General features: G+C 42.8%; 1 protein-coding gene and 1 pseudogene across 1 annotated transcript; one reads left to right on the forward strand and one right to left on the reverse strand.

The window, feature by feature from the left end:
• Positions 1-29,676: 29,676 nt before the first annotated feature.
• Positions 29,677-96,189, forward strand: TNFRSF21 (TNF receptor superfamily member 21). The gene is made up of 6 exons (XM_006076119.4): positions 29,677-30,172; positions 47,612-48,263; positions 49,803-50,297; positions 66,885-67,150; positions 92,952-93,180; positions 94,776-96,189. Exons 1-6 carry the CDS (start codon positions 30,086-30,088, stop codon positions 95,003-95,005), a joined length of 1,959 nt encoding a protein of 652 aa, XP_006076181.3. The 5' UTR covers positions 29,677-30,085; the 3' UTR covers positions 95,006-96,189.
• Positions 96,190-121,230: 25,041 nt separating this feature from the next.
• Positions 121,231-121,944, reverse strand: LOC102398787 (annotated as a pseudogene).
• Between the last annotated feature and the right edge of the window lie 22,235 nt (positions 121,945-144,179).

The raw sequence follows: 144,179 nt of genomic DNA on the forward strand, positions 1-144,179 counted from the left end.
AGGCAGTCATATGCTGATGAAAATGGGGAAACAGAAAGCCTCACATACTGCTGATGAGACTACAAGCTTTTGGAGAACAATTTGGTACACATTTAGCCTATAACCCAGGAAATTCCATGCTTGTAGGTACCTTAAAAACCTTTCACAACATGAAACAGGGGAAGATGATTCATGGCAACACTGTTGTTAATGTTTGTCAGTGTAAAGATTTGGAACCAAACTAAAGGTTGAACAGAGAAAGGATGAATATGTGTGGTATATGCATATTATCAAATACAGGTTAGAAATCAGAAAGAAGGAACTATATATATATATATATATATACACACACACACACACATATATATATCAAGGACAGTTCACAAATATACTTACTGAACCTAAAAGTTAAAAGCATAATGAAATGTTTATCACAATGCAATTGATATAAAACATAAAATAATGCTTCCTATTGTTCATTGTTACAGAATTTGTGACTAAAGGCATGGATGATAGAATTCAGTTCAGTTCAGTTGCTCAGTCGTGTCCGACTCTTTGTGACCCCATGAATAGCAGCACGCCAGGCCTCCCTGTCCAGCATCAACTCCCGGAGTTCACTCAGACTCACGTCCATCGAGTCAGTGATGCCATCCAGCCATCTCATCCTCTGTCATCCCCTTCTCCTCCTGCCCCCAATCCCTCCCAGCATCAGAGTCTTTTCCAATGAGTCAACTCTTCGCATGAGGTGGCCAAAGTACTGGAGTTTCAGCTTTAGCATCATTCCTTCCAAAGAAATCCCAGGGCTGATCTCCTCCTTGCAGTCCAAGGGACTCTCAAGAGTCTTCTCCAACACTACAGTTCAAAAGCATCAATTCTTCAGCGCTCAGCCTTCTTCACAGTCCAACTCTCACATCCATACATGACCACAGGAAAAACCATAGCCTTGACTAGACGGACCTTTTTTGGCAAAGTAATATCTCTGCTTTTGAATATGCTATCTAGGTTGGACATAACTTTCCTTCCAAGGAGTAAGCGTCTTTTAATTTCATGGCTGCACTCACCATCTGCAGTGATTTTGGAGCCCCCAAAAATAAAGTCTGACATTGTTTCCACTGTTTCCCCATCTATTTCCCATGAAGTGATGGGACCGGATGCCATGATCTTCATTTTCTGAATGTTGAGCTTTAAGCCAACTTTTTCACTCTCCACTTTCACTTTCATCAAGAGGCCTTTTAGTTAATAGACATTAAAAACAGGAGTATGGATGTGAATGGAGGGCGAGGAGGTGACAAATGACATTGAGTATGGAAGATGAAGAGGACAAAAACAAATGAATAAAATTAAACTAAAAAGAGCCTCTTGATGAAAGTGAAAGAGGAGAGTGAAAAGGTAGGCTTAAAGATCAACATTCAGAAAACTAAGATCATGGTATCTGGTCCCATCACTTCATGGCAAATAGATGGGGAAACAGTGGAAACAGTGGCTGACTTTATTTTTCTGGGCTCCAAAATCACTGCAGATGGTGATTGCAGCCATGAAATTAAAAGACGCTTACTCCTTGGAAGCAAAGTTATGACCAACCTAGACAGCATATTAAAAAGCAGAGACATTACTTTCCCAACAAAGGTCCGTCTAGTCAAAGCTATGGTTTTTCCAGTGGTCATGTATGGATGTGAGAGTTGGACTATAAAGAAAGCTGAGCGCCAAAGAATTGATACTTTTGAACTGTGGTGTTGGAGAAGACTCTTGAGAGTCCCTTGGACTGCAAGGAGATCCAACCAGTCCATCCTAAAGGAGATCAGTCCTGGGTGTTCATTGGAAGGACTGATGTTGAAGCTAAAACTCCAGTACTTTGGCCACCTGATGTGAAGAGCTGACTCATTTGAAAAGATCCTGATGCTGCAAAAGATTGAGGACAGGAGGAGAAGGGGACAACAGAGGATGAGATGGTTGGATAGCATCACCGACTTGATGGACATGGGTTTGTGTGAACTCCGGGAGTTGGTGATGGACAGGGAGGCCTGACGTGCTGTGGTTCATGGGGTCGTAAAGAGTCAGACACGACTGAGCGACTGAACTGAACTGAAACTAAAAAGGTACTATGTGGGTGGTGGCATCAATAGTGCACCAGAAACGGAGTATGGTTGGTCCTATTAGTCCTAGTCTGCGTGTCTGAGAGCCCATAATATTAATGATGATGATACAATGAGATAACATATGTATGAATGACTAGCAGTGAAACCATCCTTGCTAATTCTCCTTTCCAGTCTGTCTACCTTACAGAGATAGCACCAGAATTAGGGAGATAAACTTTTGAGATGAACTTTGAAAATTTCTGCAGAAATCAAAGTTTGAATTACTTTTGTAAAAACTAGGCATGAATTACTCTTATGAAAATGACTATTTATTTGTCTGAACTAGTCAGTGCCTCAGTCAGGTAGAGACATAACTGGGAAGGTAAAGTTTAAAAAGAAGATATTTCAGCAAGGCAAGCTGTCACAGATTATATGAATTAATGCCAGAAAATGAAAATAAAAATTCCTGGACAAAATCTGTAAGTCCTGAAATTTGGTCCAAACATTGCCATCTGCTCATAAAATTATGGAGAGGCTGTTGGAACTTTCCAGCACTGGAATGGACTGTCTATGCATAGCTGTCAAGGCAAAAATCTGTGGCACCAGATCATCAGGAGAATTCCCAAAGGGAGAAGGTCACTGGGATGCTTTCTCTCTCCTTGGCATATTTCTATGCAGCAATTTCCAAAGTTAAAAAAAAAAGAAAAAAAGAGGATTCACTCTCATAAAACACCAGTCCAAACTATATTTCCTTCCACTGAACTAGCCCTGGAGCACCCCTCTTAGGGGAAGCTCACTGATTGAAACCTCCCAGTCTGGCCAAGCTCCATAGCAACCATTTGCATAAGTTATTTTAGGACAGGAAGCCTTGTAAGGAACACAGAACTAACAAGCTACCCCCAACCAGAAGAATTCGGGAAAGGTCAAAAGAAGATGCCATATGCCCTACCACCTCCCAGAATCCTTCTTGCTGGCGTCCATCTTGGCTGAGCTATGCATGTGCCACCAGGAAGGGCCCTGAGTCAGAATGATTGGCCAAAGACCACCCAGAAATGAATCCCATCACCATAAAATCCAAAGCTGAGAGTCATGTGGCAGAGCAGTTCTGGATTCCCTTACCCTCCCGCTCTCTGCCTGGGTGGCCCTTCCCAATAAAGTCTCTTGCTTTGTCAGCTCGTGTGTCTCCTTGGACAATTTATTTCCACGTGTTAGACAAGAACCCCTTTGGGGCCCTGGAAGGAGTCCCCCTTCCTGCAACACCCTGACCTTAATACCGTGACCCATCCAATTCATATTCATTCCTCAAGTCTCAGGTTCAAGAAAGGGTGGGATGAGCAAGGACCTTGGATACAGACAAACCTAGGCTCCAATCTAAATTCAATTGCTCATGAGCTGCATGAACTTGGGTATAGGTTGAAATCTCACTGTTCTGCAATTTCCTGAAAAGAATGGGGAAAGTAATACATAATTTTCAAGTTGTGAGAATGAAAAAACTAGAGCAGACACTCAAATCAGTATTTACATATTCTCTCTCCTCGTTCTTGACTCCTCTTGTCCCAGTTGATCTCTCCCATCTTGGAACTTCCTCAACACCCACAGGTGCAACTCGGTAACTTTCTGTCTTGATTGTAATCTCACTTCCTGGTGTAAGTTTGATCTCACCCGGAAGAGCTGGGCGTGAGCGTTTTTTTTTTTCCTTCTTCTGACCTTTCCCTCAAAGAACACTCATTAGAATAGGAGCTTGGCTGCATACTGCTAAAGTACCATGAACAGATAAAGGAGAGAAAGACCTTCACCTTTCTCTGAAAATATCCCCACTGGCCATCAGCTATAGAAAAAAAAAATTCTCAACAGAAAATGGCGTTTTAGGTAAAACAAAATTGAGTGCAGTATTTTCAGCCACAGAGAGGCTACAGTCATTTATCTGTATGCTTTTAAAGGGGGCATCACCAAGTGGAAGCAGATCCTTTGTTTTGCTGTCCACAAACACAGCGATGACTCAACTGCTCCTTGTTTTGTTGTCACAAATGGAGCTGGACATTTTATTTTTCCTACGATAAATCTAAATGAGATAATCACTCTTTTCTCCAGATAACACGGCAATACCCACAGTCAAAAAGGATTCTTTTTTTCTAGTTCATTTAAACTCATGGTTTCATATAGGCCCGGAATGATATACCAAACCACAGAAATAGTTCAATTTCATTCTACTGCTCCCAGTCAGAAAAAAAGATAAGGCTTTCCTGGTGGTCTAGTGGTTAAGAATCCACCTGACAATTCAAGGGACATGGGTTTGATCCCTGGTCCATTAAGATCCCACATGCTGTAGAGCAACTAAGCTGGCACTCTAGAGCCTGTGAGCCACAACCAGAGAAAGCCCATCATAGCAACAAAGACCAAGTGCAGTAAAAAAAAATGAATAAATTAATTAATTAGATTAAAAAAATTTTTAATATTGTATGTTTTTTTTAAAAAAGAAAGAAAACATAGTTTAGCTGGTAAGGGATGGTATTGAAAGCTGCAATTCATCTCAAATCCTTAAGCCAAATGGATGATTTCATGGCTATATAACTATATAACCAGCCCGTTTCTCCAAGATTCACAGGAAAAAGGGGTGCTTCCTATGTTGGGGTGTGCAGGGAGCCAAGTGCCCTGCATGGTGGGAGCGCACAGGGAGTGCCCTTCTAGTTTCCATGCTGTGGTTGTCCCCAGGAAGCCAATCACTCAGCCAACTCCAGCGTGACTGCCAAGGCACATGGGCCAAAGGACTCCACCCCCTTTAATGAAATACAAATTTCTATGAAGGGCTTCTAGCCTTCAAAGGTACTTAAAGTAATTATACCCTGGCTTTAATACAGAGGCCATTTGTTTCATACATATAAATCAATCCAGCCCCATTTCGATGTACTCAGTTCATATAACAGCCTTGTTGAGGTTTACTTTGCATACCCATAAAACTGAAGGACAAAGAAGTGAAGCAACTTGCCCAAGATCTCAGAGCTGGCAAGAAGGCAAGTCAGGATGTGAAACCCAGCAGCCTACATCCCACCCTCATAACGACTAAATGGAAGTCCCTGAGGCTCCGGGAACTATGGAACTTGCCCAAGACAGCTACTCAGTCACAGGGATTAAACTGAAACATGAGTTGTGTATTACCAAATCTTCACTTTTTTACTAATTACAATGCTCTCACTCCAAATTGTGGGGAGCTTTGAATATGAGAGCTTCCCAATTACTTTAAAAACATTTATTTCATGCCCATGATTCACTCAATAGTCATGGAATAAGTACATTGGAGTGAGCCGCAGAGAACTACTGCTGCTGCTAAGTCGCTTCAGTCATGTCCGACTCTGTGCGACCCCATAGACGGCAGCTCACCAGGCTCCCTGGTCCCTGGGATTCTCCAGGCAAGAACACTGGAGTGGGGTGCCATTGCCTTCTCCTATGCATGAAAGTGAAAAGTGAAAGTGAAGTCGCTCAGTCGTGTCCGACTCCTAGCGACCCCATGGACTGCAGCCCACGAGTCCATGGGATTTTCCAGGCAAGAGTACTGGAGTGGGTTGCCATTGCCTTCTCTGGCAGAGAACTAAGGCATGGTTTTATCTTGGGGGAATCACAATCTTATGCGGAAACAAAAACAAGGAATTCTGATGGTAGGAACCTGTAAAAAGCGTTTTGTTTGGAGAACAGGAAGGACTAGATTCTACCCAAGGAAGCAGAGACTTGAAGAAGCAGCGCAGGAGACATGCTGATGGGAAAAGACTCTTAATTCTTTTCTGGGTGCACTGTGCGGCATGTAAGATCTTCCATCCCTGACCAGGGGTGGAACCCGTGCCCCCTAAAGCAGAAGCTTGGAGTCCTAACCACTGGACCGCCAGAGAAGTCCTGAAGACTCTTAATTTTTCATAATAGGCTGCAGATGAGAGGAGAATCAGAGCAGCATTTTGAGACAAGTTGATGGAGGATGGAAATTGATGGAGAGGAGACAAATGGAGATACTAGGATCCTAAATTAGCACCCTGAGCACAGAGAAGGGAAGATGGGGGGAGACAGTGGAGACTCTGTACACAGTGAACACAGCTAGTTATGAAGACTCAGTACTGGTCAGGAAGACATACAGAGGGAAAGGGCCTGAGGATGCAAGGTGAATTCTCTGGTTACTCCTTAATCTACTGGGGAATTTTGTTGACCCAGTGAAAAGGAAGAGAATCCTAAAGTTCTTGGGCATAAAACCTCCCTCCCTTTTCTCACACATGCAGTTCCTTCCTTTGGAGGTCTTTTGGGGTTCGAAAGCTATCCTTTGGCAATGCTAATGATTTTGGGAGAAAACCTCACATCTGGGAGGAAGTGGATGAGGGGTTAAGACAAATTTTCCCTCATTTTTAATTTTGCTAAAGACTCTGCTGACAGTTTGTGAGTTAAAATTCGAATTTTGAGTAGCACTTATTATTACAAGGGTACCATCTTCGTTTCCTTATTTTGCACCAAGACCCCATTCTTCTATTTGCCACTTTTTCCACTTCCCTGGTAGCCACAGACATGAGGGCTGAGCTCTGCAGTTTCTGAGGGTATACAGTCTACTCTGAACGTGGGAGGCTCTGCACCAGGATCTACTGGAAGGGTCTCCAGTTTCATAATGCAAGCTGCAAATTGGCATTCCTTTCCAAGAAGAATCCTTGGCAGCTAAACTGAACTGCTCTCCCCAGAAGAAGGCATAAAAAGGACAAGCCCGAAGGAAAAAAAAAAAAGAACTTATAATGCAAATTCCAGAGGCCATCATGGATGTAGCTGTTGTTAATATAAAGGCTAAGAGCAATTAGGGCTTCCCTGGTAGCCTACAATTCAGGAATTTGCCTACAATGCAGGAGACCCCAGTTGGATTCCTGGGTCAGGATGATCCCCTGGAAAAGGGCTAGACTACCCACTCCAGTATTCTTGGGCTTCCCTGGTGGTTCAGACAGTAAAGAATCTGCCTGCGATGCAGGAGACCTGTGTTTGATCCCTGGGTTGGGAAGATCCCTTGGAGGAGGTCATAGCAACCCATTCCAGTATTCTTGCCTGAAGAATCCCCAAGGACAGAGGAGCCTGGTGGGCTACAGTCCATGGGGTCAAAAGTTTTCAGACATGACTGAGTGACTAAGCACAGCACAAGAGCAATCAGAAAGGTTCAAGTATAACAACCTAACAAGGCTGCCAAGGAAGCAAAAGAGGGCTAAGAAAGCATCTAAAAATATAGCAATGGTTTCTGCTAAGCCTCCCTCAAAGGTAGCATCTAAATAAAATGTGGTGAAGCCCATGAAGTTTTCTGCTCCCTGAGCTGATAGGAAATGTCAAATTGTTAGATCAGATTATTAAGATTAATTTTAATTTTTTTAAAATCGATTCTAAAATAAACATCTGACTCTAAAAAAGGGATTCTGTGCTTAAAATAAATTATACATATTCACATCTTTCCCTTCCCTCTACAAATTTGTTCAGCCTTCCAGGAGTTAGCCATCAGCTGAATCTTCCCTGCTCCCAGCTATTCAGACGTGATTGCCTTGAAACTCACTCCATGCCCTGTGGGAATTCAAAGTCCACCCTGAGATGACTTTATTCTTTATTCTCAGGAGGCTTCCTGTGTATTCTGATCTGAACTCCTGTTTTTCCTGAGTTCACAGGTTGATGACTCACCTGGGAAACTTCTAGGTGCTGCCCCTTCTTCCTTATTGAAACTTTCACTCCAAGCACGTGATATGGGACTCCCTGAAGACTTAAGGGTACTTAGGGAGGGTTTACAAAGCCCAAAGGCAGGATCTTCTAATCTCCAGTCATCCAGCCTTATCACTAACTGCGACTTTCCTCAGTCCCTGCACAGATCCACAGTCACACCACCTTCCTCCTTTCTTCCCCGCATCTCTTGAAATTCTCCTTTCTGCGAAGGTATGCAGGTCCCAGGTTCCAGGCTCACTGGGTATTTGAGAGCTCAGTGGCACAGTAGGGGGTCTCTGTTTGCAGAATCCAGCCTTGGTAAATGGAAATTTGTGGTTATAAATAGCAGATCTCCTTCCCCATTACTCTCTGCCTCTATTGTTGCATGATACATTCCCTTCAGGAAACTTTAGTCTCTGGGGAATAACACCTAATAAAGATATATACTAAGTGGTAAAAGGACATCAGGAGAAGGCAATGGCACCCCATTCCAGTACTCTTGCCTGGAAAATCCCATGGATGGAGGAGCCTGGTAGGCTGAGTCCATGGGGTCGCTAAAAGTCAGACATGACTGAGCGACTTCACTTTCACTTTTCACTTTTCTGCATTGGAGAAGGAAATGGCAACCCACTCCAGTGTTCTTGCCTGGAGAAACCCAGGGACAGGGGAGCCTGGTGGGCTGCCGTCTATGGGGTTGCACAGAGTCTGACACGACTGAAGTGACTTAGCAGTAGCAAAAGGACATCAGGAAAGGAAAGATTTGCAAAAGAGATTTGTAGGGATGAAGGCACAGCCTTATGAGTAGTCCGTCCATCCACCCACCCGCACATCCATCCATCTATCCATCCATCCTCCCATCCATCCATCAATTTATCCATCTAACATTGACTAAGTGGCAGCTAAGTGCCAGACACTGCTCTAGCCATTGGATATACAGTCATGGACGAGATAGTAAGGGCTGTGCCCTATCAGAGTTTACATTGTAGTGGGGGCGGATATTCATTTTGATCCATGTTTTGCAGGAAGAATAGGTGTTCACTGCTTAGGTAAGGGAGTCAAGACTTTTCCAGCAGAAAAGACAAGATGCACAAAGGCAAGAAATAAAATGAAATTGAACTAAATCACTAGGAAACAATATGGCTGGCTCAGGATGTGCAGTGGGAAGGGAAAGACGGAAGCAGGGCCAGGAAGGCACGGAGTTGGGAGTTTGGATGTTATTCTGTGGCAAAGGGAAGGTCTAATCAATCGTATAAAGTCTCTGCCTTTCTTTCTCCTGCTGCTGTGCTCTCTCCTCGTCTCTATTCCAGTCAGCACGTGTTCTTGTCATTCCCAACCAAATGAGTCCATAGTGATGGGAGCATTAATTTATTTGAGCAGACATGTGTCAACATCATTTGGAGAAAAGGCACCAGACCCATTACATACACTCAAATAATGTAATTAGGACTAGTTTGAAAGCAGCAAACCTCAAGCTTTCCTAATTCAGTCCTGACTGTTTCAGCCCGCTCTGTCTCTCAGCCTGTCTTTCGAGCTAATTTCTACTTCTCCATCTCTCCACTCCTAAGCCCTTCCCGCCGCCTCCCCCACCACACCACCTATCTCAGGCTCTCTCCTGTTGTCTTGCCATATCAAACCACAATATTTACTGGATTTCCATGGTAAAGTATTAGTTGCCCAGTTGTGTCCGACTCTTTGAACCCCATGGTCTGTAGCCCCCTAGGCTCCTCTGTCCATGGAATTCTCCAGGCAAGAATACTAGAGTGGGTTGCCACTCCCTTCTCCAGGGGGTCTTTCTGACCCAGGGATAGAACCTGGGTCTCCCACATTGCAGGCAGATTCTTTACCATCTGAGCCAACAAAAAAGCCCACGGTGAAGAAGAGAGAAATTTTTAGATGTTAGCTCCCTTAGTGTGTGGGAGAAAGCATTATAACAAAAACATGGCCACCTGATGAGAAGAACCGACTCATTAGAAAGGACCCTGATGCTGGGAAAGACTGAAGGCAAAAGGAGAACAGGGTGGCAGAGGATGAGATGATTCGATAGTATCACCGACTCAATGGACATGAATCTGAGCAAACTCCGGGAGACAATGAAGGAGAGGGGAGCCTGGCCTGCTGTAGTCCATGGGGTCTCAGAGTCACACGTGACTTAGCTAGCGACTAAACAACAACAAACCTTAATCTTTTCACATCCTAATTGGATTCATAAAATTCTAAAGGCAGTATTTGGATGGGACCTTAGAGACTGTCTAGTGAAAGCCAGCTCTTTCATTTTGGAAAAAAACAGGCTCAAGGAAACATATCAAGTTAACCAGGCTCTGGAGCTGAAACCAACAGAGGCTTATTCTGATATCTCCCATCGATGGGAGATATTCACGTGTGTGTGTGTGTGTGTGTGTGGTAGGGCTGGTCCACCTAGTCCAAGCAGAAAAGGTAAGATGCATCCCATCAGTCATACAGCCATGCTTTATGGATGCTAGAACATTCTTTGGGTTCTGCAGGGGTTAATACAGCACAGAACTCAGGCATCCAGCCACACCCCCAGCATCAGGGAATTCTTAGTCCTTCCCAAGAGTTATGCCTGGTGACAGTCTCATTCCTCTTATTTATGCCTCTGCTATTCCTGCTACTTCTGCTGCTTTAGGTTAATAACTTGGGGGAAAAAAACCCAAAAAACTCATTGGTCTTTTTGTAGCTTATGCTGACTCTTGGCTTCTCCTGATTGTAATTTCTGCTTGCTGGGTCTCTGCGGGGATCATCAGCTTGTACCCATTGCTAAGTCCCTCTCTCAGTCCAGCCTTTAAAGTGGAGAGGGAGTATAACTGAGCAGGAACCCCTAGGGCCTTCTCGGGACAGCCTTTCCCCACATCCTCTGCTTCAGCTCCTCTCTGAAGTACCTGATGCAAATTTCCTGAGTTGTTTTGCAGATGTGATCCCCTAACTCCCCTAAATGGAAGATATTAACTACTTGAGGGCCATGAGCACATGGTCCCAGGCCTCCTGGAGCCAAAAGACTGATAAAGTTAACTCCTGTGACATCACCCTACTCACCATCAACCAATCAGAGAACTGTGCACGAGCTGATCACAGACCCTGTGACAACCCCCATCTGGCTTTTACAAGTGTTTTCCGGTAACCCTTGGGGAACTCAGTGTGTTTTAGGGCTTGAACCACCCGTCTCCTTACAGGGCCCTGCAATAAACCTTTGTCTGCTCCAGACTCCGACATTTCCATTTGTTTGGCCTCACTGTGTGTCGGACACGTGATCTTGCCTTAACAGGAGTTCCCTGGTGGCCTAGTGGTTGAGATACCCGGCTTTCACTACCACCAGCCAGGGGTTCAGTCTCTGGTCAGAAACTGAGATCTTATAAGTCATATGGCAAGGTCAAAAAAAAAAAGCCTCCAAGACTTTTGGTTCTGGAACTGATCGTCTCCTTGTTTCATAGTTATTCTTCATGGACCATATTCTTGTGCCAGACCTTCTCAAAGATAGCCGCCTGACCTAGGGATCAGCTGTCTTGGGATCCATTGCCTGTGCCCAGGGTGGCAGTAATTTGCTTCCATTAGACAGGACTTTTGGTGGCAGTATTGAACTTCCTCTCCATGCACCCTCTCCCGTTAACTATTAGTGCTCCAGGTAGGGCTTAAATCCATGTGTTTAGACATCTAACTCCACGCCCTCCTCTTCATGTCAGACTCCCCTGGGTTCTCACTGGTCCTGTGTGTTTCTTCCTCACCAGCCACTTGAGCATCTCCTGCTCCACGGGGCATTCACTCTCCCATAGAGCAGGATCTGGGCTCAGATCCTGGAATTATTGAAAAGGACTCGATAAACTAATTATAACTGAGAATAGCTTAGTCTATACCCTGGGTATTTATATTTTAATGATGCCTTAAGCCGAACAAATTACTCTCTAATGTGGCACTTCAGACTGTGCTAGAAGGAAAGATTTGAAAGGGAGCAAATTTCCCAGGGCTACTCCAATTACCATATACACAGTAACTTATTCTTCATGCCAATAAATATAGCTTCCAGTCTCTTCTACATATATTTTCTCCCTGGTCACCACCTTAATTTCACTGATGAAGATTCAGAAGTTAATAAATTTTCTGGACACGGCCCAGATTAGGGATGTCAAGATAGGCAAAAATTAGCACATTTTATGCTCTAAAGCATGCTTGATTTTTTTTTTTTTTTTTAATGCTCTATAAGAGGCTTAGAAGATACAAGGTGAAGGATAGGAAAGTCCCTATATAAGGGAAAATTTTCTAATTTAAGAAATCTCTAACTTTCCATTACTCATTGTACTCTCCTGCAAGGCAGAGGTAAGTTATCATTTATGGACCTGAAGTTAATTTTCATGTACTCCTCGAGAGTTATTGAAACCGAGAGAAGGAACCTGTGGGGCTCCCAGGGACAAATTCTTTCTGTGTCTCCTGTTTCTTGTTTGTAGGAAATAGACTTCATTCAGCCTCCTGACCTTCCCTGAGTTGCAAAGGATAGATTCAAACAGATGCTGATCAGGGAAGAGAGGGGATGCAGAAACAAGGGAGGAACAGTCAAGAAATAATCGTGCAGCCTTCGGGCAGGGTCCTGCTTCTGGCTCAAGGAATATACGAAACAATATTTTTGTGTTTCTCTGCAGAACCAACCCCCCAGCCCCCCACCCCAGGTGGAGGATGGGATGGCAAATTCAGGCTTGAGTAGATTCCTGGAGAACCGCCCTGTTACCTCATCAACAACCAATCAGAAGAAAATCACACACCCTGCAGCCCTCACCCCAAATATTGCCTCTTAAAAACTTTCCCCTGAACCATTGGGAAGTCTGTGGTTTTTGAACATGAGCCACTCCGTCTCCTTGCTTCGCTCTGCACTAAACCTTTCTCTGCTCCAAACTCTTGACTTTTTGCTTTATTGGCTTCTCTACATGTCAGGCACATGAACTTTGTTCAGTAACATTTTTTTTTAACCAACAAATATTATTAGAGTGCCTATTAGGGACTGGGTGATATTTCCAAACATATTTACTTTTGTAAATATTTTAGTTTTTACATTCATTTTACACTTATTGTTCTTGAACCCAAGTCCATGTGCCTGATGTACAGTGAGGCCAAACATGGACATCAGAGTTTGGGCAGAGAAAGGTTTATTGCAGGGCCAAGCAGGAGAACAAGTGGATTGTATTCAGAAGACCTGAACTTCCCAATAGTTTTTAGGGATGAATTTTTTTTTTTTTTTTAATTTTTAAACTTTACATAATTGTATTAGTTTTGCCAAATATCAAAATGAATCCGCCACAGGTATACATGTGTTCCCCATCCTGAACCCTCCTCCCTCCTCCCTCCCCATTCCATCCCTCTGGGTCGTCCCAGTGCACCAGCCCCAAGCATCCAGTATCGTGCATCGAACCTGGACTGAGAACTCGTTTCATACATGATATTTTACATGTTTCAATGCCATTCTCCCACATCTTCCCACCCTCTCCCTCTCTCTCAGAGTCCATAAGACTGTTCTATACATCAGTGTCTCTTTTGCTGTCTCGTACACAGGGTTATTGTTACCATCTTTCTAAATTCCATATATATGCGTTAGTATACTGTATTGGTGTTTTTCTTTCTGGCTTACTTCACTCTGTATAATAGGCTCCAGTTTCATCCACCTCATTAGAACTGATTCAAATGTATTCTTTTTAATGGCTGAGTAATACTCCATTGTGTATATGTACCACAGCTTTCTTATCCATTCATCTGCTGATGGACATCTAGGTTGCTTCCATGTCCTGGCTATTATAAACAGTGCTGCGATGAACATTGGGGTACACGTGTCTCTTTCCCTTCTGGTTTCCTCAGTGTGTATGCCCAGCAGTGGGATTGCTGGATCATAAGGCAGTTCTATTTCCAGTTTTTTAAGGAATCTCCACACTGTTCTCCATAGTGGCTGTACTAGTTTGCATTCCCACCAACAGTGTAAGAGGGTTCCCTTTTCTCCACACCCCCTCCAGCATTTATTACTTGTAGATTTTTGGATCACAGCCATTCTGACTGGTGTGAAATGGTACCTCATAGTGGTTTTGATTTGCATTTCTCTGATAATGAGTGATATTGAGCATCTTTTCATGTGTTTGTTATCCATCTGTATGTCTTCTTTGGAGAAATGTCTATTTAGTTCTTTGGCCCATTTTTTGATTGGGTCATTTATTTTTCTGGAGTTGAGCTGTAGGAGTTGCTTGTATATTCTCAAGATGAGTTGTTTGTCAGTTGCTTCATTTGCTATTATCTTCTCCCATTCTGAAGGCTGTCTTTTCACCTTGCTAATAGTTTCCTTTGATGTGCAGAAGCTTTTAAGGTTAATTAGGTCCCATTTGTTTATTTTTGCTTTTATTTCCAATATTCTGGGAGGTGGGTCATAGAGGATCCTGCTGTGATGTATGTCAGAGAGTGTTTTGCCTATGTTCTCCTCTAGGAGTTTTATAGTTTCTGGTCTTACATTGAGATCTTTAATCCATTTTGAGTTTATTTTTGTGTATGGTGTTAGAAAGTGTTCTAGTTTCATTCTTTTACAAGTGGTTGACCAGATTTCCCAGCACCACTTGTTAAAGAGATTGTCTTTAATCCATTGTATATTCTTGCCTCCTTTGTCAAAGATAAGGTGTCCATACGTGCGTGGGTTTATCTCTGGGCTTTCTATTTTGTTCCATTGATCTATATTTCTGTCTTTGTGCCAGTACCATACTGTCTTGATAACTGTGGCTTTGTAGTAGAGCCTAAAGTGCGATGAATTTTTAAAGGCAGTATTTGGTGAGGGAGAGCTGCAGGGGGATGACTTCCTTCTGTCTGGTGGTTATCCAGAATCTCAGTCTTCTACCTTCTGGTTCCAACTAGGGTTATAGCAGGTAGTTACCTTCCCCTACCTGGGTGGGGGCCTTAGTTTCTGCAAAACAACTCAAAGATTCCTATCAGATTGTTAAGGATTTCCCTTGAGGAGGAATGAGGACTCTCTTTTATTGCTACACTATTGTTTCTTAACTGCGTTTCCTTTGTTTCTGCATTCCCTCACTTCTATAGTTAGCAATTGCTTAAATCTGCTCTTTGGAACTCAGGGAAGGCCTCGGAGAGCAAAGCCTTTTTCTACAAACATGTTTCAATGCTATTCTCTCAAATCATCCCACCCTCACCTTCTCCCACAGAGTCCAAATGTCTGTTCTTTATATCTGTGTCTCTTTTGTTGTCTCGCATATAGGGTCATCGTTACCATCTTTCTAAATCCCATATATATGTATTAACATACCGTACTGGTGTTTTTCTTTCTGATTTACTTCACTCTGTATAATAGGCTCCAATTTCATCCACCTCATTAGAACTGATTCAAATGCATTCTATTTAATAGCTGAGTAATATTCCATTGTGTATATGTACCACAGCTTTCTTATCCATTCATCTGCTGATAGACAGCTAGGGTGGGATGACTTGAGAGAATAGCATTGAAACAGGTATATTACCATATGTGAAATAGATCACCAGTCCAAGTTTGATGCATGAAACAGGGCACTCAAAGCCGATGCACTGGGACCACCCTCAGGGATGGGATGGGGAGGGAGGTGGGAGGGGGGTTCAAGATGGGGGACACATGCACACCCATGGCTGATTCATGTCAATGTATGGCAAAAACCACTATAATATTGCAATTAGCCTCCAATTAAAATAAATAATTAAAAAAAAAAGAGGAATGTGGGATATGGAAAGGCTTTTGTACCCCAGAGGGCTCCACAGGATCCTGCTCAATTTCAATGCTTCAAATAAAAATGAGAATGTGTGTATCAATATATTGATGTTTGTATCAATATACTGTATCAATACAATATATGTATTGATATTCTTAATATTTATATTAATTTTAATTAATTTACAGTATTTCCTTCTTGGTAGATATTTAGGCTGTTTTCAAATTTTCACATTGCAATGATGCTTATAAGTCTCTTAGGGCTTTCCTGGTGGCTCAGTGGCAAAGAATCTGCCTTCAGTGCAGGAGACGCAAGTTTGATCTTGGTTGGGAAGATCCCCTGGAGAAGAAAATGGAAACCCACTCCAATATTCTTGCCTGGAAACTCCTATGGACAGAGGAGCCTGGCAGGCTACAGTCCATGCAATCGCAAAAGAGTCAGACATGACTTAGCCACTAAACAACAAAAAATAAGTCTCCTAAATAAATCCTTATTTGCACTGATGACTATTCCTTAGGATAGATTTCCAGACTGGGAAATAGTGAAAGAGCATGATGATGTTTAAGGCAAAAAAAAAAAAAGAAAATTATCTTTGAGGTTGAGTTGTAAAGAAGCTGCAGTGTCAGATTTGGGAACAAGGCCAGGACCCCCTTCCCAAGTCCAGAGAAACATATCTGAGTGAAGACTCAGTTTCCTCCAGCAAGGGGAGGGAGCCTGCTTTGAGGTGTGGCTTGCATTTTGTCCTCCATTTCTCTGTTGGAGACATGCGCAACCAGAGTTGGTGTAACCGAGCAGGACACTCACTATGGGCCTTCCTGGGACAGGCCTTCCCCACGTCCTCTGCTTTAGCTCCTCTCTGAAGCACCTAGATCATATTGATAGTACCTGATGCACATTTCCTGAGGTATCTTGCAGATGTGAGCTCCCTCTCACCCCACCAAATGGCAGATGTAACTCTTGACCAGGGGCATACAGCCCCAGGCCTCTTGGAGCCTAAGGACTGATAATGTAAAGCCCTGTGACACCACCCCACCACTTCACCATCATCCAATCAGAGAACTGTACACGAGCTGATCACACACCCTACGATCCCCCCTTCCTCACCTTCCTTTTAAAAATGCTTGGCTGAAACCCCTTGAGGAGCTAGAGGCTTTTTAGCACGTGAGCTACTCATTCTCCTCCTGTAGCCCTGCAAGAAACCTTTCTCTGCTCCAAACTTTTACTTTTTTTGGCCTCACTTTGCGTTGGGCACGTGAACTTGCGTTAATGTTTGGAGGGCAAGTCAGTCCTTTAATATCATTGACGACGTCTCACTCTCAGCTTAAACTGTCCTCTCCTCTGAATGGTCTTCTCTGAGAATAACATCCAGAGGATTATCGAAGCCCACAGCATCCACACGATGTGGCCCTGACCATCCATCGGCCATCTTTGGCATTGTCCCCTTCCTTCAGTGCCTGGAAGGGGTTAAGTTCTTTAAAGGCTTTACTCTCTGAAATACTCTTTTTCAAGATCTTTAAGAGATCTTGCTCTTTTTCTTCCTTTGGACTCAGGTTCTCTGATGAACCTCTTCAGAGAGTTCCTGCCCACATCACTTAGGATGTTGCTACTTTGTAGAACTTAGCAAAACTTGCAATTATTTTAATTTTTTCTCTGTTGTTTTTTCCCATTTGTGATGGGAGAGTCAGTTCTCTGAAATATCCAGAGCGTCACACAGTGGCTGGCATATAACAGATACTGGATAACTATTTACTGTTGAATTTCTATAGAGTTTGGCCAGTTATGACAAGAGGACAGAGTGTAAGATGAGATGTGGAATCCAAAGCCAGATTTGCACAGCAGAGACCAGGGTGCCAGGTCCAAGGTTGAGTTCATTTGCATTACCTGCTGAGTTAGCTGAATAATTAATAAAAGATGGCCACGTCCTCACCCCTGGAACCCGTGACCATCTCAGAGTGAAATCCTGAGGCTTGCTTGAGCAAGCAACTAGCCAAGCCACCACCCCCAAGGTTGGGATAGCTGTGATCTGGTTTCAGAGGCTAGAACACCATTTATGAAACGCCCAGCTCTGCAGAAATCTCAGCCACACTGTAGTCATAGCACCCACTGAGGCCCCAGTTAAGCCAAGACCAGATACTGAAGCCAAAGCTAGGTGTAAACCCCAAAGGACCTCAAGATATGCTTTGTTTGTGGGAGTTGAGTATTAGAAAATGGCCTTGGGAATTTCCTGGTGGTCCAGGGGTTAAGAATCACCTGCCAATGCAGGGGACGTGGGTTTGATCCCTGGTCTGCGAACTAAGATCCCACATGCCTCGGGGCAACTAAGCCTGTGTAGCGCAACTACTGAACCTGTGCTCTGCAGCAAGAGAAGCCACCACAATGAAAAGGCCAGCACCGCAACTGGAGAGGAGCTCTTGCTTGCCAAAACTAGAGAAAGTCCACGGGCAGCAAGGGAACCCAATGCAGTCAAAAAATAAAAATAAAAAAGAGTGGCCTAGTGTCACTGAAACAATGTGGACTGTGATATTAACTTTGTTTTGAATCTGGACTTGGCCACTTCCTAACTAGTTAGGTAAGCCTGAACAGTCCTTTAACCTAGCTAAGATTTTATTTTGTTGTTTATGTCAGTCATAACAGACCATGCAGGATAGTTGCGAAGCTTAGAAATTCCATTTATAGCATGCCCAGGACACAGTAGGCTTGAAAATGGTGATTATTACTGGAGTGTCTTCCAGGGACCCACAGCCAGAGTCATGGATCAGGGACTAAGACTCTATCTTAGCTTGGTTCTCATGGATGGGCTGTCTGTTCCCCTGCCAAACATCCCTCAAAGGGGAGCAGATTTAAGAAAGGAATATACTAAGGGATCAGATCCATTTCCCCACCAGCTCCCCTACTTCCAATCCCCACCAGCTCCCCTACTTCCAATCTCAAACTCTGTTTAACACCATTTGGCAAAACCATGAAATAAGAAAAAAGTGCATCTCTACCTGGTAGAAAGCCTATGAAACTTCTGTGCAAAAAGTTAATTTCCAATCCTATGTTCTTCATCTCTCAAATAAGGGTAATAATAGTATTTTCCATGGAGAGTTATTATAGATAAGAAATTAAATAATACATATAAAACACTTATCAAGGAACCTGGCAGACGACCAGAGCTCAGTCAATACTGTTGCTGAGGCCCTGTCAGCAGTGATGGTGATCCTGAGAGTGTTTAGGGCGAGGATGGTGAGGACCATGATAACGATGATGATGATGCCATGAATGTGGCTTCCTGATTAAATTCAGGGGACACCCTGGGAGCTGACAGTCCTTACAGTCTTTTCTTTGGAGGGAAGAGGAGGTTTAAAGAAACATGAATTTATTCTCATCATTGTGCAATCAGAACTCTGAAATCAGTCTCACTGAGCTAAAGTCAAGCTGTCAGCAGGGTTGGTTCCTCCTGGAGGCCCTAGGGAAGAATCCATTTCTCTGTGTTTTTCAACATCTAGAAGTCACCTCCTGTTGTGGCTCAGCTGGTAAAGAATCTGCCTGCAATGGGTGAGACCTGCATTCGATCCCTGGGTTGGGAAGATCCCCTGGAAAAGGGAAAGGTTATCCACTCCAGTATTCTGGCCTGGAGAATTCCAAGGACCGTATAGTCTATGGGGTTGCAAAAAGTCAGACATGACTCAGTGACTTTCACTTTAGAAGTCACCTACTCCCCAGAGTGCATAGCTAGCCTTCATCCATCTTCAAAGTATATCACTCTTACCTCTGCTTCTGTCATCACAACTCCTCAATCCTTTGACCTTCTTGCCTCCCTCATATAAACAGCCTTGTGATCACATTTATGACCCACCAGACAACCCCAAGTAATCTCCCCATCTCAAGATCTTTAACTTCATCACATCTGCAGAGTCTTTTTTTGCCTTATGAGGTAAACTTCCCAGGTTCTGGGAATTGGGATGTGGATATTTGGGGAGGAATTCCTATCACAGCCATGGATGACAATCTGTCCCCTTGTTCCCACTTTCTGAGCATACATTTCAGGACCCATCTCTGAGGCCCTCCTTGTAGGTAACCTCCATACCCTCCCCTCTCCCTTCTGCTGTAAGCTTCAACTTAAACACCCAACTGTTGTAAGTTTCAATTTGAATACCCAACCCTCCACCAACGATATGTCTGCATCCAAAAAGCTTGATCAGTCTGGAGAAAAGCATCACTGTGACACTGGGTCCCACTTTACATTTTTAGTCCCAGATCTGACACAGGTCCTAAGAATTACAGCAGAGAACCTGACACAGAGCAGGCCATAGGCAGGCAAGGGAGAGGCAGAATGGCTCATTTGGAGACAGCTGTCCAAGAAAAAAGATAGCTAAGGTTAAATGGGGATAAGACAATCTCCTTTGGATTAAAAAATGAATTGTGAGGGACATTTACTCTGACTGGGAAGAGATTTTATGCGAAGCCCTCTGGGTGGGTGACGGAATTCTTAGGCAGAGGGAAAAGGTCAATACAGAAAAGGGGACTCTTTCCAAGTCTGCTAAATGCTGTGTAAGCACAGGGCTTAATTCTTATGAGGGAGACAGAGTATGGTAAGATAAACACTTGAAGATAAAATACAATGCCAGGTAGAGAAAAATGCTGATCAAAATAAAACAGGGAAGACTGCAGAAAATAACATGGATTGCTATTTTAGAAAGAAGAGTTGGAGTAATGACCTATATGGGGAAAGAAGCCAAAAAAAGAAAAAAGACTGGATATATGTATGAAAGAAAGTGAAAGTGAACTTGCTCAGTCATGTCCGACTCTTTGCGACCCCATGGACTGTAGCCTCCAACGCTCCTCCGTCCATGAGATTTTCCAGACAAGAGTACTGGAGTGGGTTGCCATTTCCTTCTCCAGAGGATCTTCCCAACCCAGGGATGGAATCTGGATCTCCCACATTGTAGGCAGACGCTTTACCGTCTGAGCCACCAGGGAAGTCCGAATATATGTATATGTATAACAAAATCACCTTACTGTACAGCAGAAATTAACATTGTGAATCAACCATATTACAATAAAATTTATTTAAAAAAAGAAAGGAGTTGGAGAGAACGTCTCTGAGGAGATGGCAAGTGAATGGTGAGGGAGGAGGGAAGAGATAGGGGAGAAGGGAAGGACATACAAAAGCCCTGGGGCAGGATTTGCAAGGTGAGTTTGAGAACCAGCAGGGAAGTGGGTGTGGCTAGAGAGGAGTAACCTTGGATGGGACTGGTAGGTAAAGGTGGATGGGTCTCCAGGGGCCACAGCATGGAGAGCCTTGGAGGACCCTCACTTGCTTGGCTGCTCCTCTGGTGAAATGTCCCTCTCTTGTCTCAAAGGTAGAGCCCTGCGGCCCTTCAGGAAAGCCCTCCTCATGTGTCATCTCTACTGAGAAGCCTGCCTATATCCCCTGAAGGTGTAACTGATCGCGACCTCTTACACTCTTCCAAGGCCCTCTTCACTTTGGGCAAGTCTTCACTTCTCAAGATCCCAGCCTCTGCATGGGACCAGCTCAGGCTTCCTGTGAGACAAAGTGACTCATCCTTTCCAAAGCCCTGATATCTGAGTCATCACCCTACGACAGGTTCTTTCAGAGGATTTGCTTCTCCCTCTTATGTTTGGCAAGAAATTTGGCTTTCTTCTCCAGGGAAAAATGAAAACACTAATTCAAAAAACAAACGCTGGACTGGAAGAAGCACAAGCTGGAATCAAGATTGCCGGGAGAAATATCAATAACCTCAGATATGCAGATGACACCACCCTTATGGCAGAAAGTGAAGAGGAACTAAAAAGCCTCTTAATGAAAGTGAAAGAGGAGAGTGAAAAAGTTGGCTTAAAGCTCAACATTCAGAAAACGAAGATCATGGCATCCGGTCCCATCACTTCATGGGAAATAGATGGGGAAACATGGAAACAGCGTCAGACTTTAATTTTTTGGGCTCCAAAATCACTGCAGATGGTGACTGCAGCCATGAAATTAAAAGACGCTTACTCCTTGGAAGGAAAGTTATGACCAACCTAGATAGCATATTCAAAAGCAGAGACATTACTTTGCCAACAAAGGTTCATCTAGTCAAGGCTATGGTTTTTCCTGTGGTCAGGTATGGATGTGAGAGTTGAACTGTGAAGAAGGCTGAGCGCTGAAGAATTGATGGTTTTGAACTGTGGTGTTGGAGAAGACTCTTGAGAGTCCCTTGGACTGCAAGGAGATCCAACCAGTCCGTTCTGAAGGAGATCAGCCCTGGGATTTCTTTGGAAGGAATGATACTAAAGCTGAAACTCCAGTACTTTGGCCACCTCATGCGAAGAGTTGACTCACTGGAAAAGACTCTGATGCTGGGAGGGATTGGGGGCAGGAGGAGAAGGGGATGACAGAGGATGAGATGGCTGGATGGCATCACTGACTCGACGGATGTGAGTCTGGGTGAACTCCAGGAGTTGGTGATGGACAGGGAGGCCTGGCGTGCTGCGATTCATGGGGTTGCAAAGAGTCGGACACAACTGAGTGACTGAACTGACTGACTGACTGACCCCCATATTCATTGCAGCACTATTTACAATAGCCAAGTCATGTAAACAACCTAAGTGTCCATCAATGGATGGGTGGATGAAGAAACTGTAGTATGTGTGTAAAAAAAAGGAAAACTCATCATTTATAGCACATGGATGGAACTCGAGGGCACTATGCTAAGTGAAAAAAGTCAGACAGAAAAAGACAAATATCGTACGACTCTCTTATATGTGAAAGTGTTAGTCGGTCAGTCATGTCCAACTCTTTGCAACCCCATGAACTGTAGCGCATCAGGCTCCTCTGTCCATGGAATTCTCCAGGCAAGAATACTAGAGTGAGTAGCCATTCCCTTCTCCAGGGGAGCTTCCTGGCACAGGGATCGAACCCAGGTCTCCTGCATTGCAGGCAGAATCTAAGCAACCAAGGAAGCCCCCAAAACAAAACAAAATTCCCAAAGGGCAAGCTAATAGATACAGAGAACAGATTGGTGGTGGCCAGAGGTGGAGGGTGGGGATGGGAGAAATGGGTGAAGGGGATCAAAAGGTAAAAAAAACAAAATTTTTTTTTTAAACTTTCAATTGTTTGGCTACCTAATGGCTGGGGGCAGTGTGCATAGTGAATTGAGAGAGCTGTCTTCAGCGAGGGTTGAAGGTAAGAGGAGGATGTATCTCAGGTTCTTTTCTGGTCTCAGGTTCTTTAACTGAATAAAGCTGCACTTTTCAAACTAGATCTGAGTTTCTGCCACTGACAGGTATCATCGCTAAGCAACTGGGTAGGATTTTAGCTTTATCACTTGGCCATATGAGCTTAGACCAGTCACTTGCCTTTTTGAAAATCTGTCTTTTCATCTGTAATATATGATTAAGGATTCTTGCCTGATAGGATTATTATAGTATGATTTTGTAAAAATGTCTGGCATAGAGTAATGCAAAGTAAGAGTTGATGTATGACCTGAAATTTCAAGTTGTACCTTTTTCTGAGTTTGACAGAAATAACACTCCACCTTCCATCCCTGGCTTTCCCATCCCTAAATTCTGTGCTCTATCTACCTTGCAAATTCCTGTGTTCAGTGCATCTGACAGGAGAATTTCAAAAAGTAATAAGGAATTTCCACGCAGTCCAGTGGTTAGGACTCTGTGCTGCTTTCATTGCCAAGGACTTGGGTTCAGTCCTTGGTTGGGGAACTAAGATCCCACAAGCCATGCTGCATGGCCAAAGGAAAAAAAAAAGAAGGCGACAGAAATTAAGGTGAAGTTATTTAAAAAAATTTTTTTAATTGCTTGTAAACAGATATACTTATTAGGAAAACAAGAACTTAATGCCTTAAAATGAAACTCGTTTTTACAATTACTTCTAAGAGAAAAATTGCATAAATTACCAGTGAAGTAATTTATAATCTTTATTTTTAAAAGTAGTAACTGCTTCTAGATTAAAGACGGAGTCTAACTGATTTGGGAACAGACATGAAAGAAGGATAGGTTTTCAAACAACCCTGTTCTTAAGTCAATTCTAGAACAGACTACATTAAGATGCAATTATCCATTGTATTCACCATTATGAATTTTTTATTTAATATTAGTTTCAGCGCTGTGAAGAGAGATGGCTGACAAGTGACAACCACTTTGTTGATTACTCTTAAGGCTTTTGAATATTTAAGTAATTTCCATAAAACGATTATTTTCCAAGCAAAATTAATCTGCTTTAAAACTGACTTCAGATACAAGCAAGTTAGTCCAAGTGAGCCTAAGACATTGTGTGTGCAGAATGTCCCTCAAACGTTAAAAGTGGTTTTTAAGCCTTTCCTTATTTCAACAATGTATATGTTACAAACAACAAAAAAATTATTTGAAAGTGTTAATATTTCAAGTCTTTTACCTTTATGCATTTTGGTGAATTTTGAATGACTAATGTTTTAATTTTTATTTGTCAAATATTTGCTAACTTCAATGAGAGGGACAAAAATTAAAATTAAATGTGAATTTTTTCAAACATTAAAACATGTGGCAACTGTATGAAAAAGTTTAAAAAAATGAAGCTTTCAAATAGTTTTTAAAGTTTGTAACATTTATACTTCTGAAAGTATTAATGTTTAAAATTCCAAGAAGAACTTTAAGACATACTCTGTCAAATACTATATATAGTAATTGCTGTAAAGAATAAAATTGAAAAAATATCAAATCAGAAGGGAAAATTCCCTCTCAAGGTAAAAAAAAAAATCCCTTTTGCCTTAGATCAATTGATGCAGGTAGGGCACCAAAGACAAATTATGCAAAAAACCCCTATGGGCTCTTGAAGGGGTGAGGCAGGGTGTGTAGGATGGTGAATTGGGTGGTACCGTGGTTATATTGTGGAGAAGGCAATGGCACCCCACTCCAGTACTCTTGCCTGGAAAATCCCATGGACGGAGGAGCCTGGTAGGCTGAAGTCCATGGGGTCGCGAAGAGTCAGACACGACTGAGCGACTTCACTTTCACTTTTCACTTTCATGCATTGGAGAAGGAAATGGCAGCCCACTCCAGTGTTCTTGCCTGGAGAATCCCAGGGACGGGGGAGTGTGGTGGGCTGCCATCTATGGGGTCGTACAGAGTTGGACACGATTGAAGTGACTTAGCAGCAGTGGTTATATTGACTAAACCAGTAAATGATTTGGTGTCCAATTTTCTCTTTCTAAAAAAGTTTGCTTCTCTGTCCATTTTTCAGATGCTGCTTTTTTTTTTCAAGGTCTCCACTTTCATTTTTTATATTTTTAAAAATGCCTTTGTTTTATTGTGGTAAAAGTCACATAATATAAAGTATACTATTTTCACCATATTTAAGCATACAGTTCAGTGACACTAAGTACGGTCACCTTATTGTGCAACACTCACCATCATCCATTTACTGAATTTTTTACCTTCCTAAACTGAAACTCTGTCCCCATTAAACATTAACCCCTTCCCATCCTCTCTCCCCCTCCCCCCAACCCCTGGCATCTACCAATGTACTTTCTGACTGTGAATTTGACTATTCTAGGTACCTTGTATAACATGGCTGGTGAGGGCCTACTGTACAGGCAGAGGGAGCGGGGGGAAAGGTAGAATCTGTTCATAGGACATATATTAAGTTAACCTTAAACTTCATTCCAACATACATTAGGTGCAGACAAACACTGTAAGAGGCTTTTATCACTTATAAAAACAGAGAATGGCTCAGGAGAGGTGTTGGAGTAACTATTTATCCAAAGGATCTTCTTCAACCAACAGTCAGTTACTGTGAGACCATCTCCTGTGCGTTGGCTCAGCAGGTGAGCTATGAAGCTGGACTGAGACCAGAAATCAAATCTCCTGACTGTTCCACTTCTCTTGACACTACATTGCATCATGTCAGAGTAAGCAATTTTTCTTTTCTTTTTTTTTTCATTCATATAATAAACAGAGTAAGCAGTTCTTCTATCCATCTTAACTCCCAATTCTAATGGGTCTTGGAGTAAATTTCAAATTTTCCAACCTACTGTTTCTTCTCTAATTACAGTAGATTATAACAGATAAGCCTCTCAAAAAAAGGAGCTTGGAGAAGGAATATTGAGTACATAGTAAGGGACAAGCCTTGTGCTGGTAATTTTACATATTTTATCTTACTTATTTCTCCTAACAGCACTAGGAGATATTTCTTACTACGTTAAAAATGGGTAAACTCAAAAAGTTGAAGGTACTTGCCCAAACTTAATGAATAAGTAGTATAATGGAGATTTGATCCCAGCAGCAGCAAATCTATTGTCTTTTGATTAAACTATTAAGTGAGGCCTACTTTCTCATCAACTCACCCATGAAATGAGAAATTATTTGGGGCCCTATGTGGAAAAGCATATAGCAAAATGGGAACATCACAGGTGTGAACTATTGCATATGAATGATGGACAATTCAAGGTCAATGCCACCTTTCACAGTGCTCTAGGTTAAAAAGAAACTAATTTAATTACCTCACTGTCCCCAAGATTGAAACAAGGGTATTATACCTTCAAAGGAGTGGCTATTTTATCTTATCAAATCATCCCTCTCTTACTAGCCAAGAGAGAAGGAAGCTTTCAGAACCATGCCTGCTTTGCAGTTCTAGTCCCATTTGATCTTATGCAAGAATGCCTTCTTTGTAGAATGCCTCTGTGGAGACTTGATCAAATCATGCCCATGTGCTTAATATCGCAATGTGCTGCCGAATGGCTGATATTCCTTCTTAAGCCAAAAAACAGCAAGTTCTTTTTTAAATTTATTTTTTTTAAATTTCTTGGCTGTGTCATACAGCACGTGGGATCTTAGTTCCCTGACCAGGGATTGAATCACCCCCTCTCCTTGCATTGGAAGTGCAGAATCTTAACCACTGGACCGCCAGGGAAGTCCCTAAGAATGACAAGTTCTTAAATGAACTATTTTAAGGAAACAAAGCTGAGGACAAAACACTTAAACCCAAGTCCAGGACATGGCACTTTAGCAAAACACATATTAAACCTTTTATTATTTGTATAACACAGCTCAGGATGTTTGATTTAAGGCTTGGAAAAGGAAAAGGTACATCAGGTGTGTTAACTGTCCCATGGTTTGTCAAACTTTTCAATTATGTTTCACTTGACAAATATTTATTGAGCTAGGTCAATATCTTGAATCTTGACTATGGAGATAGAAGATGATCAAGACACAGACTTTGGCCCCACAGAGCTCAAAATTTGGCCAGCAACACAGACAGGAAAACTAACTACAGTGTCATGTCATGTAAATAACAGAGACATGTAGGAAAAATCTTGAGGAAAGAAGAAGTGTCTTTCCATATAAGGGTATAGAAGGTGAAAGAAGATGTTAGGAAAGCATTCTTAGATAAGGTACCACTTGAGGTTGGTCTCAGCGGGTAGATTCATAGGAAATCAACAAGCAGAGGTGAACTGAAAAGAAAACAAAACCTAACAAGGACTCGGAAGTATGACAAAGACAAGGTAGGTAAGAAACACAATGATCTAGCGGAATTAGCATGAAGAATATAGGGTTTGTAGGGACTGGCAGGCAGTGGGAATGAAACTGGATGTAGGAAGTAAAGGCTCCATGTGCCTTATCTGTATATGTTTACTCAACTTGCAGCCATGCGGAGGATTGAACCATAATCAGAGATCAGAATGAATGGTTTTATTAGGCCTTTGCTCTTCAAATTGAGAGTAATGAGGAATATTTGTTGGGTTTTTGGTGAGAGAAGGACATAATCAGATTTAGGTACTAAAATGTTCATTATCCTTAGGATGTTAGGAAAAGTTTCTTTTGCAGGACTGAGAGGTCCAGGCAAAACATGAGACAGAAATCATGAAGTCTGTGTAATCGTCTGGGCAGGAGTAGAAGGGGTATAGAGGAGGAGCTGCTGCTGCTAAGTTGCTTCAGTCGTGTCTGCCTCTGTGCGACCCCATAGGCGGCAGCCCACCAGGCTCCTCTGTCCCTGGGATTCTCCAGGCAAGAATACTGGAGAGGGAGCAAGGAAGAAAAAATGTCAGAGACAAAATGAAACTACAATTAATTTGGAGAGAAATAGCAGGTCTTCATGACCTTGAATGAGAGGGATGATGGACAATTATGGTCTAGCCAGGGAGAATAACTTCCCAGAAGACATGCATGGCCATTCTGCTTGGCCAGAAATTCGGTCATACATGGGTGCACTGGAGACTGGGAAAAGTAGTTTTATATTCTGGATAGTTGCTCTGAGGCACGTGGAAGCTTCCCGGACCAGGGATCAAATCTTCATCTTCTACAATGGCAGGTGGATTCTTAACCACTAGACCACCAGGGAAGTTCTCCAACTTCTTTTAAACAAGACTCTTTTTTTCCTTGTCAGGCAGCTTGTAAGATCTTATTTCCTCTACCAGGTATTGAACCCAAGCCCCTGCATAACCGTGCTGAGTCCTAACCACTGGACCACCAGGGAATTCCATAAACAAGACTTATGATGGTACTGATTAGTCATTTTGAAGTTTTGAAGAAATAATTGAAGCTGTTATCTATGAAGATACAATGCATCTCCCTCCTTCTGGAACTAGATTGAGAAATTCAAGTGCAAACATAATCCTCTCCCCCACATTCCATATTTAGTAGTAATGTTTCCTAGAACTTTGATTTTCACCAGACGGTACACATTATGCTCTAATATTTATCAACAATCATTTTCTTTACTGGCAGATGTTTGAAAGAACAGATTGGAATTAATCCTCAGATTAATTTTTAGCATCTTTCAAGTGTGCATAGTTCAAAGGCCAAAGCACAATATTTTAATAAGAAAACAAATAGTTGGCACCTTTCCCTTGTAGGTTACCTTCAGAGGTACTGTATTGATTCTTGAAGCAGATAATCAAGAAAGTGTATTATCTTTAAGTAGAAGGGGTCAAGGAAACTAGGAGAAGTCCAGCACCATAGAGTTCACAAATGAGTGGTGTGAACCAGATGGCCAAAGAGGCAATTTCAGTATAGTGTGCCCTGTGCTGGGAAAGACACAGTGGTAAAGAATCTGCTTGTAAATGCAGGAGACATAGGAGATGTGGGTTCGATCCCTAGGTGGGGAAGATCCCGTGGAGAAGGACGTGGCAACTCACTGCAGTATCCTTGCCTGGAAAATTCCATGGACAGGGGAGCCTGGCCGGCTACCGTGCACAGGGTTGAGAAGAGTCAGACGTGACTGAGCAATTGAGCACACAATGCTGTCAGAATCTAGACGATGGACACTATACGAGAAATGGTGGTGCTGCCGGGAGACTCGGCCTCCCCCCAGGGGAGACAACGAAAGGGATGGCAGGTCCTCACTCACATTCAGAAATGCAGGGGATGCCAACTATGGCCAGGAATGCTCTGGCTGCTCTTACTTCCGAGGCAGTATGTTACCTCCCTTTCTATCCACCCACCTCCCACAAAGGCATTTGGAACTCAACTCAAAAATGTTTAATATGTTTTTGGAGGGAGAGTGTTTCTTGTCTTTGTGATAAATTGATTCAGAGCTCTGGATCTTTTATTTAGGAAAATGCACCTGCCTACATATTTCAGGGGTTTCCAAGGCCTCTGGAAGACCATCTATGGATCCAACTTCCGTGGACTCCAGGTTTGGAATTCTTTAGTCTGGATTTCCTTAATTACATTTACTAACCCAGAGGATTTCAAATTTTGTTCCAAAATCTCCCCAAATCACCCGGAGAAGTTAAAAAAAAAAATCCCAACGAGCCCAGACCACATTCTATTCCGATTCAAACAGAATCTCTAGGGTGGGAGCAGGCATCAAAGTTTGTTTTAAACATTCCAGGTGATTCTAAAGCGCAGCTAAGTTTGGGAACCAACTCGCTGGTCTCTTTATGGCACACCGTTGGTCTAAATGCTTTTTGCTTTTTCTCTTACTCATCGAGCCAGAAACAATAGAAAGGCGTCCGTCACAGAAAATAACTTACTGAGAATCATCTTAGTAAAAAGAGGGAAATTTGGGTCAAGGGTGTGCATACCTTCGCAACGTTTTCCTTGGGTCAGAAAGCAGCTGCAAGTTCTTCAGCGAACAGCAGGGGGCATCCTGCACCTCCTTGCTTGTTCTGGACTGCCTTCTCAGTTCTGCTCGCACAAAGAGCCCGGCCTCCTTCGCGATGACATCACAAAGGGCCGATTCCCCGCCCCTTCGGCGCCACCACGTGTTTCCCCGCGCTCGGCGGCCACACGACTCAGTCCCTCGCCGGCCGGTCAGGGCAGCGGAGGAGGGTGGTTGGCAGCGGCCGGAGGCTTCGCTATGGGAAGTTGTTCCTTCGTTCTCTCGCGCCCAGCCCTCCTCCCTGGTTCTCCGCAGCCGCTGTCGGAGGAGAGCACGGGGAGGTGCGGGTTGCAGCAGCGGCTGCTTCTCCCCGTCCGGACAGCCGCGCAGCTGGGCAGGTGCTAAGCACCCCCGGAGCCTCGCTCGCCACCTCCCTCCTGTGTCCGGCCGTCCGGCTGCCGCAGTGCACATGGGGTGTTGGAGGTAGATGGGCTCCCGGCTCGGGAGGCGGCTGTGGATGCGGCGCTGGGCAGAAGCAGCCGCCGATTCAAGCTGCCAGGGGGCCACGCGCCCCGGGCGCCCTGCGAGCCCCGGGCTCAGCCATGGGGACCTTCACGAGCAGCAGCACCGCCCAGGCCTCCTGCAGCCGCATGGCCGGAGCCACGATGATCGCGGGCTCCCTTCTCCTGGTGAGCGGTCCGGGTCGGGTAGACGGGAGCCGGGGGCGGCGGCCGCGCTGGAGCCGAGGACGCCGCGCTCGGGGAGCGGGGCGGGTCCCGGGGCCGGGGTTTCGGGGTGCGGGGGGGGGCGGCAGGTTGCGAGCGAGGGCAAGCAACAAATCCAAGGGCTTGCATCGGGTCATTTTGGGGGAGCCGCAGAGCTCAGCCCGACTCCGGAATGAAGGCGAATTGTTTTCCTTGCAGTCTGGCTGCGCCGGGAGAGGCGCTGGAGATGGCCCCTCGGCTTCCTGCGCATTTCAGGGTTTCTTCACCTCCTCCGCCCCTCCGGGGCCCGCATCCCCTCGGTGCAGCCCCATGGCCACCAGCCGCTATCCCCTCCGCGGGGTGTGGGGCCGGGGAGCCGAGGCTGGCGGCGGCCGCCGCTTTGTTGCAGCTGCAGTGTCATGTCGGGATGCTACTGCAGTGGGAGAGCGCGGGACCCGGGCGCGCCGGCCCCCAGAACGCCGGGTACCTCGGCGCCTCGCCTTCCGCCTTCTCTCCGCCTTGGCTGGCTGGGTCCCCGTTTCGGCACGCCCAAGAAGGAACCCTGAGACCCACTCTCAGGCGCCCCCAAAGCGCCGGCTCCCAGCCAGGCGGCCAGCGCGCTGACACTTGAGTGGGGGAAGGGGAGAGCCCACCATAAAGGAATCTGAGTTTCCCCACTTTTTTCTCCATTCCTCGCTTACCTGTGGCCGGGCAGGTGCGCATGGAGGGTGGAGCAGCTTCCTTCTTCTGCACCCGGTCTGCATTCAGCTCCAGGGCGTGTCCTGTAGCTAGTTCTCTCCATCACTTATCTGGCCAAAGCCTGAAAGCACCTTCGACCCAAAACTTGTCCCCAACTTCCCCACATCCCTTCCCGGCCTTTCCATATGTTGGCGGGGGGGATGGGATGAATTAGGTGGAAGAAGAAAATTGATTTTAGATCAAACCCACGAGCCACCATAAGCTTCCGTGCTTATCTTTCTGTGTCCGCCGGATGGATGGAGATTCTTAGCTAAGAACCGAACAAAAACCAAAAAACAAGAGCCTATTTTCATGGCAAGGCCGTGTCAGGGAGAGGCAGGCTTGCTGTCTCCTTCCCGAAAAGGGCTCAATGCCCGGCCAACCAAGACCTCTCAGATCCCAGGGCACTGCTGTTGCTATGGCCTGGGAATTCATCCTACAGACACTCTGGTTCCCTGTGCGAGGCTGATTTTAAAGGGGAAGAGAGACACTAAAGAAAAGTTTGGTGCTGTTCGGATTTATAATGAGGCAGGTCCCAGACTCCCTTCAAAGACCCTTTTCTGCCCATTCTATAGCAGTGGCAAAGTCAAGATTTGTGTCCTTGACAAAGGGTGCTGGATGGTGGGCAGTAGGCTGGGAGGGTCCTTGAAAGCAGTGGGCATGGATTGGACAGTCGGTGTGGAGAGAAACCCATCTAAGTCCTGGGGAACATCGAGCCCAATATCAGTGGAGGTAGGTCCATCCTCAAGCTGCCTCCTTCTCAGTCTTAGATCTACTGCCCTACACCTATGCTCCCCTTGGAGTCCACTCCTGGATTAAGTCTTAAGTCAGTGCAATATTTCATTGACTTTACGTTTCTGCATGAGATGCTTGAAGTAAGGTCATGGTGTAATTAAAGCATAGGTTGCTTTAACCTCCAGAGAAAGAGCTCAGCTCCTTTTCTGAAATCATTAAGTCTGGTTGACCTAAAAAATTGTGCACTGGATTTGCAACTGAAGACTTGAGAAAGTAAGTTTGCTTGTCTTTCTTTTTAAAGTAATTTATAGTGGAGCTTAGATGCAACCTTGAGATATTAACTAAAATGAGAGTCCTTATTCTCTTGCTAATTATAATAGAAAAGTTCCACTGCAGTTCATTGAATGGCCTGAGTTGACCCCTTTGTCCTGAAGGGAAACTGAGAGGGTGGACAGGGGTCACCAGGGTGGGGAAGCAATGTCTTTTGTTTTTCCCACTCTACCAGCTACAGTCCTTAGCCCAGACATTGATAGCATATGAAATGATGATCTCATGGTTAAGACTCCACGGTTGGGCACGGGTTCCATCCCTGGTCACGGAACTAAAATCCTAAATGCTGTACAATGTGGCCCAAGATAAAAAATGATGATTTCATGTTATTGTTATAAGGATTCTTTATCCCATTGGGATTCTTGGCCCCGTGAAAATGACAGACTTCAGGTACTGCAGCTCAGGTCCACACGGCAGCATGCTCAAGGCACATGGTTTTTTGTTACTCCTCTTTCAAATATTTCCTCTTTTAGGACGAAGATATTTGTTACTGTCATCATTTTTGATTCTTTCTTGTGATGACAGGCTAACTGAAGGAGAACTTACTGTAAGCTTTAAAAACCCTTTTTATATAATATATATACAGCATATAACATGATTATTGTATGTGTCAGGTGCTTTATAGATAGTACCCATCTTAGTCCCAACATCTCTGTGAAGCCGGTGGGATGAGCTCAATTTTCCAGTTGAGAAAATGGAGACTGCAAAAACTTCACTTGCAGTGCTGGGTCACCCTGCTCCCAAGTGTTGTGGGCACTGGTACTGGGACCCAGGATCGCTTGGCTCCCTCTCACAACTCACTGCCTCCCTGCTGTGCCAGTCTGCAGGTTTCACAACTCCAAATTGCCCGATGAGGAAATGTAACAAGAGAGAAGACTCACTGGGGGAGAGTTGAGGCTGGTGGTTTGATTTGTTGCAGGACACTGATGAGAATTGCATAAATACCTTTGGAGGAATGTGTTCTTGCTGCTTGCACTTCTGTTTCTGATGTGTTGAGATGTCTGCATGATATTGGAAAGTAAACCACACACTGAAAGGCAAAATATTGTGTGTTTCAGGCCAAAAATCTGGAGAGCAGATGAATGAGACCTTGAGGTTTGTGCCAGTGTTAAGAAATGCCCTAGAATGGGCTAACAACACACTCAGAGATGTCTCTTGCCCTCAAGGAGCTTTGCTTTGACTGCACAGATAGAATATTGGCAGTGGGGCAGTCAGAAGAAAAAGGAGATGTAATTGATAAAGAAAATGAGGTCTGATATTTTAGAAACCACTAATCTGCGTATATTATGAATTCCAGATAGAAGGACAGTTACTGTAAGAGCTTTCAGGTGAGTGCTCTTACAGTAAGACCTAGAAAGTCCCACAAATGGGTGTTTGTCACTGTTGTTGAGACTAAATGTCTTGGTGCCATCTCCTGACCTTTGCTTATTAAAGTTAATCATCTAGCATCCTGGCATTTGACTTCGGCTATTTGACTAGATTGGTGTGGAGTAGCTGGTTGGGGCTGAAGTCCTGAATAGATTCTAGACTAAGTGACAAGTTCAAGGAGAACTTCGAATTAGAGCTAATGTTATATCCAAAAGATTTTCTCCTTTATATACACCTGAACTTCACAGTCCTAGAGTGTGAAAGCTGCAAGGGAAAACTTGGAGGGGAAAAAACAGCCTAGATGGGGGAAGCAGATTATTTTTTCATGTTAACAAACCTACATTGAGCGCTTACTCTGAGAGGCACTGTTCTTGGTAGTGGGAACCCAGGGATGAACTAGAACTTGGATCTTGCCCTACAGGTACAAAATATATGGTGTATAAACGGACATAGCTATCAATAGTGCTGGTTGAGTTTCACACTTTCAGAAAGAACCCACAGATGAATGTACTATACTCAAAGTAATACACAAAATGTGATGGATGTTAGCATCTTTAAATACTTGAGGGACTTCCATGGAGGTCCAGAGGTTGAGACTTCGCCTTCCAACGCAGGGAGTGAGGGTTTGATCCCTTGTTGCGGAGCTAAGATCCCCGATGCCTCACCACCGAAAAACCAAAACACAAAAAGAGAAGCAATATAGTAAACAAATTCACTAAATACTTAAAAAATGGTCGACATCAAAAAAAAAAAAAAACAAAAAAACAACACTTGAATAAATTGTGGCTTTTAGTCTGAAAGTCAAAAGAAAAATTTTTGTAGTCTCAGAATAACATCTATTAGTCTTGGACCTGTCCTGGAAGGCAGGGTTTCTCACATACGATGTGAATCTCCCATCCCTATTGTCAAACTGTATAGGATGGGATTGAGCTTTTTCATCTGAATTCTCAGCTGTTTCTAAAATCATATGGCTGAATCTGCCACAAGCCCAGTACAAAGCAAATAAACAAAGCTACAGTATAAAGAAGACACACAGGCACATCAAATCAGCAAGAAAACAATTCCTTGTCATGGAATGCAGACTACCCAAAGCTGAGAAAATACCAGGAGTAGGTCGGCCTCGATCCACCAACTTGCTAAACCGCATATTTTAGTGTGGCTAAATTTGGACACGGTCTTTCCAGCTGGAGGTGAGCAGCACAGTTAGTTAGTACTGTATTTTCCAGCACCATTTGCAGCAGGCCCCTTTCTCCAAGTAGATGGAGTAAGTGGGCGTGTGTTCAAGTTGGCTTCAGCAGGTGCTCTGCATCCTGTCTATTTGTAGATCAGAATGAGGAGACATCATTTTTCAGCCTTAGGCTTGACTGTGAGGGTGAGAGGTGAAGTCTCTTTAGAGACTCTGGGGACACGTTGCAAATCGGTTTTGTGCTCATCCGGCCCTTTGTAAAGCATGTAAACTATAATTGGCTTAAGGGAACTTTATTAATTGTGTGTGTGTGTGTGCAATGGGAAATGGTCAGAGGCATCATCAGATTATTCCAGGGCCAGAGTGAATTGAGTGGCTTTTTGTCAACTGCAGTGCCTCTTTTTCCAGGAAGCACTGACTCTGCTGGCCCTCTTCCCCCAAGCAGGCCTGGCAAAGACTTGGTGATACCAGGTCACTCGGCAACTTCCTGGAAAATTCAGGTGCTTCTCTTCAGTGACAGAAGTCTCTCATTGCCTTTGGGCTTGTGCCTGATGACCATTTGGAATGGATTCGGTCTGGAGCATTAGGCGCAGATAATGTCTGTTGGACAGAATGAAAACTGAAGCTGTAAGAGGAGTTATCCTGGCCCTCAAGTTGAATCTCCCTTTAGCATTAGTAGGACACTGGGCGTTGTAGTTGGAGTAGCAGCTGCTGAGCTGCGATTCTTTAGGAAAGGGGCGAGATGGTGAATACATACTGGCCATGCCCCAGTGTTTGTATTTGTCAAATACCAGAAAGTAAACAGGCATCCTAAATTGGCTTGTGTGCTGCCACCTGGCCATGTCCAGCCTGAGTCCAAGAGAGGAGAGGAGCTGGGCAGAGCTTGTAAGTAGGAAGAAACTGGCTGATGTCAGCAGGTATCTGGTGAACCCTCATGGGGGCTGTAGAAACACGGGGCTCACAGATGTTTAGGTTGTTGCTTCAGAGCAGTGGTGATCTCATTCTTCTTTCTCTTCTTTATGGCCACACCAAAGGGTAGATATGTGGCATCTTAGTTCCCCAACCAGGGATCGAACCTGTGCCCCCTGCATTAGAAGCGTGGAGGCATAACCACTGGACCACCAGGGAAGTCCCGTGATCTCACTCTCCTTGAGAGATGCTAAAGGCCACCAGGAAGAGTCCTTTTTCCTGGATTCTGGAAAAAAATCCCACTCGTCAGCACCCTGGCCGTGAAGATGACAGGTGCTTCTGTGGTGGGAAAGTTGTGCTCAAAGTGTCCTCAGGGTGTGGTGCTTGGAACATTTGCAAATCTGTTTTGGGAAAAGGAGCCTGAGTTGAATGGATTTAGCAGGGAGGAGAGGAGTGAGACGGGTTCTGGAATCAAATGAGCAGCAGTGGCTCTAAGAGGGCTTTGGTCCTGATAGAGGGGAGGAATATTAACGGCTTTTAAGATGAATCATTGATGTTGATTATTATCAAGCTTCTATTTACTGAGCACATACTATTGGCATTGTTTTGAATAGCTTCTACAAATGATCTCAATAGACCCTTCAAGTCCATGAGGCAGTAGCATTAGCCCCATTTTACAGGAAATGAGGCTTAGGAGAAGCCATGGTCAAGAAATTGGCAACTGCCAGAGCGAGGGCTCGGAGAAGGCAATGGCACCCCACTCCAGTGCTCTTGCCTGGAAAATCCTGTGGACGGAGGAGCCTGGTAGGCTGCAGTCCACGGGGTCGTGAAGAGTCGGACACAACTGAGCGATTTCACTTTCATTTTTCACTTTCATGCATTGCAGAAGGAAATGGCAACCCATTCCAGTGTTCTTGCCTGGAGAATCCCAGGGACAGGGGAGCCTGGTGGGCTGCTGTCTATGGGGTTGCACAGAGTCGGACACGGCTGAAGTGGCTTAGCAGCAGCAGCAGCAGAGTGAGGACTCAGATCTAAGTCAGCCTGACTTCATACACACTGCTCTTTCTGCCAAGGTGTGGGTCGGGCACAAGCAACCTTAATTTACTGGAATTTTGTTTCCCGTTAAAGGAATACTTTTACCTGAGAGTCGAACATTCTCTTTCCACTGGGTGAGCGGTTCTGCTCCATGGTGGCATTTGGAAGTTTAGCCTAAAGGGCTGATTATAGCGTAGGAGCAACCTGTGTGTGCCGATTGAAAGGGAAGGGCGTGGAGCCACTGGCAAGCATTTTCCTATGGTGTGACTCTGACCGGCAATGGGTCCACAGTTAAGATGGAAAGATTCTCTTGCAAATTGAAATGTTATAAATAGGGAATAGATGCTGTGCTTTCCTGCTCCTGGGGTCATTTTGAAAAATATTTGCCTAGTGAGTAACAGTATGACATGAATTCTGCTTAGCACGCTAGTTTCAACTCATCCTGAGAACTCGAGGACCTCTCAGGGTTTTCTTTGCTGACGGCCTGATTATTCATACAGGATCAGTCCACAGGTTTGCATCATCTGTTATTAGCATTTTCTTTGTTAACTTTTCATTTCAGGTCTCTTAGAAACTGGTTGAGCTCTGTGATTTGTACAGTCTCGTCTCACGTGAGATGTTTGTATGTGGTTTATCACACGTGGCGCTCTCTCCTAAGGGAACTTTTCAGCATGTCTTTTCATATGTTGTAGATGCTGAGTAGACTAAAGAAAGGCAGAAGGTGAGAAGAAATTTGATCATTGCTCCTGGAAGGATTTCCAGGATTTCCCAAAGAACCCTTTTGAAAAGGATTATTATTTTATGATTATTATCAGATGTCATCTTAGGTATGGCCCGGTCAGCATATCCAGGATTAAAAGAGGCAAGAGGATGAGGAGGAAAAAACTCAAGGCAAATGGTGACAGCTTCCCAGAATGATCTAACTAGTCGTTAGTCACTCCTTGCTCTTTACTTCTGCAAGTCCATGGCTCCTCTCTCTTCTTTGGTTGAAATCTTCTGTACCTCGTCCAGAAATACTGGATTAGATAAGGATTGGGTTTGCTTCTCCATATAGCATGCTCAAGGCCATTGTTGTTATTATTCCTTTTCAGCTTCTTACAGATGACAGACAACGCACTATTCATCTTTGTGTTCCCTGACACACAATATTTAAGCAATAAATGATTGTTGAATGAATTCCAGAAGGATTTTGCTCTAAAAACAGTTCATTCATTCTGGACAAGTTAGAGTGTAGTGGGAGCTTGAACTGAGTCTCAGTACTTTGAGCTGTATCTCAAGGGTGTTTGACTTACTAACAAAGAACATTTTACTTTTTACTTTTTTTTTTTTTGGTCTCATCTGGGATCAAACCCATGCCCCCTGCAGTGGAAACATGGAGTCTTACCTGCTGGAGCACCAGGGAAGTCCCATGATTTCATGGTTCTTGAGTTAAGTCTCTGACAGTCTGACTGCTTTGAAGTGGTGGGTGGGGAAGGAGTGGATAAGATTGGGTCACCCAAAGTTTGGATGTGAAATTGAGGTGCTGTAATTCATGTCAGTGCAGCCTTCCTGCCTGCCGGTTTCTATGCCGACGTCTTCTCTGGTTGCCAGTGCGTTGAGTCACCTTACTGTCGTTGGACCCTTGGTGGTGGTTCTCATTGTTTTCCTGCTGCAAGCAAACAGCACTGACAGAGTTGTCTCTGTACAAACCAGTTGCTCTTTTTTCTTTTGGGTTGTTCCCAAAAGTGAGGTACTTTTGATGTGTGTTCTCCAAAGTGGAATTGCTGGGTCACAGGAAATGAATGAACCGTTTTATGGCTCTTGCTGCATGTTGCCAGATTGTCTTTAGAAAGACTGATTTCATTTAGATTGTCACCAGCAACCTATAAATGTACCTACTACCCCACAAGCCGGCCAACATTTAAGTTTATCATTTTAATTTACTTATGCTGCTTTAATAGAGATATGTAAAGGTCCTTGGTTGTGCAAATTTACATTTCAATAGTTGCAAGGGATATTATCAATTTATCCATTGGGAAACTCGGTAGTAAAGAATCCACCTGCAATGCAGGAGACATGGGTTCGATTCCTGGGTTGGGAAGATCCTCTGGAGAAGGAAATGGCAACCCACTCCAGTGTTCTTGCCTGGGAATCCATGGACAGAGGAGCCTGGCGGGCTACAGGCTATGGGGTCACAAAAGAGTTGGATGCAACTTAGCAACTAAACAATTTATCCTTATAATTAGTATTCTATCTCCACTGTTGAGTGCAATTTTTGTTAACCTGCTTTGTGTTAATTTTTTACGTTTTCAGTTATAAGCTTTTATTAGCTGTATGCTGCTAAGTCGCTTCAGTTGTGTCCGACTCTGTGCGACCCCAGAGACGGCAGCCTACCAGGCTCCTCTGTCCATGGGATTCTCTAGGCAAGAACACTGGAGTGCGTTGCCATTTCCTTCTCCAATGCATGAAAGTGAAAAGTGAAAGTGAAGTCACTCAGTCGTGTCCGACCCTCAGCGACCCCATGGACTACAGCCTTCCAGGCTCCTCCATCCATGGGATTTTCCAGGCAAGAGTACTGGAGTGGGGTGCCATTGCCTTAGTTCCCCTACCAAAGATCAAACCCATGCCCACTGCAGTGGGAGCCCAGAACCTTAACCACTCGACTGCCAAAGAAGTTCCACTTTGAACTTTTATATTTGATCTTAGTAATGTTGGATTTGTTGACATTTCTGGACTTTAGCATGTTGCTGGTGAGAACTACATCAGTGTGTTGTGCAGGATGTTCATACTCCTGATGTGAGTAAAGGATTTCATGGTCACATAAGCTTGGGAAGCTTTGGGAAGCTAAGTCACCATTTTCTGCAGCCCTACTGGGTTGGGCTGGGCCTCTTGCAGCCTTCATGAGGCTGCCATGAACTGTGCCTCTCCAAGAGAAGACTCCAGTGAGGATCATTTCCTAAACTTCTAGGCCAGGGGTTGGTAAACTTTATCTGTAAAGAGCTAGATAGTATTTCTGACCATGTGGACCCTACGATCTCTTTGAGCACCACTCAGATCTGCCTCTGTGCTTTGAAAGCAGACCTAGGCAATGCCCAGAAGAGTGGGTGTGGCTGGGTTCCAAGTCAACTTGATTTGTAGACACCGAAATTTGAATTTCAAATCATTTTCATGTATCATAAAATTTTATGCTTCTTTTGATTTTTTTTTAACCCAACTATTGAAAATGGGAAAACTAACCTTAAGCTTGTGGGTTATGAAAAAGCAGGGAGCTGGCTGGGATTTATTCACCCGTGTTTTAGACCCTAGAATGATCAACATCTTGTGGGACAAGATCAGAAAAATTTCTTCTGGAAAATGTTTCCCTAACTTTCCCTCCATCCATCTACAGTGTACCAACAAATAACAAATCCTTTCTCCTCCTGCGTTTGCTCATCTGCTCGGTACTGTATATTCTAAATCTGTCTGGAAATGCCAGTTGGTTCTTGCTTCTCTTTTACCTCATTGCCATGCAGTCTGTATTTTTGGTTTTGTGGCGGGCTCCAAGCCTAGTAGGGTATGTTTTAGGATTACAGTTTTTTAAAAATCTGGAGTCTTTGACACACTTATCAGGAATTGGTTATTGGCATATTGTTTTTTTTAAATAAAAGGAGGCTACACCTTTATTTAACTAGTGTAAAAAAACAGGGATTATTGTTATTTTTATTGAATTAAAGATTCTTCAAATTCTATAGTGCTTTGCAAATTTCAGAAGTTTCATACATATTTCTTTTTTGAAATTATTTTTTATTTTTGACTGTACTGGCTCTTCCTTGCGGCACTTGGACTCTCTAGTTGCATTGCCTGGATTTCTCTTGTTGTGGCATGCAGGCCTATTTGCTCCAAGGCATGTGGGATCTTATAGTTCCCTGACCAGGGATCGAACTCAAGTCCCCTGTGTTGAAAGGCAGATTCTTAACCACTAGGCCACTCGACCCAGGAAGTCCCTGATATATATGATTTCATATAATTCCATAATAACCCTTTGTCCCCCCTTTCCCATATCATTTCTCCCCTTTTCCTCTTTACACTGGTAACCACTAGTTTCTTCTCTATCGGATATTTGTGTTTTAATTGGAGTGTTTTGAAAAGTTGTCTAAGCCCAAGGGACTGAAGCTAAACTAGAGTACGATGATAAATAGAAGGAGTGATGATTAAAATAGCATTCGTGAAGAACTACCTTGTGTCATGACTGTTTCACCTGCTTTTATCTGTAGTAACAATTGCGAAAACAATCCTATGGTTGTGATCTTATGTATTATTTTTATTGTATTATAAAAATTATTTTTAGTTTATTATTGAATTATATTATTATTATTACCTCCATTTACTAATGAAGAAATGGAGACACAGGTTAAACTGCTTTCCCCCTCCCCCGCACCCCGATCAGGATCTGGTAGAGCGGGCTTGCTCAGATGCTTCAGCCTAAATTAGGTTTTGTTTATACAGGCTACAGTCACTGCCCTGGCTGGTGGTGGCAGTTTTAATGAGGATTCTGTAAATTCTTCACCTTCACCACTGTCTTATGTATAACTTGGCTTCTCCATGTAGGTGGGGTCTTAGCCTATAGGACTAGCTCTTGTGATGGGTGACGGGGTGGGGTTCCCTGGTGACTCAGATGGCAAAGAATCTGCCTGCGGTGCCGGAGACCCGAGTTTGATCCCTGGGTCAGGAAGATGCCCCGGAGAAGGGAATGGCAACCCACTCCAGCATTCTTGTTGGGAGAATTTCATGGACAGAGGACCCTGGTGGGCCACAGTCCATGGGGTCACAAAGAGTCAGACACGACTGAGCGACTAACGTGACACAACATTGTGACGGGTGGCGGGCGATGTGTTTCTATGGTCCAGGCCCCTGAAGGCTGAGTACACACACTGTCCTGCGTTGTAGGTTCCAGGGAAGACAGCATCTGGGTTGGTTCTGTCTTGCTTTTTTTCCCCTTTCCTCTCCATCTCCTCTGGGCTTGCCTCCTTCCTGTCCTGTCGTCAGCTCATTCTAGCCTCAGCATTCTCTGGATTCGCCAGCTTGAACGGCAGTCCCTGCTTTTGCCTTAGCAACAGAAGGCTTTTTTAAATCAGAGAGGATAGTAGACAGTGCCAGAGTCGGCCAGATTTATATAACGTAACTGGTAACGGGTCTCTGTGTGCTTTGCAGAAGCTTTTTGCTTGGCACCTTTCTCTTGGTACATTCTTTTTCTCCCTTCAAATCTCTAGAATTCCAAGCAGCCAGTGTCTTATGATTACAAATTTAATGTGATGTGGAAAATAAAATGGTCAGAACTTCTGGGAGTATCTCTACTCTGCCTGGCGTTTTGCCATATGAGCATCTGTTCGTATGTTTTATTTTTCTAAAGATGTTTTTGATGTGGACCATTTTTAAAGTCTTTATTGAATTTGTTACAATATTGCTTCTGTTTTACATTTGGGTGTTTTGACCGAGAGGCATATGGAATCTTGGCCCCCCCGACCAGACATGGAACCTGTAACCCCTGCATTGGAAGGTGATGTCTTAACCGCTGAACCACCAGGGAAGTCCCTGTTAGTATGTTTCATCCTCACCACGTTTTTATAGTTACCATCTCAGGAATAACTTGTTCCCCTTAGTTATCATATCCAAGGAAGCTGAGATTCCTTTTGACATACTAGTTTTAGGCAGTATTAACAATTTTTCTATAGTAAGCTCACAAGCAGTCTTCCTGCTGATCCATTATGAATAGACACAAGTTTATCACTGCCTTGAGTTTGCTCATTTTCTATGAAAAGTGATTGAGATTTGATAGGGAGCAAGAATGACAAACACATTTACTTATAAACTGCACAGGCTCTTTCCCTCATTTGCTAGAAGGATGAGGTCATGGGATAAGAATTGTTAAAGATAAGTAAGCATCAGGACCTTCCTGGCAGTCCAGTGGTTAAGACTTCCAATACAGGGGGTGTGGGTTCAATCCCTGGTCGAGGAGCTAAGGTCTCACATACCTGGCAGCCAAAAAACCAAAACAGAAAAGAGGAGTAGTATTGTCACAAATTTAGTGAAGACTTTAAAAATGGCCCACATCAAAAAAAATAAATAAAATCTTAAAAGAAAAAGGAAAACAAACAAAAATAAGCATCAACATTCTGACATATATTAGCACATCTGGTGTCTCTTGGGTCCATCTCTGTGTCCTAGAGTAAGAGTGATATAACAGGACAGGTGTGATGCAAGTCATCAAGGTGAGCATGGAGACCTTCCCTCCTTGAAAAGTGCTTTGTGTCCTGGGTTTTCCCTTTTAATCAGTTCGGAAGTATTTGGTGTGCTTCTGTATCCTGTGCAGTTTGGGATGGTACACTGATTTTTGTCCATCTATCATTGGTGTTGTTGAAATAAGAGTCCTCTAAGTAAATGAAAATTTTCGAGTAGCTAAAGTTGAAATCAGGATGGGACATAGGTGACTTCTGGAGAATAATCTTATTATACTGCTTATCATTCTAATCACCAAGTTACTCTAATCTTTGTATGAAATGAGAGCTATTTTAAATTCTTCATTACATTTTCTTGTCATCTTAAGCACCACACAGAACATAATTCTTGTAAGCCAGTTACCATTCTGTGAAAATGGAATGATATCCTCAGGGGCTTTAGAGGTGAAACTGTAATATTTACCCTTACACCGAAGGGTGCCAGCCTGTTTGAGATATGGTGACTACATGGTGGAGGCATCTTGGCTTTCTGTCACTTGCTTTTATACCTGCGTTCATCCCCAGCAACCTCCTCCACTCCCACCCTTTACTTTGCTGCTTCTAATTAATTATGGTCTACAAATCCACTCATTCATTTAGCCAACACACCCTGGTCAGGTATACCATGCATTGAGTACTGTCCTCGAGGGCTTGGAGAACATCAGCATATAACATAGATTCTATTCTTATCCTCATGGAGCCTGTGGTCCAGAGGGGAAGACACACTACACAGATAAATGTATAACTACAGAATGATTGGAGAAGGAAATGGCAACCCACTCCAGTGTTCTTGCCTGGAGAATCCCAGGGACAGGGGAGCCTGGTGGGCTACCGTCTACGGGGTCGCACAAAGTCGGACACGACTGAAGCGACTTAGCAGCAGCAGCACAGAATGATGGTTGTCGTATAGGAAACAAAGGAATAGGGAATAGATAAACAACAAAGCCTTACTATATAGCATAGGGAACTATATTCAATGTCCTGAAATAAACCATACTGGAAAAGAATATGGAAAAGAATGTGTGTATATGTATAACTGAGTCACTTTGCTGGACAGCAGAAATTAACACAATGTTGTATTGATAAATCAACTATACTTCTGTAAAATAAATTTTAAAAACAAAACATTTATTAACCTAAGGAAAGGGCGTAAGGGGTGAATGGGAGACGTGTTTTAAGTGGGGAAGGGGAGAGCAGGGTTGGGATTTTGGAGGAAGTCCTAACTCTGGTAAAGATTTTGCATCCACCCTAAGTCATGTGGGGGGCCACTGAGAGTTTTAAACAAGGGTTGGAAGGATCAGATTTGGCATGTGAGTTGGAATGAGTGCTCAAGAAAGGAAGCCACGAACTCCATCCTCTGCTAGACTCTCCAAGGAGGTATAAGTGTTCCAGTGAGGGAGCTCCTGGTCCCTGCATTTTTGACATTTCTTTTGATTGCTCAGTATAGGGATTGGCAGGCTTTTTGTTTTTTTCCTTTGAAGAGGCAGATAAGTTTGCAGCCATATGGTCTCTTGCAGTTATCCATCTCTGCCGTTACAGCATGAAAACAGCCATGGACAATATCTAAATGAATGCCTGTTGTTGTTGTTTAATTACTAAGTCGTGTCCAACTCTTTTGCGACCCCATGGACTGTGGCCCACCAGGCTCCTCTGTCCATGAGATTTCCCAGGCAAGAATACTGGAGTGGGTTTCCATTTGCTTCTCCAGAGGATCTTCCTGACCCAGGAATTGAACCCCATGCAGGGATCTCCTGCAAGGCAGGTGGATTCTTTACCACTATACCACCAGGGAAGTCCAAATAAATGCCTAGGTTCTCATAAGACTTATTTATAGGAACAGGTGGCATGTGGGATGTAGTTTGCTGACCCTTGGCTCAGAGGATGCTTTGTTTATCATTTCCATGGTCTTCATCATTGAGGTGGTTGAGCAAGGGAGGAAATGCAATCTACATGGTTGTCCCTGGCCTCGAGCTGCTTATAATCATTATGGGAAGATAAGTATATACACTTTGGAAGTCATCAACTAACATTACAAGGCAATATGTAATTAGGCACCAACATGATGAACAAAAGAAACAGGAAATGTGATGAGTTTGCTCACTGGCTTGGAATGAGTGTGTAGGAATGGTTGTAAAGGCTTCGTGGAGAAGGTGGAACTTTGACAATCACAGACACCTTGAAGTTGAATACACCTTGAATTGAATACAACCTCGTCCAACCTGCTAATTTTACAAGCATGTAAACCCAGGCGGAATTGATCTTAAGGCAGAGCCTGGACAAGATTCTCTACCTCTTGGCCCAGGTAGTCTTTCTCTTTCAGGTCTTGTCCTCCCACAGTCTGAAAATACGTATCTAGTAAATTCGTAGTAGTAAAGAAGAGAAGGACTGAGAGGTTCCAAATTATGGGTTATATGGTGGCTTCTTTGGTCCTTGAAGAAAGGGGTTCTTGAAAGGCTGAGAATAGCATGATTGTACCTATTATTTGGGATGAGAAGGAAAGAAAAGAGAAACTAGTGTGGAGTGGGAAGGGAATGAGGTGAATATGGATTATAGAAAGATGCATGGGTACCTGACATGTGGACAAGGAAGCAATCTACCTGTCCTCAGTAAGAAGAATCTCTAAATTCTTTACATGTGCACGTTCAAAGGCATATCCGTGCTGTTAGAGTACTTGACTGCTATAAAGAGGGAAGTAGTCTGTGTGCCCTGATGTAGAAAGATTTCAGTGATGCAGTATTAGAAGATGAACAAAAGCAAGTCATAGAATAGTGGGTATATATAGCCTTTCCCCTTTATATATGTAAACCAAACCCAAACCTGAGGTAGCCAACTTGGCCAAGTGGAAGCATGTATGTGTGTTTTATGTGTAAATGCTCAGAAAATGGTCTGGAAAGATGCACACCATAATAAGGAGAGTGTTTCTCTGGGGGTAGGTGGCTTTGAGCAGAGACTTGAACATTTCACTCTATTTCATAATTATTAGAATGGTTACAAGGAATAGTTAGGGAATGTGGGTTTGACATGTACACACTGCCATGTTTAAAATAGATAGCCATTAAGGACCTACTGTACAGGGAACTCTGCTCAATGTTATGTAACAACCTAAATGGGAAAATAATTTGAAAAAGAATAGATAACATATATAAGTATAACCGAATCACTTTGCTGTACACCTGGAACTAACTCAACATTGTTAATCAACTATGCACCAATATAAAATAAAAAGTTAAAAAAGAATTTTTATTTTTGTTATAAATAATGATTTTAAAAGAGCAATATTAAAGCAATAAGGGAACTTCCCTGGTGGTCCAGTGATTAAGCTTCATGCTCCCAGTTCAAGGTTAGGGTTCTCCTGGTTGGGGAACTAAGATCCCACAGGCTACACGGCACAGCCAAAAAAAAAAAAAAACAAAACAGTAGAAAGTGCCAGGTTGGGTGAGGGTTGGAGGGAAGGATCTGACAGTTGAACTGGATTGTCTCCAAAGTGGTTCTTGGAATCCCAGGTGATTAGAGCCCAAGGGGGCCCGTCTTGTTTCAGAAAGTCCAAAACTTAGTTGGGGATCAGAATGATTGGGAAAGCTTAAAAACCAAATCAGACCAAAACAGATTCCTGGCCCCATTGCAGATCCACGTGATCTCAGGTGATGGGCTGGGGATGTGGATTTTCGAAAAGCTCCTCAAGGTAATGTTGATGTTGCAGTTGAGGCCCCAGGCTTGCTCTGAAGCTCTGATTTAATTCCCCTGCCTCTGTATCAAGGAGTGATGGAAGAATCTCAATCAAAGAGTACCAGCCTCAGGTTTTCTGGCTTCTGTTCTTCAGCTTTTTTCATCGACTGTGTCTCTTGATTTAGATGTTTTCCCTAACATCAGCTTTTAGGCATGATCTCAGCTTGTTTTTACATTTTATAGGGACCTTTCTTAAATGTTGTTTTTGAACTTTAACTGCCCTCCTTCCCATGCTTTGTTCTTAGGCACTTAGGTGGCTGCAGGTCCATGCTCCATTGAGCATGGCCTCAACAGATAGGAGCATCTGAAAGTATTAACTCTGTTGTTTAAAGCTCATTCAGAACACCAAAGGCCTGCCTCTGATTTACAAAATAAAAAGAAAAGGTCATTTAGCTTTGTAAAGACAAAACCTTTGAAAAAAAAAATCACACTTTGTCTATTGGTTAACGCCAACTGGGTCACCTGTAGTAGCAGCTTGAATGTTTGTCATCCTGCCATCTCAGCTGATTTGTCCAGGTATCAAGAAGTGGCTACCCATTAGTTGGGTTGTAGCAGGAAGACACTATTCGGCAAGTTACTTTCCTTTTGCATTAAGATTTTAACTGCTGTGTAGCATTTTTAATATGAGTCCCAAAGTGCTTTCATGTTCATATTCTCCATTGATTTTATAATCAGTTTGCAGCTTCATTTTACAGATGGAAAAAAAGAAAGCTGAGGCAGAGGTCAAGCAACAAAACCAAAACTTTGCAGCCAGGAAATCAGGCGCCCTATGGAATTGTAGTCTGTTTTTTTCTCTCTCTTATGGTGTAGCTGTTAAAAGGGCACAGTACTGGGGACTTACGTGGTGGTTCAGTGGTTAAGAATCCACCTGCCAGTGCAGGAGACTTGGGTTCAATCCCTGGTTGAGAACTAAGATCCCACATGCCACCCAACAGCTAAGGCCCTATGTGCCACAGCTGGAGGTAAACCTAAGAGCTGCAACTAGGACCCGATGCACCCCAAAATAAATGAATGAATGTTAAAAAAAAAAAAGGCACAGTACTGGTCAGACTTTTAATGGGAATGATGGTGGTCGGGTAGGGATTGTTCCATCCTTTCTCCTCTTCTTCCTGTGTAACATCTTCTTAGCTTTTGTTCCTCCTTTCCCTTTTTTTTTTCTTTCAGCTTGGATTCCTCAGTACCACCAGGGCTCAACCAGAGCAGAAGGCACCAAGTCTCATTGGCAAATACCACCACGTCGACCGCATCACCGGCCAGGTGCTCACCTGTGATAAGTGTCCAGCAGGAACCTACGTGTCCAAGCACTGTACCAACACAAGCCTGCGTGTCTGCAGCAGCTGCCCCGCGGGGACCTTTACCAGACACGAGAATGGCATCGAGAAATGCCACGAGTGTAGCCAGCCGTGCCCCTGGCCGATGATTGAGAAATTACCTTGTACTGCCTTGACTGACCGAGAATGCACTTGCCCACCTGGCATGTTCCAGTCGAATGGTACCTGCGCCCCCCACACGGTGTGCCCCGTGGGTTGGGGGGTGCGGAAGAAGGGGACAGAAATGGAGGACGTGCGGTGTAAGCAGTGTGCTCGGGGGACCTTCTCCGACGTGCCTTCCAGTGTGATGAGATGCAGAGCGTACACAGACTGTCTGAGTCAGAACATGGTGGTGATCAAGCTGGGGACCAAGGAGGCAGACAACGTCTGCGGCCCGCTCCCGTCCTCCTCCAGCACCGCCCCACCCTCCCCTGGCACAACCAGCCTTTCACGCCCTGAGCACACGGAACCCCATGATGTCCCTTCCTCCACTCTCATTCCCAAAGGTAACTTAAGCTCGTGAATCGTGTATGTGAGGAAGGCTCCGAGCCCTGTGGAGCAGTACCGAGAACGGGCTGGGAGCCACGATGCTTTCTCCATCCTGTCTATCCCACAGTCACCCCTTGAAGATGGGGCTTGCCTTTTGTGGCTGTTTAAAGTCTAGCTTCCATGGACCTATTAGAAACATTGAGACTCAGAAGTGTTAGCTATTAGGGAGGAATAAATATCTGAGAAGTAGGTGACATCAAGCTAGAAAATTAGAACCAGGAGAAACAAGGTCAGCATGTAGCCTTAGGGAAATCACTGAACTTCTACAGGCCCTGGTCACAAACTTGTCAACCAAAGGACACTGTAAATGAGTGATTTGGCTCCTTTAAGGTCCCTTCGGATTAAAAGTTTTCTAACACCCAGCCAGTCCTGGGGAGACATAGCCGGAAGGTCAGGAGAAGGGGAGAAAAATACCACAACATCTGGGAGGGAAAGGTGAATGTTGGATCCGAGGGGACTCCGAGAAAAGGAAGGTCAGGCAGGAGTGTCAGGAAACGAGCAGATGTGTGTGTCATGTTGAAGGTAACTGGCGTTCACGTCTGGAAAAGAGTTTTTTATTTTTTTCCCATAGGACTTTATGTCCTTCATCAAGTATATCCCAGTTTTCCTCAGAATTCATTTTGAATCTCAGGCAAGAATAACATTTAGCTTTTATTTTCAAATTGCTTTTGATTGAGTTTAATTTTCATGAGATGATGGCCAAAAACTGTCCAGCGAGCTCTCACGTGTGGTTATGTTTGACCTTCTGATGAGACCCCATAAGGAAGGCCTTCTCACAACCGCCACTAGAAATGAAGAAGCAGCCTCAGAGAGCTCCCGTGATCTCTCCAGGTTTCCTCAGGGGTCAGGTCCTGTCTCTCGGGACTTGAAATCCCTGGCTTTCACTCCTTAATGGAAAATTGCTTGTGGAAGCTTCTCTGAAAACAGTCCACTAAGCTGTCTGCCCAAATCTTGCTGCTCTATTACTAGCACATACTAAGCAAGTCCTGCTTTATTTTGTTCGCTGAGAATCCCACCAAACCTTTCTCTGGTCCAACTTAGATTGGAGTTTGAACTCTTTCCTTTATCTTAGTCATGTTTTCCATTTTACCACTGTATCTTGAAATAGCTAGTTGGTGGGAGAGGAAGAATAAAGAAATTAAAAGACAGCGGAATTCAATTGGAGCTAGTATTCTGATAATCAAAACAATTAAGAGTTGACATAGTACATGCGGCACAGGAGAAGCTACTGTGAAGCTCAGGCTTGGTCCCTGAGGATGCCCTTGCTTTTGGCAGGAGAGAGTGAGTTTAGCTGTTAAGCTGAGTTTTAACCTCTCACATAAAGGCATTGTCAAGGTCTTTGTGAAAATGTACAATATCATTTATTCTAAAGCTCCATAGGCCATCTCTTCTTGGATTATCTGACCTGGTTTGGAGATGACTAGGAAGAGGATGGAATGTGTAGATACCCCACATATAGAAAAGCTCTTCCCCCCTCCTTACTCTTTTTTTTCTAGGCATCAACTCAACAGAATCCAACTCTTCTGCCTCTGTTAGACCAAAGGTGCCAAGTGGCACCCAGGAAGGGACAGTCCCTGACAACACAAGCTCAGCGAGCGGGGAGGAGGGCATGAACAAGACCTTCCCCAAGCTCCAGGTAGTGAACCACCAGCAAGGGCCCCACCACAGACACATCCTGAAGCTGCTGCCGTCCATGGAGGCCACTGGGGGTGAGAAGTCAAGCACGCCCATCAAAGGCCTCAAGAGGGGCCACCCCAGGCAGAACCCACACAAGCATTTTGACATCAACGAGCATCTTCCGTGGATGATTGTGCTTTTCCTGCTGCTGGTGCTGGTGGTGATAGTGGTGTGCAGTATCCGGAAAAGCTCAAGGACTCTCAAGAAGGGACCCCGGCAGGATCCCAGCGCCATTGTGGAAAAGGCGGGGCTCAAGAAAGCCATGGCCCCCACCCAGAACCGGGAGAAGTGGATCTACTACTGCAATGGCCACGGTGAGCCTCCAAACTTGTTCCAAAAAGAGATTCCACAATTTTTGGAATCTCTTTTTATACCAAGTGCTGTTTGATCTGGTTGTGATAGGAGAAATCAGGTGGTTAGCATGTGATGTGGTAATGTTCAGAGAGAATAACTCATCTCTCCTGGTTCCCCTGGGCATTTAAAGGACAGTATTTCCGAATGAGATGTGACAGTGACCTTCAGGGTCTTTGTTCGACTTTGTCGTTTAACAGGTGAGGGGATCAAGTTCAGAGAGGTTTGGCTGCCTTGACCCAGGGAAGTCAGTCTTTTGTTTCAGCGAAGGTGGGACTGAATCCGTATCTCCTGATGAGGCTGCTGAGAAAATAGAGGGAGGAAAAAGGCAACTTGTCTGAAGTGCGCTTTTTCAAATTTGAACCTTGCCTTTAGGTTCCTATCACTTTACCCACATGTATTTCCCCCCCCACCCCTTATATTTTTAGGATCTCATTTCTATCAGGAAAATAGGAAGGTTTTTTGGGTTTTAAACACCCACAGCTTAGTATCTTGATCACCTGAGGCTGGCCCCATATCTCTTATCTAGTTATCAGTGTGTATGAGTACGGGCTGGAATGTGTCAGCTTTTTCTCTTTGGAGGGCAAAACATAGCTAATGAAACTTGTCCTGGTAGCTAAGTGTGATCTGAAGGCTGCAGTTTTCAGACTGTGGCAGTAAAACTTCCGTTTCTTTAATATTAAATAAGATTTCAGCCCAAGTTTTGATAATCCCATTCAGGATCTTTCTCCTTAAAGATAAAGGCATAAAGCTTAACTTCCTGTAAAGTGGTTTGACCTTTTGTATTGAGTCTTGAACTTGCTTATACTCTTTGGCCCAGCAGTTCTATTTCTGTGAATTTATCATAAAAATATAAACCAGAAATACTAAAACAAAAAAATTTAAGCACAAGGATCTTGAACTTTTAATTCAATGTCATGTATAATAAATAAAAACCAAAAGTAATCGAAGTGTTGGTTTTAGGGAAATGATTAAGTAAATTTGGCATATCCATATTATGACTATGAATATTACGTTGAGTTTGAGGATTATGAAATTTTTATTTTTTTTACCCATGACATGGGAAAACGTTTATACTAGATTAAAGAATGGAAAAAGCCATCATACTACACACCTTATATAATATAATCTTAGGTATCTTAAAACTTGGGAATAAATTCCGAAAAGAAATATGCCAAAGTGACAATGAAGTTTCTTTCAGTTTGGTGGTGTTTATGTGGATTTATCCCTTATTGGTTTTGTTTTTTACCCAAATTTTCTTTAATAAGCACATGCTACGCTTATAATCAGAAATGTGGAGGAAGTTTAAGAAAACAACTCATTTTATTTCCCTTTGCTAATTTGTGTGAATGTCAAACCAAGTGAAAGATGGGTGAACTTCCTACTTGGGATGAGCCTGCACAGATTTGAATGAAACAACCTTTTGCTGGCAGCTGAAGAAGGAAGACTCCAATTCTCCCTTTAAAAAAAAAAAATCATTTTTATATGGATATAATTGCAAAAACACACAAGAATTGCAAAATCAGTACAAAGAATATCTATATTCATGTCCCCAGTTGACCTATTGCTAACATTTTGCCCTTCTGCATTATCATTTGCTCTTTTTCTATAAAAATATATATGGTTTATGTTATAAAATGTGCCAGGTAATTTAGTTATATATAAAATGTGATGTAACACTGTATACAATATATAGGTAATTTCCCTGATGGCTCAGATGGTAAATAACCTGCCTGCAATATGGGAGACCTGGGTTCAATCCCTGGGTCGGGAAGATCCCCTGGAGAAGGGCTTGACTACCCAGTATTCTTGCCTGGAGAATTCTATGGACAGAGAAGCCTGGAGGGCTAGACATAAAATAGTTTTTCTGAACCATTTCATGAACATTTATGGCAAATACTTCAGTATTTCCTAACAAAAGGATATATTCTTAAAGAATAGCACAGTTTTCAACTTCAATAAGTTTAACATGGATACAATATTTTAATTTACCATGCATACTCCTCAGTTGTCAGCTGACCCAGTAAAAGGCCTGTGATAGACAGTGTACTTTTTCCTGTGATATAGAGTCTTGCCTAAGATCTGATATTTCATTAAATTGTCCTTTAAGTGGCTAGGCAGAACCTTTGTTCTAATATATAGTTAGCAGAAAACAATGTGTCCATTCTGTTCAATTAAAGAAGCGACTCCATTCTTTCAGTAGCTGTGTCTATGGATTAGGTTATGGACAGCTGTATTTCTAAAAGTCTCTTGCGGTGTAGTTTTCAGAATTCTCGAGAATACAGGAAATTATAGAAGTAAATCTAGTCCAGCAACACAAAGCAACTTAATACAATGATCTTAGGCGTTTTTATGGCCGCCATAACCTTGTAAACTACCATGTCTGTGTCCTTGAAACAATCCTATTTTGTAGCAAGAATGGAATAGCCAAATCACACAATACCTGACCCTACCTTCTGAGGAAGCAGAGCTTCAGCATTCTGTTTTTCCAGCTAAATCACAGTCATCTCATTCAGATGTTATTATCTCTTTCAGCAGTTTAACCTTTTTCCCTAGGATTTTGCCTTGGGAGGTTTATATTTAAGATTTTTTTTTTTTTAAAGGAAGATCTGTTCTTTCCAAATTGCTGTCCTCAAAGGTACACTCAGGTAAAATCCCATAACAAAGAGAGGTTCTGTTTCAGAAAAACCATTCCAGGTGCTCAGAGAGGCCTCTGGAAACAATACCTTGTTGATCTGATTGCAGTGAGTTCTGGGCAGCAGCTAATCCTGTATAGTAAGATCATTTTCTGGTCCTTATCCATTTCACATTGAATTGTTCAGGAGGATAAGGGTGAGGATAAAATCACCTAGTCCTGGGTGTTCTGTATAAGAGGTCATGTAAGACTTCATTTACCCTTGCTCACCTTAAGCAGACGGTGCTGTGTTCCTGAATGCCCTGTAGACCCCAGCACTCTGAAGCCAGACCAGTGGTTCCCACCTTTCTCATCAACAAGACCATCTCTTTTGTGGGGGGATCCTCTCACCCCTTATGGATTTATGGTTCTAAAGTTGAATTCCACAAAACTGCTACCCTACTTTCATGGAATCCTAGTGCTGGAAACACAAGATGAGGTCTTACGTGGCCAAGAGGAAGGGAGACTGAGAATGCTGTGGCATTTTGTGTATTTTATGTGTTTCCTTCACTTCTAAAGTCATAGCAATTTTTTGTTTGGCCAGTTGGCACTGTACTCCTTTGGGCTTGGTCCAGTGTGGGAGAATTTGTCTTTGTTCAAATTTTTATTCATTTATTTAATTTTGTTTGTGCTGGAACTTCCTTCGTTTCTGCACAAGGGCTTTCTCTAGTTGTGGCGAGCAGGGGTACTCTCTAGCTGTGATGCACAGGCTCCTTACTGCGGTGGCGTCTCTTGTTGAGGAGCGCAGGCTGTATGGCACTCAGGCGTCAGTAGTCGCGGCTCTCAGACTCTCGAGCGCAGGCTCAATAGTTGTGGTGCAGGGCTCAGTTCCCCTGTGTCATGTGAGATCTTCCCAAACCAGGTGTCAAACTCGGGATCGAACTGGTCTTTATTGGGCTTATGAAGGAAGACCATTTCCCGGTTTCACAACTCTGCAGAACTTCACCCTCTTTCCAGGAGAAACAGTAAGAAACAATCAAATTGTAGGAAGGGAACTGTGATTGTGTTTCTCTTATAAATATTTCCCCGAAGTTGCAGGGGTTAGTTGGGGACAAATGGAGTAACTGGAAGCTGTGCCCTGGATGTATCCGAACAACATTAATATACTCTTCAATCAGATTTCAGGAATGACATAACATTTCATCTGAATTATTAAAGCCACCATAAGCAGTGTTCAGAAATGAAGAACAAATGAAGTGCATTAGAAATTCAATAATGAGTACTTTTCCACTTTACATGTTTCTCTGAAGTGGGACTAGGGGGTGTTTGCTACTACCCACACAGGCAAGATCTTGAGGTGATTTGGGGTGCAAATCACCCAAATAAACTGTGACTTTCTAATATAATTTTCTAACCTTATAAGAAAGGTTTCTGCCACCATTAAGTTTTCATTGTCTACTTTTCTTTAACAAAGACTGGTACCATCCTTGGGCTTACGTGGTGGCTCAGTCAGTAAAGCATCCATCCGCCTGTCAAATGCCGGAGACACAAGAGACTCGGGTTTGATCCCTGGGTCGAGAAGATCCCCTGGAGAAAGAAATGGCAACCCACTCTAGTATTCTTGCCCAGGAAATCCCATGGACAGAGGAGTCTGGCGGGCTATCATCCTTACTGAATGCCATATCCTGTTCTAAACATTTTTATAAGTTTCACTTAATTTTCTTATTCACCCTATGAGCTGAGCTAGTGCCATCACCATTTTCAGTTCAGTTCAGTTGCTCATTCGTGTCCGACTCTTTGCAACCCCATGAATCGCAGCACGCCAGGCCTCCCTGTCCATCACCAACTCCCAGAGTTCACCCAAACTCATGTCCATCGAGTCAGTGATGCCATCCAGCCATCTCACCCTCTGTCATCCCCTTCTCCTCCTGCCCCCAATCCCTCCCAGCATCAGAGGCTTTTCCAATGAGTCAACTCTTCACACGAGGTGGCCAAAGTATTGGAGTTTCAGCTTTAGCATCAGTCCTTCCAAAGAACACCCAGGGCTGATCTCCTTTAGAATGGACTGGTTGGATCTCCTTGCAGTCCAAGGGACTCTCAGGAGTCTTCTCCAACACCACAGTTCAAAAGCCTCAATTTTTCAGCGCTCAGCTTTCTTCACAGTCCAACTGTCACATCCATACATGACCACTGTAAAAACCATAGCCTTGACTAGATGGACCTTTGTTGGCAAAGTAATGTCTCTGCTTTTGAATATGCTATCTAGGTTGGTCATAACTTTCCTTCTAGGGAGTAAGCGTCTTTTAATTTCATGGCTGCAATCACCATCTGCAGTGATTTTGGAGCTCAAAAAAATCAAGTTTGACACTGTCTCCACTGTTTCCCCATCTATTTCCCATGAAGTGATGGGACCAGATGCCATGATCTTACTTAGTTTTCTGAATGTTAAGCTTTAAGCCAACTTTTTCACTCTCCTCTTTCACTTTCATCAAGAGGCTCTTTAGTTCCTCTTCACTTTCTGCCATAAGGGTGGTGTCATCTGCATATCTGAGGTTATTGATACTTATCCTGGCAATCTTGATTCCAGCTTGTGCTTCTTCCAGCCCAGCGTTTCTCATGATGTACTCTGCCATATAAGTTAAGTAAGCAGGGTGACAATATACAGCCTTGACGGACTCCTTTTCCTATTTGGAACCAGTCTGTTGTTCCATGTCCAGTTCTAACTGGTGGGAAAACCGAGGTGCAGAGAGTCACTTGCCCAGGGTCACACAGCTATAAAGAAGTAGTGCCAGGTTTTAATCTCAGGCACTGATCTGACTCTGGACACTGCTCTCTGATTCTCAGAGTCTGGATTTATAAAAAAATGCGGATTTTAATTTTTCCAGTGTTAGAAATTTCTAGGTTTCTGTGGTTGACTGTTTTTTTTTACCATGCCCAGTCAAGAAAATTTTATTTCCCTTAGCAAAACCCAACTTGTTCTGAAATAAAACAACCATAAAATTGTCATCAGTAATGAGTTTGCCTTCATGGAAGCCACTCCGATTACCTCCTTTTCCCTTTTTCTTGGATTGCTTGCAGTGGAAGCATTCTCAAGCCAGGTACCCAAGGGCTGCAGGCTCTGAGGGCCGTTTGGAAACAGAAAAGCTGTTTCAAAGAAGCCCGAGGTGATGGAGTTGTGCTCATAGGAGCTCACATCTGTTGAACTTGGTAGTGCTTTTCTCAGCCCTGGATGGCAGCAGCAGCTGCAACCAGGAAACCCTCCTTTCTTTGCCAGAAGCCTCCTGGACTCCAGATTCCAGACAGTCATCCTGTCTGTCAGCCCAAATTTCCTATGGGAAGTAGACTTGAAGTGTAAACACCGGGGAGCCGGGCTGAAGGGAGCAGATTCTTCCATTGACGAGGCTGCCCGGTCCTTGCTGTGTCCTTAGGGCTGCAGTCATCTCACGGGGAACAGGCGGGCTGCTTTCCAGTCCCCAACTCTCCGCCCTCTGTCTTTGCCACCTCTGCTTCCAGTAATGCTGTTTCCAGCAGACAGCACCTTTCGGTAGATTCTAGGATGTTTGAAAATTATAAAGCACACACAGCCATTGCAGGAGAAAAGCCTCTTACCCTGACAACTTCAAAAGCATTACCTCGTGCAGAGTGGAGGGAGGTGTGGCCTTTGCCCTTGGAAGGCTGGTGTCCTCCCCAGGCCCACCCTATGGTGACTTCTTCCTCTAGACTTTAGAGGACAGGTATTTATGTTTTATGGAGGAGGAAACGGCAACCCACTCCTGTTACTCTTACTGGGAAAATCCCATGGACAGAGGAGCCTGGCTAGCTACAGTCCCTGGGGTTCCAAAGAGTCAGACACGACTGAGCTACTGAGCATATTTGTTTTTGATGTATATTTTAGTCTCTCATTTATCTAACGAACAGTTTTTGAATTTAAGCTATTTGGGATACTGGAAAAACACATCAGCATTTTCACCACGTAGGGCTAAAATACAAGCAGGGAAAAAAAGTTCCTTACCAGTGAGTGTCCTTGAATTAACTTGGTCAGGTTTATGTAAGCAGATTTTGCAGAGGAGGAAGAGTTGCTAGAATTCTGTTGATCGCTCTTCATGAGTAATTAGTTGTTACCCTTGTAATGTGTGTACAGAATTTGATGTGTTGGGTTGCTAATATGTCAAATTGTAAAAAGTAGGTGGGTTCAAGTTTACAAATTAAAAAAATTCTTACTATATTTTGTCAAATTAAAGATGCCACTGATTGTGGATACACTGTTATTTTATAAGAAAAAAAAAACTGCAACTGAGCTATGGAAAGGCATTGATTAAAAACATATCACTTATATGTAGAATCTAAAAAAATGATACAAATGAACTTATTTACAAAACAGGCTCACAGATATGGAGAATAAATGTGTGGTTACCAAAGGGAGAAGGGGTGAGTGAGGGATAAATTAGGAGTTTGGGATTAACAGATACACACTACTATCTATATATAGGGCTTCCCTGTGGCTCAGCTGGGAAAGAATCCACCTGCAATGTGGGTAACCTGGGTTTGATCTCTGAGTTGGGAAGATCCCCTGGAGAAGGGAAAGGCTACCCACTGCAGTTTTCTGTCCTGGAGAATTCCATGGACTATAGAGTCCATGTAGTCGCAAAGAGTCAGAAACAACTGAGCAACTTTCACTATATATAAAATAGATAAGTGATAAGGTCCTACCATATAGCACAAGGAACTATATTCAATATCTTGTAATAGCCTATACTGGAAAAGAATCTGAAAAAGAGTACCTATCTGTCAGCCACTCTGTATATCTGAATCACTTTGCTGTATGCCTAAAACATTATAAATCAGCTGTACTGCAATTTTTAAAAAGTGCTTTCAGATATCTTAGAATGTCTAAAATATGGTGGCAATCTTTTAGCCCCAGTCCTGCCTCTTTTCCATGAAGTCTGACAGCCTGATTCTAACTGCGTTGTTCAGTTCTGAGTTTTCCGCTATGGCCTGTTGGCTCCCTGGGTTCCTTTCTTCCTTCCTTTGGGTCTCCTCCCACCGCTCTGGCTGTTCCTTCTTCAGCTCTTTGGCTAGGTCCTCCTCTTGGACCCAACCTCTGAATAATGGAGAGCAGACTCCATCTGCACACATTCCCTCCCTGGGTGACCCATGGCTTTACATACCATGTATCCGCTGCTCATTTCCAAGTGCATCTTCCCAGCCTGGATCCTGCACTTGAACTCAGGCAGAATGCCTCCCACCTGCCTGATGGACCCAGATGTCCAATAGGCACCTCCCACTTCAGATGGGAAAATCTGAATCCTGAACCATCCAGTCCACATCAGTTACCCAGTGCAGAAGATGGCGCCTCCAGTCTTCCCCCTGATAAAAGCAGAACCTTAAAGTCATCCCTAGGTTGGGAAGATCGCCTGGAGTAGGAAATGGCAACCTACTCCAGTATTCTTGCCTGGAGAATTTCAAGGACAGAAAAGCCTGGTGGGCTGCAGTCCATGGGGTTGCAAAGAGTTGGATACGACTGAGCACGCACACATGTTATAGTCATCCTTAACTCCTTTCCTTCTTTCTCACCCCATATTAGATCCATTAGCCAATCCCACCTGCTCTACCTTCAAAACAGATGCAGAAGCCGACCATTTCCCCTCCTTTTCGCAACCACCACCCTGGCCCAAGCCACTGTCACCTCTCTCCTGAATCATTGCCTTGACATCTTAACTGGTTGCTCTGCTTTTGCCTGTGGCCCTTTTAGTTTATTCCTGACACAATGGCCAGAGTGATCCTGTTCGATGTAAGTCAGATAGTGTCATTCGTGTCATTGAAAAGTCAAAGACCCCAGTGGCTTTCCATTGCATGCACAGCAGCAGCCTGGAGGCCCAGTGTGATCTGTGCTCCCCTGCCAGCCAGTCAGCTCCAGCCTCCAATGCCCACCATGTTCCCCATGGCTCACTTGCTTCAGCCACACCGGCCTTCCTGCCCTTCAGTGTACGGGTCAACACCCTTCCTCCCTTTGCATCTGGTGTTCTCTCTCCACAGGGCTCGCTCCCTCACCTCTAGGGCTTGATTCCAACGTTAGCTCAGTGGACCCTTCTCTGAGATACCAGGGAGCAGGCCCATATCTAAAATTGCAGCCCAGCCTGCTCCGTCGCTTTCCCTCTGCTCTCTTTTCTTCCCTAGCTCTCCTGGCTGGCTGTCTAACACATGGAATTTCATTACTTCCCGTATCCCCCAACTGAATGTAGGCTTCACCAGGGAAGGATTTTGTGTTGCTTCATTCATTGCCACTGCCCAGTGCCTAGAATTGTGTCTGATGCTCAGTAAGAGCTCAGTGCATTTTTGTTGAATGAATAAATCAGCATCTTCAGATACAGGCTAAGATGAAGGAAGAGGGCATTTTTGGCTTTGTGGTTTTTTTGTGTGTGTGTTCCTCTGAGAAATGAAAGAAAAGGTTATTAGTTGTCCTCACAGCATCAGTGAAATTGATATCTTCCATCTGGAAAACCATCTACTGTCTTGACAGAGTTTGCCCTTGGTAAACAGTTCCTCCGTAAACCGCGAGACCTTTGCACGGTGGTTTTTAGCGGCTCCCTAGATTCATCTGAGCTTGTAATGATTGCCCATTGAACCTCCAACAAAATAGTGATGAATTCTGCCTTGGAAACCAGGTTAGGGTTTCAAATGAAATTGAAACAGTTCCCCCAGCTTTTCACCTCCACAGGGAAGGAGTATTTTTAACTTGGGGCAAACCAAGTTCCCAGCGTGGATGAAGCAGTTTTCTGTGTGATGCTTTTGGGAGTGATCGTTGTAGATACAGTGTGTTTTTATGTTTTGACCATGCGGGATCTTAGCTCCTCCACCAGAAATTGAACCTGTGCCCCCTGCAGTGGAAGTGCAGAGTCTTAACCACTGGATTGCCAGGGAAGTCCCGATAGAGCATGTTCTAACCGTCCTATGACATGCTGGTTACTGCAAAACACATTCATGTGTGGGGTGTCTACTTTTAGGAGCATTTACTGTGTTATCAGGCCAGACAGACCATGGCTTGGATAGCTTATCTCTGGAGGAGGTTTCCACCCTGGTGGGACCTCTTTGCCTCATGAGTTCTGGGCTCGGATGTGCAAACAGTGGACCACCCTCCATGGAACCCCTGGCAGAGGGAGAGGTTCTTGCACAACAGCTGGGTTCCTGTGCCGGGAAGCGTGGGTTCCCCTCACTGACAGCCACACGTTGGCCTAACTTCTGGTCATGATAAAGACTGTCGATCTGGCCAGACCACACAGCAAGGATGTGATAGCCTTTGGTCCCTCACATTCTCAGGGGTTTAAGTTACAGACTAAGGGGATGATAAATGGTAGGGGTGAGCAGTTTAGGCAAGAGGGATGGGATGACAAAATGGCTCCCATTCATTCATTCATTCATTCAGAGATACTCATTGTACTTTTTATTATTGCTAGGTTCCGGGAGTTGGTGTGGATCATGGTGATGAGAGCAGGCATGGGGCTCAGGCAAAAGAGGTCTAGAAAAGGCATCTCTGAGAACATGACTGTTGTACAGGGCATCATGGAATGCTAAAGCTAGGCTTTTATTCAGATTTCTGAACTTGACCTACATTGCTCTATACAAACATTATATGTGTTGTGTCCATCTTTGCCCTGTGTCTGCTGTTGGCAAACTTGAGATTACAACAGGTGTTGGTGAAGAGCATGTTTGGGGTCAGGAGTCAGGCTGGGGGTAGAAGTGAAGTGGTTTTGAGCTCATGTGTCCTGTTTTCCACATGTATGTCTCAGGAGACTGTGTGTGTGTGTGTGTGTGTATGTGTGTAGACTGTGTGTGTGTGTGTGTGTGTGTGTGTGTAGAAACCAGCACAGGGATAACTGTGGAGTCATCTGTCCCAGGAAGAGTTTGTGTACTAATTGCTTCCATGAGAGTTTTTTCATTATTTGTCCCTCCTCTTCTCCCACTTCTTTTTCTAGAAGGATAATGAGAACTGCTATACATTTCACAAGGATGGGAGATGCAGTGGAAATCTTTTTAAATGATGAGAATGCAGTACCAGCAAAAAGCTTATACTAAACACATTCATCCCTTCGATGTACTCATTCCTGTACCTCATGGTTGTATAGCATGAAATTCAGAGGGCTGTATCGTGGGGTCCACATGACCTCTGTTTCCTCCAGTTCTTTTATCACTGATTTTTGTATCTCTTCCAGGGAAGGCTTTACAGTGGCTTCTTAATGATGGCACTCATTTCAGATGTTTATCTCCAGAAGAAAGGAGCTTTAATACTTTCTTTATAAAAGTTAGTTTGGGTTGTTATTAAAAGAGGACGAACCCTTTCTTGCATGCTGGCATTGACATGGAGCTTGAAAAGAAATGAGCCTCCAGAGAGGATTGTCACCCAGATCATATCTAACTCAGGGTTTTATAATGTTTGGGAAAATACTGTGTCTTTCACGATAACCTCATCCCTGTTTCTTGAGCTCCCTCAGGGTGGAGCTGGGCATTCTGCTCACTCAGAAGAGGGAGCCCCTGAGTGCTGTCTTGATGCTCTGTGTGTGTCAGGGGACGCGGCATTGACCTTTCACCCGTCCCTTTCTGTGGGTGGCTATTGTCTTGAGCAATGATGCCCCTTCAGACATATACTAGAGAGATTTCAAGAAACCCAGGAGGTTGGGATGCTGGAGCCTGGCTTCATCGTTCCGTGCCCGTGATCCTGGTGCTAACAGCCTCTGTCTTTGTAGAACTCCTCCTACCTTTCAGATTCGTTGCTCCAGTGACCCTGGTCCAGAAGTGGAAGAAACAGAGGAAGGAGAAGCAAGGTGCTTTATAGTTTTAACACTTGACCCCATCCATCTCCTTATCCGGCCTATGAAATAAAAGTGGTATTTTCATTTTACTGATGAGGACACTGAAATCTTACAAGTCATTTGCCCCAAAGTCACACAACTAACAGGTCACAGAGTTTGAAACCATATCTTGGGATTTATACGTTCGTGATCTTTCTACTACTTGCAACTTAAAAATCACAAGCCATTTCCCTTGGGCCAGGCCCACCTTCTCAGATGCAGCCCCTGGCTAGTGCAGCCCCTGGCTACTACAGCCCCTGGTTTGTAGGACTTGACTCCTTCAGTGAGTTCTTTAGAAACTTCTACCATCCCCCAGAGCTCCAGGACCTGCAAACACAAGAAAAGCGAAGTTAACCTCATTGCCCATCAGTCAGCACTTTCGTGGGTTTACAATTATATTGCTTTTCAACCTAAGGAAAAAGAAGTTTGGCTAAACAAGTTAAGATTGATTCCACACCTAGTGACTGTCTTCAGTGAAAATTCTCAGAACTTTGATGGACAGATGACCAGGGCGCCCTGCCAAGCAGGGACTTGGTCTCAATCTCAATTTCACTAGCCTTTCACAGTGAGGTTAATCATTGGAGCAGGAACTTTCATTTTTTTGTGTGTGTTTCTTTTAACACAGTGCTTTTCTAAGTCTTTTTGCCATTTGATACTTCAGTCTTGTAACTGATGAGAATGTAGTACCAGCAAAAAGCTTATGCTTAAACACATTCGTCTCTTCGCTGTTTTCATTCCGTACGTCCTGGTTTAAAGCAGTTTAAACTGCTATCAGCACATGGGCTCATTTGTGTTGCTTATGGCTGCTGTCACCTAACAACAGAATTGAGAACCTGCAGCAGAGACTGTGTAGTTCTCAGTATTTACTCTCGCCCTGTACAGAAAAAGCTTGCTGAAACTTCCTTTTTTTCTTTTTTTAAAAGGGACCATAGTTTAAAGAACTACAGTTGGTATCCTCAGAGAAAAACTTTCCCAGCATCTGCTTGGTCAGTAATAACAGGCCAGGAAGAAGCACACACGTCATGGCCAACCCTGAGTGCATTCATATGTGGGCTGTGCCCTAGGAGCAGAATTCAAGCGAATAATAATGTTCCTCTATGACACCACATTCCATATGATCCACAGCAGAGGTACCACTAGCTAGCTGCTGCTAAGTTGCTTCAGTCGTGTCCGACTCTGTACGACCCCATAGACGGCAGCCCACCAGGCTCCCCGTCCCTGGGATTCTCCAGGCAAGAACACTGGAGTGGGTTGCCATTTCCTTCTCCAATGCATGAAAGTGAAAAGTGAAAGTGAAGTCGCTCAGTTGTGTCCGACTCTTTGCGACCCCATAGACTGCAGCCTACCAGGCTCCTCCATCCATGGGATTTTCCATGCAAGAGTACTGGAGTGGGGTGCCATCGCCTTCTCCGAGCTAGCTAGGCAGCCTTAAAACTAGTCTCTAATCTTACTCCATGAGATTCCTCACCAATAAAATTAAACACTTAAAGAAAATTTATATATCCCACATAATAGTATGTGTATATATGAGTTGTATATGAATACATGTCTGTAGAAGTGTTATATATATATGTTACATATATAGCTTTAAAAGGAATAATAAAATAAAAATAAATATCAAGTACAGTAATAAAATACAAAGACCTGTTCTCCCACCATGCAGCTTTGGAAGTTGAACCTTGTGGATACCTTTGAAGTCCCCTCTGTGCACCTGTCCAATAATGCCCCCCTCCCTCCCCAGAGGTAGTGATCTCAGTTAATCATTCTACTGCATTTCCTATGCTTGTATTACTGATTTTGCCTGAAACTTTTTTTCTAAACAAAGAACACTTTCAGATCCCATCAAATTTTGTGCTCCATCGGCATGACTTCATTTTCTTGGTGCTAAACTCTTTGTCTTAAAATCTCACAAGGGCTTTCAGTCTCCAGCAAACAGTTAGCACACAGTGGCTGCCCAGTGAATACTCTTGAAATACTCTGCAGGTTTTTCTTTTCCCTTTGGTGGTGATGGTGGGATTGGGCAAGGTACACCTAGAGTCATGGGCTAGTTCAGAGTGGTCTTCTTCTGTGGTGGTCTGTGATCCTGTGCTAGGCTGACAGGCTGGGGTCTCCAGAGCTAGTGGTTGCCTCTGCCATCTTTGTCTTTATCAGCTCTACAGTGGGAGGGGCCAGGCTGGTTCACATGAGTTGACTCCATGTTTACATAGTAGAATAAGGTGAAACCTGATTCATGGTCCTTAAATTTAGCTTCCAGTCAATCTTAGTTGAAGGAAAATCTCATTGCACCCATTCTTCGTGTTTTCCTTTTTTTTTTTTTTTGTAATTTTTGTGGCTGAAAGAAAAGTATAAATGCTGGCTTTTGGAAGAAGGAGCTATTGTTAAGCGTAAGCCTTTTAAACTCTGTAATTACTCCATAAAGCCTGTGTGTTTGCATCAGAAATGCATTTTGTCTTAAGTTGTAGTGCTCAGTGTATGGAGCATTTATAATGATGGGGTACTTCCAAAAATAAATCGACTCTATAGAAAATGTTAATCAGCTGATCCCCAGGGACCGTCCTGAGTATCTCCACTGTACAAACGAGGAAATGAACATGACAGTTAGTGGTTTGCCCAGAGCCACACTGTCACTGGCATCACGAAGATTTAAGCAAAGGTCCCACGTACAAGAAAACACAGTCATGTTTCCATGCAAGACACTGTGGGCCTTCCTCGATTTGACCTACATTAAGATTCAGGGACAAAGCAGCCTTTTGGTGTTTGGAAGAATTGACTACATCAACCACAAATAACCGGTTTGCTTCTGAAAGTTACCTGTGGGGTTTTAAATAGGACTTTTTTTTTTTTTTTGAGGAGTCTGTTCGCTTGAAATCAAAAGCTACGTATCGCTAAACGATTGCTATGAAAACTAACAAGCAGTGGGTTCAAGTGTATCTCACACCGCCAGGGAAAATAGTGTGAGAAGTACAGTCATTTCTCAAAGTGTGGTATCCCACTTTTACAGTTTTCAAGAAAGCAGCCTGCTACCAGGCACGTACTTTCTGAAACCATTTTCGGGGGATTGGTTCAGGATATTCGCAGTCTTCCAAGTCATCTGCCTCAGTGGCACGCTGTGACTGAGGAAGGATTTCCATGGCTGTGCAAACCACAGAGTCTTCCATTTACAAGGACACTTCTGGAATTCTTAGTGCTCTCTTCTTAGGCACAAATGGATAGTTTATTTTACTTGGAGCAAAAAATGTTTTTTTTTTTTTTCCCTCCTGACAAACCTCTAGTTAATTGAAAAATTCAATTAACCATCCTGGTAAACTCTTCTTCCTTTGCTTTCTTCCCCAAGCTTCACTTGGGAACTTGACTCCATTTTTTTTTTTTTTTTTTTTTGAGTAGTAAATACTTTAAAGCCTTTTTTCCAAGATTTTTATTTTAAAAATTGAAGTATAATGTTTACATTATTGTGTTTACAATGTTGTGTTAGTTTCTGGAGTACACTGAAATGATTCAGTTTGACACATATATATTCTTTTTCAGATTCTTTTCCATTGTGGTTTATTACAAGGTATTGAATATAGTTCCCTATGCTACATAGTAGGACCTTGTTGCTTATCTATTTTTTATATAGTAGTTTGTATCTGCTAATCCCAAACTTGTAATTCATTCCTCCCTCACTCCCTTTCCCCTTTGGTAACCATAAGTTTGTTTCTACATCTGTGAATCTGTTTTGTAACTAAGTTCATTTGTGTCATATTTTAGATACCATATATAAGTGGTATCATATGTTATTTGTCTGTTTCTGACTTACTTAGTAAGATAATCTCTAGGTCTATCCATGTTGCTCAAATGGCACTATTTCATTTTTTATGGCTGAGTAGTATTCCACCGTGTATATATATACCACATCATCTTTGCTAGCTACAGTTAGCCGACATTGTTAGCTATAATAACTCTGGTATCTGGGCATGTGAGTATGGCTATTGAACGATATGGTGTTGACTCAGAGGACTCATTCACCTGTGGTAGTAACTACCAGAGCCCTTACAGTGGGGTTATATTGGATAAATTTGGGCAAAGCCAATGCATAATTGCAGAGAGATGGTGCCTTATAAAGGAGGACACCAAATTTTGCCATGCAGGGAAGCCCCTACTTCACAGCAGGTGGATGCCAGGTGCTTATCCTAGTTATCAGACCCCAAGATTTGATTTTGGCATTTCACACTCTGATCATCAGATCTGGGAACTACAGATCCACGCTGACAGATTTACAAGTAACCAATGAGCTAGAATGACTCGGTATCCAGTGAGTTGGGTTCAAAATCCAACCTGCCTACCTTTGTGATATTGGGCAAATTATCTTACTTTTCTTTTTTTTTTTTAAACCCAGACAATTGAAATGTTAATACTTTATAAAAATGTTCCAGGAGCTAATGCCTTCACATAATATCTGGAAGATAATAGCTATTGTTATTATTCTATTATTTTGCTGTTGTCTTCATTATAACTGTGCAAGTCAACTTAGGAGACTGAATAATAATAGATGAGAAAGTTGCCTTTTGAGTACAGTATTTTAAAGTGTGAGAAGGAATTGGACTGGATCAGATGGGTGTTTTGTCAGTTTGTGTATTGGACACCCACCATAGCCTCGACTCTCAACACCCTTTACCCAGACAGTGCTGGATTAACTCCACTGCAGTTTGAACCTGTGACTTATCTTTTTCTAGATTTCATGAAGTCACCATTTTTTTTTTTTTTTTATCTGGGAGCCTCTTGTTTATTTTGATTCCAGTTTTTAGCAGCAAATAAAGGACTCACCTTGAGTACTTTGAGTTTGGCTTTCAAAACATCTTTAAGGGGCGATTTATTATTCTTCCAGGTTGCTCCTTCTTCTGGTTCCACTTTCCTAAGGTGACGTTTGCAAGAGGTGGGCTAACTCATCCCAAGGATGGGCGGCGTATGCCAAGTGCTTCTAGAAGACACTGCATTCCCTTGATTAGAGCATAGGAAAGCATGCTTCGTTAAGTTTGTTAAAACAGAACGGCCTTCTATAAAGCCTTCATGTTTCTGTATTTTTTCTTTATTTTGTTTTGTGTCTGGTATAGGTATTGACATCCTGAAGCTGGTAGCAGCCCAAGTGGGAAGCCAGTGGAAGGATATCTATCAGTTTCTGTGCAATGCCAGTGAGAGAGAGGTGGCCGCTTTCTCCAACGGGTACACGGCGGACCACGAGCGCGCCTACGCAGCGCTGCAGCACTGGACCATCCGGGGCCCCGAGGCCAGCCTGGCACAGTTAATTAGCGCCCTGCGCCAGCACCGGCGCAACGATGTGGTGGAGAAGATCCGTGGCCTCATGGAGGATACGGCCCAGGTAACACAGCCCAGCTGTCTGTCCTTCCCACTAACCTTTAGGTCCCTGAGCTCCAGATTTTACCAGGTATATGTCAGAAGAGAAAAGAACTGCTCGTTGCTATTTAGCTTCACACACACACACACACACACCTCTTCTAGGGCAGTGCTTCTAAGCGGTTTCCCATTAATCATCTAGAGAACTTTTAAAAAACTCTGGTACTTGGACCTCATTGTAGACCACACACACACACACACACACACACACACCTCTTCTAGGGCAGTGCTTCTAAGCGGTTTTCCATTAATCATCTAGAGAACTTTTAAAAAATTCTGGTACTTGGACCTCACTGTAGACCAAATTAGAATTTCTGAGGACAGGACTCAGAACGAGTACTTTTAGGAATCAGTATATTTAAAAGCCCTGTAAGTGCTTCTAATGTACAAAACTGAGAATCTTTGCCTTAGGGATGGATTCTGGCATCAAACTGTACATCTAGATCTATTCCCTTTTTTCCCCAATTTATGGTTTCATTTTGCATAACACACTTTGAACAAAAGCAAGAAGGAAGACTTTTTTATATTCCCTTCCTCTAACAGCCGATGTTTTCTGTGATGTGGTTTAAGAAGGCTCCCTCTTATCACCAAGTAACAGCGAGGATGCAGGTGGGGCTGGCAGTGTTTAGTAACAAGATTGATATTTCTCCCTGGGCTTGTCCAGTCAGTGTCTCAGATGAAACTGAGGGGACCTGGGAGGGTGATTTATTTATAGTCGTTGGTCCATGAGCCCCGGTTTTGGCATCAGGAAGCACGGGATAGGAACCCTGGCTCTGACACTAGCTGACTGACCAAGTATGTTTCACTTCAACTTTCTAAGCCTCTGTTATCTCAGTTCTTACCCGACTTCATTAAGACTCTAGGAGTAAAGTATATAAAATGCCTGACCTACTGAAGGTGTTCTACATAGCATAGTTACAGTCATGATGTATTTACTTAGCCCTTGCTTAATCATAAGGTACTTCTCTGAAAGGCTGTGAATTAACTACAAATTTGGCTATTGAATCATAGTTCTCAGATTTCGATTGAAGTTTTGCAATGTATTCTCAAGGAAAAACACTGCGGCTGAGATGTGATAAAAACCACTTAAAATTTAAAAGACCATTCTGCCTGTGTTCTTTTCCGGTGGTCCAAACTCATTACCTAAAAGAGTGAGGGAGAGAGTTTTTTCCCTGGTCCACTCTAATCTGCTATCATTCTGCACCACATTTGTGTATCAAGGGACTCAATTTTATATATTTAAGAAGTCCAAATGCCTTCATCTTTCTATACTAGCTGTGTACTTCATAATTGAAATAAACATTCATCAGGTGAATCTTTTATCTAAGTGACTGACTGGATAAAAGTTTGTTGGTGCTAATTGACTCTGAAGGTAGTCTTTAAAGCTCCTAGTATACTTTTTAAAATTTATTTTTAATTGAAGGATGATTGCTTTACAATCTTGGTATATTTTTAACTCCTTTGAAATGTGGAAGTTCAGAAAAAAAGATTTACTAATAGAGGCAGGGGTAAGCATTCAAAAGCACACATGGTGTCCTGTGACTTTCTGAGAAACCATCTCAATTAAATATGGTTCACAACTACAACAAGGTTTTGAGTAGCTGGATTTGGGGAAAGAAAAGGGAGATGCTTGGCTTCCAATTAAATAAAAGACTGCAGTTCAAACAAAGGGACTCAGGAGGCAAAACGTTGTGCTTCCTTGGAGTCTCAGCTTTAAGGAAAGAACTGTTAGGGCAAGCAGCAGATTGAAGAAGGATTTAGATACTTGGGAATAAGTCACTGGATCACCTTGATATTGCCTCCAAAAAAGAGAAAATATAATTGATGCAGTGATAGGATTTGGTTAAATGGAATATTTAATAATGTGGAAGGATGAGCACGAGGTATTGTTAAGGGTTCACAAGGAGATTTCTCATTAGAAAAAACAAATATAATAAACATAGGAAAATGAAAAAGCATAAATGCTAATATTATGCTATTTAGGCAGTAGAATTAGAAGTGATTTTTTAAATTATTTTTTATAATGAAAATATTATTTTGTGATTTAAAACATTTAAAAAAATGACAGCTGAAAGGACCCACGAGAAAGATAGGTAGGGCTTTGTTTTACTGTGCTAACTTGAAAGAGGGAGCCATCCTTGTTTTAATTGAGGAAGAGCCAATAGTGGTTTATATGCCAATCCATTCTTTCTTGGGAGGACTGGCTGAGGTTTGCGATGTTCGGTCAGATTTGCCTAAAACTTATTTCATTTTTGGTTTCTGCACATCTGTGTCCTCTTTCTCTGTGTACACTCAGCAGTCATTTAGAATTTGTTCCTAGTCTTTAAAGTACTTTCTTTTTGGGGTTGGTAATGATGGTAGTGGAGTATAGTCTACACCAGGTGACCTTGGCAAGTAACCGTGGTATGTTTCTCTGATGGTTCCATTGAGTTCCATCAACAGAGCACTTGCTTTATTCCAGGCTCTGTCCTAGGTCCTGGGAAAGGTGGGCCCAAAGATGCAGACTCCATGGAGGAGACTGCATGTCAGGGAGAGTAGTTTTTTCCTTGTTCATATTTCCTCCATATATATAAAATATTCTAGTATCTATTTTTTGTTGTTTATTTTTTAAGAGACAAGCACTAAAACATTCTGTAGCTTTCTCCTTGGTTCTAGTGTGGCCTGCATTTTGGGATGAAGGCTGAGAGGGCAGAAGCTTCTTGTTCCATGTTTTAATTATGTCCATCATTGTCTGGCCTTCCAAAGAAATCCCAGGGCTGATCTCCTTCAGAATGGACTGGTTGGATCTCCTTGCAGTCCAAGGGACTCTCAAGAGTCTTCTCCAACACCACAGTTCAAAAGCATCAGTTCTTCGGTGCTCAGCCTTCTTCACCGTCCAACTCTCACATCCATACATGACCACAGGAAAAACCATAGCCTTGACTAGATGAACCTTTGTTGGCAAAGTAATGTCTCTGCTTTTGAATATGCTATCTAGGTTGGTCATAACTTTCCTTCCAAGGAGTAAGCGTCTTTTAATTTCATGGCTGCAGTCACCATCTGTAGTGAGTTTGGAGCCCAGAAAAATAAAGTCTGACACTGTTTCTACTGTTTCCCCATCTATTTCCCATGAAGTGGTGGGACCAGATGCCATGATCTTCGTTTTCTGAATGTTGAGCTTTAAGCCAACTTTTTCACTCTCCACTTTCACTTTCATCAAGAGGCTTTTTAGTTCCTCTTCACTTTCTGCCATAAGGGTGGTGTCATCTGCATGTATGGATGTGAGAGTCGGACTGTGAAGAAGGCTGAGCACTGAAGAATTGATGCTTTTGAACTGTGGTGTTGGAGAAGACTCTTGAGAGTCCCTTGGACTGCAAGGAGATCCAACCAGTCCATTCTGAAGGTGATCAGCCCTGGGATTTCTTTGGAAGGAATGATACTAAAGCTAAAACTCCAGTACTTTGGCCACCTCATGCGAAGAGTTGACTCATTGGAAAAGACTCTGATGCTGGGAGGGATTGGGGGCAGGAGGAGAAGGGGACGACAGAGGATGAGATGGCTGGATGGCATCACTGATTCGATGGACGTGAGTCTCAGTGAACTCCGGGAGTTGGTGATGGACAGGGAGGCCTGGTGTGCTGTGATTCATGGGGTCGCAAAGAGTCGGACATGACTGAGCGACTGATCTGATCTGATCTGATCATTGTCTGGCAGTGTTGTGGACCCAGCTATGATTCTAATTTTAATAGCCAATGAGCATGGATTTCTGGTTGCCAGCTCTTATTAATGGTACAGCTTGTTCCTAGTTTATCTCTGAGATTTGTGGAGTCAAACAAGAGAATCAGAGAACACAGGGGGCCTAATTGAGACTTAGTTTTTCCATTTTCTGGTGGATTTGTATTCTGTGTGTATGGTGGTACTGCTGGCAATTTGAGACTTTGCCCCAGGAGTTAATGGGCTCTTAATGTGTGAAAATGACTTTGTGTGTGTGTTTAAAATGGTTAATGTTTTTTTCCTGTTCATGAGCCTGAGAACACCTATGTTATGTTCCACTCAGAGGATTGGTCCTGGTGTTCCTTTTGGTTACCTCTGTCAGGAACAGCTGGTCCATTATTAACCTTGGTAGCCTATTAGCCATTTATGTATTAAACACATCCAGAGTCTGACTTAAAAACAAAATTATGCATTAACAAATTATAAGTATAGTTTACTTTATGGTGTACTATTCTTTGAATTTTTTTAAAGACCATTTTTTAGAGCAGTTTCAGGTTTAAAACAAAATTGAGAGGGAAGTTACATGCACCGCCTCCCCCTCATTCACCATTATCAGTATCAGTCAAAAGAAAAGAGTTTATACCAAGAGGGAACCTATAATGACATATCATAAGCACCCAAAGTCCATAGTTTGCCTTAGAGTTCACTCTAGGTGCTGTACGTGTCCTGTGGGTCTGGGTAAATGACACACGTCATCATTATCATACAGAATATTTTCACTGTCCAAACAGTTCTCCATGGTTTACCCATTTCTGTCTTCCCCACTACCCACACCTCCCCCATCAACCACTAAGCTTTCTCAGTGTCTCTTACAGTTTCGCCTTTTTCAGAACGTCATGTAGTTGGAGTCATGGGGTGTTCTTCAGATTGACTCCTTTCACTCAGGCGTCTGCATTTAAGCTTCCTCCATGTCTGTTTATGACTTGATAGTGGATTTGTTTTTAGTGCTGTTTCATTGTCTGAGTGTATCACAGTTTGTTTATTCATTCACCTGCCTGACTCTTTTCTTATCTGAAGTGTGGCCTGAGTTTCTCAGGACGCTCTTCTTTCAAGTTCAATAACAAAATGGACCCCAGCCTTCCAGAATCATCTCTATTCTTTCCTTCCCAGGCATGAACTTTCGAGACAATCAGCAAAGGACAGTAGTTGGAAATTACTGGGACTTTGCCAGAACTCTTTAAAAAACAAAACAAAAGCCTAATACAACTTTCCAAATTGTATGTTGTCTCTTTTTTCCATCCTTTAACTTTTTTTTCCTGTGTCTTATAAAGAAAGCCTTTTGTAAGTAAATATATTGAAGGTTTAAAAAAATCTATTCTAACAGTTTTGTTGTTAAGAAAATTTCAGTGTGGTAACATTTTTTAATGTAATTTAAAAATGCTTTCTTTACTCATATATTTGGGTTTAAATATACCATCTTATTATTTTTTATATTTGTCTTATCTGTTCTCTTCCCCTTTTCCTTTCTTGTTAATAGGGTGTTTTTATTATTCTACTTTTCCTCTCATTAACTTCTTAGGTACACATTTTTTTTTTTTACTTTACTTTTAATGGATACCCCAGAGATTACAACACACAGTTAAATTATGAACTGTTTTATAAATGTGTACTTTTTATTATTTTCCAGACAACACAACAGCCCTAAAAGACTTTAAACATATTTATCCCCCTCTTGTGTTTTGTTGTCATACATTTTATTTTTTTAAGTTATTAATAATTTTTATTGGAGTATGGTTGTTTTACAATGTTGTGTTCATTTCTGCTGTACAGCAAAATTAATCAGTTATATCCCCTCTTTTTTGGATTTCCTTCCCATTTAGTTTACCACAAATCCCTAAGTAGAGTTCTCTATGCTATACAGCAGTTTCTCATTAGTTATCTATTTTAATAGTATCGATAGTGTATGGGCTTCCCTGGCGGCTCCTGGTAAAGAATCCATCTGCCAATGCAAGAGATACAGTTCAGTCTTTGGGTCAGGAGGATCCTCTGGAGAAGGAAATGGCAAGCTTACTCCAGTATTCGTGCCTGGGAAATCTCATGGACAGAGGAGCCTGGTGGGCTACAGTCTAGGGGGTCACAAAGAGTCAGACACAACTTAGCAACTAAACAATAACATCAGTAGTGTATATATTTCAATCCCAGTCTCCCAGTCTGTCCGCCAGTATCCATATGTCCATTCTCTATGCCTGTGTCTCTGTTTCTGCTTTGCAAATATGTTCATCTGTATTATTTTTCTGGATATCATATATTAAGTGATATTATATATTTGTTTTTCTCTTTCTGACTTACTGTCATACATTTTAACACTACACATTTCTTAGCCTCCCAAAGGCATAATTATTATGATTTTACGCGGTCATACTCCATGTAGATTTACCTGCTTACTGATTTTTTTTCTGTTGCTCATTCCCCATGTCTGCCTGAGATCCTTTTTCTTTGGCCTAAAGAATACTTAGCGTTGGTTTCCAGCAATAAACTCTGTCTTTCTTCATCAGGAAAATGCCCACTGACTACAATAAATTGCATTATTTGGGCTTTGTTTTTGAAGGAGAGCCGGAAAAATGGAACTTAAGCTGGACAGTTTTTCTTTCAGTACTTTCTGGTTCAAGTTTAAGTTTCCCCTGCTAAATAGCAAGGGAGAGGATGCAATTTTATTTTTAAATCTGTATTACATAACAAATTGCATGGGCACTATTATGCCAGGCACTTTGGGCAATGCAAAGACAAGGGAAGACAGAGGCATTGCTGTCAGAGAAACCTGCTGTTGAAGGGAAGAAAGGTGTTCATCTTTTATCTAAGGGAGTAAACCCAGGAGGGAGGGAGGAGGGAATTGGTGGGTGTGCAGTTTATCAACATAAAGGCTCCAAGTCAGGATGTCAGTGTGAAGAGTGTACCGGGTTAAATTCCTGTCCTGGTCACATACGTGGCATCACTGACTCAGTCTTTCCATGAGAAAATGGGAACACCCTTAGTGCCTGTCCTCTGAGCTATTGTGAAATTAGGTGAGTGTGACCCAGAGAAAACCCTTGGTGAATGTTTAGCGTGAATCACTGCAATTATTCCCAGGCTCTAGAGGCAAGAGAGATGGAAGAATGTTCTTGACTAGCTCCAACTCACATATCAATAGATTCTTTAAATCCTGAACACCAAGGGTTACTCAGTGTCGGATAGGGAGAGACTGCCAAGTTCAAGACTGCTCGATGGGTAGACGGTTAAGCATGAGAGTTGCCATCTGCATTCAGTGCCCAAGAACTGGAAATTCCAGCTAGTTGTAAATATTTATTCTTGTACTGCCTGAGTGAGTGTTCCTAGGCTGGCAGGAATGTTTTCTCTAGTGAAGAAACAAAGGGGATGGTGTATGTAGACAACGGCCTGCTCTTTCAAGGGCTGTTAGAAAAAGGATACAGAATTGAGCAACTGGATTTCTAGGTTTCCTTTTATGTTGTTGCTGGTTTGTGTGTGTGTGTGTGTGTGTGTGTGTGTGTGTGTCTTTTTATTTTCAAATAGGCTTACCCAGTATACTGGTTTTCCTTTCTTCCCCCCTCATCTTGGACTTGCTTCTTTCTCTATAGGAAACCTTAGGCAAATGATTTCTCTGTCTCCTATTTTTCTATTTAAAATGGGAAATCAAGTGGTATTTTTTTTTTGTTTAGCATTAAATCAGATAATGGCTTGTTAAACTATGGGATGTAAAAACGTAGCATATGAAAATGATGCTTACTGGCTAGGTTCAGAAGTCGTGGTAATTTGAATTTCCCAGCCTTCCTTTAGAGTTTCATTTTGCGAAAGGGAGGGAAAAGGAATTTTATGTACATTTAAAAATGATAAACAAGGTCCTATCATGTAGCACAGGGAACTATTAATATATTCAATATCTTGTAATAAACCATAATGGAAAAGAATATGAGAAAGGAAGTATCTGTGAAAATGAATCACTTTGCTGTACATCGGAAACCAACCCAACGTTGTAAATCAGCTGCATTTCAATAAAAGGGAATGATCATATTAAAAACAACCACAATCATTTAAAATAGTATAAAGCATCACTTTAGCTGCCTGCTTTGACCAGAGATTCACAAATATAAAGGGTTGGTGTTGATCAGGCAGAGGGTTTAGGGTGTCTCAGCCCTCTCTCCCTCCTTTCATGAGATTAGCTAGATTAAAACCATACTGTAATGTATGGTTTTATTGATGAACTGGTGAATCTGAAACCAGTATTGTTGTGGTTAATGTCTACGTAGTAGAATGATTCTTTGTTAGAAATTCTTAATCCTTTCCAGAAACCACATTGGAGACCTCGGTCCCAGGGACAGAGTTTTCTCTCTCTCAACCATAGTGGACTCTGTGTTGGAGACTGAGTGGTTTTGCTCTGTATAATCCGCTGGGAGAATCTTAACCGTGAGATGATGAGCACTGGCGTTCTGTCTGTGAGGACAGTACCACTGCTTCTGCTGAAAAAGGAACTATAGTTACTGATTTTTTTTTTATCAGCTACAGGATGCAGCTGTCTTGATCTACGTTGTCTGAGAGCAGCTCTTCTCAGAAATTTAATATAGTGAGGGCGAGTGGAGGCAAATACCAGCTGTACCATTAGCTGTTGACTTTTTGGCTTTTCAGATTTGTCCTTAACTTGCCAGTTGACCGTCTCTTAGAAAACAGGGATTACTGTCTTAAGGCCTTGAGATGTTAGCTAAACTGGCATGTATCGAGCCCCTGACTTCTGCTGTGTGGCCACTGCATGGGGGTCATTTCAGGTCAAGTTACTTAATTTGCAGAGTGTGACTGTGGGTTCTGGGGAACTTGCAGTATGGTGAGAAGCCGACCCTGTAAAGGCATGCTGACACACGAAAGGCCAGATACTTTGAGCAATGCTTGTGTTTAAGGTGGTGGTTGTGTACAAAGGAGCCAGGCCTATGAAGAAGCCTTTAAACATTTAATGACATTTCAGACCATTCTACTTATTGTCATACTCCATGGTTTCATTCAGTTAGTCAATAATCTTTTGTTGAGCAGCAACTGTGTGCCTAGTACTATGTAAAGAAGGAAAGGTGTGTGCCTTTCAACAGCTCACTCACCGAGATGGAGACACGTGTGCAAATAATGACAATTTAGTGGCATAGGCAAGTGTTGTAATAAAAGTGTGCATGAGGAATTATAACATCAGAAGATAAGGGTACTCAACCCACCACAATATACCTAGAAAATAAGAACAAATGTATACATTTCTTTTTTTTTTAATTTTATTTTATTTTTAAACTTTACATAATTGTATTAGTTTTGCCAAATATCAAAATGAATCCGCCACAGGTATACATGTGTTCCCCATCCTGAACCCTCCTCCCTCCTCCCTCCCCATTCCATCCCTCTGGGTCGTCCCAGTGCACCAGCCCCAAGCATCCAGTATCATGCATCGAACCTGGACTGGCAACTCGTTTCATACATGATATTTTACATGTTTCAATGCCATTCTCCCAAATCTTCCCACCCTCTCCCTCTCCCACAGAGTCCATAAGACTGTTCTATACATCAGTGTCTCTTTTGCTGTCTCGTACACAGGGTTATTGTTACCATCTTTCTAAATTCCATATATATGCGTTAGTATACTGTATTGGTGTTTTTCTTTCTGGCTTACTTCACTCTGTATAATAGGCTCCAGTTTCATCCACCTCATTAGAACTGATTCAAATGTATTCTTTTTAATGGCTGAGTAATACTCCATTGTGTATATGTACCACAGCTTGCTTATCCATTCATCTGCTGATGGACATCTAGGTTGCTTCCATGTCCTGGCTATTATAAACAGTGCTGTGATGAACATTGGGGTACACGTGTCTCTTTTCCTTCTGGTTTCCTCAGTGTGTATGCCCAGCAGTGGGATTGCTGGATCATAAGGCAGTTCTATTTCCAGTTTTTTAAGTAATCTCCACACTGTTCTCCATAGTGGCTGTACTAGTTTGCATTCCCACCAACAGTGTAAGAGGGTTCCCTTTTCTCCACACCCTCTCCAGCATTTATTACTTGTAGACTTTTGGATCACAGCCATTCTGACTGGTGTGAAATGGTACCTCATAGTGGTTTTGATTTGCATTTCTCTGATAATGAGTGATGTTGAGCATCTTTTCATGTGTTTGTGAGCCATCTGTATGTCTTCTTTGGAGAAATGTCTATTTAGTTCTTTGGCACATTTCTATTTGAAAGGTTTGGTTTTTTTTTTTTTTTTAGGACAGATTCTAATTTCTTTCAAGATTATATTTTGGTCTTCTTGTCCAAGACTTTCTCATGAGGTTTCTGCCTAGGGAGCCCCATCTGTTTTTTTTACACTAAGGTCTTCTCAAACTTTTGAGTATACGAAGAACATGTATTTTACTTGGAATTTTGTTTCATTTGGTTCAGTAGCAAGCTTATCGGAACATTCATTGTTCTGTAATAGGAAAGGTGCAAGAATGAGGCTTCAGTGTCTCACTTCATATCAAGTGCAGGGGTTGGAACTTTGAATCTCCAAGAACTAGCAAAAGGAGCTGACATAACCAACAATTAGACCTTTGTCTCATAAACATCTGGTGAAATAGCATGTAAATAGTAGAGATAATGATTGTACATGCCCAGGCCTGCACTTGACATCTACTAGTGGGGCTCAGTACATCTTAGCTACTGTTTTATGGTTGGAATTTGAATTCCATACACTCCTTTTTTGACTTAAGCAATAGCACTCTACTTTCTGTAAATGCATGTTATGGAGAAAGTGAACCAGTGTTTGCCACATACCTGCCGTGTCCCAAACACTGTCTAGGTGCTTGGCATCTGCTTTCATCTAGCAAGCTTCATGGCCCTGTGAGAAACAGGTATTAGAATTAACATATATTTCTGTATTTTGTTGAAAGCTGTGTCAGCCATGTATGTACCATTATTATAGGTACCACTAAGAAAGCAATGAAAACATTGTGAATTATAGTTGTTAGATACAGCCCAATTTCAGACATGTTAAAGCGTTTGAAGTGTGACAGGTGATAGAAAAGTCTGGGAAACAGATTCTTGGGATCTTGGGACTGGCTATACCCTCCCTCCTTAACACACACATACTTAGACATGCTTTCTTTTTTTTTTTTTTAGTAGCCTTTACATTTTTATTAATGAATTTTTGTGTTTGGTGGCACCACGTGGCATGCAGGATCTTAGTTCCCCAACTAGGGATTGAACGTGTGCTCCCTGCAAGTAGAAGCACAGAGTCCTATCCACTGGACTGCCGGGGAAGTCCCTTTAGTAGCCTTTAAAGGTGGGATGGTTTGACACAAGCAATTTATTTAGCAAACATTAAAGGAACACCCATTTTGTTTCAATGTCTGTACTAGGCACTAGAGATACTAAATGAAAACACACATTATATACAATGGAATACCACTCAGCCATTAAAAAAAAGAATGAAATTTTGCCATTTGCAGCAACGTGGTGGACTTGGAGGGTGTTACGCTTAGTGAAATAAATCAGACAGAGAAAGACAAACACTATATAAATCACTTATATGTGGAATCTAAACAAATACACCAAACAAGTGAATACAACAAAAAGGAATCAGACTCACAGATAATAGAGAACAAACTAGCAGTTTGGAAGGGAAGCAGGGAGGAGCAAAATAAGAGATGGGGAGAGGGAGGTAAAACCATTGGGTGTAAGATAGGCTAAAAGGATATATAGCCGATATTTTGTAATAGCTGTAAATGAAAAGTAACCTTTCAAAATTATATTAAAAAAACAAAACAGACACACACCAAAACACACAAAAACAGAATCATCGCTCAAGATGCTGGCATTTTATAGGAGGGGTGCATGTGTGAGCCAGATGTTGGAATATCCTCTGTGAAATGGCCATACAGAGGACTCGAAATGGGCTTTTCTTTTTTTCTTGGGACGGTGTCTCTACATTCAGAAAAGGCTGAGTCTATCGGTGGATGATAGAGATGGGGAGTGGGAGGTAAAACTATTTTCTGCCCCTTTAATCCACATCCTTACTGGCTTCCTCAAAAAGTGCATTCGAGAGAAACAGAATCAATATTGTGAAAAGAAGCTTGTTTTCTCCATGAATTACCAGTGCTGGATGTCATATTTTGTTTTTTTAAAGCCAAAACTCATATTCAGACAAAGTTTAATATCTTTCGGTTTTGGCCTGGCTTCTCCATCCTATGTTCATGAGACTTGTCTCTTCATCTGTTATAACCCAAGTGCCGAAAGCATATACACTGACTGTTAAGGAATTATATTTCAGTCAGCAGTAGGCTTTATTGTACACTAGTTAATTTCATTGTTTTGATCACTTGTGCGTGCGTACTCAGTCGCTTCATTTGTATCCAACTCTGTGTGCTTCTATGGACTGTAGCTCGCCAGGCTCCTCTGAAAATGGGATTCTCCAGGCAAGAATACTGGAGTGGGTTGCCACGCCTTTCTCCAGAGGATCTTCCCAACCCAGGCATCGAACCCGAGTTTCTTTTGTCTCTTGCATTGGCAGGCGGGTTCTTTACCACTAGCACCATCTGGTAATTGCTTATTCCTCACCATTTCCTTGGGGGAGAGACAGCTGTCATTTCTGATTTCCCCATTAATTTTTTTTTTTTTTTTAACAGAAGAAACTTTGATTTATCCACAGTTTGGGCTGAGTCAGGGGCAGGCTGAAATGACCAACCATTAAAATGGCTTAGGGAAAAAAGTACTAGGGAAAGAGATGGAGGAAGTGTTTGGTTTTTATAATCACTTATTTACACAATAAGTAAGTGTCTTTTGAGAATGATATGAAACACAGAAGCCATACAAGAAAAATTCAACTACTTAATATGTATATGAGCCAGAAAACACCATATACAAACCAAAGACAAAATAATAACTGGGAAAGTTGTTTGCAATATAGGGTTAATTTCCTTTAATAATGAAGGATTTTTGCAAGTTAATTAAGAAACCAACCATCCAAAAGAAAAATGGATGGTTTGTGAACAAGCGCGTGCACAGAAAAGAAATCCTGAAGGCTCTTAAAGGTATAGGGATTTTTTTTTTTGTAACCTTGCTCAAAATAGAAAAATTCAAATTGAAACCTGCACTGAGATGCAATGTTAACCTCTTAGACTGGCAAAAAGAGAAAGGTATAACTCCACTCTTGTGTTGTAAAGGGAATAAAGAAGGTGGAACAGTATCCATGGCGAATGGGTGTGCACAGGAGCCTGCCCCAGTGGAGGGCCATCTGGCATGTACTAAAATACATGTGTTTTGACCATGGAGCCCACTCCTAGGAATACATCTTACATATGTTCTTTTTTAAAATTTACTTTATTGAGGTATATTGTAAATCAATGTTGTATTAATTTCTATTGTACAAGAAAGTGTTTCAGTTCTATATATATATATATATATATATAATATACACACACACATTCTTTTTCTTATTCTTTCCCATTATGGTTTATTACAGGATATTGAGTATAGTTCCATGTGCTATACAATAGGACCTTGTAGTTTGTCCATTTTCTATGTAGTAGTTTGCATCTGCTAATCCCAACCCCCCAATCCACCCCTCCTCCACCTCATCCGACGTATATCCTTACATACATCCTACATACGTGCAGAATGGTGCAGGTACATTATTCATTGTAGCATCACTTGCTAGTAACAAAAAGGTAGAGGCGACACAAATACCCTTCAATAGAGAACTGGTTATGTCAGCTCTGGAACATCCATATAGTGGAACCGTATGCATTTATCAAAACCAGTGAGTCAGCTCTTTATGTGCTTAACCTCAAGAAACATTTTTAAACAAAAAAGTGCAAGGTACAGAACAGTATGGACCTAAACTGTGCCACCATATTGTAAAAAAAATTGTAAAGAATGAAAGAGAAGTTCTGGAATAGGGTGAAGAATATATGTACCTACCAGATGGGTGTAAGTGTAGACTATTCTGGAAGAATACATGGGGAGTTGGTAACAGTTAACACTGGAAGGAAAATGAGAAGCTGACATCATTGATTAGTGAGGGGAAACTATTTTCAGAAATCCCTTTGCACCTGTACCATGCACTGTGTACCACATATAGTCTAATTCTAATGGCATAAATTCAACTAAGATTTTTATTAAATGACACTAATTTAATCAGATTTGGGAAGTTCAGAGAATTTTAGTCAGAAAGATCAGCTTCAGCCTACTTATTTCAAGGTCATGTGTTTTTATGAAATTATTTTCTGTCCACACTTATTTAAAAAACCATTCTAAAGCCTTTATTTAGCATCATGTAGACTATTTCATTATAATACTTGTTAACTTTAAGACAAATATTAAAATAACTTACTGGCAGCTACCAAAGGCCCTTTGGAACAATACCTCAGCCTCTGGTTGGGTGGATCAATATCATAAGATTGTCTGCATGCATGCTAAATCGCTTCAGTCCTCCGTCGGCCCACCAGGCTCCTCTGTCCATGGGATGCTCCAAGCAAGGATACTGGAGTGGGTTGCCATGCCCTCCTCCAGGGGATCTTCCTGATCCAGGGATCAAACCCACATCTCTTACCTCTCCTGCATTGGCAGGTGGGTTCTTTACCACTAGCACCACCTGGGGGGAGGGGGAGTGCAGGGTTGCCTGGTGGCTCAAATGGCAAAGAATCTGCCTGCAGTGCGGGAGACCAGCGTTCAATTCCTGGGTTGGGAAGATCCCCTGAAGGAGGGTGTGGCAACCCACTCCAGTATTCTTGTCTAGAGAACCCCCGTGGGCAGAGGAGCCTGTGGGCTACAGTCCATGGGGTCGCAAAGAGTCGAGCTCGACTAAGCACACCGCCTGGAAAGCCTACTATAGGATTAATAAACCCCAATTAAAGGATCAAAGCTACTGCACAATAGGTGTCTATACATATCTTAAGTACACAGGTACCTGGCAAATTTTAAATTCACCAGACCTCTTTTTATATAGTTGGATACTTCTATCGTGTCTTAAGGCAAGGTTATGATTCTTGCAATCTTTTTTTCGTGATTAGAGTAGTCCCAAGACTTTTTTTTTTTTGTGGGAAAGGCTTCCTAATGAGCAATAGGTCTCACTGAGTGAGGTTTAGGGAAACCTGTCGTTTCCAACAGGGCCAACTCCTCCTGTAATGATGGGGGCTGAGCCCTTGTAAGGCTGGGCGATGTATTTGATTGTGAGCTGGCTCCAGCTGTGAACTCAGGGAGCGCCCCCTGACTTACTCTCCTCACTTCCGTTTTTTGAGAAAGCCGGTTGGTGAGTCAGCTCAGGGTTGATGTCAGAAGCCTGGACAGCTTGCAGACACACACGCGCTCCGCAGCTGGGCGGCCACGCCCTCCGCGCCTCCCTCCGGAGCCAGCTGGTTCTTACCAGCTCTGGCAGCTTTATACCGCATTGCTTGTGGCTTCCTGTGCCTGTTACCCTGCGCACCCAATTTTCTTAAGTTCTCTTGCTTAAGGCAAGCCTTGGCTAGCAACCACACCTTGGCTTAAATGTGGCTAGTTTTTTAGCCCTTGGGATTCAGTTTTGAAATGAACTCTTAAGATCGGGATTAGCAAATGGCATGTATATATACGACTATAGACAGATGGCTTCCCTGGCCGTAGCTCAGTTGGTAAAGAATCTGCCTGCAGTGCAGGAGACCAGGGTTTGATCCCTGGGTCAGGAAGATCCCCTGGAGCAGGAAATGGCACCCCACTCCAGTATTCTTGCCTGGAAAAGCCTATGGATGGAGGAGCCTGGCCGGCTTCAGTCCATGGGGTTGCAAGAGTCTGGACTCGACTTAGGGGCTAAACCACCACATATAAGACTATTTAAGAGCCTATGTATAGTCTATATAAGACTATATAAGACTGCCAGTCAAGGCAGGGGCTTGAGATGCTTAAAGGAGAAACTCACCATGGCCAGCTAACCTGTTATTGTTCAGTGGCTAAGTCGTGTCTTCCTCTTTGCGACCCCATGAACTGTAGCCCGCCAGGCTCCCCTATCCTTCATTGTCTCTGGGAGTTTGCTCAGATTCATGTCCATTGAGTTGGTGATGCTTATATAACCTGGGCTGATGTTTATATAGAATCTTAAGTAAGGTTGCGGTTGAAACACAATTTTTGAATTATTCTGTGCTTGGACCAATCTAGGGTGGGTTGAGGGTGTCTTTCAAAATAATACTCGAGTGGTTTTGGCATGTTTGGGTCAAGTTAATCCTGAGAGGTTCCTGAGGGTGGGTGAGTTTGTTCCGCACGTTCTGCTATTGGCTTGCAGCTCACCTGGGAAATGCATATTTTAGTGTTCACTCAACTCTGCCACCTCTGTTGTCTGGCACGGGGGTTCCCAGGGACCTTGAACATCTTGGCATCTTGACATTGTACTTCTGTTGCTGCTTCCATCTCCTGACCTCTAGAAAGGAGATCTAGAAAGCATTAAGGCTGCAGTGTCTTAGCTGCAATCATTGCCAGTGTCTTAGTGGCAATCATCGCTTGCCAGTTGATGATTTAGATTTAAATGTTAGCTCTGTCCCCTAGTTATGCAATAGAAGCCCCTCTTTGCTTCCCTTTCCTATAATCTGGGCTGGGCGGGAGAAGTTAAGAAGGAAGATCGACAAAGCAGTTAACAGTCAGAAGCTTAGGAAAAGTTTGGGGAATTTTTGCCTTCAGGTTATTTGGCCCATAGCCCTTCTTTATGTATTTATTGTCCGCCCTTTTAAAAAAAAGACTCAGGAAACAAAGAAAAATTAAAGCATAGTACAACGCACATGCATAACCTACCACCTAGATTGAAAATTATGTTTTGACATCTTTGCTTTATTTATGTTTATGTGTGTGTATGTGTATATGTATATTTCCACTCCACGTTTCTTTCTGTAAGACTTCCCTCCAAATTTGTTAGAACTGCCAACCTTTCTTTTAAAGGTTTAGGAATCATCGTCTTCTCAGTTTCCTCTTTTTTCTTTATGTTTGCAAAAATTTTTCCTGAGTAAACTTGGCTGCTACTTCTCATGACCCCTTTCTCTGGATTGTATTGAAACAAGAATTCACACTCAGAATTTCGTTAAAGTCCCTGCTGATAGGAAACAGTGACTTTATTCAAGTCACTGTTTCCTATCAGCAGGGACTTTAACGAAATTTTCCCCTTTTATTGGAGGTGGGATTTTTTTTAAAGGAGAAATCATCTTGTACAGGAATTCTTTAGTATCTGAACTTAGGAATTAAATAGATTCAGGTACATGTTTTGAGGAGGTGGGGCTGGTAACCATCATTATCTGAACTCTCATTTAGATCTGAAGTCCAGGAACCACATAACTTTGGGTAACAAAACCTTTCTTATTATCTGAATTCCTTTTCTCTAAACATAGGAACCACATAGATTCCAGTATCAAGAGATACTTGTATGGTAAGGAGGAAAGTGCTCGTTTTTTATCAGAACCCGGTCTTACATACCTACGTAGACCTATCAAAGGTCATGAAATTTAATTTGATGTTGGCAGCTGGGAGAGTGGGGGAAACAAGCTTGAGATAATATCATCATCCTTAAATAGTTGTAGTTATCTCTTTATTTGTGACTGTAATTCATTTGAGATAGACCTTTAGTGGAAATTGAATCTGTGTTTTTTTAAGTAGTCACTGGTCTGTTGGGATCTGAAATATTTTCTAATAGAAAACAAGGTTATTGGCCACAGTTGAAGTATCTGGTATTTACATAATCTCTCATCTTTACCTCCGGGCAGCCATCCAGCCTGGGTGCAAGATCTGCCATTGAGTTATGGGTCCTCTGGCTCCTGCAGTCTGATGGACAGGGCAGAGCAACTCCCTGTGGTCATGTGATATCTTTGTATTGAGTTTACAGAGTTTGTCAGTATCTGTAAATACAGTGAGTCTAGACAGGCAAGTGATATGACACAGCAAAGAGGATTAACTTGGATGAAAACTAGATCAAACCTGATCTTTTTTTTTGAAGTTTTGTGGTAAAATACACATAACGTGAAATTACTATTTTAATCATTTTTAAGTGTATAATTCAGAGGGATTAAGTCTATTCCCAGTGCTGTGAACCTTTATCATCCATCTCCAGAACTTTTTCATCATCCCAAACTGAAACTCTCTGCCCATTGAATATGACACATGATCTTTGCTCCTCAGTCTCTGGTAACTACTGTTCTACTTTCTGTCTCTGTGAATTTGCCTATTCTATGTGTGTCTTATCAGTAGAATCATGTAATTTTTAATCTTTTGTGTCTGGTCTGTTTCATTCAGCATTAACAGTTTCAAGGGTCATCCATGTTGCAGCATGTATCAGAATTTCATTCCATTTTAAAATCTGAATAATATTCCCTATATGTATAAACAGCATTTTGTTTAACTATTAGCCTGTTGATGGGCATTTAGGCTGTTTGCACCTTTTGACTATTGGGAATTGGCTGCTCTAAACATTGGTGTACAAGTATCTGTTTAATTCCAAGATTTCAATTATTTTGGATACATATGCATAAGTGGAATTGCGGACTTACATGAGAATTCTTCATTTAATTTTCTAAGAAACAACTACAGATTTTAAGTGAAAGTGAAAGTCACTTTGGCCACCTGATGGGAAGAGCTGACTCATTTGAAAAGACCCTGATGCTGGGAAAGATTGAGGGCAAGAGGAGAAGGGGACGACAGAGGATGAAATGGTTGGATGGCATCACCGAATTGATGGACATGAGTTTGGGTGGACTCCGGGAGTTGGTGATGGACAGGGAGGCCTGGCGTGCTGCGATTCATGGGGTAACAAAGAGTCATACACGACTGAGCAACTGAACTGAACTGAACTGAAAGTCGCTTAGTTGTGTCCGACTCTTTTGACTGTACAGTCCATGGTATTCTCCAGGCCAGAATACTGAAGTGGGTAGCCTTTCCCTTTTTCAGGGGATCTTCCCCACCCAAGGATCGAAGCCAGGTCTCCTGCATTGCAAGTGGATTCTTTACCAGCTGAGCCACAAGGGAAGCCCATGAATGCTGGAGTAGGTAGCCTATCCCTTCTCCAGTGGACTTTCCCAACCCAGGAATCAAACTGGGGTCTCCCGCATTGCAGGCGGGTTCTTTACCAACTGAGACATCAAGGAAGCCCACAGTTTTAAAATATATTTTAAATGTAATTGTGACATCATATTTTTGTGTGAGTGAAATTTTATCAAAATCTGTATTTTAGTTAATAATACTGTATCACATTAATTTCCTGTTTTTTTTTTGTTTTTTGTGTTTTTTTACAACATAGTATTTCTGTATATTCTCAGAATTGGATTAGAAGTTTCAAACCTCATTCAATTCTTTTTTAAATCACTAGATAGTAAGCTTTCTAGCCTTTTAGCAGTAACACGAGATGTCTGAATAAGTGGAACTGTATCGAAATTTTGAGTGAATATAAATTAGAAATTTAGTATTCTAGTCATACTTAGTTAAACAAGTGGAATCAAAATGTCATAAATTTTTTAGCTAGACAAAAATGGAGAAGTTTTCTAAAATATATATTACATTATAATACTATTTATGTATTTGTGTGTACAAATGCTTTTCTATTACACTTGATAAAAGCTTGAAAAAGAACAACAACGAGAGACAGAGAAACTGGAGAACGTAAATGAGATGGGAGCACTAAACATGAAACAGAAAAAGTAAACAAACAATGAAAGTAAAAGATGACCATATAGTCCAGTTGTTTTTAAACATGGCTGCTCATTAGAATCACATCTGGAGCTTTGGAGAAAATAACAGTGGCTTCTGTCATCTTGGGCAGGTTACTTAAACCCCTTTGAGCCATGGTTTGCTCATCTGTAAAATGGAGCTAATAAGAGCTACCTTAGCATCAAATAGATTTGTATATTCGTGTTGCATCATTTAGCTGAGCATTGATGATGACGTTTTTTTAAGTCCTTTTTTGTTTACTGGAACTGAGTAACAAGCTGGTCAACTCAGATGGAATAACAATTAGTTTCCATTGAATTTAGCAAATGTGTTTTTGAAAACCATCTTTAAGCGATAGAAATTTTCACAAATGTGGCATAAGAATTCTTCCTACTTTCTAAGTATTGGATGAAATCTGGAGGGAAGGTTCAGTTGGAAGGGAGACTTTTGATTGTAAGGTGCTTTCTCCTTAACCCTATTAGGCATATTTGGCTACAGAGGGGAGAGAGAAGGGTCTTATGGAATCTGACTGGGTGATGCCAGGAGCCAAGGGGTTAAGTTGAACCATTTTGGCAGATTGGCAAGGGGCATTCAGGCTGGGTAATTAAGGCTTCATTTCAGGAGATCACTGATGCGTCAAAGTTGTTAATTAGTTTTATGAAAACAGATTGTACAACCACGGGGAGATTGTAATTGGGTAGTAATTGAAAATAACTCAGTGCTAAAGCTTAGTTGAGGAACCAGTGGGAGTAACTTGGAAGGAGAAAGGGAGCTGGGGGGTCTGCAGGTGGTGAGGGGAGAGAACGAAAAAGCCGTGGTGAGACAAACAATAAGCGAGACACTGTGACGAGAGATGACCTAGAGTAACCTTATTCTTTTAGAAATGAGGAAACAAGTCTGAAAAGGGACAAGGTTTTTCTAAGACCACACAGCTAGTTATCCATAGGTTTCTTTTCTTCCCTTGCCATGATGTTCCAGGATTGGCATGACTTTGATTCTTAGGAGCTGGCTATGAAGATCATGAAACATGCTGAAAAGAAGGCTTCTGGGGCTGGAGTCCTCCACCCTCTCATGTTTGCAGAGTATCCTCAGGGATGCTGTTCCATCACAGGAGAGAAGCAAAGTCTTCTCAAACCCTTGTTTTGTTGATTTACCACCCTCGCCATAACTACATCTTCTGCATCCACGGCTCCACCATCCCTGGGGCTGGAGAAACACGTCAGGCTTCCACAGTGCGTCATCCTAGGAAAGGCCAGTCAACAGGGAAGTGAGTTTTGGTTTGATATTAAAAGAGGAGAGTTAATTTTTCACTGGGGTATAGCTGATTTACAATGTGGTGTTAGTTTCGGGTGTATAGCAAAGTGATTCAGTTATACATCCATGAATATTGTGATATCGTTGTTTAGATCCTTTTCCTGTAGATGTTATTACAGAATACTGAGTTCCCTGTGCTACATGGTAGGTACTTGTTGATCATCTGCTTTATCTATGGTAGTGTATGTATGTTAAGAGGGGAGTGAGTTTTGAGCTTCCGTTTCAGGTTGTGATTTGACTGCACACCCAAAATGGGCAGGTGGATTTGGGGAGCTGGTTGAGGGAGGGAGGGGTGGGTTGCAAGAATAAACTAGAGTTTGCTCTTTCCGGTGCTACCTGGGACAAGTTACATCATTGTTCTCAGCAACGCTGCCCAAGCCTCTGTAACCCAGAAACATTCAAGGCCACAAATCTCAGTCAATAGCTTGTGTACCTAATCTCTTTGGTTGGTTCCTTGTACTCAGTGGTTCTGGTAAATCAGAAAGGCAAGTAGTCAGCAGTGAAGCTTTAGGTATGACTCAGGTGTCAAGTACGGTGAACCACTTATCTCTCTTTTCTTATCAGTTTGGACCAATAAATACAGTATCTGGAAGGACAGAGTGCATTTGCATGGAAACTAATCAGGAGAACATTTGGGGTTCATTTGGCCAAAATCATTGGGGTTTAGCTGATTTACAATGTGGTGTTAGTTTCGGGTGTATAGCAAAGTGATTCAGTTATACATCCACATATATTGTGATATTGTTGCTTAGATTCTTTTCCTGTAGATGTTATTACAGAATACTGAGTTCCCTGTGCTACATGGTAGGTCCTTGTTGATCATCTGTTTCATCTATGGTAATGTATGTATGTGAAGAGGGGAGTCTATGTCAAATCGTGTGGTCTTGAACTTCACACCATAGACCCATATAGATTTGGGCTACTTGGGAAGCTCTCTCCTCACAGTCCCTGCTCCCTCCCCCTTTTTGGTCTGTCTTTCTGTCTAACCCTTACTTCTCAACTGAGTCTTCTAAGTTAGCATGATTACCTCATGGCTATAGAGCAAAAACAACTCTACTATTCAAGTTTCTCCAAAGGAACTTCAGATAGCTATCTGGTGGATCCATTGCCTTTACTGGCCAAGTTTTCCCAGAGGCCTTTAAGTCAGTATTTGCCTCGCTGCAATAAGTTGGGAGGACTATTGTCCTTCTGTACCTGTGAACGCTTAAGAAAAGTACAGAGAGGTGCTCAGTCAAGTAGATGATTTTCCAGCTGTCCTGTTCCATGGCTGTCAATAAAAATAAGAACTATTATAGCCACATTTTCAAGTTAACAGAGGGAAAACACACTTACCAGTGGTGAGTGTGTTTTAAAAATAACATTGTTTTTCTAATTATAAAAATTAATGTCCCTGTAGAGGGGCTCTGTATCAATACAGAGGGGTGGGATGGGGCGGGAGATGGGAGGGAAGTTCAAAGGGGAGGGAATATATGTATACCTATGGCTGATTCATGTTGAGGTTTGACGGAAAACAACAAAATTCTGTAAAGCAATTATCCTTCAGTAAAAGAATTAATGAAAAAAAGTTAATGTCCCTGTAGAGCATTTGGAAAGCTTAAAGAAGAAAAAGGAATAAACTAAGTTACTCAGGATCTCTTTTGTGAATATTTTGATAAGTTTATGTTCAGATCTTTTCCAGGAGGATATAGCCTGTTTCTGTAGACATCTGGCTTTCTTGTTTAGAGCATTTGTCTTCTTTTTTAGTACCTGAATCTTTTTATAAGTGCTCTTTATTTGCTATAAACTCAATACTGAACCATGAACTTTCTGAACTGATAAAGAATTAATTATTACACACATCCTGAAGCCCCAATTTCTTTTTTGTTGTTGTTTATTATTTTTGGTTGCACTGGGTCTCCCTTGCTGTATGGGGGCTTTCTAGTTGTGGTGAGCGTGGGATACTCTTCGTTGCAGTATCGGGCTTCTCATTGTAGTAGCTCCGCTGTTGCACAAGCTCTAGGCGCCTGGTCTTCAGTAGTTGAGGCTCGCAGGCCCTAGAGCACAGGCTCAGTATTTGTTGACCATAGGCTTTAGTTGCTCCACAGCATGTGGCATCTTCCCGGACCAGAGACCAAACCCATGTCCTCTGCTTTGGCAGTGGACTCCTATCCACTGTACCACCATGGAAGTCCAAGCCTCAATTTCTTGTTAGAGAAAGCACAGGTAATACACTGTTTGAGTTTCAGTGTTGCAAACCAATTTTGATAGATATTGTCAACAGGAAAATAAAGGGAGGAAAGAAGTTTCTAGGGGCAGTTTTTTCTTTTTTTTTTTCTGATAGGCAAAAAAATGCAGGTAACTCTAGAGAAATCTGGAATGCAACCAACTACTGTGTATCTTGTACCTAGTAACAGATATCTCTACTTGGTAGCAAAACTGATTTTCTAGAAAGATGCTTGTCAAACAGTCGATTGTGAGCGCTATTGTGGAGATGCTAAAACCATTCCTGGTGGCATTTTCCCATTCACTCGACTCACTGCTAATGATTGGACAGCACCGCTTCAGCATTCTGTCTTTCCAAATTGTGTTGGGAATCATGTGCTTAATTTCCACTGATAAGATCCTTTGGTAAAAATGGGGGGGAAATTAAATAATGAACTGAGTTCAGGAAACAGGTGGGTGGACTTCTTAGTCTGTTGGCATGTGACTTGTGGGTGGGAATTTCTTTTTAAAGCAAGAATAGCGCACTATATATATTGGCTGACTGGCTTATCTGGGTACTGGAGTGTAGACAAGTGTTCTTTGTCTAATTGAGTTCATGAATGGCCATGTGCATTTTCAAGGAGGAGGGGCACATGCCAAGGCCTAATGAATTCAGATCTTCAAAGCATATCTATAAGGGCTTCCCTGGTGGTCCAGTGGTTAAGACTTGCCCTTCCAGTGTAGGGGGTACAGATTAGATCCCTGGTCAGGGAACTAAGATACCACATGCCTCAGGCCAAAAAACCAAAACATGAAACAGAAACAATATTGTAACAAATTCACTAAGGCGTTAAAAATGGTCCACATTAAAAAAAAAAAAACAAAACTATCCGTAAAGCTCGGCTGTGGATCAGAAGGGGACTGGTGGGAATGCATGTTACCCAAATCTTAAGCTTGCACTGGAAGCAGAAGCAGGATGTTGGTGGTTTGTACAGGGGACAGATGCTGTTGGGACATTAGACGTGCCATCATCAGAGGTCTTCAGAATCTGCACTCAGTTGCAAGAATTTATCTGGGCTCAGAGGTTGTCAAAGAAGCAGTTGTGCTTTTCTTTGTGCATTTTACCACTGGTCAGCGTCACGCTTTGAGATGAGGGTCAGTGTCCTCCTGATTGAGGAACTTGAAAGTGTTTCACTTGACATGCATGGAGTCGAGTCATGAGGTTTATAATGAGGGTGATTAACAGCTCTGGGAAGAGCACACATCATCCCTTGAACCTTGCCCTGTGTCATCTGGCCACCTGGCTCCCGGATATCCCTCCCAGCCAGAAGAGCAAATAAAAAGATAAGTCAACCGACTGGGAGATGCCACCAGTGCCTGCCACATTTCTAACCTATGGTGTCAAATGACAAGGGCAAGTAGAGATAACCAGCTGGGCTGAGCTGAACATTGGCTTTCTCCCAGGATCTGTGTGCCCTCTTGGGCCTCAGTCATTTCACCTGCAAAATGGGGTGATACTACTTGTCATTTCTGCCCATCTTCCCTGTGCATCCTGGTACAAGCCACGATTATACCTCACCTGGCCACCGTGGTGCCATCCTACCTGGTCTCCACTCGTTGATTCTTGCCTCCCTAAAATCCAGTCTCGATGTCCAGCCAAAGTGGTCATGATGCTCACTGTCTCTGTCTGAAATCATCTTGTTTGGTGGCTTTCTTGTGATTGTCTCTGTGCCCCCCACCCTGGAATGCGAGCTTCATGGTCTCCACTACATCCTTAAGAGCCCATCCACTGGTTTCAGAGGGGTGGTCCTCCCTTTCTCTTTCTAGCTGCTTTTGCCTCTGGTGTTTTCCTGTTCTCATTCTTTGACGCAGTTTTATTGAGTCCCGGAGCTAGTTTGAAATGGGAATCAGGAGATGCAGGGTCTAGTCTGAGTCCTGCCACTTCCTGGCTGAGTGCCCTGAAGACAGTCACTTATCTTCTCTGGGCCTCTTTCCTTACCTGTAAAGAGAACAGTATATTCGTTCGCAAGGGCTGCCATGATAAACTATCACAGACAGGGACGCTTAAGCATCCGAAGTGTATTTTCTCACAATTCTGAAGATTAGAAGTTTAAGATAAAAATGGTAGGGTTGATTCTCCATGGTGTGCAGAAGATGACCATCTTCTCCGTGTCTTCGTGTGGCTTCCCCTCTGTATGTCCGTGTCCTCATCTCTTCTTACAAGGACATTGGTCACATTGGATGAGGGCCCAGTTGTACCTTCATTACCTCTTTAAGGTCCTGTCTCCCAAAATAGTCATGTTCTGAGGTATCAGGAGTTATGAATTCAACATATGAGTTTTAGGGGCACACAAATTCATCTCGAAACAGACAAGAATATGCTGTATATTATCTAACCTATTTCCAGTGGTACAAAATTATATTTTAAGTTGGGGATCTTCCTTTTCACTTTCTTGTCTAGTTACACTCCTGTGAGGTAACAGCTTGATATACACATAATTCCTCATTTTTAATCTTCATACATAATCCTCAGGTGTATTTTGAAGGGTTTATGAGTATATGTGTATGTATTGCTAGATAGCAATAATGTAAGTTATGGACTGTCAAAATGGGAGAATTTCTCTATAAAATGTTAAGTGGAACAAAAAGTGTCTGGAAAGGGCTTTTAATTTCATTTTTCTCTATAATTTTTTAATTAAAAATTTTATGTTTATGTTTTCAGTTGAAGCAGAGTTGATTGACCATATTCTGTTAGTTTCTGGTGTGCAGCAAAGTGATTCAGTTATATATATATATATATATATTCCTTTTCAGATTCTTGTCCATTATAATTTCTATAATTTTGGACTATGTAGTTCACAATGGTTTGTTTCTTCCCACAGCTGGACACTGACAAGCTGGCTCTCCCCATGAGCCCCAGCCCGCTCAGCCCCAGCCCGATCCCCAGCCCCAACACGAAACTTGAGAATTCCACGCTCCTGACAGTGGAACCGTCCCCTCTGGACAAGAACAAGGGCTTCTTCGTGGATGAGTCTGAGCCCCTTCTTCGCTGCGACTCCACTTCCAGCGGGTCCTCCGCGCTGAGCAGGAACGGCTCCTTTATAACCAAAGGTACAGATGGCTGGCAACCCGCGTTCGTTCTTAAGTCTCCTCCAGAACAGCCCCTGGGATCTCTCCGTCTATCAGTTCCTCGTTCCAGTAGGAGTAGGATCAACTGAATGACCTACTCTGGCCTCTGAGGTGAGGCTAGCCTGGGAGAAACTACGTCATTACCCACCCGGGACCTGCCTGGAAAATCTTTACAGCCCCTCCTGTCTGGCCGGGAGCCTGTGTCCAGGAGTATCAGTCACCCTTAGTCCTCATGATGTTATCAAGTGTTTTCGGGGAAAGTCCGATAATGTGTAGTCTGGCAGGGTTTTCTTCTTTACTTTTTGCAAATTATTTACCAGGCTGGTAGAACACAGGGATTTAAAGTATAACTTATCTTGAGAGTCTGGAGTATAGATTTTATTGACTCAAATTAAAATTCGCTCTGTTAAGCTTGGTTGCAAATAATGTTTTAAAGATTCTGGACTGACGCTTTTGGTAAATAATCTGCTACTTGCAGTTCTGAGTAGCAGGGTAGGGAATTAACAGGTATACTATATTGATGACTGACTTTTGTTAGAAATTTCCTAGTTTGGGTAACACCAGTTATATTTTACTGAAAGGGCTATATTTTATGTTGTTATAGTTTACATATTTATAAAATATATTCTATTTTACATGTTTATATTTTATACTTTATATAGTCATATATTTATTCTTATAAAGATTTATATTTTGGTTTGTAATTTGGTACATATTATCTTTTAGAGAATACATTTTATAATGGTAATAATAGTTTAGTTCTTACCCCATTTTAAGATATGACCCAACAAAGCATTATTTTATTTATGTGCCTTGGCTCTTAGAAGTTTACTTTTAAAATATAACAAAGTGAAAGTCGCTCAGTTGTGTCCAACTCTGTGCGACCGCATGTACTTCTCCAGGCCTGAATGCTGGAGTGGGTAGCCTTTCCCTTTTCCAAGGGATCTTCCCAACCCAGGGATCGAACCCAGAACCCAGGTCTTCCACATTGCAGGTGGTTTCTTTACCAGCTGAGCCACAAAGGGAAGCCCAAGAATACTGGAGTGGGTAGCCTGTCTCTTCTCCAGCAGGTATTTCCGACCCAGGAATTGAACCGGGGTCTCCTGCAGGCAGGTTCTTTTACCAACTGAGCTATCAGGGAAGCCCAAAATATAACAATGTAATTAGAAAGTCAGATAAGCTGATTATTAACTTGGAATGTTTGTGGGGGAAAGACTGGGCTGATCTTTGCTTACTAACACACACTACAGATGGGAAAAGTAGTGACATTTCTTTAAGTTTTTTAAAGTATTTCAGCATCCTCCTGAGTTTTAGAAGAACTTAGAAGTCACTTGAGTCCAGGCAAAATGTCATGTTCCATCAACAACCCAATCAAGCAGATCCTTAGGCCAATCTTGCTTGTTATCTTATGCACAATGTTGGCAAAACCCACCGTGTTGTTTACAATGTGCCAGAGCCTCACTCCCTCACCTTGTCGGGGGTGGGGACAGCCTGGGGAGGGGATCACTGTCACCTTAACCCTCCTGTTCCCTAACGCGGTCCCTTTACAGCTGTCCTCTCCCCTCTCTTCCCTGCAGAAAAGAAGGACACAGTGCTGCGGCAGGTGCGCCTGGACCCCTGCGACTTGCAGCCTATTTTTGATGACATGCTCCACATCCTGAACCCTGAGGAGCTGCGGGTGATTGAAGAAACTCCTCAGGCCGAGGACAAGCTGGATCGGCTCTTTGAGATCATTGGAGTCAAGAGCCAGGAAGCCAGCCAGACCCTCCTGGACTCTGTTTATAGTCACCTTCCGGACCTGTTGTAGAACACGAGGAATACTGCACTCTGGAAATTACTCAATTTAGTGGCAGGGTGGTGTTTTTTTTTTCTTTTTTAATTTTTATTTTTTTGGTGTGTGTGTACGCGCGTGTGTGTTTAACGGAATATATGGCCAGTGTTTTGAGTTTTTTCTCTTTAAAAACCCATCTGGGAAATTAGCATATAAGCCTTTTCGACTGTTTCAGAATATCCACCACTGAAGTTTTTTTTTTAGGTTCCCTATTTTCTCTCTTTTGCCTTTGTATGTATTCTCAAAATTGTTCTGTGCACTTTAAATTCACTTAATGAACCACAAAGGCAGTGTGGCTTTTCTCACACACTGGATTGTGAGGCTCTTAACTTCTCAAAAGTGTCATGGCATCTTATGAATGCTATAAGTCATCTTCGTGTCTCAAAATCCACTTCTGCTTTTATTATTACTATTTTATTATTCGTCATTTATGGATTTTCTTAAAGGTTCGAGAAATGTAAGACCCCATTGAGTTACTGTAATGCAATTAGATTTTGAGTTATCTTTTTAATATGCCTTTTTGGATAGTTCATATTCATGGCTGAAACTTGACCACACTGTTGCTGATTGTATGGTTTTCACCTGGACACCGTGTTGAATGCTTGATTACTTGTGCTCCCCTTACGCTAATCTGCTCTGGGCTGGAGACATGAAGTCCTCACAAGCCATCACGACTTTACTATTCGAGTGGCTTGACAACCAGGCCACCAAAGAACTTGAACTTCATCGTTTAGGGATTGAGCTGTTCTGGAACCTATTGCTGCACTTTGGAAAGTCACAATTGAAGTGCTGGTGACAACCGGCACCTTTTCCAAAGGGAATTTGCCCAGCTTTGCTTGACAAGATGTCTTGTTTTTTATACACACATAGTCAATAGGTCCAGTCTGCCCTCAAGGCCTTGGTCTTGGTGGGTTTCCTTCATTCAATCACTTTAATTAAAAATGGCTGCAGCTGTAAGAACTCTTACCTGATATATTTGCAACTCTGCTCCCATTTATAGACGTGCTGTCTGATGCTCAGTTGATGGATTCTAACGCAAAGGTGGTGTGGACTCCCTTTGTGTGGGTGGGGTTTGTGGGTATAATGGTGAGGGACTGATATCAGAAAAATGCCTTCAAGTGTACTAATTTATTAATAAATATTAGGTGTTTGTTACTTGAGTAGTTGGAGTATGTTTAATCCTTGTCTTATCTGTGTGTTTAAGGCAGAACTCTTTGATCAGTCTCTTGGAAAAGTATATTCTAAAAACTTCAGCTTTTCTAGGGACTTCTCTGGTGGTTCAGTGGTTACAAATCCGCCTTGCAATGCAGGGGACCTGGGTTTGATCCCTGGTCGGGGAACTAAGCCCCCATGCTGCAACTGCTGAGCCCACGTGTTCTGGAGCCCGTGGGCCACAACTAGAGAGCCCACTCACCACAACCGGAGAGTCTGCGTACCTCGATGAAAGACCCATGTGAGGCAGCTAAGACCTGACACGACCCAAGAAAGAAAGAAAAAACATTTCAAAAATTAAAAAAATAAAAACTTCAGCCTTTCTAATTTGTGAATCATGCATATTAGCAAAGATTTGTGTTTGAAAAGGTACCCGGAAATTTCATAGAGAAAGACTTCCAAGCATTGAAGGTGACCAAGCGTTTCCTAGTTTTGTGGGGGTGAATCTGAGGCTTGTGCTTTTGAAATTGTCTCTACTTTAAGAAGTGAGGATTTGGAGGTGGAGAGGTTTAATTGCTGACTAGGCCTTGAACTATATGCTTCTTACTCATTTCCATCTAGGAAACTAACACTCATGGGCGGGTCTATACAAGTTCACAGACTTCTATATGAAGCCCCATTGCCCCTGAATAACTATGGGGAACTTCCTGGAAAGTATGGCATCTTATGTGGGTGGGACATATTACTTTCCATTTTATCTATTATGTTATAGTTTATATTTCCCTGCATATCCCCCTTAGCTTGGGAACCCTGGCTCTACAGAATTCTCACAGTCAGAACCATCAGCAACTTTGAGTTCCTCTCTAAGTAAGAAATTGGAAGTAGATACCCAGTCTGAACACTTTGACACCCGTGTCAGTGACATGAAAGGGGTTTTCTGCTTTTGTCGACTTCCATGTGGCTGGTTTCTAGAGAGCCATCCTGGGATTTGGTTTCATGGCTCTTGGGCCAGGTTTCCCTTCCTCTTTTGTCAACAGAGCACAGAAACTCTTCACAAAAGGAAAAGCTAAACCAGAATGGGTCCTGGATAGTGGTAGAGACAGATTTTTGTTTGTTTCTCATAAAATTTCAGGAGCACTGTTTATTTTATGTGGGGGTGGAAGACATGAATGAATGAGTCAGCATTGTGGTTATTAAATTTGTAAATTCTTCATAGCTTGGGGATGCTTTTGTTTATTATTTACACAGCTTTATACTTTATTGTGGAGAAGGAAATGGCACCCCACTCCAGTACTCTGCCTGGGAAATCCCATGGATGGAGGAGCCTGGTAGGCTGCAGTGACTTCTCACATTTATCCTATAAGATAGGAGCTATTATGCCTGTTTTATAGATGAAAAGTAGGCTTTATTTTAAAGGCTAAGGAACTTGCTTAAGGACCAACAGAAGAGCTGTAGAGATCAGACTTGAACTTGAATCTGAGACTGTTTTTTCAGTGCTAGAACCGGAACCAGTACACGTTTGTCAGAGATCATGGTGATGAAATGTATCTGGGTTATAGGGAAAATGCTATACTTAAGTTGAATAAATAAGGTGGCTCAGATAGTAAAGAATATGCAGTGCAGGATACACGAGTTCGATCCCTGCATTGGGAAGTTCCCCTGGAGAAAGGAATGGCTACCTGCTCCAGTATTCTTGCCTGGAGAATTCCATGAACAGAGGAGCCTGGCGGGCTACACTCCATAGGGTTGCAAAGAGTCAGACACAACTGAGTGAGTAACAATTTCACTTTTTCACTGTAGGGAAAAATGTTATACTTAACCTGAATAAATAATTGTGAAAATATAGCAATAGGCTGACAGCTCTTGGTGACGCAAGGGGAAAGGAACATAGGAATTGTGGTTAAACAGAAGTTTAACATTTTTTAAAAATTAATTTTTATTTGAGTATAGTTACTTTACAATGTTCCCTGGTAAAGCGTTTGCCTGCAATGCAGGAGATCCGGGTTCAATTACTGGGTAGGGAAGATCCCCTGGAGAAGGAAATGGCAATCCACTCCAGCACTCTTGCCTGGAAAATCCCATGGACGGAGGAGCCTGATAGGCTACAGTCCATGCGGTCGCAAAGAGTCGGACACGACTGAGCCACTTCACTTTACAATGTTGTTAGTTTCTACTGTACAGCAAAGTGAATAAGCTATATGTATACATATATCCCATCTTTTGGGGATTTCAGAAGCTTAATATTGAATTAATATGACATATATAGCTATTCTTAAAAAAAAAAAGCTAAGGCTAGTTGCACTATTAAAAAACAGCTTGTTCTGGTCAGAGTTAATGATAATATGATTCGTATACTACGTTGCTCACCTTGGAGGTTTTCTCTCTGGTTGGAGCTGCCTTACTTTGAGGGGTCTGGGAAACTGGAAGGTCTCAAGTGTAGGGATGAGGGGAATAGGAGAGTAAGAAACAGGAAGGGGAGCAATTGTTGGGAAATCTACACTTGATAATGAAGATCCATGGAGGCAAGAGAAACACTATCTTGATTAATCTGAAAGGCTAAGGAAGGGACAGTTTATTTTTCTTTAGAGAGTCATGCTGTTTCCTGTGGGCCAATTTAGGCTAAATGCAGGGGAGCTTTGAAACAATTAGAGAGGGCTGGTTTTTCAAAGGAGAGAATGGTTCCCACTCTGGGGAGACGTTGGCTGTTCCTCAGTGCTCCTCTTGTGTAAGCAAGCATTGTCTTGGAATGAGCAGGTTGTTACCAAGGCAGATTTCCAGACAGTATGATTTAGGAGATTTGTGGTGACATGGAAAATGAGCTTCCCCCACAATTTTTCTGAAAACCCTCATTGGGCCACATTGACAAAAGTGGTTTAGATTCTTGACTCTGTGGACCAGAGACAGGCCAACTACACCATCTGGGAGCTTTTAGAAATGCATAATTTGAGGCCACTTTGCTGTGCTCCCTAAACTTTAATAAGCAATGAAACACTTGGAGATCTTGTTAAAGTGCAGATTCTGTTTCAGCTGTTGGGGGTGGGGGTAGGTACCTGGACTCGGATGCTGCCGGCCACCAGATCACATTGAGCAGTCTGAGATTAAGCTTTGGTTTCAAGAAGGCTTACAAAGAATAGCACTTATATGAGAGAAGTTTATACCACCTCCACAGGAGAGATGATCCAAAGAGATTTCCAGAGTCAGGCAATCCTGGTCAGAACCTACAGCAACTGGAATCAGCCAGGGGAACTTTGAGAAATGTAATGCCCAGGCTAAACTCCAGACCATTTATGTCAGAATCTCAGGGATGGGACCCAGACATGAGTGTTTTTGAAAGCTCCCCAGGAGATCCTGATGTTGTCAGCTTGGACAACTGCTGATATAAGAGTGAATGAAGAGTGTGCTTCTAAAGCCCTACCCCAGATCTGATGGGTAAATCTTACAGGGAGGTAACCTGGGAATCTTGCTATCGCCAGTTCCACTCAACTCTGCAGACTTGCTTTAGGCCCCAGAGCACGCATGCTCAGTCATGTCTGACTCTTCGTGACCCAATGGACTGTAGACAGGCTCCTCTGTCCATGGAATTTTCCAGGCAAGAATACTGGAGTGGGTTGCCGTTTCCTCGTCTAAGGGGGTCTTCCTGACTCAGGGATTGAACCTGCATTTCCTGCATTGACAGGCAGATTCTTTACCCACTGAGCCACCTGGGAAGCCCTTTAGGACCCATAACCCTGCTTTAATATGTTACATAACTGTTAGGAATGTATACACTATCAAGTCCAGTTGGGGCAACAATTTATGGCTTAATTGCTCTGATGAACCCACATGCAACTAATCAATTCTTGTGGCTTTAAGCATAATATATAAGGTATGATTAATCAAGAATATTTAGGAAGGGATGTTATGAATGTATAATTAAACAAAAACACTTGGGAAGTGATGTTATTCTGATTTATGTTTCTATATATATTTGACTGAAGGTTTACCAGTTTTCAAAGAAATGAAGTAAGATATCATGAGACATAAAAGCTGCACTGATTTAATCATAGAATCTCAGGCTTTTGCAACACCTGGGCCACTAGGGTGTCAATCTCATTGTCCAGTCCTGTAGATGGAGCAGCTAACCTACCTTGACCCTCAACTTGAGAAAAGTAAATCCAATATTTTTTTTAGCAAAATTGTAAAGCCCTTACCTTTGTACGGAACCTTGGATATCATCCAGGGAGCCTGTGGTTTTCAGGTGGGAAGTTAGGGCACTGATATGAATCATGACATTGTGGCATCCTGGAAAGAACACTGGGTTTGGGATCAGAAGTCCTTAACCTACAGCTGCTGTTGGTTAAGACCAGAAAGTTCTGGGACTTCCCTGGTAGTCCAGTGGCTAAGACTCCGCACTCCCAATACAGGGGACCGGGGTTCAATCCCTGATCCAGGAACTAGATCCCACATGCCACAACTAAAGATCCCGCATGCCATAATGAAGGCCCCACCACTAAAAGATTTCTGTGTGTTTCAATGAAGATCAAAGATCCTGCTTGCCGCAGCTAAGACCTGGCAAAGGAAAAAAAAAAAAAAAGATCAGGAAGGTCTGAGCACATCTGAGCTCTCTATCAGAGTAAGGTAGTATCCCAGGGCTAAGGAGGCTCTGAGAGTTCCAAGGAAGCAAGAGACATAAGACAGACATTGTTACCATAGTCAGGTCAAGCTCTGGATCAGAGACCAGGATTCAGACATACTAGAAAGAAAATTGAGATGAGAGAAAAGCAATTAGAAAGTGACAATGTGGAGCTGATAACTGAGGAAAAGCTCTAGCAGAGCCAGAGATTTCACCTTCACTTTCTCCTTGGCCGGAAACCAAGTCCGGGGTCATAGGCTTGGCAGCGGGTGGGACAGACTAGGAATTATGGACTATGGATTATGAGCCTGGCTTGAGTCAAGACAGAATCTGAAAGTTCACGTAGGAGCCCAGCTGGGAGAAATAGTTGGAGGCAGGTCCCAGAGGGTTTGTGTCCCAAGGATCTAAAATAGAACTTGTGGGTCAAGGACAATTTTCAAGGCTGACCAGTTTAAAATTAAGTGGTGGCCACCAGCAGGAGCACGGTGGGAGGTGAGTCAATGCCCAGAGGGCAGGATGTTAGTACCTAGAAGGCCAGCAACATGGATGGCGCATGCAGCCCTTCAAAGATTGGAAATAGGAGTAGAAACCCCCCTCATGATGATTTGAGAGTGGGGAGATTGAAAAAATAGGGATTTTAAGCGCAATGCATGCTTTGCGTGTGTGCTTAGTCACTCAGTCATGTCCAACTCTTTGCAACCTTTGGACTGTAGCCTGCCAGGTTCCTCTGTCCATGAAATTTTTCAGGCAAGAATACTGGAGTGGGTTGCCATTTCCTCCTTCAGGGGATCTTCCTGACCTAAGGATCAAACCCACATCTCCTGTGTCTCCTGCATTGCAGATGGACTCTTTACTTGCTGAGTCATCAGGGAAGCCCTAAGTACTCCCCAAATAGACCTACTTCTTCCAAGATCAGATTTATCCCTCAAGTTGGGGGCACAATTGCCATTATGGATGAAGGTGAGAGGTGAGTGAACAGACACTCACAGAACCAAGCAAGACAATACAATCAGCATAAAAATCACCAGAAATGAGGAAGATGGGTGAGTGAGCCCCTGATTCAAAGGGGGAGCAAATGAGTGCAGATGAAGTCACAGCTGAATGCAGGGAAAGTGGAACTGTCCTGGAACTAGATTCTTGGTGGTCCCTGAACCCACAGCTCATAAAATATGAAATTAGAACTCAGTACAGACACTTCCACCTAACTGGTCATTGAGTCATCTTTCTGAAATTTAGTTTAATTCTAACCCCAACCCACTTCTGACTCTCCTTGCCAGCCCTCCAAGGGGAGGGTGTCCATCAAAACACCACCCGTCCCACGGTATACGGTCTCTCTTTGACCATACCAGGATTCTTAGGTAGAAATTAGCCTTTTCCTTTTTAAGGAACAGCAAAAGTGATGATTTTAAAAAACAACATATGTAGTTAAATTTCATACCTCCAGATCTCTGTGGTCCAAGGACTAGAGTATTACATAAATGGAAGGAACATTAGAGGTCATTTAATCACATTTCTCACTCCAAAACACTCTACTGCATACTTCATGGCATTCAGATTCATGACCCGTGAAACTTAAAAACATCCATCTAGCCCTTGAGCTCTAAAAGCAGTCAAGTGCAACAACTCAAGTGCAAAGTGTGAAATTTTTAACTGCTGAGCAAATTGGGGCAGTAATGATAGAATAGATGATTCCATGGCAAATGATTATCTACATACTCCAGTCCAGTGGTCAACTGGCAACTCTAGATTTCAAGTTCTACAAATCTAACTGAAAGCCTCAGCTACATGATTAAACAATTCTTAGACTACGAAGTGATTATTTCCAAATATATTTCCATAGGTGCAATGCAGATACAGTCAATCTAATCAAAACAACCACCATAAAAGTGATTTATCTATATTACTGCCTTTCGGCTAATGGTAGGAAACCCATCTGCCAATGCAGGAGGCATAAGAGACGCAGGTTTGACCCCTGGGTCGGGAAGATTCCCTGGAGGAGGGCATGGCAACCCACTCCAGTATTCTTGCCTGGAGAATCCCATGGACAGAGGAGCCTGGCAGGCTGCAGTTCATAGGGCTGCAAAGAGTCGGACACAACTGAAGTGACTGAGCACACATCACAATTAACATCTGTTTTATTGCTCCAAGTGGAAGAAATAGATAAAAATAATAAGATCTTGTCTAGCTTCTGTTTTGAAAATGTTTTCAGGGAAAACAAATGTTTGCAAACAAAATAAATGTGCCTGCTTGGGTCTTATGCCTACTTCGACAAGTAGGTTCTTTATCAAGGAAAAATCTTTGTGGGAGGAGGTCTTTAGTAAACCAACAAAGAGGTATGCTAGTCTTGGGAGCATATTTTCCCAGGAGATGCTGTGGAAGTTGGAAAGACTTTCAGGTGCTTGCAAAGTGCATCCTAGCTGTGTCTCCATCGTGGCAGGCCTCCTTTCTCCCACCAGGTCTAATCCAACCAGTCCCCACCCCAACCAATCCATACTGTCCTCCAAGGACTGTACTGTGTTTAATTCGACATTTACAATCCTTATTGTTCTCCCCGTCTAGCCACTCAAATTTATTGGTCCAGCTACATGGTACATTTTGCAGTTTCCCAAACAGACCCCAAATTTTCTTCATAGACCTCTGTCAAGGCTGCTTCTTCTGCCTAAAATAATCCTCCTGCATTCTCCACTGCCTTCCATCTGCTTTATTGGCTAATTCATTCTTACTCTTCAAAACTCAGCCACACTCAGCCACAGACCGGGCCATGGCATTTTCACTACTGTGGCCCAGGTTCAATCCCTGGTTGGGGAGCTAAGATCCAGCAAGTCAAGAGGCATGGGCAAAAAAAAAAAAAAAAATTAGTAAATAAATATAGGGTGTACATATAGAGTGGAAAATCAGTTTAAAAGGAATACAACTAGTCACTTTGTGCTCATTCTGTCTCTTCAGTGTCAGGCATGCCTTGCTTTAATGTTTGTAAATGGTATATGTCCCTTCTCCCTTTCCTTAAAAAAAAATTCTCATCAGAAATGATACAGTATTTCGGGATTTGCCTCAAAATAATGTGGGTTTGGGAAGAGAGAGGGTGGACTATCCATGAAAGAACCCTGGTCATGAGTGGACTATTGTTGAATCTGGGTAATGAATAACCTGGGGTTTATGAAACTTTTTTGCTTTTGTTTATTCATAATAAAAAATACAAAATAAATCCTCATCGAGAATATGAGGTCTGCTCTGATAAAGTAGCTTACCAAGCTGAATGATGCACTAACCGCATATGTATACATGTCTTAATGTGTTGGATACTTGACAAGGAAGGCATCACATATATACTGTGATCAGCACAACTGTCCCTGTGTTTCCGGCTTCCTCCTCAGTCTGAATCCTGGTTGTCCTGAACCCTGGCTCAGTTCATGGATGATTTATTCTGGAGGAGATGGTCTCACAACTGAGAAGTCCTCCTACCTTCCTGTTCTTGAATACTGGCTTTAGGGACAACGTTCTCACCCCCTTTCTCCCATTTTAGAGGTTAACTTTTTCTCTTTCTTGTATACCTGAAGCCTGGATTACCTTAGGCTAAATCTGATCCCCTAACTCCTCAGATATACTATTTTTGGCTCCAGGGTCTTTCAAGTTGCCCATTATGAGATGCGGTGATATGACGGCAAAGGAAAAAGAAGAAAGGGAGGCAGATGTAACAGTGGCTGTCTTGAGAAATGACTGAGGCCTCTCCTCTTTCTGGAGGTAGCTCATCAAAGAGGAAGTGACGGCTCCTAACAGTAACACCCGACAGGACAGATCCATGCTTGCAAATGCTGAGCACTTTGTATCAGTTTTCTTACTTAATTCTTAGAACCGCCCAGTGGGATAGGCACTATTATCTCCATTTTACAGATGAGGAACTGAGACTGATAGAAATTGAGGACTTGCCACAGGGTACACTGCTAGGGCGGCAGGCCAGGAATTGGCACCAGGCCTTCTGTGTACCAGTGTACAAATAGGGGCACCACTTTCTTTCTTTATTTTTGGCTGCACTGGGTTTTCATTGCTGCACGGGCTTTCTCTAGTTGTGAGCAGAGGCCACTCCCGGGTTGTGGTGTGAGGGCTTCTCATTGCGGGGACTTCTCTTGTTGTGGAGCACGGGCTCTAGGGCATGTGAGCAGAGGCCACTCCTGGATTGTGGTGTGAGGGCTTCTCATTGCGGGGACTTCTCTTGTTGTGGAGTGCAGGCTCTAGGGCACGTGGATTTCTGTAGTTGTGGCACACAGGCTTATGTGCCCTCCAGCATGTGGGATCATCCTGGACCAGGGATCAAAACAGTGTTGGCAGGAGGCGTCTCAACCACTGGACCACCAGGAAGTCTAGGGGCACCCCTTTCTAATGGGCACAAAGGTGTCATACAGGCTGTTGGATGCCCCAAGTGAACCTGCCCAAAAGACTTGGGAGTCAGACCACTGACTCTTCAGCTCGCTTCCCAGGAGTCAACGTGGGCTTTTCCCAGAGCACAGTCTACATTATCAGGTGTGTGCTGGATTGTTACAATGACATTTTGAGAAGAGAGAGTTCCATGTGAATTGGTAAAGCAGCAGGATTCATGGGAGAAGTCAGTGCAAGCCACCCTGGGATGGATAAGCCGATTATTTTTAGGCAGGGAGAAAAGAAGACAGGATGTCCTGGGTAAAAGAAGATGGGGAGAGGCAGTCAGGAATGAGCAAGCAGAGTAGGTGTGCAGGGAGGGGTGGGATCTGAGGATGCCAAGGAGGCAGGGGGTGGACTGGGGGGCACCTGCCAGGGGACAGAGCAGTTGAGACTTGAAACAGGAGGCAGTCAGGAGCCAGGAGAGTGATCTGATCCAGGGAGGGGTGAGATGAAAGCATTTTTCAGGAGGATTAGGCTGGCTGAGGCACAGGATGTCTTGGTCTTAGGCAAGTTCAGGCCAAAGGTTGATGAGATGTCCTGAAGGAGGGGTCCTAGTCCAACGTCTGGCCTGGGATGGGCCCCCAGGTGCAGTGACAGCAGCCTCCTTAGGAAGGATGACTTTCCCTCCGGGACCCCGACTGGGTGTGTCTGGGACTCATCCTACCGCCAGCTTTGCCTCCACCCCGTCCCCTCACCCGCCACTTCTAGGTCCCAGGAACCAAAGGATCCATCAGGCTGGAGTGTTCAGAGGCCATTCCCAGAACTTGCCTGGTCCGGCTCTCCGCCCCCGCAGAGACAAGACAAGGCACTGTTCAACTTGGCCTCCGCTATCATGTGCCCAGGGTTGACCTCAGCTTCCTTGTGGCTCATCTCATACCCCTTCTCTCTGCAGCCCTTACTCCCACCTGTTTTTTCACTGCCCTCCTCGAAATCGTCTCTAACTTTCTCTGGCTCCTTCACATGGAGCCACAGAGGAAAAATTCCACTGCCAGCTTCCAGGGGCAAGGTTTGGAAAGACGCTGTGTGCTGCCAAGCCTGGGAGGGTGACTTAACAAGAGCGTGAGCCACATGCCTCCTTCTCTCAGTCATTGGTGGTGTCTTATAGATGACAAAGAAGGCCCCTGGTGGGCATCTCTACCCCACCCCATGCAGGTCAGGAACAGAGTCTGAGCTGACTTTCTCACTCAGTCAGAGTCTGGTTCTGGCTCAGTATCATTGTGCCTGCCTGCTAAGTCACTCAGTTGTGTCCAAGTCTCTGCGACCCCATGGTCTGTAACATGCCAGGCCCCTCTACCCATGGGATTCTCTAGGCAAGAATACAGGAGTGGGTTGCCTTTCATTCTCCAGGGGATCTTCCTGACCCAGGGATCAAACCCGTGTCTCTTATGTCTCCTGCATTGACGGATGGGTTCTTTACCACTAGTGCCACCTGGGAAGCATCATCTCCAGGTCCTAATTCTCCATCGGGCAACGGTTGCAGAGTGGGCAAGTCTTGCTAAATCCTTTCCAACTCCATCCTTCTGGATCCCCTGAGGACCATCCCATTCTCAGCCCTGGCCGAGGCAGAGTCCTGGCTCCAACCAGGGCTGTGGCTGCCCGGGGAGGGCACATGAATGCCACCTCTGTGTAGGAACCACCTCTGCAAACAAGAGTCACACACATGCTCACACACATAGACACACACACATCTCTGCTTCTTGTGATTCTGACTCATTTCTCTCCAAGAGGATGCATTTGAACCACACTTCTCCCAAGAAGCTTCCATGAATGTACCATCTGTGCCCTTATCACTGGAATCCTCCTGCATCATGAAATGGCCCTAGGGTGAGACAAAGCTAAGGGGAATTTTATGTGTTTAATGGGCTCATGTGGTCCCTAAGTCAGAGAGTCTACCAGACCCTTGGATCTACCCCTTTTCTTTGGATAGCCAGATCTTCTTCTTTGCTATTCTTGACCCACAACAGGAGATGGGTATCCCAGGTCCTCAAGACTCTGGCATGACCCACGATGCTGTCCCAGACCAGGGCAGGCCACGGTTTTAGCTTGAAGGAAGGTATCAGTCTGGCTAAGAGAGACAGGTGATGGGCCCTGCAGAGAGGTTTATGTGATAACTACCCAGACAGGGGCCAGCCTGTCAGTGGTACAAGGGTCCTCCTTTGTAGGAGCTGATAGGCTCAGGGGAGCTTTGTAGAGGCAATTCTGGTTTCACAGATGTGAAGACTGGAGACTTTGGTATGTGGAATGGACTCAGGGAGATTTCTCAGGAAAACATGGGCCAAGACTCATGTGAGAAACATGGGGTCTCAGATGAGCCTGGGCTTGCCTGTCTGAGGCAGAGTTCATGGGCAGTGGGAGATTATGTTGGAGAGAGAAGGAGGCATCAGTCAAGGATGCTGGGGATGAGCTCAACAGCTGGCACCTGGAATGGCGGGTCCAGGCTGTGTGTGTAGCTGCTGAGGAAGTGAGCTGCTTGTTGTGACTTAGTTATGAGTTAGTTAGCACTGCCCAGGAATCCTAAGACAGCCACCAGGAAATGAGCACTGACAAGAGCTCAGTTTGTTTTTCCAGCGAATACCTTTCCTGAGAACTGAGGTTCTGTTGTTCATTCTACTCCCTACAACTGCTTCAAGTGATGCCTCATAGACTCTGAGGATGGTTTTCTTGTGGGCAGAAAAAATTGCTAGCCATTCTGCGTGTTTGTGTGTGTGAGAGAGAGACAGAAACACACACAGAGAGACAGAGAGAGAGAAAGAAGGAGATTGATACAGGATGGATGGAGAGATGACATCATGAAGAGGCAAGAGAGAAAAAGACAGTCTACTGGCAACCCACTCCAGTACTCTTGCCTGGAAAATCCCATGGACGGAGGAGCCTGATGGGCTGCAGTCAGTCCATGAGGTCGTGAAGAGTCGGACACGACTGAGCGACTTCACTTTCACCTTTTGCTTTCATGCACTGGAGAAGGAAATGGCAACCCACTCCAGTGTTCTTGCCTGGAGAATCCCAGGGACGGGGGAGCCTGGTGGGCTGCCGTCTCAGGGGTCGCACAGAGTCAGACACGACTGCAGCGACTTAGCAGCAGCAGCAGCAACTGTCTTACTGTTGGCGCTCAGTAAAAGTTTGTGCTTAATAAATGCTGTTGTATTAAACTGGAGGGCAAGGCAGAATTAAAGAGCTGGATTGGAGCCACCACGCATTGCCTTACTTGTTTGATGGACTCTTCAACCAAATAAATCAGCACCATCTAGTCACCTTGATGCAACAGAAATGCTGCACCATGAGGGAGAGTGGATGTCAATTCCTTGGGGATGTTTTTGCTCTTTCTTAGGCTCTGTAGTTCTTTATAGCATTGGATTTATTAACTTTGCTCCATGCTGAGGCTATTAATAGTACCTATAACTCCAGGTCAGTCACCTTATAAATGCACATTTAGGCATCACTACTTCTGAATTTCATTTTCTAAATAAATGGAGCTTTGGAAATCCAAAAACAAGGGGATATATGTATGGCTGATTCATTTTGCTGTAAAGCAGAAACTAATATTGCATTAAAGCAACTATACTCCAAGAAAAAGAAGAAAAGAAAGGCATAGAGCTTTGGACTTTGATCCCAAGTCTTTTAAGTGACCTAGAAATGAGTTGGCTGTTTCTGTGCTTTGTCTTTAAAATGAGGTGAAAGGTGTAGCTTTGAGAGGGACAAAAGTTCCAAATTTTATTTTAGAAGAATTATGAAACATGCCTAATAGAAATTTTAAAATATTTTAAAACTATTAGTTTATCAATTTTATGAATTTAACAGAGTTTAAGTAGCTCTTAATTTCCCCAACTACTAAGTTTTTTTGGGAAAGTTTTTGAAAGTCTTTCTGTCTACAACATAATAAATCCATTTATCACTCTATGGTACTTACCCTCTTCAAATTAGCCAAATCCAAATAGTCATGAAGTAAGTAGAATCTAAGAATATGACTTATTCTTTTGGTTTCAGTGGTTAGAAATTCAAAAGTTCAATGTCATTTTTCTATTTTGACTTGGTTTAACATTTCCTATGTTGTTCTTTGGAAAGAGAGATATAGGTGAATATTAACTTCATTGCTGCTACGTCGCTTCAGTCGTGTCCAACTCTGTGCAACCCCATAGACAGCAGCCCACCAGGCTCCCCTGTCCCTGGGATTCTCCAGGCAAGAACACTGGAGTGGGTTGCCATTTCCTTCTCCAACGCATGAAAGTGAAAAGTGAAAGTGAAGTTGCTCAGTTGTGTCCGACTCTTCGAGACCCCATGGACTGCAGCTTGCCAGGCTCCTCCATCCATGGGATTTTCCAGGCAAGAGTACTAGAGTGGGTTGCCATTGCCTTCTCCAATTAACTTCATTAATGAGCTGCTATTTGAGTCTTCTGAGCTTAAAGAGTTGAATGGGCTGTTTTCCTTGAATTAAAAAGTTAGCTTGTATTGATTCATACAGAGAACCAATTTGATAAAACTTTATAGAATTTAGAATATGTAAAGCATGTGAATAATAGTGGAAAGATTTTGAGAGATTAAAGATAAGTCTAGCAAATCCTAGGGTTATAGGTACCATTAAAAATCATTGTCTCCAAGGACAAAGATCATGCCAAACATAGCACGTGCTTATATCAATGCAAGATAGAAAGCAGCCAGTAGAGTTCAGTTTGGATGAGGACACTGCCCAACACACTTAGAAACTATGAGAGGCTTAAAGATGACTGATGCATAGCTAGTTCATCATCAAAACATATAGTCAAGTTGTATAGGCAAGCATGTATGACTAAACAGATGATGAGGTAATAAAGAATCAGTGCTGTAACAGACATACAAGGGGAATTCCATGTGATGAGGTGGGGACACTTAGCTAATTCAGCAAAGATTTATGAAGCAAGTACTGAGCAATCTGTCCTAACTGCCAAGAGTGCAGAGCAGCTCAAGATAAGTTAGTGTTTGATCTTAAAAAAAATGGCTAAGCTTTCAGTAAGAAGAGAATTGGGGATGGCAGTATAGGTAAAATAGGGAAAGAATCAGGAGAGGAAAAAACTGGTATAAATGAGGATACGACATAAAGATGTAGTAGGTTTTGAATTTCCTCAGATTTGTCTGTAATTGCAATGCCTCATCTTTAATTTATTTCTCTCTGGTAGCTCAGATGGTAAAGAATCTTCCTGCAATGCAGGACACCTGGGTTTGATCCCTGGGTCAGGAAGATCCCCTGCAGAAGAGAATGGCAACCCACTCCAGTGTTCTTGCCTGGAGAATTCCATGGACACACGGGTTTGCAAAGAGTCGGACACAACAGTGAATGACTGTCACTTTCACTTTCTCCACTGCCATTCAGCTTCTGTCGATATCACTTGCTCTGAGGGCTTCTGGCCAGGTCATCAATGATTTCTCCATTCCAAATCCAACGGACACTTTTAGTCTCAAGCAGAATAAATCCAAGGAGGAACACACCGAGACACATAATAATCAAACTGAAAAAAATTAAAGGTAAAATACTAAAAGCAACAAGGGAAAAACAACAAACAACATATAAGAGAACTCCCACAAGGTTATCAGCTGATTTCTCAACAGAAACTCTACAAGCCAGAAGGGAATGGTATGATATATTTAAAGTGATAAAAGGGAAGAAACTACGATCAAAAATACTCTGCCCAGCAAGATTCTTATTCAAATTGGATTAAGAAATCAAATGCTTTACAGACAAGCAAAAGTTAAAACTCAGTACCACCAAACAAGCTTTATGACAAATGCTAAAGGAACTTCTCTAGGCATGAAACACAAGAGAAGGAAAAGACCTACAGAAAATAAATCCCCCAAAATTAAGAAAATGGTAATAGGATCATACACATTGGTAATTACTTTAAAGGTAAATGGTTTAAAGGCACCAACCAAAAGACACAGACTGGCTGGGTGGATGATGTATATATGCACATCCACTCTCTACATCACTTTGCTTGATTCCCCAAATTGTATGTAATTATTTTATATCATTAGGTTAATCATGTTCCCATTATGGCTTGCAATTGTGATTATCTTTTATTTTTGCCTGACATCTATTTCTGCTTTATTGACTATGCCAAGGCCTTTGACTCTGTGGATCACAATAAACTGTGGAAAATTCTGAAAGAGATGGGCATACCAGACCACCTGACCTGCCTCTTGAGAAACCTGTATGCAGGTCAGGAAGCAACAGTTAGAACTGGACATGGAACAACAGACTGGTTCCAAATAGGAAAGGGAGTACGTCAAGGTTGTATATTGTCTCCCTGCTTATTTAACTTATATGCAGAGTGCATCATAAGAAACTCTGGGCTGGAGGAAGCACAAGCTGGAATCAAGATTGCCAGGATAAATATCAATAACCTCAGATATGCAGATGACACCACCCTTATGGCAGAAAGTGAAGAGGAACTAAAAAGCCTCTTGGTAAAAGTGAAAGAGGAGAGTGAAAAACTTGGCTTAAAGCTCAACATTCAGAAAACTAAGATCATGGCATCTGGTCCCATCACTTCATGGGAAATAGATGGGGAAACAGTGGAAACAGTGTCAGACTTCATGTTTTTGGGCTCCAAAATCACTGCAGATGGTGATTGCAGCCATGAGATTAAAAGACTCTTACTCCTTGGAAGGAACGTTATGACCAACCTAGATAGCATATTAAAAAGCAGAGACATTACTTTGCCTACAAAGATCTGTCTTGTCAAGGCTATCGTTTTTCCAGTGGTCATGTATGGATGTGAGAGTTTGACTGTGAAGAAAGCTGAGTGCCAACGAATTGATGCTTTTGAACTGTGGTGTTGGAGAAGACTCTTGAGAGTCCCTTGGACTGCAAGCAGATCCAACCAGTCCATTCTAAAGGACATCACAGTCCTGGGTGTTCTTTAGAAGGACTGATGCTAATGCTGAAACTCTAGTACTTTGGCCACCTCATGGGAAGAGTTGACTCATTGGAAAAGCCTCTGATGCTGGGAGGGATTGGGGGCAGGAGGAGAAGGGGACGACAGAGGATGAGATGGCTGGATGGCATCACTGACTCGATGGATGTGAGCCTGAGTGAACTCCGGGAGGAGGGACAGGGAGGCCTGGCGTGCTGCAATTCATGGGGTTGCAAAGAGTCGGACACGACTGAGCGACTGAACTGAACTGATTGATAGTGAAAACTGATAAACATCTTTTACTATTGTGATTATGCAACTATTATTCATTTCAATAATTGTATAATCATTGGTCAAGAGAAAATAATAGAATTCTATATCGCTAAAGTAAAAGTGAAAGTGTTTGTCTCTCAGTTGTGTCTGACTTTTTACGATCCATGGACTCTAGCCCACCAGTCTTCTCTGTCCATGGAATTCTCCAGGCAAGAATACTGGAATAGGTTGCCATTTTCTTCTCCAGGGCATCTTCCCAACTCAGGGAACGAACCCGGGACTCCTGCATTGCAGGCAGATTCTTTACTGTCTGAGCCACCAGGGAAGCCCGTATCACTAAAACTATCATTTAATAGAAAAACCTGTAATCACTTTTTAAAACCCTGATGCACATTAGAATCATCTTGGAATTTTTGAAAAATACAATACCCAGGTATTGTTTTTTCTTCAAAGCCCCAGATATGATTCTAATGAGCAGCCGTGTTTAAAAACAACTGGACTACATGATGATCTTTTACTTTTACCTAGCTTGTTTCACTTTTTCTATTTCATATTCACTGCTTCCATTTCATTTTATTTATGTTTTCTAAATTCTCTATTTCTCATTTTTTTGTTGTTCTTTCTCAAGCCTTTATCAAGTGTAGCAGAAAAGCTCAAGTGTAGCAGAAAATCTCTTGTATACATATATATAAATAGTGTATATAATATATATATTTTAGAAAACTTACGAATTTCTGCCTAGCTAAAAAACTTATGACATTTTCATGCAACTTGTTTGACTAAGCATGAATAGAAAGTTAGATTTCTAATTTATAGTCACTCAAAACTTTGATATGGTACATTTATTCTGGCATCTTGGCTTCCCTGGTGGCTCAGCGGTAAAGAACCTGCCTGTAATGCAGGAGCTGTAGGAGGCTCGAGTTCAATCCCCGGGTCAGGAAGATTCCTTGGAGCAGGAAATGGTTACACACTCCAGTATTTTCCCCTGAAGAATCCTATGGACAGAGGAGCCTGTTGGGCTATAGTCTATAGGATTGCAAAGGGTCAGACACGACTAAAGTGACTTAGCATAGTTATTACTGCTAAAAGCCTAGAAAGCTTATTATCTTAGTGATTTTTTTGAAAAAAATTTGAATGAGGCTTGAAGCTTCTAATCCAATATTGAGAATATAAAGAAATATTGTTTTAAAAAAAGAAATTAACAAGTGATACAGTATTATTAACTAAAGTACAAATTTTGGTCAAATTTCAAAAAAATTAAAAAAAAAATCCAATGGAAATTCTTTAATCCTCATCTTATTTGACCACTTGGTAACATGGCTGCCATGTTCCACTCTTGCCTTTTCACTCCTCCTCTGGTTTCTACAACATTTCTTTTTCCCTAAGCTCTATTCTCAGTTCCCTTTCTCTGTCCATCCCTTCTTGCCTCAATTCTTTATACCTACATTTTCTTCCCTTGCAATAGACCCTTCCTTCTCATATTATATCCAAATCATTCTTTCTTGAAGTATTTATCTATTTATTTTTGTCTGTGTTGGGTCTTGGTTGCGGTGCTCGGTCTTCTCTCTACTTGTGGCACATGGGTTTAGTTGCCCTGTGCCATGAGGGATCTTAATCTCTCAGCCAAAGATCTAACCTGAGTCCCCTGCATTGGAAGGCAGATTCTTAGCCATTGGACCACCAAAGAAGTCCCCCAAATAGTTCTTATTTACTTTTCAGATCTCAGCTCAATTATTTTTAAAAAATATTTTTTATTTATTTGGCTGAACCGGGTTTCAGTTGGTGCACTTGGGATCTTCAATATTCACTGACACCTGAGGGATCTTTAGTTGTGACCTGTGAACTCTTAGTTTCCATATGTGGGATCTAGTTCCTCAACCAGGAATAGAACTCAGGTCCCCTGCATTGGGAGCTTGGAGTCTTAGCCACTTGAAGTCCCTCAGCTCAATTATTACTTCCTTTAGGAAGTCTTCCCTACTCTACTCCCCAAATCTTGCCCTTACATAGTCAGCAGCCTCTAGGTGAATGCCATAGTACTCAGATATCCTCCTAGATCAGTACTGGCAACAATGTATTTTCAATACTTGTATCATCTAAATCTAAATACAGAGGTATTGTTCACCATTATATTTCTAACACTTAGGAGAGTGGTGGGCTAATACCAAGCTCTTAATAAATGCTTCTTAAATGAATGAATGAATGAATGGTTTATTCAGGTGACATCAAGAAATCTGCATTGGTTAAAATAAGGTGCATATAGAAAGAGATGAGGGGAACAATAGATTGGGGGATATCCTTGGCTTTCAAAGAAAAAAGTTTTAACTCCACTCTATAGACAAAACGGACCCTTGAAAAACACGTGGGCTACAGAATGCCATGTTCTAGCATTAGTCTAGTAGCCTGTCCTATTAATGGGTATAGTGTGATTGGAGAAATGAAACACAGGATAGTCTGGTCGAGCAACTGTAGGGACAGTAAGATGATCATCCACTTAAGATGCATAGTTATCAAAGTATGCTAAGGGCTGATGAAAGAGGATTCATTCTCTTGTCACTACCATTCACTGGGACAAGGAGTGCAGAGGGAGAGCCAGGATTAGAAAAGATTAGATTAGAAGAAGAGTGAGATCATTTTCTATATGGTTTGAGTTAATAGGAAGGATACTTTGGAGGCATTGCTAAGAGACAGTTGGAAATTCCAGCCTGTAGTTCAGAGAAGGTTTGAAAAGAAATGTGGAGTTGAGAGACATTTGAAAAGAGGTAATGGCTGAAGATGTGAAAGTCCCCAGGGAGACAAGGGAAAGCAAAGAGAGAAGGACCTTGAAGAAATCTCCCCTTTTCAGTGGAGGAACATAAAGTCAGCAAAGAGCAGATGAAGAGATTTTTCCAGAAGGAAAAGGCAGTCACACTCAAATATTGCTGTGGTTACAGTCTTCAGAATGTGGAAAAATAACTTGAAAGTTGGTAGATAGCAGGACAAAGACGGAGAAAAAGTGATAATCTGACATGGATTTCAAGGGAGAAGAGTTTATTGAGCTCAGAAGGTAGAAAGTTTTGCAAAGATGATCCAGAAGCAACAGTGGAGTGGAAGGTAATGAGAATGTGAGCTTTCTTGATTGAGATGTAGGAGAAATTAGGTATAATCTCAAATTACACTTGAGAGGGTAAAAAACTAGGTTAAAGAGAAAGTTAAGTGCTCATCAGTGCAAAGAAATGAAAAGGAAAGAAAAAGGTGAGTGTTTAAGCCCAAGGTCCAAAGTGTAAATGAATTCACTGACAGTGGAATGAGAGGTTTTAAGATTATAGTAACAAGGTCCAGTACTTTGGCCACCTCATGCGAAGAGTTGACTCATTGGAAAAGCCTCTGATGCTGGGAGGGATTGGGGGCAGGAGGAGAAGGGGACGACAGAGGGTGAGATGGCTGGATGGCATCACCGACTCGACGGACATGAGTTTGAGTGAACTCTGGGAGTTGGTGATGGACAGGGAGGCCTGGCATGCTGCAGTTCGTGGGGTCGCAAAGAGTCAAACATGACTGAGCGACTGAACTGAACTGAACTGAACAAAGTTTACCCAGTCAATACATTTCACCCAGTCAGGTCAACCTGAAGATATAGAGCATCTCATCAACTATCTGCACATATATGTAAATTACAGCTCTGTTACCTTTTATCTTAGTTAATTACATGTTTCATAAAAATAATCATTATCCTGTGAACTCTGGGAGTTGGTGATGGACAGGGTGGCCTGGCGTGCTGCGATTCATGGGGTTACAAAGAATGGGACACGACTGAGCAACTGAACTGAACTGAATCATCAGCATTTCCCCTTGCTGATTTTTGACCTTTCAGACAACTACTCTCCTCCTATTATTTTCTTTAAATGGACATATGCTTTCTTTTTTAAATTTTTATTTATTTTTAGTTGGAAGATAATTGCTTTATATCTGCCATACATCATTAATTCTGCCATACATATGTTACATACATGCATCTGCTATACATTCATTAATTCTGCCATATATCAATGTGAATCAGCCATAGGTATGCATATGTCCCCTCCCTCTTGGCCTTCCCTCCCACCCCCATCCCATCCCCACCTACCCCCACCCACCACTCTAGGTCATTACCGAGCACTGACTTGAGCTCCCTGTGTCCACAGCAATTTCCCACTGGCTATCTATTTTATATATGGTGTATATTTCAATGCTACTCTCAATTCATCCCACCCTCTCCTGCCCCTGCTGTGTCCACAGCTCTCTTCTCTATACTGTGTCTCTATTGCCATTCTGCAAATAAGTTCATCAGCACCATTTTTCTAGATTCCATATATATGTATTAATATATGATATTTATTTTTCTTTTTCTGTCTTATTCATTCTGTATAAAAGACTCTAGGTTCATCCATCTCAATAGAACTGATTCAAATTTGTTCTTTTTTATGGCTAAGTAATATTACATCGTGTATATATATATATATATATAAAAGTATACATATACATATATATATATCTCACGGCTTTATCCATTCATTATCGATGGACATCTAGGTTGCTTCCACGTCCTAGCTGTTGTAAATGGTGCTGCAATGAACACTGGGGTACATGTATCTTTTAGAATTGTGATTTTCTCAGGCTATATGTCCAGTAGTGGGATTGCTGTTTCATATGGTAGTTTTATTCCTAGTTTTCAAAGAAATCTCCATACTGCTTTCGATAGTGAGTGTAGCAATTTACATTCCCACCAACTGTGCAAGGGGGTTCCCTTTTCTCCACATTCTCTCCAGCACTCATTGTTTGTAGACTTTTTTGATGGTAGCCGTTCTGATCGGTATGAGATGATACTTCATTGTAGTTTTGATATGCATTTCTCTAATAATAAGTGATGGTGAGCATTTTTTCATGGGTGTCTTCTTTAGATAAATGTCTGTTTCAATCTTTTGCCTTAAATGGACTCATTGCTTTCTTATCCTCATTCTAAACAACAATATCAATGAAATCACTGGTTCATATTTGTATTTTTATGTTCTGTAAATTAAATATGTAACAGTTAAAATACAAAATGTATATACAGGTAGAGCCTGGGGTCTGGTACCTGACAATTTAATTCACATCTTATCTCTACCACTTACTAGCTGTGTGACCTTGGGCAACAAACTTAACCTCTCTGTGCCTTGGTTTTCTCTTACATAAACTGAGGATGTTATTGGAAGCTCTGGTCCACTATGATTGCCTCCTTCTCTCAAACTCTAAACTCTTCTTGTCTTATTTTCTGAACAACCTATTTGTCACCTGTCATATACTACCTTCAGTCTTCATTCAGGAAAATTATGGAGCACTTACCATATGCCAGTTACTGAGAGGCTGAGTCCTGGGCAGAGTCCTCAGTAAGGTCACCAAATAAAACTTCACTTGCAACTGTTAGGTTTTGCATTTTCTTTTAGCTGACATTTTCAACACCAAAGTGCTCACAGCATTCTTACTTTGATTTGCTATCTCATTTCCTAAGACCAGGGACAATACTGCTCTGTTGGAACTCCAAGGCTTCCCTGATGCAGGGACAACAGAGAAGTCACTTAGATTTGGGCTGGGAAAGGATAAGGAACAGGACAGAGACTTAGTGCCTGGAAAAGTATGATTCAGTAAGTAGAAGGAATGTCCCCATCTGTTGATAAGATGTAAGATGACAGACTAGACTTCTAGCAATCCTTTCCTCCCTGCTTGGGACTTACCGGAGCACTGAAATCTTGGTTCACATTTGAAATCTCAACCTGAAGAGATTCAAGAAAAACTCTTTGGTAGCTCTAGTGGATAAACAAAAAGCAGACACTAATGCTACATATCAACGAATTGATTGTTGCTATCTTTCTCCCCAGATGTAGAACGTTTCTAAGCTCCAAGTGAGCCCTCTTCATTGAAGAAGCTCTGAACTTCAAAGGCAGTCCATCATGGTCTTTGATATCTGTTGAACTGAATTTGGGAAACTGCAAGGAATCTCATTTTCAATTTAAGCTGAGGGAAGGTTCTGGATTTTAAACAAAAGGGTTGAAACTTCTCTGGAATCTGTCGTCTGTCTGGTTAATCAGAAGACCTTTTGGATAAACACCAGTTACTTCTCTGACTTATCTCTGAAGTACGAAGTGCCTTCTGAGTATCTTGATCACTTGAATTCTAGAAAAGAGAACGCGGAAGTGACGACACTCTTTATAGCTTTCCAGAACTACGGATTTGCCATTTATTTTGTGTATCAGATTGCAGCCATGAAATTAAAAGATGCTTGCTCCTCGTAAGGAAAGTTACGATCAACCTAGACAGAAAATCAAAAAGCAGAGACATTACTTTGTTAACAAAGGTCCGTCTAGTCAAGGCTATGGTTTTTCCAGTGGTCACGTATGGATGTGAGAGTTGGACTATAAAGAAAGCTGAGTGCCCAAGAATTGATGCTTTTGAACTGTGGTGTTGGAGAAAACTCTTGAGAGTCCCTTGGACTGTAAGGAGATCCAACCAGTTCATTCTAAAGGAGATCAGTCCTGAGTGTTCTTTGGAAGGACTGATGTTGAAGCTGAAATTCCAGTACTTTGGCCACCTGATACAAAGGGCTGACTTATTTGAAAAGACTGGGAAAATGCTGGGAAAGATTGAGGGCAGGAGGAGAAGGGGACAACAGAGGATGAGATGGTTGGATGGCATCACCGAATCGATGGACATGGGTTTGGGTGGACTCTGGGAGTTGGTGATGGACAGGGAGGCCTGGCATGCTGTGATTCATGGGGCCGCAAAGAGTTGGACACGACTGAGTGACTGAACTGAACTGAACACCACAAAGGCAAGTCTATGCTCATCAATGATAATTATGAACTAGATGCAAATTGAGATCCAGTTATTGGACATCTATATGCCATTTCAAACATTTCATCACAGGTAATCATATTAATCTTCATGAGAGGTTAATTATTAATTCTGTCATTATTATTATTAACATATTGTTAATCTTGTTCTAGAATGAAGAAATTCAAGAGATTCAAGGTCACTTAGCTAACATCTTCCTCAAATGATAACCACAAGAAAATCATTTTTAAAAAGATATTGTTTGTATAAGCCTGCAGAGCTAGTAACCGACAGACATAGTTTCAAGTTAAACTCTTAATCCTGAAGAACGCATTCTTTGTTCTGTGCCACAGTCCCTCGTTTATTCTATAAATTTTTGACCACATAATTTTTAGATAATTACAACTTCTCTGCCTCATTTGTAAATTGAGGATAATGATGAAAGACTGTCAATGAAAAAAATGACACTATATATCTTCATATAGTGAAACTCAGGTATCCATGAACAAATGAAGGGAAATTCACAAATAAATCTGTAAAGTATAAAGTTATAAATTAAGTGTCATGAGATTAACTATAAATGACTTTAGGGTTTAGGCTATGTCTCATTTTTGTTTCACCCCCAGGCCCCAGTTTAAAGACAGACTTAACAAATGTTTGTGGAACAACGTGGGTGAATAATAATAATTTCCTTGGGCCTTGGATAAATGTTTATACACTTGAAGGAAATAATGGAATTCTAGAACTGGAAGAGATCTTGGAACCGTCTATACCCATGGTTCTTCAAACATTAACGTATGGCATCAGAATCCTCTGGAGAGTTTGTTAAAGCACAGATCGCTGTGTTCCAGACCCCCAGAGTTCTTGGTACACAAAGTCTGGGATGGGCTTGAGCCTTGTCATTTCTTTTTTAAAAAGATGTATTTATGTATTATTTGTGTTTTGGCTGTGCTGGATCTTCCTTGCTGTGCTCGGGCTTCCTCTGGTTGTGGTGAGTGGGAGCTACTCTCCACTTGTGGTGTGAGGGCTTCTCATTGTGGTGGCTTCTCTTGTTGTGGAGCATGGGCTCTAGGCACATGGGCTTCAGGCTTTGTGGCACATGGGCTTAGTTGTTCCTCGGTATGGGGGATCTTCCTGGATGAGGGATCCACCCATGTGCCCTGCATCGGCAGGTGGATTCTTAGCCAGAAGACCACCAGGGAAGCCTTGAGCATTGGCATTTCTAACAAGTTCCCACGTGAGGCTGATGTTGCTGGTCCAGGGACCACACTTTGAGAATCACTAACCTGCCACAACAATAACTAATATTTATTAAGGGCTAATTATGTGACAGGCACTGTGCTAAAGGTATAATTCATATTAGGTCATTTAATCATTACGATACATCTACGGATGGTGACATTATTAGCGTCCTTATTTTAGTTATAAGAACAATGAGACCCGGAGAAGCTAAGTATTTTACCCAGACTCATCTACCTAATAAGTGGTGAAACCACGGTGATGCATCCAGGCTGTGTGATGCTACATTTGGCTCTCTCGGGTGATATTATAACTTCACAGAGTGAGGTGCCTTGTACATCAGCCTAGATGAAGAAATGGAGGCCCACCAGAAGTGACTCCCCCAAGGTCACATGATGAATTGGAAGAGGAGTATGAATGAGAACACTCTTCCTAATTCAGCATCTGCCATCTCTTGCCATAGAGCACGAGGGGCAGGCAAGGGTTCTACCCCTTCTTTCAGTGAATTCCCAAGGCCATCACCTTCTAATCAGTTTGAATAGTATAGATGTCCTTATGGTGATCTGATACATCAGTCATTTTCCTTATTTACCCACTGTTTCATAACTTAAGGAGGTGGTGGTGTCTGTAGAGGAGACAGTAGGGATTGATGGATGAGTCATGAGGCTGGAGGCTAAAGGCCCAGAAAGGAAAGGGGTTAATCAGACTGATGAATGGCTCAAGAGTGGATGGAAGAAATGTCTCCATGTGTCTTGGCAAGTCCTCTGTAATATTTCTTCCCACACTTAGAAAACCCAGCTCTCAGGGACTTTAGGTCACTGTACCTCAACCACCCGAGTCTCCCAGGGATGCTGGAAAGGAAAATTAAGAATGATTGGTTTGGGAAAGATTGGACCTAGGAGGGCTCTTAAAATTCTCAATTCAGTCCCCAGAGACTCTGTCCTTAGATATGCTATACTCTCTGGTTTCTGTGCCCATAAGTTTGTTTGTTTGTTAGTTTTCAAGTAAAAGGTAAGTCAAATTTATTAGATTTGTCCACGGTCACCAATGGTGATCTTCTTGCTGGTCTTGCCATTCCTGAACCCAAAGCGCTCCATGGCTTCCACAATATTCATGCTGCCCTTCACCCTGTCAGAGACAACGAGCTTGCCATCCAACCATTCAGTCTTGGCAGTGCAGATGAAAAACTGGGAACCGTTTGTGTTGGGGCCAGCCTTTGCCATGGACAAGATGCCAGAGCCTGCATGCTTCAGAGTGAAATTCTCATCAAATTTCTCACCATAGATGGACTTGCCACTGGTGCCATTACGGCATGCGAAGTCACCACCCTGGCACATAAGTCCTGGAATTATTCTATGAAAGCAGGGACCTTTATTCCAAATCTTTTCTTCCCAGGGCTCAGAGCATGAAAAATTTCTGCTGTCTTTGGAAATTTGTCTGCAAAAGCTCAGAGGAGATGGAACCCAAGTCTTGCCATTGTTGGCAATGTCAATGAACAGGGTGGGGTTGACCATGGCTGAAGGCTTCGGGGTGGCTCCGTCTACAAGGCTGTACCCATAAGTTTTGCTAAACAGGTGTCTTTGAGCTGCACAGTGCTCAGGGTAAAAACATTTGAAGTGAGTTTAACATCATAATTAAAGAAAAAATTTGCCCATTATTCAAAGATTATGCTGTACCTGAGACCAAGAAAATACCGTCACACAGCAATGGCTTGGTCGCATGGGTGGTCAAAGCTGTCCTTTCTTTGGCCAGGAAAGGTTAACATCCCTGTCTGCAAAATCTGATTTCTTTAAGGACCCTCTGTCCCTCATCCCTCCCTCCCTTTTCCTTTCACCACCCCCGCCCCCCATCCCCAGGCACTTTATGCACAAAGCTCCTCAACATTGAGATCCTGGGTATGATTGTTACGGGCAAATTCCCTAACTTTCAAGAGCTTCAGAGGCATGAGTAGCCTGTGAATGTCTGTGTGATCAGTGAGTTTGTTCTTTAGGATGAGAAATCTGGTAAGCACGCAGGCCCCAAAGATCAGGTGCTCTCAAATGAGTCATTGGTAATGAGTAGACAAAACACAAAGCACAATTGTCCACATTTCCTGCCCCAGTCCCCTTCCATCCCCTCTCCAAAATCTACCCTGCCCTTCCTGGCCTTTCCCACCCCCTGCAGGTAGACTAATTGGCTGAGAAGATGCATTTTTTTGGTAGCCAAGATAAGGTTAGAATGACTGTTACCATGACCCAGCTTCAGTTCAGTTCAGTCGCTCAGTAGTGTCCGACTCTTTGCAACCCCATGGACTGCAACACGTCAGGCTTCCCTGTCCATCACCAACTCCCGAAGCTTATTCAAACTCATGTCCATTGAGTCGGTGATGCCATCCAGTGATCTCATCCTCTGTCTTCCCCTTCTCCTCCCACCTTCAATCTTTCCCAGCATCAGTGTCTTTTCTACTGAGTCAGTTCTTCAAATCAAGCGGCCAAAGTATTGCAGTTTTAGCTTCAACATCAGTCCCTCCAATGAACATCCAGGACTGATTTCCTTTAGGATGGACTGGTTGGATCTCCTTGCAGTCCAAGGGACTCTCAAGAGTCTTCTCCAACACCACAGTTCAAAAGCATCAATTCTTCGGCACTCAGCTTTCTTCACAGTCCAACTCTCACATCTATACATGACTACTGGAAAAACCATAGCTCTGACTAGATGGACCTTTGTTGGCAAAGTAATGTCTCTTTTTTAATATGCTATCTAGGTTGGTCATAACTTTTCTTCCAAGGACTAAGCGTCTTTTAATTTCATGGCTGCAGTCACCATCTGCAGTGATTTTGGAGCCCAAGGAAATAAAGTCTCTCACTGTTTCCATTGTTTTCTCATCTATTTGCCATGAAGTGATGGGACCGGATGCCATGATCTTAGTTTTCTGAATGTTGAGTTTTAAACCAACTTTTTCACTCTCCTCTTTCACTTTCAATCAAGAGGCTCTTTAGTTCCTCTTCATTTTCTGCCATAAGGGTGGTGTCATCTGTATATCTGAGGTTATTGATATTTCTTGCGGCAATCTTGATTCCAGCTTGTACTTCTTCCAGCCCAGCATTTCTCATGATGTACTGTGCATATAAGTTAAATAAGCAGGGTGAAAATATATAGCCTTGATGTACTCCTTTCCCTATTTGGAACCAGTCTGTTGTTCTATGTCCAGTTCTAACTGTTGCTTCTTGACCTGCTGCTCATCAGAAAAGCATTTGCAAAGGCTGCACAATCATGGATGAGCTTGTTAAATTGCTTTTGTTTTTGTTTGATTTACAACAGAGAGGCCACTGTGGCCGCTTTTTTTTTTTTTGGAAAATAAGTGCTAAATGAATGCAGTACCTGGAATACTGATATTTATCTGGAGCCAAAAGTATTTTTGGCCAATAAAATGGCATGGGCCTGCTTGGGGTCCCCAGTCACACTATGGTACAGGTCCTGGGGATGTCCACACAGTGTATGAGTTTGGAGTGGTGGGACAGACAGCTTCCGGCCAACTACCAGCTTTGTGGCCCTGCCTCTCTCCTGGCCCCCAGTCCCAAAGGTTCTGGCATCCGTCTGTTTGCTAGGGCTTGGCCACGTAGTGTCCTTGGATGGTTGCATCTCTCCTCATACTGAGTTATTCTTAATTAAGCCTATAGGACTCAGCTTGGCAGTCTAGTCCCTGGACAGTCTGTTCCCAGCCAACTGTTGTCACTGGCTTCTGCCCCGTGAGACCTGTGCCTTTTCTCACTTGGTAGAATGTCCTAGGCATGGGCTCTGGAAACAGAAAAACCTGGCTTCTGATCCAGCTCAATCCATTGTTCTGAACTAGATGGGGCTATAACTTGACCTTTCCTACCTCCCCACCCTTGCTCATACCATTATCTTGGCCTGAAATGGTATCTCTGCTCCTTCACACACAGGCAAACCCTATTCACCTCTAAGTGAATGTGCACATGCTAGTCACTCAGTCGTGTCTGACTTCTTCTGACCCCATGGACTGGAGCCCACCAGGCTCCTCTGTCCATGGGATTCTCCAGGCACGAATACTGGAGTGGGTTGCCATTTCCTTCTCCAAGGGATCTTCTGAACCCAGGGATTGAACCCAGGTCTCCCGCATTGCAGGCATACTCTTTATGGACTGAGCCACCAGGGAAGACAGGCTCTAAGGTTGCCTCTAAGGTCAAGTGCAAATACCACTGTGAGCCCTTCTTAACCGCACAATGAGGTGTGATCTTCGGAGTTATCTCAGTGTCCCATTTCTTTGTCAGTTTTCATATCTTGGGTTTAATCGTTCTCAGAGCTCTTTCTTTCCTGTGTTTCTGCTTTGAATCTCTGCCATTAAACTTATTACACAGCAGGGTTGCCGGATAAAATACAGGACGCTCAGTGAAGATTGAATTTCAGCTAAACAAAGAGTACATTCGTTCAGTATAAATATGGCCAAAATATTATAAGGGGGAAAGCTTACATTAAAATTTTTCTGTCATTTATCTGAAATTAAAATTTAACTGAGCACTCTGTATTGTGTGTGTGTATCTGGAAGCCCCTCACACCTGACTCTTTTTAACAGTTGTAGACTTTCTGGATCCTTCATTGAATGGCACAAGATGTGACAGTAGCAAGCTTGTCTGCAAGGATTCATCTTTGCATCCTCCTGTCTCTTCCTCCAAGGAGTTGCTTGGTGAAGTCTTGTTGGTAAGTAAAGGGACTGTCCCACCAGCGGTTATGAGCACAGCTCCTAAGAGCCTTAGCTTTGGAATTAGAGGAACAGAATGTGTTGTGTTCCTATCACTAGACTAACTACGTGTACCTTAGCAAGCTACCCACTCATGTCTGTAAAATGGGAAGAAGACAGGATACCTTTTATTTAGGTACTACCTACCTTCTATGCTCTGAATGTATATAAAGGGCCTAGCAGCTGTTCAGTCCATAGGAAATGTTCAGTAATTGTTAGTTGCTATTACTGTAAATGTTGAAACATAGTAAGAACTGATAGCTTGAGTTTAGCAGCAACCATTTTACTATAGATGATAAGGACTATATAAAGGAAACAATTATATGTCATTTAGGGGCTGTCCAGGTGGCACTAGTAGTAAAGAACTTGTCCGCCAACACAGGAGGAGACATGGATTTGATCCCTTGATCAGGAAGATACCCTGGAAATGGAAACCCACTCCAATATTTTTGCCTGGAAAATCCCATGGATGAAGGGGCCTGGCGGGTTATAGTCCTTGGGGTCACCAAGAGTTGGACACGACTGAAACGACTTAGCACACATATGTTGGTTGCAAACAGAAAAATGCAGAAAGGATCCCAGTCTTCCTTTGAAGAGGCATCTTATTTGGCTTTTCTTTCCAGTGTCTCAAGTCAAAGGTATGTCCTTCTCTTAGGCTAATGTACTTGTCTGGCTTTTTAAGATGTCAGTTCTTTGTCTCTTATTCGAAGACTCCTCTATAGCTCCCCGAGATGGCACAGGCTTTTCAGTTCAGTTCAGTTCAGTTGCTCAGTCGTGTCCGACTCTTTGTGACCCCATGAATCGCAGCACGCCAGGCTTCCCTGTCCATCACCAACTCCCGGAGTTCACTCAGACTCACGTCCATCGAGTCGGTGATGCCATCCAGTCATCTCATCCTCTGTCGTCCCCTTCTCCTCCTGCCCCCAATCCCTCCCAGCATCCGAGTCTTTTCCAATGAGTCAATTCTTCGCATGAGGTGGCCAAAGTACTGGAGTTTCAGCTTCAGCATCATTCCTTCCAAAGAAATCCCAGGGCTGATCTCCTTCAGAATGGACTAGTTGGATCTCCTTGCAGTCCAAGGGACTCTCAAGAGTCTTCTCCAACACCACAGTTCAAAAGCATCAATTCTTCAGCGCTCAGCCTTCTTCACAGTCCAAATCTCACATCCATACATGACCACTGTAAAAACCATAGCCTTGACCAGACGGACATTTGTTGGCAAAGTAATGTCTCTGCTTTTGAATATGTACCCAGCCCTTTATAACCATATTTTACCTCCTTCTTCTCACTTTCCCCAGATCCTGGGTGCTTTGTTCCCTAGCTAGAAACCACTTGCCACTTCCTTTAGATACTATTGCCTTTTGTGTGTGTGTAAGGTGTTAACTGTGTGTAATGAGCTAAGTGCGTGTGTATGTGTGTGTGTGTGTGGGTGTGTGTATGATGGGAGAAGAAATAAGTCATTCTGGCTTCTCCTAATTACCCAGGCACAGTTGGATGAGTGGCCATTAGCAAAATCACTCAAGTCTGACAGGTATTTAACACTACTAGGCTAAGTGCAAAACCCACTCACCCTGTCTTTAATGGCTCCTCTACCAGGCACCCTGAGATGCTTGGCTTAGAGTTTCCCGTTGAATATTCACAAGCGCTCATAGGTTTCTGTGCTTATCTCAAATTTGTGGATGAGGAAACAGAATGAAAGAGGTTAGTAACTCACTCTAGGGCCTCAAAGCTGGTAACTCCTAGCTGCAATTCAAACCCATTTTCCTGACTCCAACCCTCAGGCTCTTTCTCCAAAGCCAGTGGTTTTTTACCCTGGCTGCACATTTTAAATCCACCCATATGTCCAAAGGACTGATGGCTGGACCCCATTCCCAGAGATTCTAATTTAATTGCTTTGACAGCCATTGCGATTGTACTGCTGTCCTCTTGGCCTGTTCATTAGGTCATAAGACAAAAGGATCAAACACAGTCGAATTTTATCTCCCCCTTCCGTTGTCCCCACTGGTGGAACCTGGGCCTTTTAGCTTTTTCATGATTTTTAGAAATATTTTGTATTTTGTGCCTTGAAATTTTGCACATTAAAAAGTGTTTATTTCTTTATTTTTGGCTGGGCTAGGATCTTTGTCACTACACAGGCTTTCTCTAGTTGTGATAAACGGAGGCTATTCTCTGGTTGCAGTGCCTGGGATTCTCCTTGTGGTGGTTTCTCTTCTTGTGGAACACAGACCCTAGGGCTCATGGGCTCAGTAGTTGTGGTACACAGGCTGACTTGCCACTTGGCACGTGGAATCTTCCTGGGCCAGGGGTCGAACCTGTGTCTCCTGTATTGGCAAGTGGATTCTTTACCCCTGAAGCACCAGGGAAGCCCGTTTTCTATGATTTGTAGTCAAGGATTATTTGTCTTGTTGCTGGGATCAATCCTAGCTATAAGTACCTTCTGTGGAACTGTGGAAATGTGGACACAACTGCTCAGAAGTGCCGAGGCGGAAGCAGCAACATGTCCTGCTCTCCTGCTGTGTGGAAAGACTTCTTAAAAAGGTATTTTGGTGATTCTTCCCCAACTTCTTAAGTTCACTTTACACTGCTTTCTTATTGAATCTTCCGCAGCAAGTTACCCCATTTTCAGAGACTTCTTTATTCTCTGTTGATCTTCATTCTTTCACTCCATCTTTCTCCAGGCCAGAATGGGAGCTGGCTGAAGCTGTACAATTCATTTTTTTGTGCTCAATTGAATTGTCTTCTTTTTCTTTCCATTTTAGTCTAAGGATTTCTCTGATTATATTCACTTCTCCCTTTTCTCTGGACTTCAGGGCACCTTAGGAAGTCTTCCCTGCCAGGAAAATTGTCATGTGCCATTAATGATCCACAATTTGAAGTTGATCTTTCTTTCAGTACCATTGGCCTACTTATGTGGACTGTGATCTTTGGCCAGTTTCATTTTGGAGAATTTCAGGGCTTTTTAGATTGCTAAATGAGGTGTAACACAATCTCGCACTCATGATTTCCATGAACATTCATTCTCTAAGCAAAACTGGCATGTTTATTTGTTTAATATGTCTCCTCCACTCAACTGTAAGCTCTTCTAGGCACCAAGCCTGTTTTGATCACCACTGTGTACCTGGTGTCTAGAATCGTGGGGGGTTTAGCAGGTGTTCAGTAAATGTTGCTGGAATGTTGACTTGTTGAGCTTGCTGGGTTCTGAGTGCCTGCTGTACCACTTACAAGCTGTGTGTTTGTGACCTTGAGCAAGTTAACTTCTCTGAACCTTCATGTCTACATTTGTAAAATAATAATATTCTTGCCTCGATAACTCCCATGGACAGAGGAGCCTGGCAGGCTATATAGTCCAAGAGGTCACAGAGAGTCAGACATGACTGAGTGACTAAGCACAGAACAGTACTAGTAGTAATTGTAATAGTGGCAATAAGCCTCATATGGTGGTTGTAAAGACTGGAAGATATATGCATATACAGAAATCATTTCAGTGCCCGGTATACAGAATTTCCTTGTATCTGCTAATGAGGATGTTGGTGTTGCTGATAAATATTGATTTTCACAATAATATTGCTGGGAAGCAGAAATATATTCCAAAATTTAAGAGCTACTTACTTCAAAAAAGAATAGCCATTTAGTTCCAATGAGATAAATGAAACAGAAGTTTGTCCACTTGCCTTTTCTTATATATAATATTTTCATGCTGAAATGAGTTTTTGCTCAAGAAGAAAACAAACAAGTTGAGAACAAGTTGAGTCAATTCATTTACATGCAAATAACCAAGAACATACTCTGGTCATTTAAGGGAATATAAGTATCGTCTCAGGGCTTCCCAGGTGGCTCAGTGGTAAAGAATCCACTTGACACTGCAGGAGATGTAGGTTCAATTCCTGGTTGGGAAGATCCCCTGGAGAAGGAAATGGCTACGCATTCCAGTATTCTTGCCAGGAGAATCCCATGGATAGAGGAGCCTGGTGGGATACTGTCCATGGAATCACAAAACAGTTGGGTACAACAGTGACTGAACAATAGCAACAAGTTTCTTCTCTTGGCTCTTCTGTAGGAGGCTGCTGGTGGAATGCAGAAAGACTTTCAAAAATATTTAATGATTTATTTGGTTTTGCTGGGTCTTCATTGCAGCATGTGAAATCTAATTCCCTGACCAAAGATTGAACCCCAGCCCCCTGCACTGGGAGTGTGAATCCTAGCCATTGGACCATCAGGGAAGTACCAGGATTCAGGAAGATGTTTAAAAGAAGGTGGAAAGGAGCACCCATGCTATGGAACCAGAGGCCCCTGGGATCATCAGCAGCTCATTCAAGTGGCAGTTGTAAGGTCTATTTATTTGACTTTCTTCTATTGGTACAAATAGAAACACCCCATAGGGTTTATTAAGGGCAGATGTATTAAATATCAACACTCAAAACTGGTTTAAGGGGGAAACAAATGAGCAGTAAGAACAAACACAAAAGAGAGAATAAACAGGAGTCATGAGAGAGTAATGTGACAACTTTCAAGAATGCTAGCCAGGGGAAAAGTGCCCAAATCAAGGTCATAGCCAGGTATGGTCAGTCATAATGTTACTCGCTAAGTCATGTAGACTCTTTGCGACCCTATGGATTGTTGCCTGCGAGGTTCCTCTGTTAATGGGATTTCCCCAGCAAGAATACTGGAGTAGGTTGCCATTTCCTTCTCCAGGGAATCTTCCCGACCCCAGGATCAAACCCAGGTCTCTGGCATTGCACGCAGATTCTTTACCATCTGAGCCAAATGTTAGTTGCTAGTCACAATGGGAAGAGAGCAAATAACACTCATTTCTTTACCATTTGTGCAAGGAACAGAACCAGCTTCCTGCCTGGATTGGTTCTTTGATGCCTCCTTGCCAATCCTGGGATTTCTAAAGGTAGAGCCCACGGGTTTATACTTCAGGGCAGGATACGATTGGCAAGACCATGCCACTCTGTACTGTGGAGTGCTCAGGGCCCAGCTATCCAGTGAACATCCCGTGCATTACAAAAGGAACCTTGTAGGTGGATGAATTACAAAAATGTGCCTCTTCCTTTGGGCTGGCACAAGGTTTGGGGAGAGGACTCTTTGCTGGATTTAACCCCCCAGGTTGCCCTTAGCTGGGTCCCTTTGTAGAGGGACCCTACATCTTGTAATGGGCTTACATTACCACACTCATTACCAGACTCAGTGGTAAAGAATCTGTCTGCCAATGCTGGAGATGCAGGAGATGAGGGTTCCATCCCTGGACTGGGAAGATCTCCTGGAGGAGGAAATGGCAACCCACTCCAATATTCTTGGCTGGAAAGACCCATGGACAGATAAGCCCAGTGGGCTACAGTCCTTGGGGTCGCAAGGAGTCAGACACGACTGAGAGACTGGGCATGGCACACTCTGTAACTGTTCATTGTGGCTCTGAAAAGTTCTTTACTTTTCTGTAAGTGTGTCTCCCTTTCACAAGTGGGGAAGCTAGGAGGCTGAAATCTTTATTTGTTTTGGGTTCTGTTCGATCTTCATTGCTGCCTGCAAGCTTTCTCTAGTTTCGGTGATTGGGGGCTACTCTATAGTGCTTGCGCTTCTCACTGCAGTGGTTTCTCTTGTTTTGGAGCATGCGCCCTCGCGTACAGGCTCAGTAGCTGAGATTCATGGATTCTGTTGCCCTGCAGCAAGTGGAATCTTCCTGGAGCAGGGATCACACCTGGGTCCCCTGCACTTGCAGGCAGATTCTAACCACTGGGCCACAAGGGAAATCTGAGAATAAAACATGCACTGACCAACTCAATAGTCATAGACTTTTTTGGGGAGGTACACTATTCCCAAAGTGGGCCTTCATCAGCCTCATTGTATAGAGCACCTACTATGTGCAGATTACTCTGCCAGGTTCTAGAATATGGGCTACATGAATGGTTGCACATTTTGAATATAACTTTGAAGGTAGGCAGTGCAAGCTCCGTTCTGCCCAAGTGCTGTGGACTGTGAGAGCAGGAGGAGCTCCCAAGAAACAGTGGACAATCACCCTTTTCTGGTACAGCTACAGAAGATTATACCATATAAGACTTGAGTTGAGTGAAGATTGGGTAGGGCTGGGGAAACCAGAGAAGACCAGGCAGGATTGCAAACAGAGAATATAATGTGAGCGATGGTGTGTGGAGAGGCCATACCTCAGCGACCCCAGTCATTCCATAGCATCACCCCTGCATGGCACCCAACGACAATGAACTCTTCTGAAGCACAGACTTCATTCCAGAGCACAAGGCTTTCTTCCGCAGAACTTCCCCAGCCTACGTCTCACGTGTGTCACGTCCAGTGGGCACTAGTTATCTACATAAGAGACTCTGGGGTTAGGTATTACTATATGAAAATGCAGTGAAAGGGAAAGTCTCTCGTGTCTGACACTTTGTGACCCCATGTACTATACAGTCCATGGAATTCTCCAGGCCAGAATACTGGAGCGGGTAGCCTTTCCCTTCTCCAGGGGATCTTCCCAACCCAGAGACTGAACCCAGGTTTCCCGAACTGCAGGTGCATTCTTTACCAGCTGAGCCACAAGGGATGCCCATTACTATATGAACCCACCCACGTAACTGAGGTACATTGAGATGAAGAATTTCTGGACATATTGCTATAAAATATTTCTAAACTTTTGGAATTACAAGTAGGACAGAACTCGTGGTATCTATTACTGTGCAGTAAATTCACCTCAAACTTTGCACTTTAAGCAGCAAACTTGGACCTCAGGGTCAGGAATTCAGGGGCTGCTTTTGCTGGGTAGGTTTGGCTGGAGACTTTTTGTTTTCGTTGTTGTTGTTCAGTCACTAAGTTGTGTCCAACTCTTTGCAATCCCATGGACTACAGCATGCCAGGCTCCTCTGTCCTCCAGTATCTCCCTGAGTTTGCTCAAATTCACGTCCATTGAGTCAGTGATGCCATCTAACCATCTCATCCTCTGCCACCCTCTTCTCCTTTTGACTTCAGCCTTTCCCAGAATCACGGTCTTTTCCAATGAGTTGGCTCTTCACATCAGGTAGCCGAAGTATTGGAGCTTCCATTTCAGCATCAGTCCTTCCAATGAATATTCAGGACTGATTTCCTTTAGGATTGAAGTGTTTGATTTCCTTACAGTCCAAGGGACTCTCAAGAGTCTTCTCTATCATGACAATTCAAAAGCATCAATTCTTTGGCATTCAGCTTTCTTTCTAGTCAATTCTCACATCCATACATGACTACTGGAAAAACCATAGCTTTGACTAGACAGACCTTTGTTGGCAAAGTGATGTCTCTACTTTTTAATATGCTGTCTGGTTGGTCATAGTTTTCCTTCCAAGGAGCAAGTGTCTTTTAATTTCATGGCTGCAGTCACCACCTGCAGTGATTTTGGAGCCCAAGATAATAAAATCTGTCACTGTTTCCATTGTTTCCCCATCTATTTGCCATGAACTGATGGGATGAGTTTGTAATCAAGATATTGGCCAGATGCTGTCATCTGAAGCCTTGACTGGGGCTGAAGGGTCTGATTCTAAGCTCACTCATGTGGCTGTTGCAAGAGGCCTGCTTTGAGGATCTCTCCACATGTTCTCACAAGGCAGCTGATTTCCCTTGGAATAAGTGATGGAAGAAAGAAGGCAGGAATAGGAAGCTTGGTGCTTTTTGTGACTGAGTTTCTGAAAACATCACCTCTGCAGTTTTTTACTGGTAATGCAGACCACCATCCTTGATACAACATGGAAGGGAATTATACCAGCAGGTGGCATCACTAGGGACCATCTGAAATGCTGGTACCACTGAAATCATATTTTGGGGAGATTAGAGCTTTCAAAGGGGGTTCCCTGGTAGCTCAGCTGGTAAAGAATCCGCCTGCAGTACAGGAGATACTGGTTCGATTCCTGGGCTGGGAAGACCTCCTGGAGAAGGGATAGGCTACCTGCTCCAGCATTCTTGCCTGGAGAATCCCCATGGATAGAGGAGCCTGGCGGGCTATGGTCCATAGGGTTGCAAAGAGCCAGACATGATTAAGCGACTAAGCACAGCACAACACAGAGTTTTCAAGATACGTACCAGAGGTCATAGGGGGCCCTGGACATCTAAAAAAATTTCTTATTTAAAATACCTATAATTTCTGAATAAATATTTAAAAAAATATTTCAGAAGTCATCATATGCTGATTGGAAAGTAAAAGGCAAAATGAACAAATAAATGAGGAAGCAGAGAGAGAAGTGAGTGGTTAAGCTGAAGGCTCCCCTGGGGGCATCTTTCTATCTTCAAGTGACCCAGAGAGTTGGTTTTAACTGGTTTTAATATCTGCACAGCCTACGTGAGACAAAGACCAGGGACTCTGAGAAGTCAAATCACAGACCCTCTTATAAAGTACCTTGTCCTCATAGGATATCTCCTCAGTGACAGCTGAAACTTGGAATTTCTACAACTCCATTTCCCCACTGAAGAGGATAGAAAAGAAACTTGCCTGCCCTACCAGCTGCTGGATAATAGGACGAAAAAGCTGAGAATTTATAACCAATTACACATGGACATCACCAGATGGTCAACACCGAAATCAGATTGATTATATTCTTTGCAGCCAAAGATGGAGAAGCTCTATACAGTCAACAAAAACAAGACCAGGAGCTGACTGTGGCTCAGATCATGAACTCCTTATTACCAAATTCAGACTTAAATTGAAGAAAGTAGGGAAAACCACTAGACCATTCAGGTATGCTCCTGCTACTGCTGCTGCTAAGTCGCTTCAGTTGTGTCCAACTCTGTGCGACCCCATAGACGGCAGCCCACCAGGCTCCCCCGTCCCTGGGATTCTCCAGGCAAGAACACTGGAGTGGGTTGCCATTTCCTTCTCCAATGCACAAAAGTGAAAAGTGAGACTGAAGTCGCTCAGTCGTTTCCGACTCTTAGCGACCCCATGGACTGCAGCCTACCAGGCTCCTCCGTCCATGGGATTTTCAAGGCAAGAGTACTGGAGTGGGGTGCCATTGATGACCTAAATCAAATCCCTTATGATTATACAGTGGAAGTGAGAAATAGATTTAAGGGCCTAGATCTGATAGATAGAGTGCCTGATGAACTATGGAATGAGGTTCGTGACATTGTACAGGAGACAGGGATCAAGACCATCCCCGTGGAAAAGAAATGCAAAAAAGCAAAATGGCTGTCTGGGGAGGCCTTACAAATAGCTGTGAAAAGAAGAGAAGCGAAAAGCAAAGGAGAAAAGGAAAGATACAAGCATCTGAATGCAGAGTTCTAAAGAATAGCAGGAAGAGATAAGAAAGCCTTCCTCAGCGATCAATGCAAAGAAATAGAGGAAAACAACAGAATGGGACAGACTAGAGATCTCTTCAAGAAAATTAGAGATACCAAGGGAACATTTCATGCAAAAATGGGCTCGATAAAGGACAGAAATGGCATGGACCTAACAGAAGCAGAAGATATCAAGAAGAGGTGGCAAGAATACATAGAAGAACTGTACAAAAAAGATCTTCATGACCCAGATAATCACGGTGGTGTAATCACTGACTTAGAGCCAGACATCCTGGAATGTGAAGTCAAGTGAGCCTTAGAACAAAGCTAGTGGAGGTGATGGAATTCCAGTTGAGCTATTTCAAATCCTGAAAGATGATGCTGTGAAAGTGCCGCACTCAATATGCCAGCAAATTTGGAAAACTCAGCAGTGGCCACAGGACTGGAAAAGGTCAGTTTTCTTTCCAATCCCAAAGAAAGGCAATGCCAAAGAATGCTTAAACTACCACACAATTGCACTCATCTCACATGCTAGGAAAGTAATGCTCAAAATTCTCCAAGCCAGGCTTCAGCAATATGTGAACCATGAACTTCCTGATGTTCAAGCTGGTTTTAGAAAAGGCAGAGGAACCAGAGATCAAATTACCAACATCCGCTGGATCATGGAAAAAGCAAAAGAGTTCCAGAAAAACATCTGTTTCTGCTTTATTGACTATGGCAAAGACTTTGACTGTGTGGATCACAATAAATTGTGGGAAATTCTGAAAGAGATGGGAATACCAGACCACCTGACCTGCCTCTTGAGAAATCTGTATGCAGGTCAGGAAGCAACAGTTAGAACTGGACATGGAACAACAGACTGGTTTCAAATAGGAAAAGGAGTAGGAAAAGTCAAGGCTGTATATTGTCACCCTGCTTATTTAACTTATATGCAGAGTACATCATGAGAAATGTTGGACTGGAAGAAACACAAGCTGGAATCAAGATTGCCGGGAGAAATATCAATAACCTCAGATATGCAGGTGACACCACCCTTATGGCAGAAAGTGAAGAGGAACTCAAAAGCCTCTTGATGAAAGTGAAAGTGGAGAGTGAAAAAGTTGGCCTAAAGCTCAACATTCAGAAAACGAAGATCATGGCATCCGGTCCCATCACTTCATGGGAAATAGATGGGGAAACATTGGAAACAGTGTGAGACTTCATGTTTTTGGGCTCCAAAATCACTGCAGATGGTGACTGCAGTCATGAAATTAAAAGACGCTTACTTCTTGGAAGCAAAGTTATGTCCAACCTAGATAGCATATTCAAAAGCAGAGACATTACTTTGCGAACAAAGGTCCATCTAGTCAAGGCTATGGTTTTTCCTGTGGTCATGTATGAATGTGAGAGTTGGACTGTGAAGAAGGCTGAGGGCTGAAGAATTGCTGCTTTTGAACTGTGGTGTTGGAGAAGACTCTTGAGAGTCCCTTGGACTGCAAGGAGATTCAACCAGTCCATTCTGAAGGAGATCAGCCCTGGGATTTCTTTGGAAGGAATGATGCTAAAGCTGAAACTCCAGTACTTTGGCCACCTGATGCGAAAGTTGACTCATTGGCGAAGACTCTGATGCTGGGAGGGAATGGAGGCAGGAGGAGAAGGGGACGCCAGAGGATGAGATGGCTGGATGGCATCACTGACTCGATGGATGTGAATCTGAGTGAACTCCGGGAGTTGGTGATGGACAGGGAGGCGTGGCGTGTTTCGATTCATGGGGTCGCAAAGAGTTGGACACGACTGAGCGACTGAACTGAACCTTTATGCAGGCTTGCAGCCAAATTCACACTTTTCCTGTGGTTTGAAAACCCGCCATTTATAGTTTTAATGTGGGCCCAAGTTTTCAGTCTAGAAACAAATCAAACCCTCACTGAAGGAATCACCTGTATCACAGACCTTTCCGATGCCCAGATCTAAAATTCCACGGAACTGGAATTCACAATTAAAAAAGAATCACAGGGCACTTGAGGAAACAAGGCCCCATGAGACAAGCAGGAAAAACAGACAGCAGACATGGGCTGACATCCACTTTGACTATTCATTTATTGATTAGGGAATAAATTGAAGTATATTTCGTATGCTTACCAAAGAAAAGATGCAGTCAAATAGATGAGTAAAGAGATTATTGTGGGCAAAGGGGGTAGGAGGGAAACTCAAAAGGGAGAGGGTATAGGTATACATATAGCTGGTTCACTTCATTGTACAGCAGAAACTAAGACAACATTGTGAAGCAATTATATACTCCAATAAACAAAAGAATAAGAGAGTGTGGAAAATGACTAGGCCACTTGGACAACCAAATAGAACTTTCAGAAACAAAAACTGAAATTAATAAAAGTAAAATATAGTTGCCTTTGAAAGGGCTGCATAAGTACCTACATGATTTCTTTGATTTTTGTCTCTTGGTTCACAAAGCCTAAGATATTCACTAACTGGCCCTTTACAAAAAATTGGTGCTGACATCCACAGTAGAGGCATTTGCACGAGAGACCCTCAGTCAGCCTGAAAGGTCAGCTGAGTATCAACCAGGCAGAACTGACCACAGCAGAGGGGGAACATGAGGGGATTGAATGAGGGAAGCTAATGAAGACTCAGTTGGGCAGTGCTGGGCCTCCCAACGGAAGGGAGGCTCTTTTTCTGTGTCCATAAATAAAACCGGATGAACAGCTCAAACGCCCCCAGAGGCATATTGGAACCCAGAGGACTTGCCTTCTTAACTTTGATGTACGGGGCGGGGGACATCAATCTTCATTGTTCTGGAGTCTCAGAGTTGAAAGCCCGAGTGTGAGGAAGTCTGGGGCAGGAAGAGATTGGTCCATGAATATAACTATTAAGCAATTATGTATGGCATTCTGCAAACAGAACACAATAAAAAGGAAAGGGAGAATGGAGGTTTCTTTGCCTGCGTACCCACTGGTGCCCCTTGTCTGCCACACATGGATCCAGACCAAGTGCTTTTTATGGCTATTGGCTGAACCCGATGGGCTTCAAAGTTCTGTTTCTCAACACGGAGTGCTGACATGTTTGCCCTGAGAGGACTCAGGGAGGGGTGAGGATGCTGGCAGGAAGCTGTGTGGTGACCCCGGGGTGGAGTGAGTGGCAGGAAGCTGGAGGGGGAAGTGATTTGGGGAAAGGAAAACAAGAGGGTCACCACACCCTAGGGTGTTCCTCTGAATGTGGACACCACGCCTGGTTGGTCCAAGGTCCCCCAGACCTGTGTGCTCATGTCTCCCTTGTGCTTCAGAAGGAGGCAGCAAGGATGGAGTCTTAGAACAAGGAGCCTGGCCATGATTCATCATGTTCTGCCAGGTACTTTAAACAACAATTTCATAGAGTAGATATTGCCTTTCCCATTTTGCAAATAAGAAAACTGAGGCCCATTGAGAAACATTAAGAACCAGGGCCACAAAGTGAGTTAGCAATGAATTCAGTTCTGGCTCCAAATTCAACTCTTTCTTCCCTACCAAGCAGGTATAGCCAAGAGCCACATGAAGGGAATAATCACATGTCACCAGCAAGAACCTGAAGAAAAACAGAAAATTAAGTCCTGCTGCCCTAACACCTACTCCCTGGTTTGACATCCAGGGTAACTCTGCTAAAAAGAGTATATGTGCAGTTCAGTCATGTCTGACTCTTTGTGACCTCATGGACTGTGGCCCACCAGGCTCCTCTGTCTATAGGATTTTCCAGACAAGAATACTGGAGCGGGTTGCCATTTCCTTCTCCAGGGGATCTTCCCAACCCAGGGACTGAACTCACAACTCTTGCATCTCTGGCATTGGTAAGCAGGTTCTTTACCACTGGTGCCACCTGAGAAACCTAAAACCAAGTAATTTGCCCCTAAATGTCTCTAGTGACTTATCACGGCTCTTTTTGTCTGACATGTTAACAGTAGTCTCAGTGTAACAAATGAAATGACAACAACAAAAATTCTATTCAGGACCTTGCCATGGAAATGCTCATGGGTTGGAGTGGAGAGGTACAGAATGGTCTGCTGTGATGTATGAAATCCTTGGTTTTGGGGACGTTAAAAGAGTCAAACCCTGATGCTGGAGAAGTTGATAGGCAGCACAGAACAGGAGGAAGGTTCTATCAGAGAAGAGAAGGTGGGTCACCATGACAACTCCTGAGTAAGGAGGGGTCACTGTGGGTAGACAGATTCCACTCACAGGCTTCGTGATTGTCTCGAAAGCTGGAGTTAGATCTCACTTTCAACTGGATGGATCAAAAGGACAATGAGAATTCTAGCAACAGGTAGAGGGAAGGAAGAGGAAGAGCACTGAGATGGTTGTTGCCCTTGAGGGCACTGCGCTAAGTGAAATAAGTCAGACAGAAGAAGATCATTACCATATGATCTTGCTTGTATGTGGAATCTGAAAAAGCCAAACTCATGGAAACAGAGGACAGGTTGGTGGTTGCCAGCCTTGGGGGGTGAGGGGTGGGAGAAATGAATGAAGGTGGTCAGAAGTTACAGACTTCCAGTTACAAGATAAATAAATCCTGGAGATGTTATATACAGCAGAGTGACTACAGATGACAATATTGTGCTGCGTAATTGAAAGTAGTTACATGTCAACATCTCAGTAAAACTAGAAAAAAAATATAATTCTTATATTATATACTACATAATATAGATTGTATTATATTATACTATATTCTGTATGTTGTACTCAATCGCTCAGTCTTGTTTGAGTCTTTGAAACCCATGGACTGTAGCCCGCCCGGCTCCTCTATCCATGGAATTTTCCAGGCAAGAATACTGGAGTGGGTTGCCATTTCCTACTCTAGGGGATCTTCCCAACCCAGGGATCAAATCCAAGTCTCTTGTGTCTCTTGCATTAGCAGGCAGATTCTTTACCACTGTGCCATCTGGGAAGCTCCATACTATACTATATATACTATGCTATATTATATAGTATGAATTATAGCCTACATAATATAAGAGAGTATATATATTTTGTTACAAGCGTACCTCATTTTCCTGCACTTTGCTTTATTGTGCTTCACAGATTTTTTTTTTTCTTTTAACAAACTGAACATTTGTGGCAACTCTGCATCAAGCCAGTTTACTGGTGGTGTTTTTCCAACAGCATTTGCTCATGTTATGTCTGTGTCACACTTTGGTAATTCTCTCAACATTTCAGACTTTTTCATTATTATTATATTTGTAATGGCGATCTGTGGTCAGTCATCTCTGATGTTACATTTGCAAAAAGATTGCAACTTGAATGCTCACATGATGATTAGTATTTTTTTAGCAATAACATTTTAAAATTAAGCTATGTACTTTTTTTTAGACATAATACTATTGTACGCTCAATAGACTACAGTATAGTGTAAACGTAACTTTTTTATATGCTCTGGGAGACCAAAAACATCCATGTAACTCATTCTATGATGGTGGTCTGGAACCAAACACACTATCTTTCTAGAATCTTCCTGTACTATGCTGTGCTTAGTTGCTCAGTCATGTTTGACTCTTTGTGACCCCATGGACTGTAGCCCACCAGACTCCTCTGTCCACGGGGATTCTCCGGGCAAGAATACTGGAGTGGGTTGCCATGAACTCCTCCAGGGGCTCTTCCCAACCCAGGGATCGAACCCAGATCTCCCGCATCACAGGTGGATTCTTTACCATCTGAGCCACCAGGGAAGCCCAGAATCCTCCTAGGTTTGTGTTTTTCAAAAATATTATTTTAGTTTGAAGTATAGCTGATTTACAATGTTGTGTTAGTTTCAGGTGTACAGCAAAGTGATTAAGATATATATATATAATTGGAGAAGGCAATGGCACCCCACTCCAGCACTCTTGCCTGGAAAATCCCATGGATGGAGGAGCCTGATGGGCCGCAGTCCATGGGGTTGCTAAGAGTCGGACAAGACTCAGCGACTTCACTTTCATTTTTCACTTTCCTGCATTGGAGAAGGAAATGGCAACCCACTCCAGTGTTCTTGCCTGGAGAATCCCAGGGACGGGGGAGCCTGGTGGGCTGCCATCTGTGGGGTCGCACAGAGTCGGACACGACTGAAGCGACTTAGCAGCAGCAGTATATATATATATATATATACATACTCTTTTTCATATTATTTTCAATTATAGCTTATTACAAGATATTGAGCATAGTTCCCTGTGCTGTTGTTTAGCTGCTAAGTTGTGTCTGAGTGTTTTGCAACCCCATGGACTGTAGCCTGCCAGGCTCTTCTTTCCATGGGATTTCCCAGGCAAGAATCCTGGAGTGGGTTGCCGTTTCCTTCTCCAATAATTCCCTGTACTATGCAGAAGGTCCTTGTTGTTTATCTATTTTATATACAGTGGGGCTTCCCTGGTGCCTCAGTGGTAAAGAATTTGCCTACAATGCAGGAGACTCGGGTTTGATTCCTGGGTTGGGAAGATCCTCTGGAGAAGGGAATGGCAATGCACTCCAGTATTCTTGCCTGGAGAATCCCATGGACAGAGGAGCCTGGCGGGCTGCAGTCCATGGGGTCACACAGAGTCAGACACGATTGAAGTGACTAAGCAGCAGCCGCAGCAGTGTGTATCTGTTAATCCCCAATTTATCCCTGCCCTCCAAGTTTGTGTTTGTAATGTGACTGACATAGAAAGGACACTTTTCTCATAGGAATTTGTTCTGTCTCATTGATCACTGTGTATTAATGTTTTGGAAACTGGAGAGCAGAAAATGTATCTGAGAATCTTTGTGAAACATAATGTTAAAATGGTACTTCCCTGAGAATAGCAACCATAAGAAATTTGCCAAGTTTTCCACATTGCAAAATGAGATTTTAAACTATCTAATTTACTGTTTCCCTCTGAAAAACTCAACAGGTACCAATAACTGTAAATCAAATGGGTAAACCATTTTTTTTTAATCATTGTGAAAGAAATAAGTGATTATAATGAAAACACAGAAGAGTAGAAGGAAAAAAAACACCTTTAATTCCTTGTACCAGAGAAAACTGCCGTTAATAATTAAAAGCCTACATATAGTAATAATGGTATCTTGACCAGGGGAACAACATTGACTCTCGGTTAATATTATTTTATTATGATCTTATCATAGTACATTATCACGCTATTTTAACTTTCAATATAGCAAGCATTTTTGCATGTTATCATAAACTTCTTGATATAAACAAAAAATTTGATTTCCCTCAAGTGGATTTTCCATCAGCTGACAGCTCTAAGACCTTGGACAAATCCATTCACCCCTGTGAGCTAAATTTTCCTAACTGTAAAGTGAGCTGGTTAAATTAGACAGGTTCTAAGGTCACTTTCAGTTCTGAAATTCAATGATTCCAAGGCATGCATGGTCCAGTGTGTGACCCCTTTCCAACCCTTGTTATCTGATTCTTGTTTCCCACTCTTCTTACTCATCCACCTTTCTTTCTGTTCTGTTTTTGACCCATGCCAGTACATGCTATAGCTCCTGACTCAGCAAGCTGTCTTCTGGCCTTGTTTGTTTATTTACCTGCATTGGGTCTTAGTTGAAGCATGTGGGATCTAGTTCCCTAACCAGGGATGGAACCTGGGCCCCTGCATTGGGAGTGTGAGTCTAAGCCACTGGACCACCAGGTAAGTCTCTTGGCACTGTTGTGAGACCTCCATACCCCATTCCAAACCCTTTCCCAGAAGCCTATAAACAATATATCCAGGCTGCTTGAGACACAATCTTCTCTTAGGCCCTGTAAGTTGACTTGTTTTGATGACTTCTGCCTGGTGGAGATTAAAAATGAAAGATGGTGCTTGGTGGCTCACATAATCAGTGTGGAAGTCATTTCATCTAAATCTCTGCTATCCTTTCCAACTCCCTCCTGACTTGGAGGGAATTCTAGTTGGTGAACTCCAGGGCCTGTCACACATGCTTTTAATCCCAAAATAGTAATGCCTAACACGTATTTGACCCTGACAAAGAAGGAAAATTTCCAGCAATTTTCTTAAATAAGATCAGAGTAAGATTTCCTGAGTATTGGCAGATTTCAAGATGGCAGTGTGATTGAAGGGGAGGAGGTAGAAATGACTAACACGACTGGACCATTTATAAAGTCAGAACTCCACGGGAATATGAAGTTCACTAAAGGAGGTCAGTCCTGGGTGTTCTTTGGAAGGAATGATGCTAAAGCTGAAACTCCAGTACTTTGGCCACCTCATGCAAAGAGTTGACTCATTGGAAAAGACTCTGATGCTGGGAGGGGTTGGGGGCAGGAGGAGAAGGGGACGACAGAGGATGAGATGGCTGGATGGCATCACTGACTCGATGGACGTGAGTCTGAGTGAACTCCGGGAGTTGGTGATGGACAGGGAGGCCTGGCATGCTGCGATTCATGGGGTCGCAAAGAGTCGGACACGACTGATCGACTGAACTGAACTGAACTGAACTGAAAGGAGGTACAGGCATGGCTCCAAGAAGTGAAGTCCGTATCTTCACAAGGTGTTGTAGTGACCATGAGCAGGTAAAAATCAAATAGAACTATCCTCCCAAAGGAATGGAAAAGGAGGTGTGACTTATTTGAATAATAGATGATTTTGGCAGACCCAGAACTCATGGAAATTTGATCTTCCACTATGGGGAACTTCCACTGGGAAATCTGGAAAAGTATGATAGGAAAACAAATATTTTGGCCCCAGATAAAAATAAAATGGAAGTTTTTTATGGGGTGTACGAGTATATTTGCTGAAGAAACAAGTTTTTTAGTGGGTGTACAAGTATATTTGCCGAAGAAACCAAGAACACCTTAATTATGTTCCAGACCACAGTCATATTTTTCTATAAGAGCACTGAAGGAAATACAACAATAAGGAACATTTATGTAAAACTTCCTCTTGTTCTAGGTACTGTTCTAAGCTTTTTGGACTTAAGCTTATTCAGTCCTCATAACTGATGCCATGTAAAGAGAAGATTAGCCTTTTGGATGGGTCATCCACTTGGGAATTGAAGTTAACCTAAACGATTGCAAGATATGAGGCAGAGAGGAAAATGGTGGTCCAGGGATAAAAAATCCATGATTATGGAAAAGTCAGAATATACTTACATTTTCAAGGTGTCAAACCAATTTAGAGATCTCTCAATACAGATTATTAGAGGATTGACCTTTTTTTCAGCCAGATTTATTCTCTAATAAAAGTGTACAATCAGGGTGTTTGTTTGTTTGTTTTTTTAACTTAATAGAACTCTCTTTCACTTATTCTTTAATTGATCCATTCAGATGGTTTGTCAGTTTCCGGTTACCTAATGATGACTACCAGTTACTGCTCAGTCACTCATTCAGTAACTAGTTCTGACAATACTTTTCTAAAAGTTATATGTATAAAACATAAAATTTATAGTAGCAAGGCACTTAATATGTCATCAGTAGACATTCATGTTATTACGAAGTACAAATGGAATTAGAAAGTACTTAGAAATGATTCAGAGAAGGCAATGGCACCCCACTCCAGTACTCTTGCCTGGGGAATCCCGTGGACAGAGGAGCCTGGTGGGCTGCGGTCCATGGGGTCACGAAGAGTCAGACACGACTGAGCGACTTCACTTTCACTTATCACTTTCATGCATTGGAGAAGGAAATGGCAACCCACTCCAGTGTTCTTGCCTGGAGAATCCCAGGGACGGGGGACCCTGGTAAGCTGCCGTCTATGGGGTTGCACAGAGTCAGACACGACTGAAGCAACTTAGCAGTAGAAATGATTATCATGGACCACTGTTACCAAGAATTTTACAAGCTTCCCCACTCCAG

The sequence above is a fragment of the Bubalus bubalis genome, chromosome 2, assembly GCF_019923935.1.
Source record: "Bubalus bubalis isolate 160015118507 breed Murrah chromosome 2, NDDB_SH_1, whole genome shotgun sequence".
NCBI lineage: Eukaryota > Metazoa > Chordata > Mammalia > Artiodactyla > Bovidae > Bubalus > Bubalus bubalis.

Coding starts and splice junctions, on each gene's coding strand:
- TNFRSF21 (XM_006076119.4), top strand. CDS start 30,086: ATGGGGACCTTCACGAGCAGCAGCACCGCCCAGGCCTCCTGCAGCCGC. Junction 48,264..49,802: donor CTCCACTCTCATTCCCAAAG/GTAACTTAAGCT, acceptor TTTTTTTTCTAG/GCATCAACTCAACAGAATCC. Junction 93,181..94,775: donor CGGCTCCTTTATAACCAAAG/GTACAGATGGCT, acceptor TCTTCCCTGCAG/AAAAGAAGGACACAGTGCTG.